This window comes from Macaca fascicularis, chromosome 2 (assembly GCF_037993035.2).
Source record: "Macaca fascicularis isolate 582-1 chromosome 2, T2T-MFA8v1.1".
Lineage (NCBI taxonomy): Eukaryota > Metazoa > Chordata > Mammalia > Primates > Cercopithecidae > Macaca > Macaca fascicularis.
Genome location: NC_088376.1, coordinates 139,999,776 through 140,143,954, shown reverse-complemented (window position 1 = coordinate 140,143,954; position 144,179 = coordinate 139,999,776). Strand labels below are relative to the sequence as shown.

Genomic DNA, 144,179 nt, shown 5'->3' with positions numbered 1-144,179 from the left:
TTTTTGAAACAAAACTTCAGGGAGGGCTGATACCCAGGGCCCCCAGTGCCACTTTCAAAGCTAATGTTGCTTTCTTCTTATCTGGCTGACACCCGTTGTTTCATAGAGAATGTACAACACCTAGCTTGCCATTTGTAATAATTTTATACTACCTGAAATATTTGAAAAGGGCTTTATGATCATTTTAGCTCATTACTTCTCACTAGCCCTGGGGTAATTCAGCATTGAAGTCATCAGGTAGATATTATTAGAGCTATTAATACCAATAATAGCAATAAGTTTAATGCTATTGTCATTTTGGTAAATGGCCTGCACCCTGAGGGGCTGAAAATGATGACTGTCGATCTATATGTCTGAAAAAGAGTTTAAATCACATTCAGATGATGGTGTCTTAAGATGCTGAGAGAATTTTCTGCAGGAGATTCAGCTTTACATGTAAAGAATCATTGGCAGTTTCCCTAGATGGCTCACTCCAAGACATGCCACAACCTAGAAGCAAAAAGCAATACTATACAGGACTACCATTGTCACGGGATCACTGTGACATGTAGATATACAACAGATCTATAGTTGTCTCTCACTGTAGTAGGGCTCTCTTAGAGGGACAGAACTAATAGGAGATATATATATATCCACACGACCAGCTGCAGAAATGAGGACTGTAATTCTCATGAATATTTTCCCCTTCTTTTGTTAAAAACATGTTTGTGCATGTGTATACTTGTACTAAGAAAATATCTTTATTTTATTTCCTTTCTCCTTTTTCATGTGACATAAGATGTATTGACTTCGTATCAGCATTAAGTATTGGTAACTTTATGTAATAGTATTTGGGTTGGGGATTGGTGTGTTCCCAGTTGCATGAAGGATCATGTATTATGTTAGGCATAATTTTGACCTTGTTGTCTTTATTTGAAGATTATGTATGATCTCAGGAGATGTGTACGGGTTCAAGTTGACAAGGAGTAGACTTGTGATGGTTAATACTAAGTGTCAACTTGATTTGAGAGATACGAAGTATTGATACTGTGTGAGCCTGTGAGGGTGTTGCCAAAAGAGATTAATATTTGAGCCAGTGGGCTGGGGAAGGCAGATCCACCCTTCATCAAGTGGGCACAATCTAATCAGCTGCCAGTGAATGTAAAGCAGGCAGAAAAACATGAAAGGAGATGACGGGCCTAGCCTCCCAGCCTACATCTTTCTCCCGTATTGGATGCTTCCTGTCCTGGAACATCAGACTCCAAGTTCTTCAGTTTTGGGAGTTAGGCTAGCTCTCCTTGCTCCTCAGCTTACAGATGGCCTATTATGGGACTCTGATTGTGGAAGTTAATACTTTATAAACTCCCCTTCATATGTATATACACAAACACACACATATACATACACACACACATATACATATACACACACATGAAGGGGAGTATACATATATATACACACACACTAATAGTATGTATATATATAGTCACGCAGTAAAAAGCAATACTATACAGGACCGCCATTGTCACGGGATCACTGTGACATGTAGATATACAACAGATCTATAGTTGTTGCTTTATGATTTTTAAATATGCTTCTTATGATTTTTAAATATGCTGGTCATATGGTCATAGCTGGTATCGATTATTACCTTCTTCTACTACCCATTCTGTATTCCCTTTGCCTTCAGCAAGCACCTCAGCAGGTCGTGGTTTTTTTCCTAGTGGAGTGACCCAAACCTTCATTCCTGAGGGGCATTTGTAGTCCTGCCTGGATTGGGCTGTTGTAGTTTCCCACTGACCTTAATCACAGGCCATGGTAATACTAAGACACCCTAATGGATCTCCTGTATTCCATGCATACTCTTCCTTATCTCCGTTGTAGAGTAGTAGGCTGATTTCATCTTGATAGTCCGGGTCAATCATCCTAGCCAACACTGTAACTCCCTTCTTAGCCTGTTGACTTAAAGGTAGGAGGACCCTAAAGTGTCCAGGTGGCAATCTTCCAGTTTAGTGAAATCACTGTCATGTCTCCTGGTGGCAGCATTCCTCCCTCTGGAACTAAGACCCCTAGGCCAGCAGAACGTGATGTCATGGGACTAGGAAGCAAAAGTTTTGCTAGTGGATCACTTCCACCTCTTGATTCTTTGACCCACGAATCCTGGCTATGGGAGAAACAGTACCATGTATTGGATGGTGATTCAGAGCATAAAGGGCTTTCTGAAGAACTTTGCCCCAGCCCTGGAAAGAATTTTCACCTAGTTGGTCTTATAACTGTGACTTCAAAAGGCCATTCCACCATTCTATCAATCCAACTGCTTTAGGATTATGGGGACCATGGTAAGACCAATGACTTCCATGGGTGTGACCCCACTGTTGCACTCCTTTAGCTGTAAAGTGAGCATCTTGGTCAGAGGCTATGCTGTGTGGAATACCATGATGGTGGATAAGGCAGTCCATGAGTCCATGGATGGTAGTCTTGGCAGAAGCATTGCATGCTGGATAGGTAAACTCATATCCAGAGTAAGTGTCTATTCCAGTGAGGACAAACCTCTGCCCTTTCCATGATGGCAGAGGTCCAATATAATCAACCAGGTAGCTAGCTGTATGATCACCCTGAGGAATGGTGCCCTATCAGGGCTCAGCATGGTCTGTGCTGCTGGCAAACTGGGCACTCAGCAGTGGCCATAGCCAAGTCAGCCTTGGTGAATGGAAGTCCTTGTTGCTGAGTCCATGCATCACCTCAATTCCTGCTACCACGGCCACTTTGTTCCTGGACCCATTGGGCAATGACAGGTGTGGCTGGGGAAAGAGGCTGAGTGCTGTCCACAGAACAGGTCATCCTGTCCACTTGATTATTTAACTCCTGCTCTGCTGAAGTCAACAACTGGTGAGCCCTCACATGGGATACAAATATCTTCATAGTTTTTGACCACTCAGAGAGGTCCATTCACATACCTCTTCCCCAAATTTCTTTGTCAGCAATTTTCCAACTATGTTTCTTCCAAGTCCCTGACCATCCAGCCAAACCATTGGCTACAGCCTATGAATCAGTATATAATTGCACATGTGGCCATTTATCCTTCCATGCAGAGTATACAACCATATGCACTGCTCAAAGTTCTTCCCACTGGGAAGATTTCCCTTCACCACTGTCTTCAGGGATATCCTAGAAGGGGCTGTAGTGCTGCCACTGTCCACTTTTGGGTGGTGCCTGCATATCATAGAGAACCATCTGTGAACCAGGCCCTAGGCTTCTCTTCTGTCAACTGATCATAGAGAACTAACTCCCCATGAGGTGATTGGTGCAGGCTGGGGGTGAGAAGGCAGGGTGGCAGGAGTGAAGACCATGGGCATTTGAGCCAATTCTTCATGTAACTTACCTGTGCCTTCAGGACCTGCTTGAGCCCAATCACTTCTATACCACTTCCATTTGGTGATGGAATGCTGCTATATAGCTAGATGGGTCAGGAAGCACCCAGTTTATGATAAGCAGTTCAGGTCACATAGTGACTTAATGGCCCATAGTCAAACGTTCAGTTTCCACCAAAGTCCAGTAACAGACCAAGAGCTGTCTCTCAAAAGGAGAGTAGTTATCTGCAGAAGATGGCAGGCCCTTGTTCTAAAATCCTAGAGGCCTCCACTGTGATTCACCTGTGGGAGCCTGCCAAAGGCTCTAAACAGCATCCCTATCTGCCCACAGACACCTCAAGCTTCATTGGATTTTCTGGGTCATATGGCCCAAGTGGCAGAGCAGCTTGCACAGCAGCCTGTTGCAGAGCCTTCTTCTGTTCTGGATCCCACTCAAAACTAGCAGCCTTTCAGATCACTCAGTAAATGGAATGGAGTAACACATGCAAAGTGAGGAATGTGTTGCCTCCAAAATCCAAATAGGCCCACTAGGCGTCATGCCACTTTCTTGGTTGTAGTGGGGCCAAATGCAGCAACTTGTCCTTTACTTTAAAAGGAATATCTTGACCAGCCCCACGCCACTGGACCCCTAGAAATTTTACTGAGGTAGAAGGTCCCTGATTTTTAGTCAGATTTATTTCCCATTCTCTGGCACACAAATATCTCACCAATAAGTCCAGAGTGTCGGCTACTTCTTGCCCACTGGATCCAATCGGCATAATGTCATCAATGTAATGGACCACTGTGATATCTTGCAGAAGGGAAAACCTACCAAGGTCTCTCCAAACAAGCTTATGACACAAAGCAGGAGAGTTGAGAATACCCCTAAGGTAGGACAGCAGAGGTATATTGCCAGCCTTGCCAGCTGAGGGCAAATTGCTTCTGGTGGGCCTTATGGCCAGGAATGGAGTAAAAGGCATTTGCCAAGTCAATGGCTGCATACCAGGTACAAGGAGATGTATTAATTGGCTCAAGCAATGAAACTGCATCTAGTACAGCAGCTAGAACTGGAGTTACCACTTGGTTAAGCTTATGATAATCCACGGTCATTCTCCAAGATCCATTGGTCTTCTGCACAGGCTAAATGGGAGAGTTGAATGGGGATGTGGTGGCAATCACTACCCCTGTATAATTTAAGTCCTTCATGGTGGCACTAATCTCTGCAATCCCTCCAGGGATGGGATATTACTTTTTATTTACTATTTTTCTAGGTAGAGGCAACTCTAATGGCTTCCATTTGGCCTTCCCACGATAAGAGCCCTCACCCTATCAGTCAGGGAGCCAATGTGAGGGTTTTGCCATCTGCGAAATATGTCTATCCCAATTATGCATTCTGATACTGGGAAAATGACCACAGGATCAGTTCAGGGACTTATTGGACCCATTATAAGTCAGACCTGAACTAAAACTCCATTAATTACATGACCTCCATAAACCCCTACTTTAACTAGAGGACCACAATGACATTTTGGGTCTCCTGGAGTCAATGTCAATGCAGAGCAGTGTCCAGTAGTCCTTGAAATGTCTGATTCTTTCCCCAGTGCACAGTTGCCCTGGGTCTCCTTGGGGAAGGAAAAGGCTGAATGTCTCCTTGGGGAAAGATGGGAGAAAGATTCAATGCATAAATTGTTGGTGATACAGTGGGGTTCCTCCTCAAGGGGACCTGGCCTCCCCTTCATTCAATGGGTTCTGGGTCTATAAACTGGCTCAAGTCTGGAAATTGATGGAGGGGCCATGCATGATTCTCTGTTTTTATAATTCAAATTAGTTTTTTGTCTATTCGACCTAGAAGTTTTCTGTTTGTATAATTTAATCAGGAATGCAATAGGCTTCCCATCAATTTCACTTCTTTTGAACACCGTGATTAATTACCCAATATCAGAGCTCTACACAAGTCACACTATTCTGATTGCTGCTTTGCCTCTGCTGTCAACTATGGTAGCTATGCCCACCTTGCCTTCGATGGTTGAGGGCTGCCACTTGGCCCCTGCCACCTCAGGATCCAATTATCCCCATTGTATTTAAATTTTGTAGTTGAGTGACTGTGGTTCCCAGTGTTGGATCTGACATACAGAGAAGAATTACTCTTCCAAGATGTAGGTGCTGTCCTCACAAATCTATTTAGCAAGAGTGTATCTTCTGGACCCTCCCAGCTGGGATGAGTAGATCTAAGGTGACTAATTCACTTCACCATCCCAATCACCTTAAGCCTCTTGATCCCTTCCTCTACATTAAACCAAGGGATATCAGGCATTTCCAGATCACTCACAGTGAGCCATCTTTTAATCCATATTTCAACTAACCAAGAAAATAAACTATTAAAACCGTTAACTCCCCAAACTGCAACATTAAATGTGGAGTCCCCACTTAGTGGGCCCAAATCAATAAGTTCAGCCTGATCCAACTCTATGTTCCTTCTACCATTATCCCACACCCTTAATATCCATTCCCATACCTGTTCTTCAGATTGCTGTTTATATAAATTAGAGAACTCAAACAGTTCTTTTCGAGTGTAGCACACCTCCTCATGGGTCATGCTCTCAACCTCACTCTAGGGGCCTGTCGGGACTTTAGTTATAGGCCTAGAGGCAAACAGAGGCATTGTGGGTGACTTCTGAGAAAAATCTACATTATCTTGCCTGGTAACTGCCTCAGGGGAGGCCATCATTGTTGCCTCAGGCAGTGCATGGTTTATCTCCTCAGACAATGGTGGAAAGGCTGATGGTAACATGGGTCAGGGAGGGGATGTTGCCACTACTGGGGATGGGGAAGCTGTTCCTTCTGGCAAAAAAGATTCATCAGTGTTTACAAACTCAGTGTCTCCTGCTTCATCAGGGTCCTCTCACACATCCCCATTCCAAGTTGCAGGGTCCCATTCTTTTCCAATCAATGCCCTCAGTTTAACAATAGATACCTGATGAGGTTGTGCATGCACCTTTCGTTGCAGGTCAGCTACTTGCATGATAAGCGCTTGTATCTGGCCAGGTGTGGTGGCTTATGCCTGTAATCCCAGCACTTTGAGAGGTCGAGGCGGGTGGATCACCTGACATTAGGAGTTCAAGACCAGCTTAACCAATATGGTGAAACCCCATCTTTACTAAAAATACAAAAAATTAGCTGGTCGTAGTGGTGGGCACCTGTAATCCCAGCTACCTGGGAGGCTAAGGTGGGTGAATCACTTGAACCCAGGAGGCAGAGGTTGCAATGAGCTGAGATTGTGCCATTGCACTCCAGCCTGGGTGATGAGAAAAACTCTGTCCAAAAAAAAAAAAAAAAAGAGAGCTTGTGTCTGTTTTTCCACAATTTCAGCTCTTTCTGTAAAAGAGATAACACTCTTAGGGTAATCTCAGCACATTTGAGGCTCAGTATCTCTTCTGAAACCAGGACACAGAATCCCTGAGTTCATCGTTTTCTTTCATCACTTTGTCCACTGAACTTAGGAGGAACCAACCAGCTTCTTTATGTTCTTTGGTTCTCCACATATGGTCAAAGGTATTATATATAGAGTCACTAAACTCCTTGCCTCTCAGGAGTGGTGAATCAGGAGCATCAAATGCATTTATTATGCATAAGTATCTAAACAGTTCACTCCAAGGACAATCAGTGTTCTCCATACTATTAGAAGTAAAGTCCTTAGCATTTTGGGGTCTAATCATATTAAGCAGCCAACTCCAGAAACCCTAAAACCAATGAAATAACTACATCCTTTAATATTCTCTTCCTCTGGAACCACTCCTGGTACCAAAATCTGCATTAGTCAGGGTTCTCTTGGAGGGACAGAACTAATAGGATATATATACATGCCCATATATACAATATGTGCATTCAGTTTACACACAGATACATTGCATTTCTAGAAGTTAAAACAGATTTGTGTTGATGCAGACATATGTTGCATACTTTTTCAGGTCCTCTGATTGGAGTATGCATATACACTAAGAGAATGGAAGGAAATAAAGGCATATCTATCAATATATAAATATTAACTATGTGGTCATGAAGTCTAATTTGGCAGACAAGATACCTAAGTGCCCCAAAGATGTTGTATTTAGATGGAGTCACTTATAAAGTGCAAACTACTGACCCTTAATAAAATGTGAATTTGAAGAAAACAGTTGACTAGTTTTAAAAATAAATCTCCAAGAATAGCAAGCTTTATAAAATAATATAAAGTTTCAGGAATTATAGATTTTGAATTAATTACTTTAAAATCATCTGATTCAAATATTTGCATTATTTATCATACTTTTCTGAGCATTTTCATGTACACACTATATACATAGAAAAGTATATATATATATTTTCCCCTGCTGTTTGACCCTTGCATCACATAAAATGGCATATAATATCATTTACCAATAAACAAATTGAGGCTCAAATAAAGTTTGGGAAATTTGGCCAAGATCCACATGATTAACAAACATGGTTGGGGGGGAGATGGCTTGGAAGAGAAAAGGATTAAAATTGTTTTGAATGACTGCTATGTGCAAGCAATTCTTCTAGATGGTTCACCCATGCTATTTTATCTAGATCTGGCAGCAAAGGTTAAGTTGGATATCATTGTCACCATGCCCAGTACATGAGTACAGCTTTTGACAAAGAGAATGCATTGCCACTGCAGCACATCTGGTTAATGGGGAATGAGTAAGGATTCAATCCTAACCCTTCTGACTTCAATAGGATGAATAATTGAAAGGGTGACTCAATGTTCATGTGTATACTCTGTACTCTGCTGTTACACATGAAAAAAATCTACATTCAAAGGGGTGAGTCTCAGTAATAGAAATGTATTAAATAAAATATGGTATCTGGTAAGAGAACTGTGTTTTAAGTGGTTTTAATCAGTGAAAACTAAGTACGGTCAAATGTTTTAGAAAATCATCTGCAAACCTGAATTCTAAATATTTAGGAGGTCATATTTATTTGTTACCAAGCCAATTTTGATTTTTAAAAATTATTAGCAAAAGAAAAGTTAGATTAAGACAAAAAATTAAGCAACCATTTTATGATAGGTTTTTAGAATAACATATGTAAATAATTTACAAAATAATTGAATAAATTTGGTTATTATATGGAAATGTTTGAGAAAAACTTTGCTAATTTAAAAGTTGAACTCATGCAGTTCTGACTTTTTAATATAAAATAAAGCATTATGATAATTTGCATTTAACTCTCTGCTATAGAGCTTCAGTTATTAGTTAGGCAAAATAGTGTGAAATCAATGAGTTTACAATCTAACTATATCAAACATTCACATATAGTAATATAATTTCTCCATAGAACTCCATTCTAACAGTTATTCACTATATTCTAATGACTGAACTTGTAATATTTTGTGACATTTGATTGAGATAATGAAGAAAAAAGTCATACTGTAATTCTTGTATGAGTTAATCAGTTTTTCTTAGAAATCTAATTTGGGATTAAAACATCTTACTCAGGCTCTGTTTCAAGATGGCTGAATAGGAACTGCTGCAGTCTGCAGCTCCCAGTGTGATCAACACAGAAGACGGGTGATTTCTGCATTTCCAACTGAGGTACCTGGTTCATCTCACTGGGACTTGTTGGACAGTGGGTTCAGCACACCGAGGGTGAGCCAAAACAGGGCAGGGCATCACCTCACCCAGGAAAGCGCAAGAGGTTGGGGAATTTCCCTTTCCTAGCCAAGGGAAGTTGTGACAGACTGTACCTGGAAAAACGGGAAACTCCTGCCCACATACTGTACTTTTCCCACATTCTTAGCAACCGGCAGACCAAACAATTCTCTCCCATGCCTGGCTCAGCGGGCCCCACACCCACAGAGCCTTATTCACTGCTAGTGCAGCAGTCTGAGATCAACTGCCAGGCTGAAGCCTGGCTGGAGGAGGGGCATCTGCCATTGCTGAGGCTTGAGTAGGTAAACAAAGAGGCCAGGAAGCTCGAACTCGGTGGAGACTGCCACAGCTCAGCAATGTCTACTGCCACTGTAGACTCCACCTCTGTGGGCAGGGCATAGCAGAACAAAAGGCAGCAGAAACTTCTGTGGACTTAAACGTCCCTGACTGACGGCTCTGAAGAGAGCAGTGGTTCTTCCAGCACAGTGTTTGAGCTCTGAGAACAGACAGACTGTCTCCTCAAGTGGGTCCCTGACCCCTGTGTAGCCTAACTGGGAGACATCTCCCAGTAGGGGCTGACAGACACCTCATACAGGCAGGTGCCCCTCTGGGACGAAGCTTCCAGAGGAGGGATCAGGCAGCAATATTTGCTGTTCTGCAATATTTGCTCTTCTGCAGCCTCCGCTGGTAGTACCCAGGAAAACAGGATCTGGAGTGGTCCTCCAGAATACTCCAACAGACCTGCAGCTGAGGGAAGTGACTGTTAGAAGGAAAACTAACAAACAAAGGAATAACATCAACATCAACAAAAAGGAGATCTACACCCAAACCCAATCTGTAGGTCACCAACATCAAAGACCAAAGGTAGATACAACCACAAAGATGGGGAGGAACCAGAGCGGAAAAGCTGAACATTATAAAAACCAGAGTGCCTCTTCTCCTCCAAAGGTTTGCGGCTCCTCACCAGCAATGGAGTAAAGCTGGACAGAGAATGACTTTGACGAGTTGACAGAAGTAGGCATCAGAAGGTTGGTAATAACAAACTTCTCCGAGCTAAAGGAGGATGTTCTAACCCATCACAAGGAAGCTAAGAACCTTGAAATCTTGAAAAAAAGTTAGGCAAATGGCTAACTAAAATAAACAGTGTAGAGAAGACCTTAAATGACCTGATGGAGCTGAAAATGATGGCATGAGAACTTCGTGACTTACAAGTTTCAATAGCCAATTCAATCAAGTGGAGGAAAGGGTATCAGTGATTGAAGATTAAATTAATGAAATAAAGTGAGAACACAAGTTTAGAGAAAAAAGAGTAAAAAGCAACGAACAAAGCCTCCAAGAAATATGGGACTATGTGAAAAGACCAAATCTATGTTTGATTGGTGTGCCTGAAAGTGCTGGGGAGAATGGAACCAAGTTGGAAAACACTCTTCAGTATATTATCCAGGATAACTACCCCAATCTAGCAAGGCAGGCCGATATTCAAATTCAGGATATACAGAGAATGCCACAAAGATACTCCTCGAGAAGAGCAACCCCAAGACACATAATTGTCACATTCGCCAAGGTTGAAATGAAGGAAAAAATTTTAAGGGCAGCCAGAGAGAAAGGTTGGGTTACCCACAAAGGGAAGCCCATCAGACTAACAGCGGATCTCTCAGCAGAAACCCTGTGAGCCAATATTCAACATTGTTAAGGAAAATGATTTTCAACCCAGAATTTCATATCCAGCCAAACTAAGCTTCATAAGTTAAGGAGAAATAAAATCTTTTACAGACAAGCAAATGCTGAGAGATTTTGTCACCACCAAGCCTGCCTTACAAGAGCTCCTGAAGGAAGCACTAAACATGGAAAGGAACAACCGGTACCAGCCACTGCAAAAACATGCCAAATTGTAAAGACCATCGATGCTATGAAGAAACTGCATCAATTAACGGGCAGAATAACCAGCTAACATTATAATGAGAGGATCAAATTTATATATAACAATTAACCTTAAATGTAAATCGGCTAAATGCCCCAATTAAAGGATACAGGCTGGCAAATTGGATAAAGACTAAAGACTATCAGTGTCTTTAGTCTTAGACTTCTGTGTTCAGGAGACCCATCTCACATGCAGAGGCATACACAGGCTCAAAATAAAGGGATGGAGGAATATCTACTAAGCAAATGGAAAGCCAAAAAAACTCAAAAAAACAAAAAAACAAAAAACAAAGAAACAAGGGTTGTAATCCTAGTCTCTGATAAAACAGACTTTAAACCAATAAAGATCAAAAGAGACAAAGAAGGCCTTTACATAATGGTAAAGGGATCAATTCAACAAGAAGAACTAACTATCCTAAATATATATGCATGCAATACAGGAGCACCCGGATTCATAAAGCAAGTCCTTAGAAGACCTACAAAGAGACTTAGACTCCTGTACCATAATAATGTGAGACTTTTACACCCCACTGTCAATATTAGACAGATTAACGAGACAGAAGGTTAACAGGGATATCCAGGACTTGAACTCAGCTCTGGACCAAGTATACTGAATAGACATCGAAGTAAAGCACTCCTCAGCAAATGTAAAAGAACAGAAATCACAGAAAACTGTCTCTGAGACTACAGTGCAATCAAATTAGAACTCAAGATTAAGAAACTCACTCAAAACCACACAACTACATGGAAACTGAACAACTGACTCCTGAATGACTACTGGGTAAATAATGAAATGAAGGCAGAAACAAAGATGTTCTTTGAAACCAATTAGAACAAAGACACAATGTACCAGAATCTCTGGGACACATTTAAAGTGGGGTGAAATTTATAACACTAAATGCCCACAAGAGAAAGCAGGAAAGATCTAAAATCGACACCCTACCTTCACAATTAAGAGAACTAGAGAAGCAAGAGCAAACAAATTCAAAAGCTAGCAGAAGGCAAGAAATGGCTAAGATCAGAGCATAACTGAAGGAGATACAGACACACACACACAAAAACCGTTCAAAAAATCAATGAATCCACGAGATGGTTTTTTGAAAAGATCAACAAAATTGATAGACTGCTAGAAAGACTAATACAGAAGAAAAGAGAGAAGAATCAGATAGACACAATAAAAGATGGTAAAGGGAATATCACCACTGATCCTACAGAAATACAAACTACCCTCAGAGAATACTACAAACACCTCTATACACACAAAAAAACTGGAAAATCTAGAAGAAATGGATAAATTCCTGGACACATACACCCTCCCAAGACTAAACCAGGAAGAAGTTGAATCTCTGATTAGACCAATATCAGGCTCTGAAATTGAGGCAACCAAAATAGCCCACCAACCAAAAACAGTCCAGGAACAGATGGATTCACAACTGAACTCTACCAGGAATACAAAGAGGAGCTGGTACCATTCCTTCTGAAACTATTCCAATCAGTAGAAAAAGAGGGAATCCTTCCTAACTCATTTTATGAGGCCAGCATCATCCTGATACCAAAGCCTGGGAGAGACATAACAACAACAAAAAAAAGAATTTTGGACCAATATCCTTGATGAATATTGATGCAGAAATCCTCAATAAAACACAGGCAAACCGAATCCAGCAGCACATCAAAAAGCTTATCTACTACAATCAAGTGGGCTTTATCCCTGGGATGCATGGCTGGTTCAACATATGCAAATCAATAAAGGTAATCCATCACATAAACAGAATCAATGACAAAACCCACATGATTATCTCAATAGATGCAGAAAAGGCCTTCAACAAAATTCAACAGCTCTTCATGCTAAAAACTCTCAGTAATTTAGATATGGATGGAAGGTATCTCAAAATAATAAGAGCTATTTATGACAGACCCACAGTCAATATCATACTGAATGGGCAACAACTGGAAGCATTCCCTTTAGAAACTCAAACACAAGACAAGGATGTCCTCTCTCACCACTCCTATTTGACATAGTGTTGGAAGTTCTGGCCAGGGCTATTGGGCAGGAGAAAGAAATAAATGGCATTCAATTAGGAAAAGAGGAAGTAAAATTGTCCCTGTTTGCAGATGACATGATTGTATATTTAGAATACCCCATCATCTCAGCCCAAAATCTCCTTAAGCTGATCAGCAACTTCAGCAAAGTGTCAGGATACAAAATCAATGTGCAAAATTCATAAGCATTCCTATACACCAATAACAGATAGAGAGCCAAAACATGAGTGAACTCCATTCATAATTGCTACAAAGAGAATAAAATACCTACGAATCCAGCTTACAAGGGATGTGAAGGACCTCTTGAAGGATAACTACAAACCACTGCTCAATGAAATAAAAGAGCACACAAACAAATGGAAGAATATTCCATGCTCATGGATAGAAAGAATCAATATCATGAAAATGGCTGTACTGTCCATGGTAATTTACACTTTCAATGCCATCCCCATCAAGCTACAAATGTCTTTCTTCACAGAATTTGAAAAAACTACTTTAAAGTTCATATGGAACCAAAAAAGAACCCACATAGCCAAGACAATTCTAAGCAAAAAGAACAAAGCTGGAGGCATCATGCTACCTGACTTCCAACTATACTACAAGGCTACAGTAACCAACACAGCATGGTACTGGTACCAAAACAGATATATAGATGAATGGAACAGAACAGAGGCCTCAGAAATAACACCACACATCTACCACCATCTGCTCTTGGACAAACCTGACAAAAACAAGAAATGGGGAAAGGATTCCCTATTTAATAAATGGTGCTGGGAAAACTGGCTAGCCATATGTAGAACGCTGAAACTGGATTCCTTCCTCACACCTTATACAAAAATTAATTCAAGACGAATTAAAGACTTAAATGTTAGACCTAAAACCATAAAAACGCTAGAAGAAAACCTAGGTCATACCATTCAGGACATAGGCACAGGCAAAGACTTTGTTACTGAAACACCAAAAGCAATGGCAACAAAAGCTAACATTGACAAATGGGCTCTAATTAAACTAAAGAGCTTCTGCACACCAAAGAAACTATCATCAGTGTGAACAGTCAACCTACAGAATGGGAGAAAATTTTAGCAATCTACCCATCTGACAAAGGGCTAATATCCAGAATCTACAAATAATTTAAACAAACTTACAAGAAAAAAACAACCCCATCAAAATGTGGGCTAAAGGATATGAACAGACATTTCTCAAAAGACATTTGTGCAGCCAACAGACACATGAAAAAATGCTCATCATCACTGATCATCAGAGAAATGCAAATCAAAACTACAACGAGATACCATCTCACACCAGTTAGAATGGCAATCATTAAAATGTCAGGAAACAACAGATGCTGGAGAGGATGTGAAGAAATAGGAATGCTTTTACACTGTTGGTAAGAGTGTAAACTAATTCAACCATTGTGGGAGACAGTGTGGCAATTCCTCAAGGATCTAGAACTAGAAATACCATTTGACCCAGGGATCCCATTACTGGGTATATACCCAAAAGATTATAAATCATTGTACTATAAAGATGTATGTGTATGTTTATTGCGGCAGTATTCACAATAGCAAAGACTTGGAACCAACCCAACTGTCCATCAATGATAGACTGGATTAAGAAAATGTGGCACATATACACCATGGAATACTATGCAGCCATAAAAAAGGATGAGTTCATGTCCTTTGCAGGGACATGGATGAAGCTGGAAATCGTCATTCTCAGCGAACTATCCCAAGGACAGAAAACCAAACACAGCATGTTCTCTTTCATAGGTGGGAATTGAACAATGAGAACACTTGGACACAGGGAGGGGAACATCACACACCAGGGCTTGTCATGGGGTGGGGATCTGGGGGAGGGATAGCATTAGGAGAAATACCTAATATAAATGACGAGTTGATGGGTGCAGCACACCAACATGGCACATGTATACCTATGTAACAAACCTGCATGTTGTGCACATGTACCCTAGAACTTAAAGTATAATATAAAAATTTGTGTTTTATGTATCTATATTTATCTAAATAGGTTGATATAGATATATGGATAGATACAGAGATTCACCAATATATAGATTTTGTCAATTTCTTTTTATAAGATATTAAAATCAGCTGGGTGTGTGTGTGTGTGTGTGTGTGTGTATTATTCATCCTTTCTATCATAGTAGTTTGGCATTCTGTGAAAAATAGGCCAGCTAAAATGAAATTCTTACATTAAGGGATAAAAAAGGATATAATTTCTCTGTACAATATTTTGTTGCTTTAGAAAAGTAAGTGGTGAAACCATAGTAATTGCATAATTAATATTTATTTTCTGCTTGAAATAAAATAGTATTATGAATAATTATTATTTTCCTTAAAGATAGAGACAAAGATACAGCCATCATCTTTTTTATTTTATAAATATACGTGTTTGTGCTGTCAAATTCTGTAAGTTTCATCTGCAAAAATATGGACCAGTTCTTAGATGTGAGGAAGTCTAACAACTTCTTACTCATTAGTTTGTGGAGCTTAAAAAAAAAAAAAGAAAAACTTGGCCTAGCATATGTATGATACCTTCATTTGAATTAAGTTTTTTTTTCTTTTCCTTTCGGCACACCCTTTCCTACAATGGAGGATATGGTTTCAACATATGCACATCTCGTTCTATTTATATTTTTTGGAGTAAATTGTTGGCATCTTGTGATGTAATTGTCTCTATTGCCAAAGATTAAAAAACAAACAAAAAACAGACTACATGGAAAATAAAACAGAGAAAATTAACATGAGCTAAAAAAAAGAATATCCTTATAACAAGAGAGGTCAAATTCTGGAATAGGTCACTTTGGTGAAGAGGTTGAAATTATTTCCTCTGAAAATGATTAGAAATTGGACAAGTGTGAATCTCTTAGTGAGTCATTCTTTGTCATTTTATTTCACGGCAGGGCAGTGATCCTTCTTTTTTGAACAAAAATACTTTTAAAATTAGATTGTAGAAATAAAATGTGCCAATTATACAAGTACAAAAGAGTTTAAAAATAAACTTGGATTAGGCTATTTCTTTGAATAATTTAGTGCATGTCATCCGTGCCAGGAAATACATGTATATATTCATTCACCCATCCACCCATACATTTACTTCAGCAAAAATTTATAATGCAATTTCTGGCTATTAATTACCATCCTAGCAACTGAAGATAGTGAACAAAACAAAAGTTCGCAGGCTCATAGGATTTATATTTTAGAAGGAGGAAACAGAAAAGAAGAAAGAAGTGAACAAGAAAATTCAGTTTGTCTGATGGTAATGGAGTAGTGAGTTTTGCTAATTTATTTAGAGTGGTCAGGGTAAACCTCTTTAAGTAGGTGATTGTGTGAAGAGGCTTGAAGGGGTTGGCCTACCTGCTGCAAATGACTTGATAATGTAGAGAAAGTTAATAAAAACCTATGTGACAGCCTCATGTATCAATAATCCAAAGAAGGCAGTATTGTTCATATTAGTTGGAAAAGATCTCAGAAAACCTTGACTTGAATAGCTATTGTTCTTTTATACTAGACTAAGCTTCTCCAAACCTGTTTCTTTGGTGTCAACCTAGTATTCTTCCTATTATAGTGCTTTGCACAAAGCAGGTTTGCAATCTGACATCAGAGATTTTAACCTCAGATCAAATGCTTGTGTGACACAGGATAAGCTTTCTATGCAATGATGCCATTAAATGTACCTGATATTTATGCACTGTTTTTCAAGTGTCCTATAGTATGTATGTATACATAATCACTTTTCTGTTTGTACAAAGAGTGAAAGTTAGGTTTTCCTAACTGATTTTAGTAAGTATACATAATTACCATTAAATTCTTCAGGAGACTTTTATCTGTACGCTGAGAATTGAGCAACTTTAACTTTTTTGTTATTACCAGAAACACCTGCCTTCCCAAGACATAAGTTTTGCCATGTTGCATTTCTCCTTCAGTATGAGGATAAAAAAGAAGTCAGAGATATGATGACGGCTTTAGACATGCACAATTTGGATAGCTCTGATCATCTGTTGAGCAGTGAATCCATTAAATGCATGTGCTTGTCTGCATCTACTACTGTTTTCTACTGCGTTAATAGTTTTCATTGAATTATTTCACATATATAATACATAAGGAAAATTTTGAGTTTCTAATGGCTTATAATAGTAATGGAAGGATAGTAGCCCAAAATAATTTAAAAGACAGAAGTCGAAGCAGATAAACAGCTCTTTATATAAAGAAAATCTGATTGGGATGTCAGGTGTTGATCTAATTTAGTTACCTGCTTTTCAGGATAGATGACTATTTTCATATAATATTTTGGGATGGTGATTATGTGATTTGCCTTAGAACCTTAACTTCAGTACTTCTAGATGTTTCTTAAAAATTAAGCCCTTCCTTTGCTCTGATCTAATACTTCTTGTGATCATTCAAGTCTAAAATATCATACTCCTAAGTGAGGGATTCATATTATATGAGATGAGACTGTTTCTGCTTCAATTCATTTGACTGAAAGGAATCTTTGATGACATTGTCTCCCTCTGACCATTCATTAAGCAAATGAAGTAATTGAGACCAAGAAAGATGAAGTGACTTAACCCAGGGTCACAAAATTATTCCATGAGAGAACCCGGAGAGAATGCAGGGCTGTGTTCCTGACTTCAGAGTGTATGTCTAAGTCCAGTTGAAGTTTAGCCAATTTGAAATCATGGGCAGAAAATTTCCAATGGATAACATTTGCAAAGGGAAATTTCATGTAGAGGAGAAAATAGATATAACATGCAAATCCTGCACTGAGCAGTTTCATTTGTCCTTTAAGCTGAGGTGATGACACTGCACCATTTCTTATTATCTGGGGGTCTGGATATGACTGAAAAAATCAATATGGAACCTCATCATCTTACACAGTTATTGAGCATCCAGCATACATGCAGTGCTGAAGTCAACCCTCTGTACTGCGGTCTCTTTCACACAGGAGTCTGGACCCAGGGCTGGGGCGGAGGTTTCGGCATGTAATTTCTTACCTCAGACAAGATTGGGGGTTCTGTCCTTAACCAAATAACACTGTATTTTCCAGCTAAAATTCTCATCAAAATTTCTGTTGAATTTAATGTTTCCTTATCACAACACAGTGTTCCCAAGTCTTCTAATACACATGCTTTTCCAATACTGCTGGCTGTTTGAGATATTTCCTGCTCAAAAGATTTTCTTACAAAAGAGACTCTCTGTGATTTCAACCAGTATATACTCTGACCTATTTGTGCCTGGGTAAGATTTCTGTTACTTATGAAAAAGTTGTTAATCATTATTCATTGAAAATATTTAACTGCACATTGTCACTTAACCAGGTTGTACTCAGGGAGTTGAACCCAATTATAACATTAGCAGAAGAAAACATAAGAACAAATAGATATTGCAAAAATTACATAGTGTATCCACTAATCAAATATGAATTCATTTTACATTAGCTCATGTTTTGCATTATCCATGTCCTATTTGTTCCTGCTGTTACCTTTCACTATCCACAGATATAAGATTAATGAGGATTGTTTTTGTTAACATTTGACAAATGTCAAAACATAGCTTCTCACATTCCACTGCTGGCCTCTCTCTGATTTTCAGCCTATGTGCTCTTGTCTCTGTGTGAGCTTTTCAGATCTGATCTCTGTGGGAGTCAGATATATTCACCAGGGTTTTGCAAAATAATGAAATGGAACATCTTATTGAAAGTGCACGTCCCTGGTATCAGGTTTCTTTATGAATTCCCAAATCATTTAGGTTCAGTTACTGAGACTTGGAAGTGCCTTGGATATAATCAAAAGGGGTCAGCACACTTCACAGACACCTACTCCTCTATCAGCACTCTTTGGAGAATGTCCCTCTCTTTAAACATGTTAATGTTGTAAAGGCAGTCCTAAGGCCTAGGAAATGTTCCTTAACAATCTCCCATGCTATATACAACTTTCTCTTTTTTCTTTCTTTCTGCAACTCTGATGGCTTAGCTGAGAGGCTGTGGGCAGACTGAAGCAGGCCAGAAGTATTATGTGGTTGGTTATGAAAGGTTGATTTGTTTCTGACATGAACATACGGTCAGGTTTTGGAGAAGTTGTAAACAAAGCTTTGAACCATCTAGTTGAATTAATAATAGGTTCTCAGTCATGTCCAGATATGTTCTAACTACTTCCCTGTTATGAATGTGTAATTGTGTTGGCCTTATCCAATGGTAGATAATGGAAATATGTCACTTTTTGGCTGACCAGCATCTGAACTCTATCTTGGAGAAATTCATCAAATCCTGGGAGTCCTGGTGAATCAAGCCAGTGATCACTTGGTCTCTTTGCTGCAAGGGCCTGCCTCAGCATGTTGCATTACCTGGCCAGGAAGGTGTAACGACTCCAGAATTATACTCTCCAGATCTTGAAGACACAGAGACATTAGAAAACCCATTTTGCTGACTGGTGGCAGCCTTAGTGGCAGTCACATTAAATTTCTAGATTGGTTGTAGATGAGTATGCAGTGTGAGCTGGGAAGTTTAATGTTCAATGAAAATACTGTCCTTGTTTAAATGATTTTATGTGTGAAACCACTGATGTTAGTCCTAACCACTACAAACATTCTTTGTTCCTGCACAGCTTTTGAAGTTGAGTTACTGGATCATTTTGTGAATTGCCTAACATCCTTTGAATCCATTTGATGTCTGTTTAAATCATCCAAAGCTGGTTTCTATTTCTTGGAAATTATAGCTTTGACTGCTGTTGCTACACTGTGCAATACATATTGGTAGATAATTTTGCATATTGTGCCATACTGATAATTTAGCTCCCTATAGAAAATTTATCAATTCTTATATTCAAAAGAATCTTTGGTGAATGAAAAAAATTAATAGTTGTCTATATGACAGCTTATGATTATATTTTCATTCTTATTCCATTGCCGAGAGACTGCTCTAGTTTTAGGGAGGCACTGTGGGTTCAACTTGCATCAAGGAGGATATAGTTTTAAAGATTTATAGTTTGGTTCTGATTTGTTCATGTCTTTGTTTACTGAGCTAAACAGTCAAATGAGCTATCGAATTCAGTGCTATGGTATCTGCAACTACCAAGATCAAACACTTCAAATCTTGGTTTGTAATGAAAACGCCCCCCTGAGAACCTTTATGTGTAATCCAGAGAGAAACACCAGACCTGAGGCAAAGATTTAGCTTTCAGGGTTATATAACTTTATTCTGTGTTTAATGTGGGGCTTAAAGCTCATGCTGTCGGACAAGAGGTTTTAGACTTCTGAGCAAGAATGTGCTGTACTTTTGAAATGAAGAGCAGTGAGAATACTATTCCCTCTCCCGTCACATTAGCAACAAGACTCGCTCTTCAAATGTTTCCTGCTGGTTCCCACCGAGCACAGGAAGCAATGTTCTGGTGATTAAGCAGCAATATCATTATAAAAGCCAAATGAATAATCATTGTGTTAATGAACTTTATCTCAAAAAAGATTAGTTTTTTAATGTTAAGCCTCTTCCAATATGAAAGAGAAAATGTATTTCCATTCCATTTAATCAGCCAGAGATGTTCATAATCTATACAATTTCATATCCTGTCTGTGCTTATCTCTCTAGATCTGCATGCACAATGACTTCACTGGATGTTATCTCAGCATTCTACTAGATCTCAGCCTCTCCTTTTCTCCCTCTCCAACGCACGTCTCCAGAAATTTAGCCATAGTTTTTCATGAATTAGATAAATTAGATTTGTTGGTAACAAGCAACACGTGATTCACAAATTAGGAATAACAATAAAATTCCTGAGAAACAAATTTTGTCACTTAGAAAAAAATTAGAGTGCCTCTTTAGGGAAAAAAACCAAAAACCAAATATTAACTCCCCTTTATAAAATGCTTTTATGAGCTTTGGGTCCTGAGTTGTATTTTGAGGAACAGTGTCTTTTCAAACACAAAACACCCCCTGCAAAAACACGAAAAGGTTTTGCTAGAAATCAGCAGAAGATAACTAGTCCTTTAACTATGCACCCAAAGTATTGCATTCTCTTTCTTTTTGCATCTTATATATTCTTAAGGAATTTTCATAAACATAAAATGAATGCCGGTTACTACGATTACCACCGCCATCTATTTCTCCCTTTTGGTGCCATTTTACCGGATGCTAATATGAAAGAAACCTGCCAGGTAGGGTTCCTGCTGGGTAGAAACTCATAACTCAAAATGGACATTGTCAATCCAGACAAAAATCATCTAACAAGAAAAGTGCAATTCTCCAACACCCCAAGGGCAGTGTCTAGTCAAAAATTTGATAGATTTTTATCTTAACAATCCTCAACTGTGGGGTCATGGGCTGGTGACAGAGAAAGCATGTATGTGTCTTATCTATACTATAGCTCAGTGTTTTGCAAAACATGAAATACAACATTTCATAATAAGCAAACATTAAAAATATAACTTTAAATATATATTAGGAAAAGTGTATGGCTATCATGTTATTTCGTGTATAATTTTACCATATTTGAGACTAAAGTCAATCTACTTTAAATTGACTTAGAATTATGAGCTAAATCATAGATACTAATGCTGGTATGGAAAAATTATTACATTTTATGTGAATAAATGGTGCCAAGAAAGCATGATTTTAACCATAGTTACTTACCATTTCTCATGGGAATTAAAACAGTTGTGTATCATCGTCAATGTTTGAGGTCCCCCTAAAGCATATCTTGAGACAATAACTTGAATTCTAATAGTTTATTTGGGAAGTAACTTCAGAGAGTGCAGTGGGAGAGTGGGAAAGAGAGACATGGAAGGAGGGAAAGGCAGTTAAGACACGTTGAGGTTGTAATTTCAAACTCAATCACACAGAGGACACACTGATAAACTATAGCATACAGTACAGCATTGCTTACTGAGGGCAAGCAAGCTCAGGTATTTATCCACATCTTCCCTCGTATCACTGGTTAATGGTTGCTCCTGGGGACATTCATTTCCTGGCACTTCTATCCTATCTTGGAGTCCACATGAGCTTTCTGGACAGATTGTGTCCTCATGCAGAGAGAGATAGGAAACATTCAGTGGTGTAGGAAATGAGAGACACCCTGACAGCATCTTCTGTAACCTTTGCACTAGATGCTATTGAATTGCTTTAAAATGGGTTTTCAATGACCGGTGATGCATGATTTATTTTCCAGAGGTTTTATTTTAAAAATTGCATTCAATTCTAGGGAAATTATTTATACCAATATCATATAAATGAGACAAATTTGTTGACTGTACTACCTATTCTCAACTAGGTTGAATCAACAATTGAATCCTATTTTGTGTTTTGTATCGTAAATGTTTGAGGAACTGGTAGATGATGAGTTAATACTCACATATCTCATATGGCTATGCATATATTGACATGTTGGGCTAAATTCGGCCTGGAAATTTAACTCTGGAAATTAGGAACAAGAGACAAAGTTAGGTATTTGGGAGGAAAAACAAAGACCAAATGGTACATAGCTCCATTAATATCCAAAGGGGTTATTAGGTCATCACCTTTTCAATTACCCTTCTACCATGAAATACTTGTTTTCTCCAGATCCTTTTGTTCAAATCCATTAGTATTTACTTTCCTAGGCTTAATCCCAAATCATTTTTTAGCCAGGCATCTCTAAGCAGCTCTGGCGAGTTTTTTTTGTTTGTTTGTTTTGTTTTTTTTTGTTTTTTGTTTTTGTTTTTTTGGTTTTTTTTTGCTGTGCACTTCCTAGAATACACACCACCTCCCCATTTTTGTCATCTGGCAGGTTAGTCTATCTCTATTTTTAGCTTCCAGCCAACTGACAATAGATAAAAGTCATGGCTTCAAGCTTTAATTTTTCAGAAATTTCAGTGTTACTTGGAATATAAGTATATAGCTCAGATCTTCAGTAGAGAAAGCTAAAGTGCTACGTGGAGTTTAAAAATTGATCCTACTTTAGTGAAACGGAAGCTTGCAGCTAGAGTATGGGAGGCCACTGGAGGAGTGCCCTGTCACTTTAAAATATGCCCCATTTTGTACCACTACTACCAGGTTCTCACTGAGAGCAATGACTGGAGAGAAAAAATACGTTTAAAAACAGTAACTTGACTCCTTAGCCATGCTTTGGCAGGGTGCTTCACTATTGATCAGAAATGGAATTGTAGTCTTTCTTCTCAGTGCAAATGTATTTTTACCCCTGCACAGTCCTGTAGCAAGCTCCAATTTAGAATTGCCAGTGTAGCTCAGCTATTTCCTCTGAGGTACCAGTACTGATGATCACTCCAGGAACATATTTTCTTTTGCCTTTTTACTACTATTCTTTGTGTAAAACCAAAACTGGAGTTAATTAAAATGCACTAGGAAACTGCTGCATGCACACAGATCCAAAATGAACCATATCCATTCTTAACTAAAAAAACACCGTGATTCAAAGAGCAATGCTTAACCGGTACTTGTATAGGAGCCCGTGGAAAGCGAGAATCTACACATGAGGGGGAAAGAATGCTAGCTTTGATCATTTTTATGGCCTTTCTCTTTAATTCTTAAGTCTGTAAATGAGAATTGACATTCATTGTAATTTTTATCAATAACAGAAAACATTCATTGAGAGTATACTCTGTGATGGAAAGTATTTTAGGAGCTGGAGATAGGAGATCAATTAAGAATGGTTACTGCCTTCAAGTTGTGTACAATATCCTCATTTGGGAAGGAAAACACAAAGTGGTTTATTCAGTGCATTACGAGAGGTTGAGAGGCTTGAAAGGAGCACAGAGAAGGGCTTCATGTGCCACAGGTTGGGGAGCATGAATGGGCCTGATTCATTTTTAAAGCCTGTAGAACAGTGAAGGAGCTCAATGAGAGGCTACAGGTAGGTGAAAGGGGAAAACAAAAAGGTGATCATTCTAGAAATAATTGTTCCAACCACACTCAGGGCAGTGGAGGATATTCTTTCTCTGTCCTTTATTCTATAAATATTTACTAATCCTCACTATGTGCCAGGGACTCTGCTTCATTTTAGAACCAATAATAAGGATCTTTCACAGGGAAGCAGAAAGAGTTGGAAAAGTAACCTATAGACTAACAGGCATGGCAAAGACTTAGAAACCTGTTATACGGGATAATTTTTGGATCCCAATTCAAACACATTTTTAAAGTTCATTAGACCATTGGGAAAATTTGAATACTGACTAGCTATTTGAAAAATTGTTGATGAAGTGTTGTTTCATTTGTGTTCAATACCACTATTATGGCTGTGTTTTCAAAAAATCCTTCTCTTTCAGAAACACACCCCAAAATATTTATAAATAGAATGAGATCAAAAAAGAAAATAAAATAATTTTAGAGTTAGAATCTTATCCATCTTTAGGTATCTCTCCAATCATATAGTGTTTATTGTGATGCGGCTGGTTCTGGTTTGAAAACCATAAGCAGTTAATTATTCTGGCTTGTCATAAATGTTTATGGGCTTTTACTATGGGATTGGAGTAAACATGCAACAAAACCTCCCTGTCACCCCTCCCACTGCTTTCTTCCAAGCTCTTTCTGTGCTTTTCCATTTTTATGGACTCAGTCATGTCACTTCCCATTTCCAGTCTCCCATTCTTATTATCTGAATGTCAAAGCAATGTCCATTTTGGACAAGTGCCCTTTCATTGGTTACCTGCACAAGTGGAATGAATATGATGTGACCTACACACAAACACAATAAAGTGTTTACCCTCTTTCAAAACAAATGACAAGCCCCTTTGAAACCATTTCTCTCTTTCCAAAACATGAAAAAAGAAGTGCTGTCTTAGATGGATGTCTAAGGAGGTGAAAGTCTTCCACCAATCAGAGGAATGGATTTTAAAAGATGCAAGATCATCCTTGAAAGCCATTATGAATGGAACATAAGAATTCCATTTTTCAGCATTTCTCCTTTATAAATGCAAGAAAATGGATTCAGAAAATAAACCTAAGCAAGCATTTGTCACTGATAAATCTCCCACTGCTTGGGAAAAAAGTGGTCAATGTCTTGTAGCCTGAACATTATTTTTTTCCCTTGGATGAACTAGAATTCATTTGCTTTATCAATAGGGCCTAATCGCCTCTTCCTCTTCTCTGCTGGGATGATGCTTTAGTTCTGTCTGATTATACTGTCATTCAAATCTGAAATGAGGATGGCAGAAAGAATAAGCAAAATATTAAACAGAGCTAGTTATAAAGAACTATTTCCTAGCCTTCCTATCAGGAGATGAACAGAGGCATCACCCATACAATTATGAGCCAACCCTATTTATACCACAAGCCCTTTCTCAAAGTGCCTTTTCTTTACTGTTGAATCATGCCAAATGGCTTAGTGTCGCTTGAATAAATATTATATACTTACCAGGTTGGCTTGAAAATAGTTTGGGAATTAGCTCTTGATCCATCAATGGGCAACAAGAAAACTGCAGCTACTGAAAGGTCTGTTAACATTCTCCCCCGCAAGCAGTCCCAGAAGTCAGAGTCGTTTTCTACTGTAAGAGTTGATTAATGGGAAAAGAGCTCTTGTGCTAAAGTAAAATGTCAATAGTTCCGACACAGAACAGTGTAGCTAGACTAGTTTAAAGAGGTTTCTTTCTCTCTTTCTCTCTGTCTCTCTCTCCTTTCTCTCTCCTTTCTCTCTCTCCTTCCCTTCTCTCCTTCCCTTCTCTCCTTTCTCTCTCTCATTCCCTTCTCTCCTTTCTCTCTCCTTCCCTTTTCTCCTTTCTCTCTCTCCTTCCCTTCTCTCCTTCCCCTCCTTTCTCTCCCTCTCTTTTTTCTTTTCTCTTTCTCTCCTTTCTTTCTTTCTCTTTCTTTTTCTAGTTCTCTCTCTCTGTCTCTGTCTCTCTCTCTCTCCTCTCTCCTTTCTCCTTTCTCTCTCTCCTTTCTCTCTCTCATTCCCTTCTCTCCTTTCTCTCTCTCATTCCCTTCTCTCCTTTCTCTCTCTCATTCCCTTCTCTCCTTTCTCTCTCTCATTCCCTTCTCTCCTTTCTCTCTCTCCTTCCCTTCTCTCCTTCCCTTCTCTCCTTCCCCTCCTTTCTCTCCCTTTCTCCTTTTTTCTCTTTTTCTCTTTCTCTTTCTCTTTTTCTTTCTATTTCTCTCTCTCTCTCTCCTTCCTCCCTCCCTCCCTCCCTTCCCTCCTTCCTTCCTTCCTTCCTCCCTCCCTCCCTCCCTTCCTTCCTTCCTTCCTTCCTTCCTTCCTTCCTTCCTTCCTTCCTTCCTTCCTTCCTTCCTTCCTTCCTTCCTTCCTTCCTTCCTTCCTTCCTTCCTTCCTTCCTTCCTGGTGGGCTCCAGGTTAAGGACAGGTAATGCAAAATGAGTATAATATACTCTTTACCCTTGCAAACTTTTTTGTGTAGATAGATAATACTATGCAAGATGTGTTCAAACCATGTATGATTCAAACGCAACTCTGATAGTACTTAGGACACTATATTTTATTTGTATACGTTTATATATTCTCCGTGGAGTTATGCACAAATGCCCAAAGCATGTATCATTTTGAATGCCCAGTGCCTTGGACTGTATTCAGCACATAGGGTTTTAACACATGTATTCTGAATATAGAAATGAGTGAGATTTCCAGGAAAACAGAACAATATTGAACAAGGCTCATAGATATGCATGTAAATATGTTGTTTGAGGAAAAGTGAATATTCCTCCAGTTAAATATAGAGTACCAGGATTATAACCAGGGAAGGCAAGGAAAGGAAGAGATAAGAGTAGAAAGGCAAGTTGGAATCTAATTTTAAATGAGTTTGGCCTTCCATGCAAAGGCAGTGGGGTATAAGATGAACATATGGCATAAGTTGTGCTGGTAGTATGATAATTACCAAGTCAGAGATGAGTTAGGAAGAGGTCCAGTTCCAGCCTGAAATGAAGTTGACTAAAAAGCCTGTGGCTGGGTTGAAGGTGAGTGAATGGAAGGAGACTTAGAGAGTGAAATCAAAAGTATTAATGACTCATAGGATGAAAGAGATGCTTCAGAGAGAGAAACAGACTAGAAGAGTGACCTTGGACTTTGAAGGATGCGTGGAAAAAAATTCTAGTTATTAATGTGATAAGTATTTCAGATTAAAAAGAAAAACAGAAAAATTTAGGTTCTCCCAGAACCAAACAAGAAAAAAATATTTGTCCACAAATTTCTCAGGTGTTCTGACTATTAAATGTCTAAGACTTTTTCTGAGCCACTGAGTCTGAAATTCTAGAGCATTTTTTTTTTAACCTTAAAGATGGCCTTTCTTGTGTCATACATCCTGAATATGCAAACATGGCCAATTATGTTCTCTTAATGTATATTTTCTATGAAAGACCACTGGAATTTAAGGGAACTACTGAAGAAACCCCCAAAGTCATTATGTGGTCTAAATACCCTAGAGGGAGCACTCAGACATTCTGTGTCCTCACCACAGGCTTGTAGTGCTGCCCAGCATGTCAATCTGCTGAGTTATCTAGATCCAGGAATTTCTTCCTAGACAATCCATTTCATAGATTATGGCTGTGTCAGCAATCAGAAAATAACAGAAATCCCTTCCCACAGGGACTTAAAAATAAAGACATTTATGACTTCCCATTATTGGGAGTTCAGAAGTAGGGTATGTATCAGGGATGACAAAATATGCTTGCTCAAGTGTATTTTTCTAGAGGTCTTTTGACCCTGCTTTCTTCCTCTGTTGGGGCTGAAATCTCCGGGAGGGTGATTAAAATAGCTGTAGGAACTGAACATGGGACAGTGTTAAGAGAAAGTAAGAGAGAAGCTACGGGAAAGTGTCCCAGAAAATGAAAGCAAAATAATCCCAGACTTTACCAACAAATGTTTCCTGCATTCTCATTGGCTCAAAACATGCAATATACCTATGCTTGAACCTATCACTGGCAGTAGGATGAGATTAATTTTAGAATCAATCAGTTCTCTGGAAGGAAAAAGAAATACAGAGATTCGGTAACAGAATTATTACAAGAGTGGAAAGATCAAGGAGTCAGAGAAATTAGCTAGAGGCCAGTAACTGCAATAAGCCACTATTGCCTTGCCCCCTATCCTTGCAAAGAAAGAAAGGGGGCAGGTGGTACAATGCTGGGTGTAGGAATTGGTGCTGCTTCTGATGAAACTCCTGCTCTGTCACTGGGTAAGGAAGCAAAAGACCTCTGTCCCACTCTGTGTGCTAGAATCTATAGTCGTCTACAGGTTCTTTCAGCTACTGAATAATTTGCCAGAACTGGAAGCAGGAAGACAATAGCTTTTCCATCCCTACCCCTTCTTATTTCCTATCCAGTGCCTCTTACTGACAATACCCAGCTGACGAAGTACTCTAAGAAATGCCATTTGTAGGCTACCATTCCCCTGCTGGAGCATATAGAAAAAAGACTTTGGAGTTAAGTGCCTACATACAAACAATTAGCACCCCCTTAGACCACACACGCCTGCATAGGGAGCTCAGGAGGGTGGTGGATGAGGATAGGGTTATAGCAGGTAGTAGTTTCTCTGAAGCACATAGGTTAAGTAGGTAAGAGAGAAATACCTAAACAAAAATGGGTTCTGTTAACAGCTAGGAGTAGGGGATGAATACTGGACAGATTCCAGTATAAGAGAGGCTGACAACCAATCCCAAAATTCATTTTCAATAACTAATCCAAATTGGTTGAGACTTTGGAAAATATCCCTTGAATTCAAATTGCTTAAATAGTGTTGTGTATCTCTTGATAGTCTAAGAAGAGTGCTGCTATTATTTCTGGTTCTATCAGAGAAATACCCCACATGGACCAAGAAGTAGCATTTCTATGGGGGATATTGTTATCACTACAACACAAGAGCTACAAGGAGTAATTAATGCATTAACCGAGATCACCTCATTAAGATGGAATGTGTTAGACATGCTCACACACATTATCAGTAAGTTTGACTGTTTTATCACTTAATTGATGCTAACAGATTTTCTTCTGAAAGTTTTCACTTCATATTGGCTCAGTGGGAGTCCAAGCATCATTACCACAGGGCTGGGAATGAAAGATTTTGTCAACTCTTTTCCCTGATGAATACGTCATTTAGGAGGACTTCTGGAGGGCAAGACAATCTAGGTTTCCAGTGCGGCTGGAGTCTCATGCTGTAGTCTCACCAGACCTATTTTCAGTTGCTTGGCAAGACATAAAAGATTGCTCCATTAACTTACTTCTATCCTCCTTGACTTCAAGAAATTTCTAAACTTTGTTTCTTGTCCAGCACACATTCTGCTTAATGACTCTTCTTTTTTTTTGACCATCAATGCAACACAAATGACTAATCAACCTGTTATGAAATGGGCACCTATACGTATATTGCACATCTGCCTGTGATATCACAACATCTATCTGCTTTTTAATACTAGTCTTGCAGTCCTCTAATTTCTTTCAGACAATAGGGTCTGGCCATGTCTGCTTTATTTTACGATTTTCTTACAGAATGTGCTCCTTCTCTTCATTTGGATGCTCAAACACTCAATGATAGTCATCATAATTATATTTACATTATTGTTTAAAATGTTTTTAAACTACAAAGAAATGTAAGCTAATTTTAACACTTAAAAATAATAGCAGTGTTGAAAATAAAAATTATAATCTCCTTACTCTCAAATTCCTGCCCATTTTGTGAAATCATGCTTGGTATCTCCCTCTAGATATTTTATTTAATTCAACAAGAATGTTTATATATGAAATATTTCATCATGCAGAGAAACATAATGAAGATTATTAATTTATGTTAAGTGCCCAGTAAAGTGCCAGGCATATAATAAGTGCTATTAAAGTTTTATTCAATTAAAACATAAGTCCATTTATTCACTGTCAAGATATTAAGTATGTTCCCATTTTTCTATATTTACTTCAGATCACTTTGTGCTTAAAAAGAAATAAAGCCTTATAGATTCATTAAAACCTCAGGCTCACAGCTTTCCTTCCGGTCTCTCCCCCGTATCTTCTCTGAATGGACCTGTTAGGTTGGCAGAAATCTTACATCTGCTTCTTGGTGTGTAGAATCTCTGTATATATTTTTTGGCAACATTACTAAATATCTACATGTCCATAATTAGCATATGCTATTATTTGTGCATTTTTTTAAATTTACAAAACTGGGATTATATTGAACACATTTTTAAAAGTTACATTTCCCCTTCTCATTATGGTTTTGTGATTTATTCATTTTAATTCATATAATCTTGTTCACTTAATTTCTGTATATTTTTCAATTGTGTGACGGATATTTACTCACCTCTTATCGGTAGACTTTCAGGTTGTGTAAACTATTTGCTATTACAAAGGGTGCTAACATAAATGGCCTTGTTTGTGCTGCCTCAAGCTCTCCTGCAAGAGTGGCTTTAGGGGAAAGACCTAAACCTACAAGCTTCCTGGATGGTAGTATAAATGCATCTTCAATTCACTTGGTATTAATAAATTATTTTCTAAATTAGCCACATCAGTTGACAATATTACTAATAAAGCAGGAGTATTTCCCTCTTTCCTACATTCTCACTAACACTGGCATGCTCAGACATTTTAACTTTTACCAATCTGGGCATGAAGTGACATCTAATTTTTATTTTAGATCCTTTGAATATTATTGAGAATATGCATCTTTTTATATGTTGTTAGGTGATTCTTACCTTTTCATGAATTATCCTTTGCTCAGTTTTCTATTGGGTCATTCATAATTTTTATTGCTTTCACTATTTTTGATATAAACTGTTTGTGGGTTATTTACATTACAAGTATCTCCTGTAGTATGTAGCTTATATATCTTATCTCTGTTTATGGTATCTTTAATTTTAATGTAGTGAAATTTCTCATCTTTTTCATCTTTGTTGGTTTGTTTTGCCTGTTGTAAATGTTTTTTTATGTTCTCTTTTGAAAGTTTTAAAGCTTCTCTTTTAATATTTAGGCCTTTAATCTGTCTAGAATTCATACTTGTGTAGGTTATAATGGAGTTTTTCTATTTTCCATATTAATAGCCGATTGTCCTAGCATCATTTATTAAGAATTCCATTCTTTTGCAACTTTTAGGTATCTTGTTACATGTCAGATTTGTTATACCAAATTATCATATGTTCAGCACATTTGACTTACCTCATTGTTCAAGTTATCTCTTCTATTTTTCTATACCTCTATTCTATTTTCTTTCTTTAATACCACTAGATGCTAATTTAAGAATTATTGTCTAGACTGCATGATACCAAGACTTTCCTATTAAAACTGGCTTTGTGTTTTGTTTCTAGCGCGTCTAGTTGTTTATACTGGAATGGTATTTTGCCTACAAACTCTTGGCAGAACTAGACTTCTTTGTGATGTTTATAAAATACTATATATTAGAAAAAAAATTGTAGTATATAATCCTAAGAATTTTTGGCCCAGTCAATCCTCACTGTTGAAGCAGCTAATGATTTCTACATTTGCTGTCCAGGAGAAGGGGTGACACAGAGAAAGACTATCAAAGCAGATTCTACAAACAGTAGAATCAAAGATTTAGCCTAGACCCAGAAGAAACAGAAGGCAGAAGGAGAAATTTTTATTGTATATATTATTATGCCTATGGATGGAACTGCTTAAGAAAATTTGGAAATGGCAGTACTTATAAATAAAGTATATATTTCTTTTATTAAGCATTAGCTTCAGCAATCTGGTCAAAGTTATGCAAACCCTTTTCTCTTATTGTTCTCTGTCAATGAGTAACATTCCAAACATTTTGGCTTTATACCATGATCTAAGAAACAAGCCATATCAAAACCACCATTCTCTTTGTACTCAATGAGGCTAATTTGCCCAGGTTACTTTTTAGTAAAATATGAGATATGATCATGCCACTGCACTCTAGCCTGGGTGACAGAGCGAGACCCTGTCTCAAAAGTAAATAAATAAACTGGAAAATACTTTGTAATTCTACAGTAGCTAGCTTATAGGAACAGAACCCATAAACATAAAGGGCTTTGTATTCTGGAAACTATACAATATATACAATGGCCCTCTCTGCTTTTCTTTGGATTGTTTGTGTTAGCCTTGGCCTGAAGTGAATCCCAGGCCCCCAAACCTGCCTGGTTTTGTCATTTTTAGCTGGAAATTAATGGGAAACCTTCACCTTTCCCAGGTGGCAGCAGCAGCGGAGCCAACAACAGTCACCTTAGCCTCCCAGGGGCTCTGAATCCTGCTTGGGGCTGGGGCCAGGCTGAGACGGGCAGCCATTGATGCTGCTCAAGTGGTGGAACCAGGGTGTTGAGTATTTTCTGTCTTTACCTTTGCAATTCCGTAAAACAATTTAAAGTTATAATATTCTATTTTAAACCGATAACAACTCTACTTCAGCTGAGGGTGCTTTTGCATCCTTAAAATACTTGCCAGTCCCTGGAGGCATGTCTGGTTATAACAACTAGTAGCTTCTACTGACATCTTGTCAATAAGCATTGCTATGACGTACAGGACTGCCACCCTTCCCAGTCAAAAAAGAATTTTCTGGCCCCTAAATATAGAAACTAAATTATCAGTAAAAACTTCTCCCTTATGTAAACAGATAGGGAGGATCTCCAAGAATGGTAGGAATTTAGTAAATTTGAACAATAAGCCTGTTTTACAGACTCCTACCTTGCAGCCTGTTTTTTTTCCCAAACCCTGTGTGGAATGAGATCACCTAGTCGATTGGAAGCAGTTCCTCACAGACCCTGGCATCTTACAGATGAACCTGAGTGAACTTTCCTCATCACCATGCTAAAATCTCCAGCCTAGGAGGAACTAGATCTTCTTCTATCTTCTTTCTTCTTCCTTCTTCCTCTTCCTCCTTTTCCTCTTCCTCCTCCTCCTCCCCCCTCCTCCTCCTCCTCCTTCTTTCTCCTCCTCCTTCTTCTTCCTCCTCCTTCTTCCTCCTCCTTCGTCTTCTTCCTCCTCCTTCGTCTTCTTTCTCCTTCTCCCTCCTCCTTCTCCCTCCTCCTCCTCCTCTTTTTTTTTTTCTTCTTTTTTCGAGACAGGGTCTCACTCTGTCACCCAGGCTGGAGTGCTGTGGCATGATCTCGGCTCATGGCAACCTCTGCCTCCTGGGTTCAAATGATTCTTATGCCTCAGCCTCCCGAGGAGCTGGGACTACAGCCATGCATCATCATGCTTGGCTAATTTGTGTATGTTTAGTAGAGAGAGGGTTTCATTATGTTGGCTTGGCTGGTCTTGAACTCCTGACCTCAAGTGATCCACCTGCCTTGGCCTCCCAAAGTGTTGGGATTATAAGCAGGAGCCATTGCCCCAGTCGAGCTATAGCTTCATTACCATCTCATGCCACCCATGTGCTGGCATAATGACTCAGTCGGCCTGCACCACTGGGCCCCCTCCTCTACATGCAATGTTGCACCCTCTGCCCTCTCCGTCTGTCCCATAGCACCTTTCTGTCACTTTCCCTTAGGGACACACTGCTGTGAAGAATCCTTTCAGGGCTCTCCTTACCTGTGATAATAAAATTCTTATTGATCAAAACATGCTTCCTTGTGGAGAGTTGTTCGTTACTCACCGGGTGAAAGAATCCTTGTTTCTTCAGGTAACGTTTCCTCCACAGACTCCTGTCTCTACAATAAAATTCTGTGTATTCTGGAAGCTGGGATGGGAGGAGAGTTAGAGATGAAGTGAAGATTGTTTAGTGGTGGGTCCCCAGAGAAGGGCCATTGCACTGCAATTTCTTTTAGCCCTCTTCCTAGTAGCGGGTGATGGTAAGAGATGGAAGGAACATCAGGTTGACTTGGAGTTCCCAAGGGAATCTTCAAGCTGACTGTGGTGGCATGAGTATTCCAACTTCTCTTTATTTCCAGTGTGTCACTGGAGTGGAACAGCAGAAATGACTCTGTGCTAGATCTCTGAGACAGTGAAACCTGCACCCCTTACGAAGTTTCCCAGGGCCCCGGAATTGAGCGTGAACAGTAAAGTGATTTCCCAAGTGCCTAGAACTGCAAGAAAAGATTGAAAAACTTAGGATGAAGCAGGTTTTCCATTGCCTATTTGTGGCTCTGGAACTGCAGAAATTTTGTTGGTGGTAACCACAAGTGCCTTCTGGATATGTGGGAATCAATGAAGTGGTAGAGACTGGCATGGGCTAAGACACAGAAACAGAAGTGAGTTCTTTGTGCTTTGAACCACCCAGTGCTCCTGGTACTGCAAACAATGGCATTCTGCACCTCCACCTCCTTTCTGGGAGTTCTACATGTCAAACGCATTGGGATTGAATAGAAGCCCCAACAGGGGATCATGGTTATTTTTGTAACTCAGTAGTGTGGCAAAGGAGGTGGATTCAGAAATTAACTTCAGGATGCCAATGACCTTGGATCTCCTGTTGCTTTCCTTCTCATGAATTTAATTAGATTATTTTTATGTATATTTTTTAAAAATAACGAATTCCCCAAAAGATTGAAAACACCTTGAGAGGAAGGATTATGACTACCAATTGACTGCTCTGTCCCTAAGTATTGTGCCTGGTGCATAAAGAGTGTTTACCAAATACTTGTTGAATGAATGAACAAATCATATATACACAGGAATATATGGCTCATATGTAGTTATCACGGGAAAAATTCTAGTATGGGGTTTAGATGTTCTGGATTGATCCTGACACATTCACTAATCATGGGTCACCTTGGCAAGTCATAACCTTTTTGGAGCCTCAGTTTCTTCACGGGCAAAATGGGAAGTTTAGAGTTGAGCAGTGGTTCATGAACTATGTTTACTCTGGGAATATGTTTGAGAATGGAATAGGATTTGTGCAGTGGGCCTGCTCAGTACTTCTTGCCTTTACTTCAATGAGAACAAAATTAGTTTGTTTTAAATATTAGGCGTAGCATTTAAAGAATGTGTCTTTGGCTTATACACTCCCCAAACTCTGCCCACACACCACCCCCCACCACCAACCCATACGCACACATACACTTGGGAAAAATACCTCTAAGTTCGTCTACATATTCTTTTTTAAAAATTTTTATTTTTTAAATTTTCAATGCTTATGGGTACATAAGATATTTTGATACAGGCATGCAATCTGAAATATGCGTATCGTGGTGAATGGGGTATCTGTCCCCTCAAGCATTTATCCTCTGTTTTACAAACAATCTAGTTATACTTTTCGTTTTTTTTAAATGTACAATTATTATTGATTGTAGTCATTCTGTTTTGCTATCAAATAGTAGTTCTTATAATTATATGTTTTTATTCATTAACAATCCCTACTTTACCCCCACCTACCCCCCATTCCAACTACTCTTCCTAGCCTCTGAAAACCACTCTTCTATTCTTTTCCTTTTCCTTTTTTTTTTTTTTTTTGAGATGGAGTCTTGCTCTTGTTGCCAGGCTGGAGTGCAATGGCGTGATCTCAGCTCACCGCAACCTCTGCCTCCCAGATTCAAGCGATTCTCCTGCCTCAACCTGTGGTGTAGCTGGGATTACAGGCATGCACTACCATGCCTGGCTAATTTTGTATTTTTAGTAGAAATGGGGTTTCTCCATGTTGGTCAGGCTGGTCTTGAACTCCTGACCTCAGGTGATCTGCCTGCTTTGGCCAGTATCATGTCAAGGGCTATCCTATTTTCCCAAGCCATTTGGCTGGTAGAGCCTAATTGTTCAGCTATTCCTTTAATGGCATCTCTTGTGTAATTGACAAACCACTGTTGATTATAGTAAATGTAATTTATCCAGTCTACATTTTCGTTTATAGTTGACCACCAGAATAATAGAGATTCAAATCCTGCGGCTATTTAATTTCAGGCTTTAAATATATTTGGCATCCCTTGGGGAACTCTGATAGCATCTATATCAAATTGAGGGTCAAAAGAACCATAAGAGGTGCTTCTTTTTCTGTGATCATCCTTTTTTATTTGGTTGGTGAAATGCCAGAGTGAAAGGGATGGCCAATTGGATTAGAGGGCAAGTGCCACTCCAGTTACTTGGCAGAGTACCCAATAGTGGTCCTTTGTAATACCACCATGCATCTGCTTGGGAATGAACAAGGGTAGGCTGATTGGTTAACTTCTGAAAAGGCTTAGTTTCATTGCATCCTGTTAGGCTTCCAAGGAATGCCAAGTTTTTCCCCTTGTCTTGAGAGACACGAGATGAAATTGACCAATAGCTGGAGATCGGATGGCCCTCAGGAGCTGACCCACAGGGCTTTTAACTTCTGGAAATATCAGCCAAAGAGTTTGATATGCCTTATTGCCCCAGGCTGTGTGGTTTTGGAAGAGGGCTACCATACAGTCCATGCCCACTTGGTCAGAGGACCATCCAAGTGGAAAGGGGACAGTTTGGGTTTCTGGCCTGCCCATTGCACAAGTGTAACAATTGCTTTTGTTTAGTGTGCAGACAGAATATTCCATTCCACCCAGTCATTTGCATCTTGGTACCCTGTTTCAATGGCTAAAGTTTGCTTTAAATCTTTAACTTCTATAATGTCCACTTCGGCATTGCTATTGGGTAGGGAAAGGATAGTAGTTTGGTTAGAAGGTTTAGAAGGACAAGAAGATGGAGACGGAGAAGGGGATGAGGAGGCAATGAAATGCATTTTGAAATATCCTGTAGGGTCTGCTCCTGTGACTTCTGCTCCCATACCATAAAAACAACTTAATGAAGGCGAAAACTCTTGTAAAGTTGAGATAGTAATGGAAATTTGTATTGAATTACATTGGTTTTGTTGGTAATTGGTGGGGGTGGTGCTTCCTTTAGTGAAATGAATGTATGGTTTTAGGGATACACAGCTACTTGTTGGGGAGGTCCAACCTTGAATTTTGGTAGTCCATAGAACATTGGATCAGCTATGGCAGAGAAGCTCTGTCCTTGGAGGACAAGATTCCCAGTTAACAGAATCTTCTCCAGAATCTTCCCAGTCTAAGGGAGTTCAGTCAACAGAATCTGCCCAGTCTCAGGAGCTCCAAGAAGGGCAAAGATACTTTTCTGAAGTAGAGAGCTGCCTTTGACTTTGCAAGTCTCCACAAGGTATAACAAGACAAGCATCAAAAGTAATGGTTTGAGGTGAGTTTGACTTAGTTACATTAATAATAAGATGTGGGGCAGCTAGAGGAAAGAAAAGAGGAAAAAGGGACAGACAGATTAGGCTTTTCTCTTTAATGTTACTTTGGTGAGGGTTGGTCAGGGGGTGACAGTCCATGACTTTGGAGAGGGTGATGCCTTCTTGACTCGGGTATTATGGGTCTACCCCTTCTCAGCGGTCCAGACTGCCGTCTCAGTCGTTAGGAGTATGAGATAAGGTCCTACACAGGTGGGTTTGAGCTTTCCCTCTCTCCAACGTCTTATAAGGATGTGATCTCTGGGTTGGTGTCAGTGAATTTGAAGGGGTGGAGTTTGCGCTAGAAGGCCTTGAGTCCTGAGGGAGAAAAGGGTGGAAGACAGACCAAGTATATAGTTTTTAATAAACTGATCCTTGTTTCAAATGTAGGAAGGTCAGTTGCAGAATTTAGGTAAGGCAGCCCATAGAGCATTTCATAAAGGGACAGGCCAAGGTCTTTCCAAGGGGCAATTCAGATTCTTAGTAAGGCAATGGGAAGGCATTTTGTTCATGGTAACTGGGTTTCCAAGATTAATTTGGTGAGGTGGTTTTCTTTAAGAGTCTGGCTCAATATTTCTACCCTTCCTGATGAGGGTGTATGTCAGGGAATATGGTATTCCCACTTTATTTCTAGTGCTTGGGTTAGCTTTTTAATAATGAGCACAGTAAAGTGGGTCCCATTGTCTGAATCAATATTCTCTATTAGTCCAAACCTGGGTATGATATGTTCCAACAGAGCTTTAACTACATTACTGGCTGTTGCACTTGGGAAGGGGATGGCTTCTACCCAGTGGGTAAGATGGTTTACTATTACTAATACACATTTGGGGTGACCTATTGGGAGCATTTCAGTGTAGTCCACTTGGATGCTTTGGAATGGCCTTAGTCCTGGGTTTCTTCCTCCAAAAAGTTGCTTCTTTAAGGTTTGCTTATTAGTTTTACTGCACACTATGCAACTATCTGTAACTTGCTTAGTGAGGGTATAGATCCCCATACATCCATAAACCCTAAGGACTGCATCACACATAGCTTGGGGACCCCAGTGAGTTCCTTGATGAAGCTGTGACAGTATTTTTCTCATGAGGGGTTCAGACAACATTTCCCTTCCATATAGTAATAACCATTTTCCCTCTGGTCTTTCCTCAGCTCCTATTTTTTTTGGTTTTTCTTGGTCTGTGTGGGAAAAGATGGGGATTGCAGCTGGAGGGGGAAGACGGGTTAGATGGAAAATTGGAAGAGGCAGCTTGCTTAGCTATTTGATCTGCAAGGTTATTTCCCCAGCTTTCAAAGGATGTCCCAACCACCAAGGAAATACTTTACACCCCACAGCTTTTCTTACTTTGGTCTGTGCACAGAGTTACCTAGTTACCATGGTACCTATGTGTAGCCCTTTTCTTCCCACATTACTGAGAGTCTGAGTTTATTTGTCATGCTTGGTGGGTCTCGATCTCTCACCCAAGGCCACCACAATGAGGCAGTGGGACATGTCTTATCATGAGAGATGATTGAAGAACATTCCCCAGAGGAGAATGGGATCCCAGACAAGACCCCAGATTGTTAGCAACAAGTGCTTGGTGCCACAAAGAACTAGCACTTAAACCGAAAATTTCTCAGCAAGGCAACTTTACTTCTGCAGAAGGGTGCTGCCTGTGTTTAATGCAATTGCAAGAGCACACCGAGCAGGGTAGGGCAGAGGTTTTTCTCCCTAATGGAGCTCCTGTTTCTGTGTTCTTTCCCCATTGGCCGGAGTTGGACTGCACAATCTAAGCTGACCGGATTGGCTATTGTTTGAAATTGAATAGGGCCAATTAGGTGGGAAGTGAGAGGCTGTCCGTTACCAATTAGACAGGAAGGATTGTTTACAGAACCAGAAAGAACAAGGAAGTTTGAAGAGGAACTTATTGTTTCTGGCACTCCAAACCGTTTTCCGTAGCAGTTGTACTAATTTACATTCCTAACAACAGTTTATAAGGGTTCCCTTTTTTCACATTCTCACCAGCATCTGTCCTTGCCTGCCTTTTGGATAAAAACCATCTTAACTGGGGTGACTTGATATCTCATTGTAGTTTTTATTTGCATTTCTCTGATGATCAGTGATGTTGAGCGCCTTTTCATATGCCCTTTTGCCATTTGTGTTATCCTTTGATAAGTGTCTATTAAAGTCTTTCACCCATTTTTTTATTGGATTATTAGATTTTTTCCTATAGAATTGTTTCACCTCATATATTCTGGTTATTCGCCCTTCGTCAGATGCATAGTTTGCAAATATTTTCTCCCAACCTGTGGGTTGTCTCTTCACTTTGTTGATTGTTTCCTTCCCCATGCAGAAGCTTTTTAACTTGACATAATCCTGTTTGTCCATGTTTGCCCTGGGTGCCTGTGTTTGTGGGATATTGCTCAAGAAATTTTTGTCCAGACCAAACCCTTATATTCTTAGGATAGACATGCCAGTATATAACCAGAAAAAGCAATCCAGTGTATTTCTCTATCATAACTTTGTAGTGAGTTAAAAGCCTGCAAGCATTGTTAAGAATCTGGATTGTTTAGCTAAGAATTGGTAGGAAAATAGGTATACCTGGGAAATCACATTAACATGCTTGTCATCTGTTGTTCAGTACCCAGGAACGTCATATATGTATCCGACTAATCAGAAAAAAATATGTATATGTATAAATACTTTGAGCCCCCAAAATTTGAGAGAGGTCTTAGTTAATTTAGAAAGTTTATTTTGCCAAGGCTGAGGTGACACAGCCTCAGGAAGTCCTGATGACCTGTGCCCAAGGTGGTCAGGGCACAGCTTGGTTTTATACATTTAGGGAGACATGAGACATCAATCAATATATGTAAGAAGGACATTGGTTTGATCTGGAAAGGCAGGACAACTTGAAGCAAAGGCAGGAAGACTTGAAGCAGAAGTGGGGGGAGTTTCCAGGTCACAGAGAGGTGATACACAAATGGTTACATTCTTTTGAGTTTCTGATTAGTCTTTCCAGTCCTTTGGAAAGGATTGGATGTCAGATATGCATCTATCTCAGCAGAGGAGTGACTTTGAATAGAATAGGAGACAGGTTTGCCCTAAGCAGTTCCCAGCTGGCTTGAGTTTTCCTAGTGATTTTGGGGGCAAGATATTTTCCTTTCACAAGTGTTTGGTGTGTGTCTCTATGAATGCCCACAGGCTGACATTTTTGCAAGTACTTAATGTGTACCAGGTATTTGACTGATAGGTTAAAAAAAAAAAAAACCTAATGAAATATAGCAGTACTGTAAAGTAGGTAAAAATTATCATTCAGTTTTATCTTTCTTCACTCAAAATGTTTATTCAGGCTGAGCATGGTGGCTCACACCTGTAATCCCAGCAGTTTGGGAGGCCGAAGCAGGTGGATCACCTGAGGTCAGGGGTTTTTGAGGCCAGCTTGGCCAACATGGTGAAACCCCATCTCTACTAAAAATACAAAAAATTAGCTGGATGTGGTGGGGTGAACCTGTAATTCCAGCTACTCAGGAGGCTGAGGCAGGAAAATCACTTGAACTCAGGAGGTGAAGGCTGCAATGAGCTAAGATTTTACCACTGCACTCCAGCCTGGTGACAGAGTGAGACTTCATCTCCCCACCCCCACAAAAAAATTTTATTCAGTGTCTACTGTATCTCTTATAACATTCAATGTAATGGGCAAGGGATATCAGTGTAAAAACGACACACAAGGTCCCTGCTTTCATGGTGCTTATATGAAAAGCAAATGGGAAGGGCAGAAAATAAACAAATTCATAGGAGTCTCTGAGCTAACAATGTGTTTCTCATCCTTATTATTTTCAGGTGTCTCTGAAGAAAAAAAGACAACAGTTGTGATGGTTAATTTTATGTGTCAACTTGGAAGGTGTTTTTGGATGAGATTAAAATTTAAATCAAAGCACTTTTAATAGTAAAACATGTTGCCCCCATAATATGGGTGGGCCTTGACCAATCAGCTGGAGGACTGAATAGAACACAAAGACCAGCCTCCTTGAGCAAGAGAGAATTCTCCAACAGATTGCTTTTGAACATCAACTGTACCACTGGCTCTCCTGGGCGTCCAGACCGTTGGCCTACACTGCAGATTATTGTGAGTCCATTCCTTATAATCAATCTCTTTCTGTTTCTATTGGTTGTGTTTCTCTGGAGAACTGTAATGAAGTCAGCAATAGAATATAACATAATGAGGGTGGAGTGGAGTGAGAAGAGAAGCTATATTTGAGGGTATTCTTGGGGGAAGGTCTCTCTGAGAAGGAGACATTTGAGCTGTGATCTCAGTAATGCCTGAGAAACAGTTATCTGGAGAACAGCAGCTTGAAAGGCCTTAGGGCATAAAATAATTTGGCATTTGGAAGGAACAGAAAGAATTAAGAAACTGAGGTACAGAGAGTTTAACTATTATTCAGAGAGAAGAGGCGTGGTGGGAGGTGATTGGATTGTGGGGGAGGATTTCTGCCTTGCTGTTCTCTTAATAGTGAGTGAGTTCTCAGGAGATCTGGGTGTTTAAAAGTGTGTAGCAACTCCCACTTTATCCCCTCCCTCCTGCTCCAGCCATGTAGGATGTGCCTACTTCCCCTTGGCCTTCCACCAATGATTGTAAGTTTCCTGAGGACTTCCCAGACATGCTTTCTGTACAGCCTGTAGAACTGTGAGCCAATTAAACGTCTTTTCTTTATAAATTACCCAGTCTTGGGTAGTTCTTTATAGCAATGCGAGAATAGACTAATACGCAGATATACAGTTAATATCCATAAAACAGGCCAGAAAGCTTCTCAGGATAAAAAGATATGTGTTTTTTTTTTTTTTATGTTGTGAAAACATTTAATGACTTGAAAGGAACTCTTGAACAACTGAGAGTGTCACAGTGATATGAAAAATAGCAGTCAATTGTCCTTCTGTATTTATGTTAAGAAAAATCCTGTAAAATGTCCCCTCCCTGCCAACTTCACAGTTGCCAGTGAGATGAGGTACCTTAAGGCAAGGATATGACCAGGTAATTGGCCCTGCAAATTGATGACAATTAGATCATTTGTACTTGAATAGCAGCAAGCAATACTTGTAATTGACAATGGGTAGGCTGTAATTGATATCAATGATTCCCAGGAAGAAGGGAGTAGAAGACTAGAGAGAAGGCTTAGATTGTGTTTGTGGGCGCAACAAAAATTAGCAACAATGTGTACTTAGAAAATAGGGTTAGAAAATTGGGCATAAACCACAAACCTTATAGTACTTAATTTGTATCTAGATTATAAACTCCCAGGGATAAGGAGTGTTCCATTGGATGCTCCTTGTGATACAGCACAAACTTACCCTTGCTTTTGAGAGGTTAGAAAATAATTTTAAAAGCAGAAAATTTCTACAATGCTGGGACTTTTGCCATAGTTCTGCTGCTTTTGTTTATACAGTTTTTCCCCCATTTTCAAGCTCTAAGGGTTTCATGAATCTTAGGCTCATTAATTTTTATAACATGCCTATGTTGTTGATGTCAAACTTTATATTTTTACCCAAATATGAGAAATGTCGCCCAGAGTGGTTATAGAATTCACTCTTTATCACAAAGCAATTGAGAAAAGCCTCGAATGTTTCAGTCAGTAGTTCTCACTGATTATTTTGTGTCACATTGAGCCATTTGTGTACTCTGCCTTTGGGCTAGAGAGGAAGTAGCATCTAAGGCAGAGTGATAGAATCTGCATGAAGTAAATGGCTTGATGAAACACATTCACAAAAATGGCCCTCTGCAATTCTCCATTGATAAAATTTCTTTGGTTACTCAAAATGTATTTATCCTTATTTCAAAATGCATTCATATTTGGAAAGTATATATAAATGAGTGGGGAACACATCACTATCCAGTGTCAACAGTATTTTCATCTGATATTTTTTATGATTAATTTTTATTCGGGCATTGAGATGTTACTGCATACACTCTTCTGTTTCCTGCATTACAGTTCAGAATGACATAGTAAATAATTTACCATATCATTATAAACTTCATAACTAAACATTCAGTGACTGTACATCATTTTTCCTAGTGCTAGTCTCATCTTTTTCCATTTTTGTGATAATTATTTGTATCAAGGAATATCTTTGTGATGCTCTTTGCATTTAGATTATGTTGTTGTGACTTCTGAATTGGGTAAAAAACATGGTAATATTTTAAAAGTGTGATTTGGCATTGACATCCTAGAAATCCTAGAATGCTAAATCTCAGATGGCTAAAGAAGTACTCGTCAAATTTAAAATACACATTAAGTATTTTTAAAATTGGAATTCTGATTCACTGTGTTTGGGGTGGGGGCTAATATTCTGCACTCTAATAACCTTCCAAGTGATGTTGATGATGCTGGCCCTTGCCTCACACTTTGATGGGAAAATGCTAGTGATTTTTTTCCCCTAAATGTGTCAGTGATCGTTATGTTTCAATGTCCATGTATATCCAAAAACCCTTTAACCTCACCGCCATGCAGGGAAGATATCATGACTGCATGTACATTTTTAGGTTTATGTATTATTCGCCAAAAATTCAGTAGTTAAATCCCTTTCCTTTCTGGCATTTGTTTTGTAGAAGAGTAGCCTGAGGACACCTCACTCTGTTTTCATTTGTGGTTAGATAACCTCTTACATTCCCCACCCTGTGTGTTTATAGGGTCATAATTCAAAAACGAAATTCAAACAGCAGGGCTAAGTGAGCTCCAGCAGGACAAATCCTCCTGCTAATCACAAACTCTAGACACAATACGAACAACTGCGTGAAAACACTGGGGAGTGAACAAGAGCGGTGAGATTTTAGAGGGGAATTGACATGCAGAAAAAGGAAAGAGCACAGAGTGAGTTTCTGGAGTTTATAATTTTTAGTTTGAGGGCAGGTCATAGTCAGTGTCACACTGCCAATTAAAACTCCCACAGAAACCTGCGGCCTTTTTGGCAAGAAGAACTGGAGGTTAGAGCTTGAAGCAAACACTTCCTCTCAGAAGTCTAAGGGTAGTCCTAAAGGAGAGGGAAAGGGGGCCCCCTAAATCTGTGTATTAACTCTCCCCATATCTCAAGGCTACACCATGAACCGTGAGTGTAGAGTACACTGCTAGCAGCTCAGTTAAGGGTGAAAGATATGAAGTAACATTTTTGATGCCACCTATAGGGGAACACGTTTAACAAAATATGTATAGTGCCTAGTTTAGTTACCTACTGAAAGAAATGTTGAAGACTTGAAGAAATAGAGAAATATACCATGTTAATAGAATAGAAGACTAAATATTGTTAAGATGTCAATTGTACCTCAAATTTATCTATAGGTTCCATGTAATCTCTATCAAAATCCAACAACCCTGCTTTTAAAATTCATACCAAAAATCAGGGACCTAGACTATCCAAAGCAAACTTGAGAAAGATGAACAAAGTTGGGAGACATATAACTATGTAACTTCAAGATTAGCTATAATATGCTGTAATCAAATTATTATTTTACTAGCATAGAATTAGTAAATAGATTAAAGTAATAAAATGAAGGGCTAAAAACTAGAAACACACTTAAGTGTCCATTTGATTTTTTGGTCAAAAATTCAATAGGAAAATGAATAATCTTAACAAATAGTGTTAGGAAAACTAGCTATCCCTTGGGAAAACAATATACCTAGACCTTACTTTACACAAAACACAAAGATTAATTTCAGATATATTATAGACTGAAATATAAAAACTATAAAATTTTAAGATAAAAAAATATAGGAGAAAATCTTTGTGACCTGTGCGTAGGCAAATGTGTCTCAGGACACAGAAATTAAAACCACAAAAGAAAAAAAATGAATTAGATTTTCTCAAAATTAAAAACTTCTTCATATTAAAAATGTCACAACTTTGGCAGGAAGGTATGCATAAAATTTTTAAAATGCAAGTAGTCAAACAGCAAAGAGGTAGCTCCCACTGGCCTAAGCTAGGACAATGTGAACATCAAAATAAGAATAATGGATGATCATCTTTTAAATTAAAATGATCTGTGAAACTGCTGATAAATACATAAATAAGTAAACAAAGTAAATGGAGGTGTAGAGGACCTATTTCCTACAGTAGAATGACAACCAGTAAATGTGGAAGCAATGATAAAATTGTGAATCACTATTTTGCAGCCATCATAGTAACAATTATTGCAGACAACACTTATCAATAGATGCCCAAACCAGTGAGTGAATTTTAATGAATTTAAATCAAGAAGAGTGTATGTATACAGTCTCAAATATCTATGCACAGATTACTTATAAATCACAAAGGCAAAATGGTAACTTTACAACTGAGAAATCTGGCAGACTCTACCTTGGATCTAACCAAAAGATCAAAGTTAACATTAGTAGTAATGGGAAAAATTGATAATATTTACTTCTTGATGTGACACACTGAGAAGAACATACATCATTTACAGTATTCCTGTCAAAAGTGCATAGCCTGACACTGATCATGAGGAAACCACCAGACAAAGTCAAATTGAGGAACATTCTACAAAACAACAGACCTGTACTCTTCAAATGTCAATGATGCGAAATTTTTCAAAAAAGAATGAGAACCTATTCCAGATTAAAGCCTAAAGAACCATGACAATGAAATACCATGCATGATCCTAGATTAGGTCATAAATGGGTCAAAGAAATCCTATTAAGGACAATTGGTGAAATTAAATAAAAATTTTATAATTAGTATTAGCAATGTTAAATTTTCTGAATTTGATCATTTCACTTTGGTTATGTAAGAAAATGAATGACCTTAATTTTGGAGGAAGAGGGGAGAGAGAGAGAAAACACAGCCTATAGTAATAGTGTAAAAGGTAACAATTGCTGAGAGGTGTATATGGCAATTAATTTTATTATTCTTGTGAACTTTAAGTTTTAAATACTTTTAAATGTGAAGTTTAAAAACCAAGGCAAAAATACAATTCAAACGTTTTGCTGCTGTTTATTGAGGGATTCTCTTTGTAAATGGATTCATCTTTATCTGTGATTTAGGGTCTTAGGACATGCAGATTTTCTTTATTGGTATCATCTATCAATTATCATTTAATAACTTTTTTCAAATGTTATTCTTTTTTATCCTCCTTGAGAACCAGGTATATCTCTTATACTTTTAAGAGGTACATGTTGCCAGGACCTCCTGAGGCTGTGGCATGGGCGTGTCCTTGACCTTAGTAAAATAAACGTTCTAAATTGATTGAGACCTGTCTCAGATACCTTTTGGTTTACAATCGGTACTTAGAATTCTTTCTCTTTTATTTTTAATGAATAGTTGTTTTAAATCTCTTTATCTAAATTGTCTGCATTCTGGTGGATCTTTTCAAGAGGATTCTCCAAATTGCTAATTTTATTTTCCACAACGTTAATTTCATTTTGTTCAGCTTCCAATTCAGATTCTATATTGTGTAGACTCTTTCCCTGAAAACTTTCCCCTATTACTTAACATTTCATCTCATTCTGTTTTCTGAAAATCCTTTCTGCTATTTTTTTTTTTCATAGAATCCAAAAAGACTCTATCTAGAGCCAAAAAAAGATGCCATTTTTGTCTAATACTACTTCTGTTCCTTTGGTAAATCATTATCAGGGGGCTTTCTTTCTGTGATTTTTCAGGTCAAGCTTCTTTTGTGTATACTGCAGTAGTTTGTTTTCATAGATACCACGCTAGCCTTTTTTACTGCGGACTCATCGACAAACAATGGAAGGGCCAGGGAGCCTGTCATTTGCTGATAGACGTCTAAAGCAGAGCTTTAAATCATTCAAATACTTATAAATTAGACTGAGATGAGATTTCCTCCTCCCCCTCCCCTATCTGGCTCCCTCATATATTTATACATGGGGAGCGGGGAGGAGGGTGGGGTGGGAGGATAGGGTTGGAAGAGAGAGAATTTTCTTTTTTCTTTTTTTTTTTTCTTTTTTTTTTTTTTTTGAGACGGAGTCTCACTCTGTCACCCAGGCTGGAGTGCAGTGCGATGGCTCCATCTCGGCTCACCGCAAGCTCCGCTTCCTGGGTTCATGCCATTCTACTGCCTCAGCTTCCCGAGTAGCTGGGACTACAGGCACCCGCCACCATGCCCGGCTAATTTTTTGAATTTTTAGTAGAGACGGGGTTTCGCTGTGTTAGCCAGGATGATCTCGATCTCCTGACCTCGTGATCTGCCTGCCTTAGCCTCCCACAGTGCTGGGATTACAGACGTGAGCCACCGTGCCCGGCCTGGAAGAGAATTTTCTAACTCTCTCCATAAGCTGCTCAGTAGTGCACTTGTAAGGTTACACTTCCCAGTGTTCAAAACACCAGCACAAATTCCCTCTCCTTACACAGTTATTTGTAATTTCTTTTATGTTATTCAAAGTCTAATCATTTTAACTAAGTTCCCTTGTTACTTTGGTCTGTAAAAAAAATACGTTTTTCACTAATAGTACAATCAACTTTTGGACAAAGCAAAGTTTCAACTTAAAGGAAGTAAGATACATCATTTTAATCCCAGTGATAAACGTCTATTTTTCCTTCTTAAATTGAATCCTTTTTGTTTCTTAGATATGTTTTTCAAAATTCATGTTTTGTGCTGTGCAGTAACTGCAACGAACAAGAATAGGAGCATGTTTTTTTATTTTGACAATTACTTTGAAGGTCTATATCTTAAAATAAATCAAGATATTATGGCTGGGCTCGGTGGCTGATGCCTGTAATCCCAGCACTTTGGGAAGCTGAGGCAGGTGGATTGCCTGAGGTCAGGAGTTAAAGAGCAGCCTGACCAATATGGTGAAACCCCATCTCTACTAAAAATACAAAAATCAGCCGGGCGTGGTGGCATGTGCCTGTAGTCCCAGCTACTCACATAGCTGGGAGACTGAGGCAGGAGAATTGCTTGAATCTAGGAGGCAGAGGTTGCAGTGAGCCGAGATTGCACCATAGCACTCCAGCCTGGGCGACAGATTGACACTCCGTCGCAAAAAACAAAACAAAACAAATACTACTTTTGTTATTAGGTTGTTGTTGTATAGTAGTAAATTGCAGCAAATGAGGATGGATTTATTTCTACTTTTAGAAATTTATTGGTGTTTTCTTTATGGCTTGATATATGAGCAATCATTTTAAATGTTCCATTGGCCCTTGAATAGAAGGAGCAATACTTATATAGGATTTAGGATTTGAAATACAGTTACACATAAAATACACCCTATTAATATATTACTCAGGCCCATTTTTTGTTTACTTGTTCTATCAAAGACTACGTTTAAAATGTTCAATTAAATTTATGTTTCTGGCTATCTAACTTTAAATTTCTAAGTATGCATTTTAAAATATTTAAATCCTCAGTTAAATGCTTAAAGATTTGCTACTATTTCTACATTTCATATGCTATGGTTTGTGCTTTTAGTATATATATTTATATAGTAACTACATATATATACACACGTATATTAATTATATTCTATTTCCATTTATTTCATTTGTCAAAGCCTGAAAGGTTATGTTAAAAACTTTTAGGAAATTATTTCTGACTTTATATCTAAATGTTTAATTTATATATTTACATATTAGGTTATCAAGTGCCTAAAAAAATCTCACCACAGTTTTATGTTTGTTGTTAATTGTGTGTTTCACAACAGAGAGCAACTTTATCGACTGAAAAGCTTATCTTGAACTCTCCTTTGATATTATTATTAGAATCTTTGCTTTACTGTCTTTTTATTGTCTCTATTTGTCCATCTTTTTCCTTCTAGTCTCTCCAGATCACTTTGTTCCATGTGTCTTGTTGATAGCATGTAGTTGGTACATATATAGTGTATATGTGTGTATTTATTTATTCCAGACTATAAAAATAAATAATTAATAGTTAAAATTAAGAACTGTATTGAAGTATGACGTATATACAGTGCAATACTTGCTTCTTAAGTGTACTGTTTGGTGAGTTTGGTGTATAATCAATACACCCATCAAGCTAGAGTACATTTCTTTTCCACAGAAACTTCTGTCTCATGTCCTTTCCCAGTCAACCCACTTCCTAGAAGAACCTCTCTTCTCATTTCATAACCATAGGTCAAGTCTTTCTGTACTTGACTTTTACATAAACATAACCTTACCCTAACATATCTATTTGTGGCCTGGCTCATTTCCCTCAAATTAATGTTTTGAAGATTCACTTATTTTGTCACTTTTATCAGTAATTCACTGTATTGATTTTTGAGAAGCATTGTATTGTACAGATATAACGTAATTTTAAGCATGTTTACCTGATGCTGGACATTATTTGCTTTTAATTTTCAGTTATAATGGATAAGAAGCTATTATGAATATCCATGGACAAATCTTTTATGGACATATTCCCTCATTTCTCTTGGATATATTACTCAGAGTAGAATTGCTGATTCCTAAGGTAGGTAGGTAAAGTTTATAAAAATGCCACATAGGCTGGGCGTGGTTGCTCACGCCTGTAATCCCAGCACTTTGGGAGGACGAGGCAGGCAGATCATGAGGTTAGGAGATTGAGATCATCTTTGCTAACATAGTGCAACCCCTTCTCTACTAAAAATACAAAAAATTAGCCGGGCGTGGTAGCCGGCGCCTGTAGTCCCAGCTACTCGGGAGACTGAGGCAGGAGAATGGTGTGAACCCGGGAGGCAGAGCTTGCAGTGACTCAAGAATGCACCACCGCACTCTAGCCTGGGCAACAGAGTGAGACTCCATCTCAAAAAAAAAAAAAAAAAAAAAAAAAAAAAAAAAAAACAAAAAAAAACCAAGAGAGAAAAAGAAAAGCCTCATAGTTTTCCAAAGTGATTCTACCATCTTAAATCCCATTTGCAATGGAACCACTTGCTTTACATCATTATTGAAGTGGAACACATGTACTCCTGGGAGGTGGGAAGCACTCCTGAAACACTTTTGGGGGTTAAAAAGACCAGAAGTATTTTTATAATAATGCTAAGGTGTTATTTGTCTTTTCCTTCATGTGCACATTTGCGTGGATGCAGCAAAAGCAATGGTGGATAAAAATAAATCGGCTGGCATTTTGGCATAATCGAAGCAGCGGCAACAAACTGCACTAATAGTTATTGTTTTCTTCACTGCTGTGTACTCACAGTGAAAAACAAAAGGAAGAAAAAAAATAAACATAACAGCATCATATAAAAATGTCCTGATGAAACAGTAAAAATTGCTAATTTGAATTTCAACCCTTGGGTACACTCAATTTTAATATTCTTTTTGTAAAAATGGGCAGTCCACATAAATCACTACAGGTGCATTCTGAAGTACAATGGCTATCCTGACAAATAGAACACTTAAATTGTAAATGAACTTGGCTGCATTTTCCGTGGAACAACATTTTTTACTTAAAAAGAAAGACTATCTGTGGTTATTCAGATTGGGTATTTTTTAGACATTTTTCAAAAATTAAGTGTGTCAGTCACTTCAAGGAAAACAACTGACAGTATGTGTTATCAGGGATAAAAGCTGAACTTTCAGGCAAATATTTGAATTTTGAAAATCTTGTAACCACCAACTTCTCAATATTTAAAGATGTATTTGATAAGATTGGTGTTGATAATATATGTGGCTTTTGATATTACACAATGAAATATGTCAACATTGGAATCTCTGAATAACTTAACCAATGTTTTGCACATAAACAATGAATGATGTTACAAAATCATGCTTGAATGAAATATCTATTCAAATTTCAAGATAGACCAATGGATTTTAATGTAACAGAATGTGAAAAGTTTATTGGTATGTCTCTTTTTCTGAGGGCCGCTGCTGCAAATTACCATAAACTTGGCGACTGGGAATAACAAAAAAACACCTTCCTCTTCCAACTATATATCCGTGTGAGACTGTTTTATTCAGCTATCTCAACCAACACAACTTGTCACAATGAATTGAATGAAGAAACAATATGAGAATCCAGTTTCTATTAAGTCATACATTAAGACGTGTGATACTGAGTACCTTATTAGTTTATTTATATCTTTTTAAAAAGTTTAATTTTCCTTGTAATATTTGATCTAATGGACATTTAGAAGTATTGAAATATTTAATTTGGAAATTAAATGCCAAATATTTAGAATATATATATCTTCATTATTTAATTTATTTGTGTTGTCATTAGAGAACAGACTGTATTATGTCATCATGTGAAATGTATTGATACTTATTTCATGGCTCTATCTGTGGTCTTTTCACATCTTGGTAAATTATCCATATTTGGACTATGTATTATGATGTTTTTTTTTTTTTAAATAGTCCCATATTTCCTTCCTCTATACTTTCCTAAAGGGGATCTGATCATGACCCTCTCCTTCCTTAAAAATTGCCAAAAGTTCTTTAGTGCCAAATTCTATGGAGATCTTTACCTACTTTTCCAGATTTATCTCTAGTATTATGAACTGTACATTTGAGGTTCTCTGAACATACCATCATATTCACACCTCTGTAACTTTTCAGTTCTACTCACTGTATTTTTAGTACCTTGTCTTTGTTATAGACCTTGTAAAGTCTCACACCCAAGACCTTCAAATGTCATTTCTTGTCTATGAGTTATATAAATACCAATGTGGCCACTGGTTCATAATATTGTTTAAATGTTTTCTATTCTTATTTTATTGTCTTCTTGTTTTATCAGTAAAAAATAGCATGAAAATTTCTGTATGTAATTATGGGTTTGTTCATTATGTCTCCCTCTAGTTCTACCAGTTTGCATAACACATTTAGAATTTCCTTTTTGAATTGCATGTGCATTTCAAATTGTTATGCCTTCTTACTAAATTTAACCTTTTATCATTATGAAAAGATTTTCTTTTTCTCAAAAAATTTCTTGTCCTGACGTTGACATTTTCTTGTGTGAATAAAACCACACCATATTTTTTATTTATTTTTCTTGTTCTTTTTTTTTTTTTTTTGAAGAGGCAGGGTCTTGCTTTGTCAACTAGGCTAGAGTGCAGTGGCCCAGTCATAACTCACTGGAAACTTGAACTTCCAGGCTCAAATAATCTTCTTGCCTCAGCCTCACAAGTAGCTGGTACTAGAGGCATGTGCCACCATGCATGGCTAACTTTTTGTATTTTTTGTAAAGAATGGGTCTTACTATGTTGCCCAGGCTGATCTTGAACTGTGGACCTCAAACAGTCCTTCCAGTGCAGCCTCCCAAAGCACTGAGATTACAGGAGTGAGCCATCACACCACACCATGCTCACTTGTTTTCTTAATGTTTTCATGGTATATACTCTTTCATTGTTTTACTTCCAACATTTTTGTCTCCATATATTTAAATTGCATATCTTGTAAATAGCTTATAGATAGGTCCTCCTATTTCTACCCAGTGTGACAATTTCTGTGTTTTGATAAGAATGTTTTGTCCAGTTATATTAAGTGCAATTTTGAAGAACAGTATGTTTTTCTATTTGTCCCATTTGTTCTTTGTTATTTCCTGCCTTTGGATGTATTGAGTATTTTTATGATTATATTTTATTTTTTCAAATCTCACTCTATAGCCCAGGCTAGAGTGCGGTGGTGTGATCTTGACTTACTGCAACCTCTGCCTCCCAGGTTCAAGTGATTCTCCTGCCTCAGACTCTTGGGTAGCTGGGATTACAGGCATGCACCACCATGCCCAGCTAATTTTTGTATTTTTAGTAGAGTCAGGGTTTTGCCATATTGACCAGGTTGGCCTCTAACTCCTTACCTCAAGTGATCCACCTGCCTTGGCCTCACAAAATGCTGGGATTACAGCTGTGAGTCACCACACCCAGCCTCAAATGTTTTTTTAACTATGCATGTTATTTTGGGGGATATGGCTTAGCTTATGAAAGGCTGCCATGAATTAGGATTATATGACTTTATACGCAATTGAATGATTTTATATGATTATATATGATTATTTATTACCCCTTCTTTGTGCTATTATTGTTATACATATATTACTTCTACATGTTACAAAATCCCAGAATCTCATATTATATATATATATATAATGTCAAAATAAGAAAAATAATTAGTCATTTAAATTTCTGCATATATGTATTTCTGGTGCTATTTACTTCTTCTATAGACATGATTTTTTAATCTGATACCATTATTTTTTCAGCTTAAATTTTTCCTAGTGTTTCTTTCATGTTGGTGAAAATTCTCCCGGGTTTTATTCATCTTACAATATATTCATTTCACCTTTTGTTGAAGGTTATTTTTTTGCTACATACAGAGCTGTAGGTTGACATTTTAAAATTTCTGTCAGCCGTTTAAAGATCTTATTGTATTGTCTTTCTGACTCTTTTGTTTCTGATGAAAAGACAACCATTATTTTTGACCGTGTTCCAATAGGAACAAAATAATATGTAACATTTCTTTTATTGCTGGCTTCTTTTAACATTTTTCTCCTTAACGTTGGTGTTCAGCATTTTCACTTTTGATGAGCTTTCATTTGTTTTCCTTTCTATTTCCCATACTTGGGATTTGCTTAATTTCTTGAAACTTTAAATTTGTGTTTTTCACTGAATTTGGGTAATGTGCAGTCATTATGTCTTCAGATATGTTTTTCTGTGTCATTCTTTCTTACCTCTTCCTCCGCTACTCCAATCATACATACGTTAGTTTGTTTGATATTATCCTACATTTCACAGGTCCCGTTCATTTTCCTTCAATCTTTCTGGGTTTAATTCCTAATAACTTAAAGTTTACTAATTCTTTCTTCTTTATGTAGACCAAGTTCATCTAATACATTTTTTAAATATTTTTTTTAAAACCTAGAATATTATCTGGCTTTTGATAGCATCATTTCTCTAATGTTGTTTCTTACCGTTTTATAAATTCTGTCCTATTCTCTTGTAAAAAATTAAACCTATTTATAATAGCCACTCTACATCAGGGATATCTGTTGATCTGCTTCTACTGACAAAATTTTTCTCCAGATTACAGGCCATATTTTTCTCATGCTTTGTATGTGTAGTAATTTTTATTGCATATTGGACATTGAGCCTCTGGATCTTACTTGCCTAAAAGATACAAGTTTTATTTTTGCAGGCAGGCAATTAAATCACAGACAGATCACTCTGATTCTACAGAGGCTTGGTTTTAGGGTTATTTATAATGGTTATATTTTAGCTTTATTCTTAACCATAAGGTGTACAGTTCTTAGTCCTGGGCTCATTTGTAAGACAAGGCCCTGCTGTGATGTTAAGGGAAGCCCAGTGTGTTCACCAAGCTATACTAACTTGACAGAACTTGACTTCTAAACTGTCTTCTTAGCATCAGACAACTGCTAAAATCTCTGCCTCCTAACTACTTACTGCTTCCTTCTAGGTTTCTTGAATTTTTCCTCTGAATGCATGTTATTTAATATTGTCCAAGCATTTGAGGGACTTATATGCAGAATTTAAGGTTATTCCTATGTGTGCCCTTCTTTTCAGGAGCTTTCTCCGATTTCCAGATATTCTGGTTACCGTAAACTCTGACTTCTGTCTCTTCAGCTCAGTAAAGCTGCTTTCTGTTTGGACTCTAATCTTATTCTGTTGCAGGAAACTAGGAAATCTCTTTCAGGGAAAAGCTGTTTAAACGAGGCATTCTTTCTCTCAAGAACTGTGTCCCCTACAGTTTTGCCTGTTTTTGTTGTCTTGTCAGTAGCTTTAGGCAGTTTATTTTAATATCTTGTGGGGAAATTAAGCATGTTAATGGTCACAGAATTAATCCAGCACAATCGTTTCTGCCATTTCGAGAATTGGAGTTCCCCTGCTGATCAGAATCATTTTCTTTAATAAGAATGTTAATAACATTACCAATGAAAGTAACAAAAATATTTGATCTGTCATCTTATTTTATATTTTCTGTTTATACAGTTTCTTAACATTTTCAATTTCTTAGATTTTCAATTTAATTTGTTTTTTCCCCCACTTTGGTAATTTGGTAGTTATTGAAAATGGAAAGTTCCCACAAACTTTAGGAAAAGATGGAATCTTTGGTAGTCTTGCTACAGGGAGCATCAAAATCAGTTTAATTTTAGTTTAATTTAATTTATTGTCATTATATTTTGAGATAGAGTCTTTGGTGCCCAGGCTGGAGTGCAGTGGCATGATCTCGGCTTACTGCAACTTCTGCCTCCTGGGGTCAAACAATTTTCCTGCCTCAGCCTCCCGAGTAGCTGTAATTATAGGCATGCACCACCATGCCTGGCTAATTTTTTGCATTTTTAGTAGAGACAGGGGTTCACAATGTTGGCCCGGCTGGTCTCGAACTCCCAACCTCAGGTGATCCGCCCGCTTTGGCAAAATCAGTTTTAAAGCTGTTCAGTTGATCCATAACATTTATAGCCCATCAGTGACAAACTATCAGTGACAGATTCTTGCTACCAAAAGTTAGCCAGTCAGAAACAGATTCACTCCAATATATATGCCTTTGGAGGGTCAAGCAATCAAAGGCATTCTCACCCAAGTTAACCATATTTTCACTGATGATGTCAACTCCTTATACTTCTGAAAACCCACCAATCTCTGAATGTCATGCTTTCCAAAAACCCTATGTATGATTAGAATTCTTTTCTGCTTGGAAAGACGGTATTTGACTGTCAGTGTTCTTCTTTATGATAATAAGCAATCAATTCTGCTTTAGAAAGTCTGTCTATTCAGTGGTTGGTCTTGCCATCCTTAGACAGTACAAAGCCTGTTTTTAATTCTACTAATTATATATCTCCATCAGTGTCAGAATGATTCCCTTCTCCCTTCTACCCCAGTGTGGTTGAACTACCATTTTTTTTTTTTTTTGGTATGATGTGGGGTCCACTTTATATATGTATTTGATTATTTTATTATATGCAAATATAATATTTTATAATTTCCTTAAGAAAAGAGCTATTTTATATCCATATTTACAGAAGTCACTTACATGTAATTTTCTGCTTAACTTGCTTTAATTAACTTCTTTATCTTTTATATTTTGCTGCTGTGTCTTTATTTGTGAGGTCTTTATTTTGAATTATGTTTTAGATTACTTGAAATTTGCCCTTCAGTGATTTTTTTCAGGAATCTCATCTAGTTTATTTCCTGAACTTTTGTACATTTAAGATTTGTTTTTGCCTTCAAACTTTATGGATAATATCTTTAAGTATAGAATTTGTCAATTACAACCTTTCACCCATAACACTCTGCAGACCTAGCCCCTTAAATTGTAGAGAGACCTTGGATAATGATAACCTATTCTTATTTTCTTATTTTTATAAACTTATTTCTTTTTTTCTGCCATGCTTGATGCCTTTAGGATACCGTTAAAATTTTCTAACTTTTGTTTTAAGTTCAGAGGTACATGTGCAGGATGTGCAGGTTTGTTACTTAGGTAAACGTTTCTCATGGTGGTTCGCTGTACAGATTATTTCATCACCCAGGTATTAAGTCTAGCATCTGTTAATTATCTTTCCTGATCCTCTCCGTCCTCCCACCCTCCACCCTCTGCCCTCCAACTGACCCCAGTGGGTGGTGTTCCCCTCTATGTGTCCATGTGTTCTCATGCTGTAGCTCCCACTTGGAAGTGAGAACACATGGTACTTAGTTTTCTGTTCCTGCATTGGTTTGCTAAGGATAATGGCCTCCAGCTCCATCCATGTCCCTACAAAGGACATGATCTCATTCTTTTTTATGGCTGCATAGTATTCCATGGTTTGTATGTGCCACATTTTCTTTATCCAGTCTGTCAGTGATGGGCATTTAGGTTAATTCCAAGTCTGTTATTGTAAATGCAGCAGTGAATATACACCTGCATGTGTCTTTATAATAGAATGATTTATATTCCTTTGGGTATATGCCCAGTAATGGGATTGCTGGGTCGAATGGTATTTCTGTCTCTAGGTCTTTGAGGAATCACCACACTGTCTTCCACAATGGTTGAACTATTTACACTCCCACCAACAATGTAAAAACATTCCTTTTTCTCCACAACCTCGCCAGTATATTTTATTTTTTGACTTTATAGTAATAGCCATTCTGACTGTTGTGAAATAGTATCTCACTGTGGTTCTGATTTGCATTTCTCTAATGAGTGATGTTGAGCTTTTTTCATATGTTTGTTGGCCACGTGTATGTCTTCTTTCGAGAACTGTCTGTTCACATCCTTTGCCCACTTTTTAATGGAGTTATAAAACCATCAGATCTCATGAGACTTATTCACCACCACTAGAACAGTATGGGGGAAAGTGCCCCCATGATTCCATCATATCCAGCTGGTCCCGCCCTTGACACATGGAGATTATTACAATTAAAGGTGAGATTAGGGTGGAGACACAGCCAAACCATATCAACATACAAAGTCTTTCACCATTTGGTCACTCACTGTCTTTTATATTTTTCTTTTAATGAATCCTTCCCCCTTCCTGTCTAATAACTTAAACACATAGACCTCTGTCTGAGTACTTAGTCCACATCCACAATCAAGAGTTATATCTCGTGTAAGCCTTTCTACAATTTTTAGATTTGTTCACTGTCTTCATTGTACTACCACTTCCACATTATACTACCACCAATTCGTATTTTATCAGAGCACACATAACACTATTGCATTTACATGTGCACCCCAATAGACTGTGAACCTTTAGAGGATAAGTAACCCATCTGATTTATCCAAGTGTCATTTGTATTTAGCAACAGTGCTTGCCATGGGAAGTGCTGTTTAATAAATATTTGTAGAATGAACGAGCAGACATGCAATTGGCATCTATTTTAAGAATGCTGGTCAGGAAGTCATAAAGGTGGGACTTGATTTTTTTTTTTTTTTTTTTTTTTTTGAGATGAGGTCTCACTTGGTCACCCAGTCTGGAGCGCAGTGGCATGATCTTGGCTCACTGCAACCTCCACCTCTTGGGTTCAAGTGATTCTCCCATCTCAACTTTCCAAGTAGCTGGGATTACAAGTGTGCTCCACCACACCTGGCTAATTCTTGTATTTTTAGTAGAGACAGGGTTTCGCCATATTGGCCAGGCTGGTCTCGAACTCCTGGCCTCAAGCGATCCATCTGCCTCGGCATCCCAAAGTGCTGGGATTACAGGTGTGAGCCACTGCACCCAGCCCTAAAAGTGGGATTTAATCAAGCTTGAAAACTTACCAACTACTTGAGTTTGTATCTCTGTGCTTTTGTGGTCTTACTTGTACAATGATGTGTTGTTAGGTAATCAATAAATCCTCTTCCAGCTCTGAAATGTCATGACTTTCTAAATCCATTTATCCAATCACCAATATTTCTTCTGGAGAAAACGATAGGTCTATTAATAATTTCAACAAAAATTTTAGTGTATCAGGGAAACCAAACACTAAAAACATAGCTTTTTCTATATGTGACACATAATTGATCTCATTCATTGCCCATAACACCCCAACCATGTAGATAATATTATTATCCTTATTTTACTGATAACTACCTGAGACAGAGATTATGCAATTCTTCTAAGTTCACAAATCACCTGTAAATCATGAAATTAATATTTGGAACTAGGTAAACTTACATGAGTTCTATGCTTTTAACTAGCACATTATATGGCTTCTTACGGTTCTATGCAGCTAGAATTACCTTTAAATGTAAATTTTGTTTCCAGTAAAGGCCATTATTCATTGCTCATAGTAGGTGCTCACTATATATATTTGTTGAATGAATGAATAAACTTTCATAATTTATCTGACAAGGTGTTGATATAGCAAGTAAACTAGAGCTGCAAGCACTCTGTAAATAAAACAGAACATATCTAATTGGCTGTCTCGCACTTTCCCATATTTACATGTAGTGAATATTAAAATGTAGTTGTGACCTTTATAAAGCACCAAAAGCAGCGTTTAAGAAGAAGAAAAATTTAAAAACTAAAATATTTTGCAAGTTCTTACATTTCAGCTAAGCATTACCACAAATAAGGGCATTATTTATAAAATACAGCAGTAATAATGCTTCCTGCAGATTAGCATGGAGAATGTATATCAGTAATAAAATCATAAATGTACTAGGCAGGTGGAATATCCTCACTGTGTTTAGTATTATCAGGATACAGTGGCACTTAGATCTAAACAGAAATTCTGATGTTAAGGTTGTCTTTAACATATGACTTTTGTATTTTAAAAATTAGCATAAAATATGCTGTAATCATGGATAAAACTCTTTAAAACCTCTTGATTTGCATAGTTTAAAAGTACTTTGTATTACTATATAAAATACAGAAAAGACTGACAAGCAAAAGTCTGAAACCTATATTGCCACCATTGAAAAAGAACCACTGGCAACATATCGTATGAGTAGGAGTGTGTGTGTGTGCGCGCATACGTGTGTGTGTGAGAGAGAGAGACAGAGAAAGAGAAGTTAGACTGAGAAAATCTGAATATATTCCAATATTGTAGGTAAGGGTATGTTAGTGATGACAGTAATATTCCCAATGCAATGTCTCCTGCTCCCTCATGTTCTTGAACGACACTCACTCTACCTCTTGCACGTCCCCAGTAAGTATTTTGGGAACTCCTAGCATTTATTTTGATTCATCTACTGTTTCTGTTTCCCATTTAAAAATATTCTCTGTTCAAGGCCACTTGGTGCTGCCAGTGCTCATACAAGTTGACCTCTTAGTCTATGCTGAGAGTGTCCTTCTGTTGTTGGGTTCCATGCAGATACTCTGTAACTCACGTTGTTATCTTGGGCTGACAGTCTGGGCTCTACTCCTCTATGTAATTTACATAGGAATTCATGCAGACACTTCCTTAAGGTTCTGTCCCTAACTGCCCTTGCTACAGAGACCCCAAACAAAACTAAAAGGAAAACGGGGTCAGATGAGGAATGAGGTGCTAACAAATGCATTTTGTTTTCTTGACTCTTTTCTGTATGCAAAAATGTATTAGGTTTCACTATATGAAATCATCAATATTCAGGCATTTTTTGCATGTAAAATCAGCATTTAAAAAAATTACTTTAAGTTCTAAGATATATGTGCTGAACCTGCAGGTTTGTTACATAGGTATAGATGTACCATGGTCGTTTCCTGTATCTGTCAACCCATCATCTTGGTTTTAAGCTCTGCATGGATTAGGTATTTGTCCTAATGCTCTCCCTCTCCTTTCCTCCCACCCCCCGACAGACCCCAGTATGTGATGTTCCACTCCCTGTGTCCATGTGTTCTCATTGTTCAACTCCTACTTATGAGTGAGAACATGTGGTGTTTGGTTTTCTGTTCCTGTGTTAGTTTGCTGAGGATTATGGTTTCCAGCTTCACCCATGTCCCTGCAAAGGACATGGACTCATTCTTTTTTATGGCTGCATGGTATTCCATGGTATATATGTGCCACATTTTCTTCATCCAGTCTATCATTGATAGGCATTTGAGTTGGTTCCAAATCTTTGCTATTGTAAAATCATGCAAAATCAGCATTTTCAAATGCTTTAACCTAATGACATTCACTCCTGTTTTACTTTCAGCCAGAATTCTGTGGCCAACTCCTAATTTTTCTCCATTGACTACTTTTTTATTTTTCCATGTGGCAATGAAACTCCTTTTAATTTAATAAATAGAAAAAATAAATTATTTTAGGATCTCACTCTGTCATTCAGGCTGGAGTGCAATAGTATGATCATAGCTCACTGCAGCCTCAAACTCCTGGGGTTGGGGGATTCTCCTGCCTTAGCCTCTCAAGTAACTGGGATTACAGGCATATGCCACCACACCTAGCTAAGATTTTTTTTTTTTTTTCCCAGAGATGGAGTCTTCCTATGTTGCCAAGGTTGGTCTTGAACTCTTAGCCTCAAGTGATCTCACCTCAGCCTCCCAAAGCACTGGGATTACAGTTGTAAGCTACAGCAGCCTACCTCCCTTTAATTTTAGTTAGACATGGCCACATAGGTAAAGACTACCTTTCCTTCTACCTCCTCTAGCATGGCACCTAATATACATATGACACTAATATCCACTGTGCTCTGCTCAGCTACTCAGGAAATTACATATTTATTCTGGATCCTGAGTCAGAAGATGGATTTTTCTCTCTGGATCTGTCAGTTCCCAGTCAGAGGACATTGCAAATCTCACTAAATTATCTGAGCTCAGGATCTCTGTCTTAAAGTGTGGCAGCTAGACCAGATGACTTATGACTTGCCTTCAGAAAGTGGCTGATTTCTAATATCTCTTCAAGCTTTAAAATTCTGTCACCCTTTAGAGCATACAGAGCCTGTGTTTAAATTTTTCCAAAAGAGTCTATCTATATATGTAATTTCATTTACTCTCTTTGGTTAATTTTGGCAAATCTTGATTCAGTGCCTATTGTAAGTATAAAACTATTTTATATGTTACATGTAGACATACGCCTCCTTTAAGAAGTTCATTAAAGGTGGAAAGTCTGGCCTATGTTTTGTAGTTCTTATAGCATCCAGCAACACAACTCATTAAATACTTGCCAAACTCTGTTTAATTCATGATAAGAAAATAAACCCTTGTCTCCTCAATATAGAGTAGAAGTAGCATATGAAAGTTAAGCTGTGTTAGTTCTTACTCATAAGTGGCAGTTGAACAATGGGAACACATGGACACAGGGAGGGAAACATCACACACTGGGGCCTGTCAGGGGGGTGGGGGCAAGGGGAGGGAGTGCATTAGGACAAATACCTAATGCATGCAGGGCTTAAAACCTAGATGAGGGGTGGGTGGGTGCAACAAACCACTATGGCACATGTATACCTATGTAACAAACCTGCACGTTCTGCACATGTATCCCAGAACTTAAAAAAAAAAAAAAAACCAGGCAGGCACGGTGGTTCACACCTGTAATCCCAGCACTTTGGGAGGCCGAGGTGGGCAGATCACAAGGTCTGGAGTTTGAGACCAGCCTGGCCAACATGGTGAAACCCCATCTCTACTAAAAATGCAAAAATTAGCCAGCTGTGGTGGTGGGCACCTGTAGTCCCAGCTACTTGGGAGGCTGAGGCATGAGAAACACTTGAACCCAGGAGTTGGAGGTTGCAGTGAGCCAAGATCACGCCACTGCACTCCAGCCTGGGTGACAGAGCAAGACTCCATCTAAAAAAAAAAAATTCTATTTTCTCCTGGAAAAAAAAAAAAAGTTAAGCTGTGAATTCTAACAAACATTGCCACTGCATGAAAGTTTTAAGTAACTAAAGTTTTGTTAATAATATTCTACAGAATGGTTCTAGTTGTCTCCTTGTAGCCTAAAATGAGTTTTATGTGGTTTCTAAGAAATGATAATAACACCATGGGTTGTAATATGTCATTTTATGTAATATTAAAATGGAAAACGTTTCCAGAAAAACTATGTTGTGCCATTGGCTGTAAGAAGTATCTTGATTTTGGAGAGATAAAAATGTTAAAACACGCCTTTATCACAAAAATATGTGACAAGTTACTGAAGCAATAGATACTAGTAACCACAGCAACAATGTGGTTATACTCTGTTTGTTAGATTAGGTAGAATAAGTGCCTTATATGCATGACCTCATTTATATATCAGGTTGATGCTGTTATTATTCCTGTTTCAGAGAAACCTATTAATTTTCCCAAGATTGAATGTCTAACATGTGGTAGATCGAGGAGAAGAACCCATCTCTACCAGACTCTACTGAATGACTTCTTAGCAACTGCAATAAGATCTAGGTGTTGTGTAGTTTCTTCAGAAGCAGGCACTCCTAACTTTAGAAATTATTGGGCTTGGACTCTAAGTTTACTAGCATTTATACATCCTAAACATTGGTTAATCAAATTGAAATCTCACGAGGATCCTGTTCCACTTATTTTTCTTTTTTCCGTGGATTGTAATTTTTCTGTGTTACTGAATTGGCTTGTTTTCTTTCATTCTTGTAAACAAAATGCCAGGGAGATGCAGTATTATCTGTGGGATGAAGTTCAGGTATTGTAGGGATTTCCCAAACAAAATATATTTCTGTGGTTGTTAAGCAATGTGTAAAAGATTTACATCAGGGCTTCTGTACAGATGAAGATGAATGAAAATCCCACAATTTCCCATTCTTGGAGATATGAAATATAATTGGCGTGCTGTATTAAAATAGCTAACAATTAGATCTCTTGGTTTTTGACAAAGGACATGGCTTTTGTCTATAAATCAAAGATTGCAGAATTTTTGCCCCAGAGGGAGGAGAAGACAAATTTATGCTGTCAATTTTATCTGGGTGCTGATTATTTAGTTTTCTACTTCTCCCTTTCCTGAAGTGAGGCCCCATAGCACATTTGAGATCTTTAGTACCCTGACAATGCACAACTTGAAGAAGGAAAGATGCATCCAAGTCACATAATTTCAGCTCGTTAGCATGTCTTGAAGAGTTTAGATGAATGGAAATGAAAACCATGTGAATGTGAGCAGACTACCACAGGTCTTCTACATGAGCCCCTAAGGTTGGTCATCAACAAACCAAGGTGGAAGAATTTGTCATTTATTTACTAGGTGACCTTCAATCACATATGTATCTAGCAACCTCACAAAGTTTGTGTGAGGATCAAAAATACATTTGCATTTTATAAACTGGAAAGTGTCTTAAACATTTCAGAGCACCTTATAGAGAAGAAATTTCATTCCCACTGACCATTATCAACCTACAATTTGTCTATCCAGCTTATTTCCAGTGTCAACATCACCTAGAATGAATCAGGGTACTTTAGGGTAATGTTTTTCAAGTGATTATGATACAAGATCATTTTTTAAAAATCATGCGTTGTTGACAGATAATTTGATAAATACCAAAAAATTTACTAGAGAAAATGATAGAGAAAAACAAAGATATGCAAAATACGAAGTCTAATTGTCATTAAATTCAATGGACCTAAAATCAGTGGGTCAAATTGCTATAAGAGATTCCTACAACCTTCATCACATGACTGAACTTATTTCATTTTATATTGGTTATCAGTGTTTCAGGATCCAGAGCTGTTCTGTGACAACACTTTGAGTAGCACTGGATGGGGGAGCACATGATAATGGTACTTACGGGATTACAAGATTCTGCAAGACTTGGGCCCTGCTTACTCTCAACACTGAACTTCTCACAGTTCTTTGAGGGTGTCACCCTCATTCCCTACATCAAGATCACCAAGATTTTATTTTGCTATTCCCTCTGCCTGGCATGGTTGTACCACCCCTCTTTGCATGGATAATACCATTTTATCCTTTAAATTTCAGATTCAACTTTGCTTTCTCAGGAAAGTCTGGCTTGAACCCTCAGACTCAGTTATGTTACTTTACTATAGGTCTTCATTACGCCTTGAATTTCCTTTAGCTATATATGCTATTTGTAATAATTTGTTGCCTGTTAGCAACCACATACCGAAACCTTCTCTGGGATAAGGACTATGTGAATGCATATCAGTTTCAGAATCCCCAGCACTAGCGACTGCTCACCACACGGTAAGAACTCAACAGATACTGTTCGCTGACGGACTACTTTTCTGAGCTTGATAAATCTAAGAGTTGTTTACACAAAATAATTCTCTTTAAAAATAGTTAATATTTGCCCCTTCCCTATCACAGAGGTAGGTATGTCATTTTTAGCATTGTCAACAACAACAAAATCTCAGGTTCATGCAGTGAATAATATAGAACAGTCACAGATATTTTTAATATAGTCGTGACAATTATTCATTGAAGTACCACTTTAAAAAATCAATTGGTAAAAGATTTTGTGTCATTTTCATGTAAGCAGTCGAAATTTTCTTGACAGAGCAATATACTGCGGGAATGACTTTTACTGCTATTTGGTATCTATTTTACATCAATGTGGTATTAATGGTAAGAAGCCAGGAGGTTCAGTTTTGTGATAGCACTGCTATTTATATCATCACAGATGAAACTCGGAAACCTAATTATATATCTGTTAAATGTCTAGTTCCAAAAAATTATATATAGTAGTTTTATATTTACTCAAACAGGCAAATATTTCTATTCATGACTTTAAATTCCCATATAACACACACATATATATATATATATACACCTTGAGGTGGTTGGCTTAGGACAGTAGTTCATCATTTGCTTTGTATCCTAATAGATAAAAAGTATCTATTAATTTGTAAATTAAATCCATTAATTAACCTATATGATCATTTCCCAAATTTTTCTTTTCTGTTAAATTTCCTGTCCATCAATTTTTCATCATTTATTCACTTACCAATCTATATTTATATAAGGGTGGAAAAAACCTATACGAAATATGCTAAGCATTTTGCATAGTTTTTCATGTTCTGTAGTTTAGAAGTGAGATATTTGGTGAATTGTGTATGAGTGAGTGATTATCTTCAACCTCATATTTATAAACTTTAAAATCAAGCAGTTAGACTTCTATTGCATAAAATGTAGTAAGTAGCTAGAGAAAAATCAGGTACACTAAATATATAAATTATATGTATTTATATATTTAAGGTATTAAGGAACTGAATAAGGAAGATTAAATAAAAGTAGTTTACTAAATAAGTAAAAATAGTTTACTATTGCTGTGTAACAAATTACTGTCTTATCCTTAGTGGTTTGAAACAACACCCATTAATAAGTCATAGTTTTATAGTTCAGAAGTCTGTGCCCAGCATGGCAAAGTTCTTTGCTTGGGGTCTTTTAAGATTAAAATCAGATTGTCAACTGGGGCTGTACTTCTCATCTGTAGCTTGGAATGCTTTAACAGTCTCATTGGCTGTTCTGAGAATTAATTTTCTTGTGTTTGTAGAATGCAGGTCCTAGTTTTTCCGTAGCTGTTGGCTGGAAACCACTTTCACCTCCTTGAGGCGTACCTCTCTGTTGTCTGTTTACAACATGGGTTTTTACTGTTTTCCAAGTGTGGCCAAGTACTTGTTTCTGACTTTCCCTTCTGCAGCCAGCCAGGGAAAACTCTGTGTTTTTAAAGGACTCATGAGATTACATAAGGCCCACCTGGGTAATCTCCCTTTCTCAAAGTTAACCATGCCATATAACATAACCTGTGTATTAGTTCATTTTCACACTGCTATAAAGAACTACCTTAGAGTAATTTATTAAAAAAAGAAGATTAATTGACTCACAGTTCTGCATAGCTGGGAGGCCTTAGGAAACTTACTGTCATGACAGAAGGCAAAGGAGAAGCAAGGCACATTTTACATGGCAGGAGAAAGAGAGTGAAGGGGAAGTAGCACACACTTTCAAACTACCAGATTTCATGAGAACTCACTCACTATCACGAGAATAGCAAGGGGGAAGTCTGCCCCCATAATTCAATCACCTCTCACCAGGCCCCTCCCCTCATACATGGGGTTTACAATTTGAGATGAGATTTGAGTGGGAACATAGAGCCAAACCATATCAGCCTAGTCCCAGGAGTAAAATCCTTCATAATTAAGAGCCTGGAGATAGGCAAGGCATGTGTACCAAGGGTAGGAGAGCTTGGAGGTCATCTTAAAATTCTACCTACCACAACTCCCAATGAGAGAAGACATTCATGTGAAAACTAACGATAACCAACTATTTTTACCTGTGAAAATTTGCTGTTTCTCAATTTGCACTAAGTATAAGTCTTGGTCCATGAAGAGGATTTATCATGGAAAATATAAACCAGTAAGAGGCTGGCTTGATGAATGAAAAGCTAAAGGAGGACCAAACTTAGGACCAGTTATCTCTGCAAGATGTTTTCTGAGTTCTCGGTGGCTGGGGCCACAGAAAAGCAGAGTAAAATCTGTTGTGTCTTAGTACTTAGGACTTTCCTTAAATGAAATGTTTGCATATTTTGAAGACCACATAGGGTAGGACATAAAGGGCTAAGCTCCAATCTATAAAGGCAATCTTGTCATTTTAGAGCTGAGAAGATAGAGACACACCAGGTTCACAAACAAAAGCACCACCACACCTGAGGAACAGAGACATACCAGTGTTGGACTAAGTCTTACTAAAATTGCAGCCTAATCCTGACCCAGCTCAATCCTTTGGTAGATTAAATGACCACCCCTCTCCTCGCTGCTTAATAGAGGAGAGTTGAACTATTAGTTGGTGGAAGATAACATAAGTCTCTGTGATTCACTTATATATAATACATGGCATAAAATTTAATTGTTATACATGAAAAGAGAGATGTAAATGTGAGTATCAAGAAATAACACAGGCTGGGCATGGTGGCTCATGCCTATAATCCCAGCACTTTGGGAGGCTGAGGCGGGTGGATCACCTGAGGTCAGGAGTTCGAGACCAGCCTGACCAACATGGCAAGACCCCATCTCTACTGAAAATACAAAATTAGCCAGGTGTGGTGTCACATGCCTGTAATCCCAGCTACTCTGCAGGCTGAGGCAGGAGAATCACTTGACCCCAGGAGGCGAAGGTTGCAGTGAGTGGAGATGGCGCTATTGCACTCCAGCCTGGGCAACAATAGTGAAACCCTGTCTCAAAAGCAAGAAAAAAGAAATAACACAAACCTTGGATGCCCACAAATGAAACAGATATTAGAGTCAGAAGCCAGAGAATTTAAAATAACTATGATTAATATGGTAAATAAAAGCATAGAAAAGAGAGACAAAATGAAAGGGTAAGCAATGTAAACACATTTCATGAATATACAGTTATTTGAGATATTTCACATTATTTCATACTAAGTCTTCTCAATTCAGTGTATATTTTGCACTTGGCATGCATCTCACTTTGGACTAGCCATATTTCAAGTGCTCTGTAGTTTCATGTGACTAGTGGACAGTACCATTCTAGACAAACACATAACGTAGGAGAGGAAAATATTTCTTAAGGTGCCAAAAGCTCAACCAAAATAAGATTGATAAATTGGAGCTCATCAAATTGAGAACTGTTCATCAAACATAACATTAAGAGGGTGAAAATGCAAGCCACAAAGCTGGATAATATTCCCAATACCGAAGACTTGTATTCAGAATCTATAAAGGCCCCTGATAGATCACTGAAAAATAAAACAATAATAGAATGAGTGAACTGTGGGCATAGGTAATTTGTGTGTGTGTGTGTGTGTGTGTGTGTGTGTGTGTGTACTTTTTGTATTAAAATATGATTTTAGATTTTTGCCTCAAAAATATGAGCATTTTACTTATTACATTTTTCTAGGAAATAGTTTTAGATTCATTATTTTGATATTTATCATATCAAATTTTTTGATGTATGATGTGGTACATATGGAGATACTTTTCCATAGTATTATTTTATATTTACTAGACATAAATATATATTTCTGTCTATTTGCATATTTCTAGTTATCCCAATATATATTTTTCATAAATGTGAAATACAACTATATTATAAAATCATTATAATGTATTTATGCATGATCATTACCAACCTAATTACTTAATGGTATTATGGATTTGATAGCTTAATAGTTAAAGAAAGTTTTGTATTCCCTAGTGGTGCATTCACTTTTAAAGTGACAGCAACCATTTTAATCTTACAGATAAAAATTGGGAAGTGATACAGAAAGCATACTGCAGTCAATTGAAACTAAGAAAATAACCACTGGAGGGATAGTCCAAAATGGAATTTTGCTATTTTTATTTAAAAAAAAAAACACATTTGCAAAAAAAACAAAAAACAAAAACAAGTTTTCCTCTGAATAATATTAAAAATAACAAGATTCATGTGATTCTCAGTGTGAGGTTATCTTAGCAAAATCAAATAAAATGTAGACAATTGAATTTCACCCAGTAACAAATATCACTGGTCCCTAAGAATATTGCACTCAAGATGATGGAAGTTTTGTAAAGCTCTATAAAGTTCTGTAAAACATTCAGGGAAAATAAAGTGCTATGAACTGCAAACAGAATGGTACATGTTAAGTGCAAGATGATTCAGTAAGTAATGTTTAAAATACATTTTGAAATTTTGAAGACTTACATATGATTTTGCTATAAAGACCATTTTTTGGATGACCTAGTTACCCTGGTATTTTGGTACCTAGTAAGTATGGAGCTTGAGCCTAGATGAAGCAAGAAAAATAGCAGTGTTTTGTATTATCAACCAGGTAAGATTTTTATGGTAGGGAAAAGTGATCTGATGAATTGGTGTAAAGAAAGTCAGATCCCAGTTCTATACGTAATTAGTTGTGTGAACTTGGGCAAACCACACACATTTATTTACATGGAAAAACTGAAATCATATGCAAACAGATAACAATTTTACATGTCTTCTTATTTGGAATTTTCACACTGAATGTACCTTATTAAAACCTACAGTAATCTTGCCACTGAATCTACAAACCAATTATTTATTTATTTATTTATTTATTTATTTGCTCTAGCAAGCCTAATACTGGTGAATTTTACATTTTACAAAATTCTTGTATATCCTATCTCACTAGATTATTCTAACAAGCCAGGGATTTAGGAAGGCGTGAGATAATTAACAGTTTACATATGTTTATGAGCAACATGAGCCAAGCCACATCATAACTAGACCAAATCCACGTTTGAGTACACTTTAAAAAGGGAGTTTTGTTATTCTGGTTAGAATTTAGTTGAGTCAAATGATGCAAAACAAAGAAAACCTATATTCATATCATATAGGCTCATCTGTATTCAAACTACCTTTTTCAGATCACAAATATCAGCAGGGATAAATATGTAAGAATAGTTCCAGGAGTAATGGAATTATGCCTTGCTGTTTGGCACTGTTGGAAACTACATCAGAAATACAGGCTCTGGGCAAGGAGGAAGAAAGCTTTTTCACATGGGGAGAATAATGATAATTGGAGTAAGGAGGTTCTCATTACTTCCTACAGACTGTATGCTGGAGTTTCACTCAAGTGAACAATGAACCTGCTTAAGTTTTTTATGGCATCTGATCCCCTTGACCTACTTGTTAGAGAGCTGGGATCAAGAAGGACTTCTGAAAGCCCAAGGGGAATACAGAAATGTTAGGCAGGCTTCCTTTTCAGTTCTGTCAGTCATGTTCCATGTGACCGATCTCCTACTCTTTAAGTTAACTGTTTATTGATTTGTTATCCTGGCATTCACGACCTTGAACCACGACCTAGTCCTGGAAGTCTAATGTAGCTTGGAATATGTGCTTATTGGAAAATTTCTTACTCTAAAAAAAAATTCCCTTCATGTCCCATGTTTAGTTTTCTTTTGATATATCTTCCAACTGTAATGATCTTCTCCCACCCCAACTGTCATCTGTTAAAATTCTATCTTATTTTCAAGGCCCAGTAACAGTCAGTTCTTTCAAAATTCTAACCAGATTCCACAAGTGAATTTGATAGTTCATATAGCAGTGTTTGTAGCTCTCTGCAACACTTGTCTTCTGCCTTGTTTTAGATATACTGCCTTATTCCCTTGCTCCCTAACTTGATTGCATATTCCTTGAAACTTGGGATTGTGTCTCATCTACCATTTTACCCTACATATCTTCAGCAGTTTTTTTTTTTTTTCATTTTTCATTTATTTTCGTACAAAGCAGGTATTTGATATTTACCTCCTAATGAATGCCTGTTGTCTAAGTATTCATATTTGGGCCTATTAAAATCAAGAAGATGATTAAAGATTAAAATGCATTATCTTTCTTTGTAATTAGCTTTTTATTCTATATATTTATATAACATGGAAACATTTCCAGCAAAAACAGCTCTTGCATTTATATTTTCTTCCTCAAGTGAAATCAAAACCAAAACCTCAGTTTTTCTTAAACTCATTTCCTATTATTGTCTTCCTTAGCTGATTTAATAGATTTTATGGAATTTAATAATATATGAGTTGGCTTTTCCTTTTCTCAGCTTAAATCTATGGCTCACTAAGCAATTCAATGTATGGGTGGGCCATATTTATGAGTCCCCCTCCCCAAGTAGGAGAGAAGTAGAGGTGACTAAAATGAATCCTTAATATACATTTGGAGTTGACTTCCTCATGATTTGCCTTACCAGCTATGCCATAAAGATTATAGTTGCCAAAATACAATCAAGCAAATAAATAGGACAGAACTCCATCTAATGCAAGGGAGGTCTTGCATATTTTATTTCACAATGTGGTTATCAATGATTTATAACCTTCCCTTTTTCATTCAGACAAAGTTGCATGTATTCCATGAGGTTATAAACTTTCATTTTTTGATGCATAGTTCAATCAGCATTATTTACTACAGACAACAACACTTGAGGGACACGTAAATTTTACTTTATCTTCACTGGCATAATGATTTATCAAGCACACAATAAAAGGGGGAAAGCACTCAAGCCATGTACAGTTGTTTGGATATTACTTTCTTCCCATAATAAATCTCTGGTTTATGATAACCTGTGCATAAACCTGGTAAGCCAATACACTTTGACACCATGCTGATTCTATATGCAAGGATTGCCTGCCACACTGTCGATAAAAGTAAGGGAGCTATCAACCATTGAAACATACCTTCAGTATTCTGATGGGTCTGACTCCATCATTGCAATTATTTCAATTCAATGGGTCTTGATAATCATCTGGGACCAATAATTTGGAAACATCAACTGAGAAAAGCTGATATCCACATGAATTACCTCCTCCATTGTATTCAAAAGAAGTAAAATAATTTTAGGCTTAGGGTGACAGAGTTGCCCAAGGTCAGTAATATTTCATACGTACCTATGATATAGAACTTCAATTATTGTCTAGACATTTCATTGTTTTTTGGATCAGGTATGCATTGATAGGCTACTTATTGTGAATTTGGCTAATAATTATACTAAATAAAAACTATTTATTGAGTGACTATTACTGTGCCAGTTTAAGGATCATTTTGTTAGTTCTAAGAACCTTCTGTGTTGGAACTGATTCATCCTGGCTCTTGAGGGCTGATTCTGTGCATCTCTTCCCAAGTCCTCATTCATTGATGTTACGTTGCTAGCTTGAAATTGACCATGGTATGAGTATTACACAATGGAATTGAAAAACGCTACAAATCAGGGCTTTTCGAATTTTTGGTTTAACAGCACATGATTATATCCTTTGGTGGTATTATTTTCATTTTCTCAATGGAGTAATTAAGGCGCAAAGAGATTATACATAAGTTTTGTTTATAGTTGGGGCTATCAGTATGGACATTTTAGGCTAAGGATTTGAATCCTGGTCTATTACCTTCCAGAAGCCATGCTCTTCCCATTATGAGTAACTCGCTGAGGCTGCATACCCACTCAACCAGGGTTAATCATTGTGAATAAACTCTTCAATAAATTCAGCTGAACATTCACCTTCCTTAATATTTTGGCTATATTTAATTTTTTATAAATGTAAATAACCAATTATCTTAGTAGAGGTTTTGTATAATCAACTAGTTTGTTTTCAATGAAGTGTGTTTTTTTATGGGAATGATGACTTGCTAGGATGAAATATTGGCACCTTTTTCTCTGAGTGATATTGACACATCAGTACTGATATTTTAACCTTCACAGTCCAACTGGCAAATTTAGCAGGAAGCACAAGGGGATGGAATGGCAGGAAGAAAAGATAGGTGGGAAAGGAATTTTAAAATGTATAAAGATATCAGGGACAGCATAACTTTTTTAAAAAGCACAAGAAGAGTAAATTTCAAAGTCATAGTGGTTTTACCTTCAATGAATTATTGACAGTAAAAAAAAAAAAAAAAAAAAAAAGATCAGTAGTTTTTCTCTTCACAAGCAGGGTACAGTTCCATGTCTGTCTTCCTAGTGATCCAGAGCTGTTTTTAAATTCAAACCATTTTACTTGTTTGACTGCTTGTCTTGTTTCTGTAATCTGTTGTTATGGAAATGACTGAGATATCAAAACATTGTTCAGTATGATCCCACAGGGGAAAGGGAGGTTCTAGGAGGAAAACTCTGAAAGAGGTTTAGAGGCAAACTGAAAACAAATTTGGACTTTGCACTTAAAAATCAAAACACATTTTTTGCTTGGCTGTGCTTTTATTTTTTCAAAGATTTTCTCCCCTGTGGAGGCTTAATTCTCTAGTTGGTGAAAGGGCCATGAAGCCCATTTTCAGTTGTTTACCATACACTTACGAACCCAAATAAGTCAATGACACCAGTTTGTGCTTGCACACCAGGAATAGTTTAACCATTTTGAGTGAACTGACAAGCTAATATAAATGAAATGAATCAAACCAGTTATTACTTTTAATGGTAAAGCTGCAGTTACTTTTGCACCAACCTAATTATTTGGAATAATGGATAGGCTAAATGACTGTTTAAAAATGTTTGCACTCTCAGTATCTTTCCATTTGTTTGTGAATGTAGACATGTACTGCAAAGGTCAGCTTTTTATCAAGTGTACATCTATTGTCCTGAAATGTTTATTTCAAGGCTCAAATGACTTTCTCCAATTTTAGTATATGCTTTAAAATAAAAAGTTTCAGCTTCAAACACCATAATAAGAAATATGTTCATGTAAATAAATGCATTTATTCTCCTTCGTCTTAGGGTTTAAGGGGATAATTGCATTACCAATTTCAACTTGCCATTGTCTGGCTTTTGTAAATATTGGTCAAATTAGTTCTTTGTAAATAATAGACCTAAACCATTGACCAAAAGATAATCTTTCATTCCAAACAAAATATTAAAATTATGGAAGATAAATTTACTACCATGCTAAACATTTGAGAAAGCTGGGTTACTTGGTGGGTGGTTTGCATGGTGGAAGAGAGAAGAAAATTTACTTTCTCCCTTTTCATCCTGAGCTTGAGCACTGCTGGGATCCTCTGTTTGAAGATAAGAAAGATTAACAGGGAGCATGAGAAAACATTTTCTGGGGTGCAGTCATCAGGTTGCCATACATCTTTTAAAAGGGTCAAGCTTGACATGCCCAAGTCTTTGGGAACAGCTTCCTCTTCTGTAGATCCTATCAGATGTGCAGTAGCCACTAATCTGGCAGTGCCACTAATCTGTCAGTGTGGTCTGCAACATGATAAAGTTATCTGGAGTTGAGTTTCCCAGTGGTGGCGACCATGTCAGTGTTATTTAGCAATGCATACCTGGCAGCCAGCATATTGCGTTGGCATTTAGCAGTTCCACAATAAATGCTTGTGGAATGGTGTTAGTTGAGGTTACATTCAGTTATCTATAAAATGGGAATGGAGCCAAATGTGACTCAAAATGGGGATGTTGAGAAGAAACAAGTGATGTGTGCGGAAGTGTTTTAAAAAGTTGTTATTCTCACATATAATATATATTAGTCACTTTACAAATATAATTCCTTTTCTAATATTTTGTGACATAAAATACGAACATAACATACATACATCTTCACCTGGAGACAATTAGTTAAAGCAATTGTTAGAAAAATTTAATATCAAAATAAAAATGCATATTTCAACACCAGGCAATTTTTTTCAACTTTGGATATTCCTCATGCAAATTTGGTGGTTATTTTTGAACAATTGAATTATTTCTGTAATACTATGAGCTTGCAGGCATTATTACCTTAGGCGCTTCAAACTTATTTCTAGATAATTAGAGTGTTCTATTACTTAACTGTATTATGTTACTGCTCCCTTTGCTGAAACAATGTTCTGTGGTCTTACACCCTGAAATTCTCCAGGTAATGCTTAAATTTGCATCTTTGCATATCTTGTATTGAAGCTGTCTCTGTAAATGTTGCGTCCCCATGTAATTCCTCCATATCTTTCTTAGCTTAGTCAACTCTAACTAAGCCCTTAAATCTTCCTGCTCCAGTCCTCAAAAAGAGAATCAATCATAGGCTTAATGTTGATGGCTTAATTTGATAAACTTAAGTTATGCAATTAACAGTCTATTTTATACTACAGAAAAGTCATAAAGTAGAGACAGATTGTATTTTCTCCTTGCAATTATTGTTATTGTGATATACTAGGAATCTCCAAAAACTATTTTTTAAATTGTGCCACAATATTACTCTTTTTGAGAAAATGATTTTATTTAAAATAGTAATGAACCCTTCTTTAAAAAGATAGAACAGATGTATTTTGAAATGCATAGTATTATGTGTGGAAAGAGAAGGAGAAAGAACTAATGCTTGTTAACATCTACTATGTGCTATGCACTGTGATAGGGAATTTATGTGTATTATAATCCTCGTAGCAGGATTATTCCAGTTTACAAATAGGAAAATGATTCTCAGAGAGTTTAAAATAACACAGTTGATACCACAGTTATTAAGTGGTGGAAAGCATGTATATTTTTAAAATAAACTTTTAACTTTTGAATGGTTTTATATTTACAGAAAAGTTGTGAAAATTCATATACCCCACACCCAGGTTCCCCTATTTTTAACGTCTTGTATTAGTGTAGTACACTTGTCAACTCATGCACCAGTACTGAGGCACCAATAATCTTGGTAGAACTAATGCACCAATATCTTGGCAGTGACAGTTTCTCAGTCTCTCTTTGATTTTGATGACCTTAACAGTTTTGAGAAGTGCTGGTCAAGCATTACATAGAATGACCTTCAATTTTGATGTAGCTAATGTTTTTCTCGTGGTTAGATTGATGCTATTGTTTTATAGAGGAGTACTATAGAGGTAAAATGCCATCTTCACATCACATTAGGTATGTGCTATCAATATGACTTATCACTGTTAATGGTCAAGTTCATCATCGACTTGAACTTGACCACCTGGCTGAAGTAGTGTTTGTCAGATTTCTCCCTTGTAAAGTTACTCTTCCAACCCCCCTTTTCCATATTGTTCACTCTGGAATGATGTCACTATGCTCAAGCTGTACATAAGGGGTGAGGAGTTCTGCATCATCCCCTTGATGAGAGTTACACATAAAGCATTTGGGGTTCTTCCATATGGGAGAGGCGCCTTGTCTTCCCTATTTATTTGTATATGCAATCCTTTATTTATATCAGCATGGACTTACAGATATTTTATACTTTGGTTTATAAAATAATGCCACATTGGCCGGGCGCGGTGGCTCAAGCCTGTAATCCCAGCACTTTGGGAGGCCGAGACGGGCGGATCACGAGGTCAGGAGATCGAGACCATCCTGGCTAATATGGTGAAACCCTGTCTCTACTAAAAATACAAAAAAAAAAAAAAAACTAGCCGGGCGAGGTGGCGGGCGCCTGTAGTCCCAGCTACTCGGGAGGCTGAGGCAGGAGAATGGCGTAAACCCGGGAGGCGGAGCTTGCAGTGAGCTGAGATCCGGCCACTGCACTCCAGCCTGGGCAACAAAGCGAGACTCCGTCTCAAAAAAAATAAAATAAAATAAAATAATGCCACATTATTTATTCTGTTCAAATTGTCCCAGCTTTGGCCACTGGGGGTTCTTTAGGTTGATTCCTGTGTCCCATTGTTGCGTGTGTGCTTTAGTACTGCCTTGCTTTCTAGCACTACAAAAACCCTCCAGGTTCAGATTATATAGCCCCTGTTCTGGCCCTAGAATCAAACATTTCTTCAAAGAGTCCTAGTCCCTTTAATTGATATTAGAAACCAAAATCTTACGTTCCTTGTCGCTCTTAGGGTGTGGTTGATTCCAGGCCCTTTCAATTGACGTGTGTGTGTGTGTGTGTGTGTGTGTGTATGTTTCCATCTATACTTATATTAAGTAAATGTGAGTTCATACTGATGTCTCAAACTGATGTAGTATCACATTAATCTTCTAGCCTTCCCCCTTTGCTTCTCTGTAGCCTTTCCTTCCAACAATGAGAAATGTATCTCCTACCATCTGCAGGCAATTTACTTAATTGTTCCATTTCAGCATACATATATAGTGGTTCCAGAATAGTTAAACTGAACCCCCATAGAAAACAATTTTACTACCCAGAGTACAGTACTTATGAAAAGTTTTTTGCTTTTAGTCTTATAGTTTCTACTTATTTACAAAGTTACTTCAGTCAGTATCTTTTCTCCTCCTCTTCAGTGAGGTTATTCCATACTTTTAAAATATTCCATACTTTTTAATTTTTTTTGGTCAGTCTGCATTCCATCTTGGAGTCCCCTAGCCACCTAAATAATTTTTTCTTTAAATTTCATTCTTTGTGCTGTAGAGTTCTATTGATTTTGACAAATGAACTCTTTCCTGTATCCACCATTATAGTATCATAGAGTACATTAATTTTCCTAAAAAATCTGCCTCCCTCGTGTTTAACCTGTTCAACCCTCCCTGTGACCCTGACAAGTACTGATCTGTTTACTTTGTCTACAGTTTTGGCTTTCCCAGAATGTCATATACATTAGACCATATAGTGTGTAGCTTTCCAGGCTGACTTGCACTTCAGAATTGCGTTAATTCATTATATTTTTGCCTAGCTTGGTAACTCATTCCACTGCATGCATAGACCGTAGTTTGCTTATACATTCTCCTCTTGAATGACATCTTGGTTGCTGCTAGTTTTTGGTGATTATAAATAAAGCTGCTATAAATATTGCATGCAGATTTTTGTATATACATAAATTTTCAAATAGGTTGGATGAATACCTAGGAGTGCAATTGTTGGTAAGTCGATTTCAGCTTTATAAGAAAATATCAAACCATCTTCCAAATTGGCTTTACCATTTTACTTTCCTGCTAGCAATGATTGAGAATTCCTGCTGGTCTGCATGCCTGCCAACAATTGGTAATGTCAGTTTTTTGGATTTTAGCCATAACTTTTTTTCTGGAGAGGTGTCTATTCAGATCTTTTGACCATTTAAAAATTTGTATTGTTTGCTTTTCTTTATTATTAAATTTTGAGTTCTTTTTATATTTGGGATACAAGTTCTTTATCAGATATGTGATTTTTAAATATTTTCTCACATTTGTGACTTGTTTTTATTATCTTTCATGGGCTCTGGATTTTTAATTTTAATAAAGTCCAACTTATGAATGGTTTCTTTCATGAAACCTGACTTTTGTATTGCATCTAAATATGCATCACCACCCAAGTTCATGGAGTTTCTGCTTGAAGCTTTACAATTTTGCATTATACATTTAAGTCTATGATTCATTTTGAGTTAATTTTTGTAAAAAGTGTATGATCTGTGTCTAGGTTTTTGTTTTTGGTTTTTTTTTTTTTCATGTAGATACCCAATACTTTCAGCAGCATTTGTTGAAAAGACTGTCCTTTTTCATCAGATTGCCTTTGTGTCTTTGTCAAAGTTCAATTGATTATATTTATGTGGGTCTGTTTCTAGGTCTTTTTTCTATTCTGTTTTTCTATGTGTTTATCTTTCATCAACAGCTTGCCCAGGGGAGGTCAGTCTTTGTTACATTAAGGCCTTCAACAGATTGGAGGCAGCCCACCCATATTGTGGATAATCTGCTTTACTCAAAGTTTACCTATTTAAATGTTAGTCTCATCCAAAATCACTCTCATGATTATACCTGCTCTTTCTACTTCTTTGAAAGGTTTCCTTTTTTGTTGTTGTTATAAATGAGTTTCAATTTTGTCAGATTCCTTTACTGCATGTATTGGTATGATTTTATGTTTTTCACTCTGTTAATATGATGAGTTACATTGATTAACTTGTAAATGTTCAACCAATCTTACATTTACTTGCATGAACTCTACTTGGTTTTTGTTATCCTTTTAATATATTGCTGAGTTTGACTTGCTAACATTTTGTTCAGGATTTTTGTGTCTGCATTCAATAAAGTTATTAGTCTGTAGTTTTCTTGTAATTTTTTTGTTATTGGGGCAATGCTGGCTTTACCAAATGAATTGGGAAGTATTATTTCTGCCTGTAGTAAGGGCAGAGCTTGTGTCTTTTAGATAAAAATGTAAATGTGCTTGAATCCTTCAGCCACTGACTCATTCTCCAAACCTGGTTGACTCATCTCATCTCTAGATATATTTCTCGCACTGTGAAATTAAGGATTAAGTCTAGATAAACTAAAATGTCTCTTTCAGTTCCAGAAACAGGATATCTATTTTTACCTGTAGTAAAAAACCCTCAAATTAAATGACTACTTTATATTTCATAAAATACTTTCCTGGTCATTGTATTATTGTATTCTCCCAACTCTGTTGAATAAAGCAGGTAGTGTTTTTCTCTTTACAGATGAAATTACTGAAACTCATAAAAGGTACTTAAGTTTTCTAAACTTACAGTTTCTAAGTGGTGTTGTAAAGATTCAAACTCAAGTTCTTTGGGCCAACATGCCAAATATCTCCATTTTTGCAAGTACACAGGTTTAATGTATTAACCAATAAACTCATTCTCCTTACACATTCTTTCAAAGATCATTCCTACTCTTTCTTAGAAACTTCCTGCATATCTAGAAGTCAACAAGGGAGCAGAAAGTTCCCAGTAGATCTGTTTTTGTAAAAAATGGGATATGCTCAGAAAATTTGCTTGCTGCTGCTGCTGCTGCTGCTGCTGCTGCTGCTTCTGCTGCTTCTTCTTCTTCTTTCTTCTTCTTTCTTCTTCTTTCTTCTTCTTCTTCTTCTTCTTCTTCTTCTTCTTCTTCTTCTTCTTCTTCTTCTCCTTCTCCTTCTCCTTCTTCTCCTCCTCCTCCCCTTCCTCCTTCTCCTTCTCCTTCTTCTTCTCCTCCTTCTTCTCCTCCTTCTCCTCCTTCTTCCTCTTCTTCCTCTTCTTCTCCTTCCTCCTCCTCCTCCTCTTCTTTTTCTTCCTCCTCCTCCTCTTCCTTCTCCTCCTCCTCCTCCACTAGTACTACTACTACTACTACTACTACTACTACTACTTCTTCTTCTTCTTCTTCTTCTTCTTCTTCTTCTTCTTCTTCTTCTTCTTCTTCTTCTTCTTCTTCTTCTTCTCTTTGCTGTGATTATTAAAACTCAGTTTTTTGCTGTAGATAGAACTCAGATTACTACATTAAATTTATTTAACAAAATACAGCCTGGCCTAACCAGCAAAAGTATAATTGTTCTGCAGCCCAAATTGCACAATTGGTATGAGATAGATATAATTAAATAGCAGAGGAGAGAAGGGAGTGCTCTCAGGCCCTGCCACAAGGAAAACCAGAATAAGATCACAGCTCTCTAAATTTGCCATCACACTGATATCTTTGTCTCCTGTTAGCTACAAAGACTTTGCTAATCATTGCACTGCACAGTGATAACAGACTTATAATAAATGGATCACATCCTGAGGCTGTCTGTCAAAGGAGTCTGTTAATATGATTTTAAAACAGAAGTCAGGTCTACAGAGTCTAACTTCTCACAGAGATGATGTTTGGCTTTTCCATTTTAAAAATTTTCCATGCTGATCAAAGTGAGCAAAGTTGTCCTGAGTCTGGGACTTATTTGTCCCTGAGAGGAATCAGGCATTTTTCCTATAGGTTTTTCAGGATGGTTGTAATTGTTGTAATGTTACAAGGGCCCTGGTTATTGTTTGTGGTCGATATAACCGTACAAAATAGGAGAAAGACATCATAAGTGTTGTGTTAATAGAGGGTTCTGGGTTTACCTGCATGGGTGGAGATTCACTAAGAAGTAGCAGTTCTTTGCAAGTCAATTATCAGATATTTAGGGTAAAGCATGGAATCTTTCAGAAACTGGGAACACAAGGTTTGTGATGGGAAAGGAGGATGGTGAACATAAAATAACTTGGGAACACCCAAGGGGGGTGATCTGGAGCTCATAAAACGCTGATCAGACAGGATAATAGGAAAAGCTGTTTTTGAAAAAGAGAATCCACTCTGAGGCCACAAAACTGTGATTAATCAAAAAGATCTTCCTTTTATTTGCTTATGTGTGGGAGATGACTCAAATCATGACATATAACCACCACCATAAAAACAATTACCATTATTGAGCGCTGTCTGCTAAGAATTCTCAAAAGCATGTATTAAGGCAGTAATTCTCACACTCACCCTACAAAACAGCTACAAATATCGTTCTCATTTTCCAGATGAAGAAACTGAAGTTCAGAGAATTTGAGTGGCCAAATGACATAGAGATAGTAATTGGCAGAGCCAGGGTTCCAGAGAGGTCTGCCACGTTCAAAATATCCTTCTCTTCATCTGAACATTATTCTGCTTTGCTGTCTGATCAAACGTGTCAGATCTGGATGACGATGCCTGACTTACTGAAACCAATGCATGATTAATTTTGTATACCAAATGAGACACAACACAGTAAAGTATGGGAAAACAAAACAAAAACAAAAAGAAATAAACATAGGCTTTGGAATCTGATAAACTGGAATCTCATCTTCTAAATAACTAACCAAAATAGCCCAAAGGACGATGTTTTCTAGATACAATAATAAGAACTCTTTGCACAGTTTTGGTATATGTATTAGTTTTCCATTGCCGATATAACATATTGCCACATACACAGTGGCCTAAGGCAGCACAATTTTATCATGTTAGAGTTTTGTAATTCAAAATCGCACACAGGTCTCACTGGTCTGAAATCAAGATGTCAGGGTTGGTTCCTTTTTGGAACCTCTAGGAAAAAATTTGTTTCCTTGCCAATTCCATTTCCTATAAACCTCTCATATTCTTTCTCTCATGGCCTCCTCCCTCTGTCTCCAAGACAGCAATGTTGCATGTTTCTGGCAATTTTTCCATAGTCAGATTACTCTCTCACCCTAACCAGGAAAGATTCTGAAATTGTAAGGACCCATGTGGTTAGACTGGGCCCAAATGAATAATCCTGGATAATTTCTCCATGTCAAAGTCCTTAATTTCATCCTACCTGCTTAGTCCTTTTTGCAAAGTAGCATAACATATTAACAGTTTCCAGCATTAGGACTTGAACATCTTTGGGGAACCATTATTCTGCCTGCTAGAGTGTATAAATCTAAAAACATGGTAAATACAAACTGAGATCAAGTGTGAGACTAGAGAAGAAATGCAGGAAACATTGTAAAGGTTAACCTCAGAGGAAGATCATTTTCTAAACATTAAAGGGATGTGTTTTCAATCTTGTCCATCTTTCTCATCTTACAGTTGTGAAAATATTTTCCATACCTGGAGCTTGATCAAGTCTTCTTTTTCAATTCTTTCCTGTGAGGTGCCTGCAATGTTAGAAGCTGGGACAGAGGGACACAAAGACAGCAAGGGTCTCATCTTTCCAGATCCTGAACAATTCTCTCTTTAGGCTGTGAAGCTGGCTTCTCCTGGAGGGATAAAAGTCCGTGTCAACTGATCTTTCTTGGGAATAAATGGCCTTTCAAAGTTTAGAGGGAGCAAGATTCTATGGATAATTTTACCTGGCTCAGATCAATAATAGGCAGCATGTTCCTCTTCAAAGAACACCTTTTCCAGTATTCACCCCTGCATACCCATACAAAAAATAATTATTATTATATTAAGTATCAATTTAGTCTTAGAAAAAAGGAGAAAGAAGGTTGTCACTAGAAATTGCTAATAGGATCTAACTGAATCCCACTTCTTTTAAGCTATGATTAAACAACAACAACAACAGAAAACACCCAAAGAGTTCACAGAATAAATGCTGACATCCAGTTCTGAGTGTTCTCTTAGGAATCTAAAGCACAGGCACCCTCAAAAACACACAAACGTGTTCTCTCCAATCCATCCTCCATTCAAACAATGAATTGCTAACCTTTTCATTAGGGGGTTTGTGTGTGAAATACGAATGAACCCGTTCAATTTATCATCCCAGAATAAACCTGTCATACTGTCACAGGAGCAGGGAATAGCCAATTGCTAATATCAAACGCTGTAAAAAGGGTTCAACTTAGAGTTCCTAGGGAGTGACCCATTTTTACAGCAGAGCACAAGTAGGCAGAAAATTATGTTGGAACAATATCAGTAAAGTGTTGAACTCAAAAATCCTGGTTGGACAAAGGAAACGACCCTCATGTAAGTATGTGAATTGAAATATTCAGAAATATTTCTGAAATATTCACATGTTACAGGTTAGGACCCAGAAATGTCTTCCCCCTTCGGATTGTAATATTCTTCCAATTTGGGCAGGTTATCTCAATTGCTGAGAGCCTAGAAAAGAGGTCAGGGATGAAAGAGTTACCTTCATATAAGATGAAATTTATGTTCTATCAAGACAGACTATTCTGTAAATCCCAGCAAGTTACTTTGCCGAAGTCTGTCATTATGAGGCTAGATATAAGAATACAACATAGTAAAATAAAAGATTTGTATTACTGCTTTAGTCAGGAAAATCTAGGTTGCACTGGGGTAATAATCACCAAAATAGCAATGGCTTAAGACAATCGAAAAATCTTTTTAAAAGTCTAAGTCTGGGTGACTCTCCAGGGCAACTGTCTGCCATGTGGTACTCAACATTCCAGGTTTGTAGCATCTCCATTTTGCAGGAGACTGTCAGATTTTGCTGTGACAGGAAAAGAGGACCTTGGAGAGACACATATTGACATCTACATCCTGCCATTCCCAGCCAATTTTCTAGAACCAGGCACTGCAATGCTTCTGGGAAACGTACTTTTTATATACTGGAATTAAAAACACTGGTGAGAGCTAGCATTGTCTACCACATACAGGTAGATAAAAAATATGAGGTTCTGAAGGTCATGGCATAGGCATGTGTGTGAACATTAATCTGTGAGAGCATTATATTGGGATATGGTGGGCATTCCATGAGGTAAGGTACCAAGAGTGGACATCTGATTAACCAACTTCCAATAGTGTAGGTGTTATTCCTTCATGCACAATTTAAATCTTTCCAATTCTGGTGACATGAAGTGGAAGAAATGACATTATAACAACTTTGATCATCAGTACATAGTTAAGCAAACACCAAATCACTTAATAGTTGTGTATAATATGTTGATGAAGACCATGTCTGCAGAATTAAATTGCAAAAACCTGGTCTCTGTGCATAGCATACCGGTAGCTTTAAATCGATACTTTGTTTGCATCAATGCTGAAAGGCTTTAAGTTACTGAGAAAGTATTATTATAAATATGAGAGGCAAGTTTTGTGCTAGCCATGATAGAAATAAATGAGTGACTAAAAGCTAATTGGAGTTTTATGGTTATTCTTAGGTTTTACTACTTTGCAAAACTTAGTGTCTATTATTAAAGTTATTCATAAAACTAAGTATTTAATCTGAAAAAGTTTACTTCTACAAAAATGAATATTAGAAACATTAGGTATGTGTAGGTCAAGATCCTGCCCTTAATATATGACATTTCTACTTCTTTTTATTAACCTTAAGTTAGTATCTTTTGTTGGTTAATTTATTTGCCATTGATACATTCTTCAGCCTTACAACATTTCATCCGTCTTTTTTTATGGTTAGAGTTATATATAGAGTTACATTCCTTTAATTCAAATGTGAGCTTCATTTGTGTAATTTTTAATTTATTTAACTTTTTTTTAAATAAATTGAGCTTTTTTTTAAGTTAAATGTGAGCTTCATTTGTATAATTTTTAATTTATTTAACTTTTTTTCCTGGCTATGAGGATATGGAGGAGAACACAATATAACTTGCGTAATTCTAAGGAAATGAGAGTGCCCACATCCCTCTGGAGAATTTTGGAACCTTACTGGGGAGGTTCTGGGTAACACAAATATGCCGAGAATACATAAAACAAAACGATGAAGCTATCGAGTGAGACCATCAGGAAAAACATCCTGAACTCAGTGCAAAGTTCATTTTCGCAGTCAGGCTCATTCTGTGTCCCACAATCACGGCTACTGATAGGGGCAGGAGGAAGTTGGAGGTTATGTGCAGAGCTTAAAGAAAATTGTGCAATGTGGTAAGAGGGTAATCTTCATCTCTATGTGAAGCTTTTTATAACTTTGCTTCTTTGAGAGAATTTGAGATATTTCATTATTTTGCTCTTCAACCTCAGTGAGCTTCATGATATCAGTAAGTTTTTCTATGATTCTCTGTCAATAGTCTCTATTAACTGTGAACAACTGAGAAAGTTTATGGTGTCTGGGAACAAGCAGTGGGTCTTGGAAGTAGAAATGACATTTTCATATTACAAGGAACACTCACATTTATTTAATAGAACATTTTAACCCCCTTCCTTCCTCATTCTTTTTTCTTCCTACAACAAAATATTATTTAAAACACTTACTATGTGCAAATCACAATGCTAGATTAACGGAGTGTAATGAAGTTGGGTTAGATATGGTACCCAATGTGACATAACTTATATAGGGATCTTGTATCCACAGAACTGCTATCTATCTTCTGCCCTAAAGTCCTGTTGTGATGTCACAGATGGCCCTTAGAATTTTACCTGAAATTTTTTCTTCAAGGATAGATTCAATGACAATAATAAAAGGACAAGGATGTTGCTGTGTGGCTATTTTTGTTTTGGCAGTTCAAAGTGTAGTGTTTGCAAAAGTCTCTGATTCCTGTGCCTGTATTTTTAGCAGAAAATCCATGGCACCTATATTTCTCAAACATTTTGAAATAATATGCTTTACTCTGTAAGGACAGAAATAGCTTCAACTGCAGACCACCTCTAGGCATTTTTCTTGTGTGTTTTTTTTTCTTCCTCTCAATACTTTTAAGCAACTTTAGCTTTTAACTCATATACCATAGAAGAACTTAGTCAGTTGAAATAAAAAGTGATTAACGGCATAACTGGTCAATAAACATCCTACAGTCATCCCTAGGCAAAGAACATGTTCAGCTCACTTTCCCTCCATTTTCCTCATTTGGAAAGACTGACATACTGTGAAAGTCTAGTCAATAGTTGTTAGCATTTCTGAAAGCTAACCAAGTGAATTAGAGAGACAAAGAATTCTTCGGCAGAATTTCAGAGTCCCAAATCCACTAAATAACACGGAGGTTACTCTAGCAAAACCTTGTTTAAGAATCATGTCATTTTCTCCTCTAGAAGACTTGTTTTCTTTAGCTATTCTTTTCTCCCCCCTTTTAAGGACTTAAGAACTTATTAAAAATGAAACCAATGTTGTCACACATGTTGGATTAGTCACACAAAGCTTAGGAAAGCTGTACAGTGGAATATGACAACTTCAGAACTTCACATGAAATCCAAAATGAGAATCTTTCTTAAACTATTTTTAGGAGAAATAAGAAAAAAGATATGTACAAACATAGAACAATTGTGAATTGTCATTTACCATAACTCAAAAGGATAATGTAGTAGTCTGTTTTCATACTGCTATAAAGAAATATGTAAGACTGGGTAATTTACAAAGGAAAGAAGTTTAATTGACTCACAGTTTTACATGGCTGGGGAGGCCTCAGGAAACTTACAATCAGGATGGAAGGGGAAGCAAACACGGCCTTCTTCACAAAGCTGCAGGAGAAAGAAGAGGTGAGCAAGAGAGGAACTACCAAACACTAATAAAACCATAAGATCTTGTGAGAACTCACTCACTATCATGAGAACAGCAGAGGGGAACTGCCGCTATGATCACCTCCTACCAGGTCTCTCCCTCAATACCTGGAGATTACAATTCAAGATAAGATTTTGGTGGGGACACAAAACCTTACCATACCAGGTAAATAGAATGTAGGACCTGTTGCTAGGTATAGATGGCTGTTTGCATTTTGACTGTTTAATAAGGGGTACTGCTATTTATTATTCACGAATCATGGTACTTACTATTGTCATAACATGGAGGCCACAGTAAGATGCTCTTATGAATCTGAAACTAGGGCTTTATGATTATTGTTTTGGATGTTAAACTATAAGATAATTTCATTATGGAATAGTCAGTGTTTCTCGAACTTTACTGTGCAAATGAGTCACTTGAGAATGTGGATTTGGATTCAGTAGATATGGGGTGGTACTTGAGAGCTTAACAGCCTCCTAAATAATGCTGATGCTGCTGGTCAATAGATCATGTTTGAGTAGCAGGGGACTAAATCTTATGTGAGCAAAGCCATGCAAAGAGAAAACACTCCCTGAAATAGCAAGACTGGGCTGTTTGGTGAATAAACCCAGTGGAAGTCTTACTTGACAAAGAAGCACAGAATTAATACTACAACTAATATCACCAGTGCCCATGTAAGCATTCATTGTCTATTGTCCAGTGAACCTTGTGCAACACACTCCAAGCATTCTGGTTCCATTACTTTGACCATCTGTATTGTGTAATGGATGCATCAGGGTAACTCTGATACAATTCACCATTTTTATATATTTATGCCATTGTCATCTGATTCTCTGCTCACTAGGAAATTTTCCAATCATAATTTCCCATGTACTGCATAAAAGGAGAGAATGAAGCTAATGGAGTTTAAATAATTAAGATGAGAATTTCTCTTTGAAAAGAAATCATTGACTTACCATAGTAAGATAATCTGCTGATTAAAGAATGTGAGTTATTCCAATACCTCTGACAATAGCTTTTAATTAAAAATTAATAAAGTGGCATTTTGGTCAGTATCATGGTCTTGGTTGATGTGGGATCATGAGACATAGTTCCACTTGAGGGTACTAATCAGCAGTTCTCATTCTGAAAAGTTGATGGTTGACTGTAGAACAAAATAGATATAAGACATCTGGAAACAAGCAAAAAACTTAGGAGAGATGGGATGGTTTTTAAAAGAGGGAGGTGAGGATATTTGGCCTATTAGATATTACACTGTATTATAAAGATAAAATAACTGAACATTCCAGTATCTATGCCACTATAAGTAACATAGCTCTATTGATAGCTGACAAAGGGGCCTAAATACATATTTTTAAATGATAAAATACTGCACTTTAAACTAGAATGAGAAAGATTGGGTTAGTATCATAATAAATTTGAGACAATTTGCTAATCATTTGGAAAGAAACAAAGATATATTCTCCCCTGCAGTTTATTACCAAAATGAATACTATATGGATTAATCAGGGAAATCATAAGGAAAGTTGTTCTAAGGGTGGCATCAGGGCAAACCTTCAAGTGTAAGGATAGCCGTGCCTGGTGGCTCATGTCTGTAATCCCAGCACTTTGGGAGACTAGGGTGGGAAGACTGCTTGAGCCTAGAAGTTAGAGAACAGCCTGGGCAACATGGCAAAACTCCATCTTCCCCACCCCTACTCCCTGCCCCCCAAAAAGTTAACTGAGCATGGTGGTATGTGCCTGTAGTCCCAGCTACCTGGAAGGATGAGGTGGGAAAATCACGTGAGCCTGGAAGGTCAAGGCTGTAGTGAACCTTGATCCAGCCTGGGAGGAGTGAGATTCTGTCTCAAAAGAAAAAAAAATATATATATAAGATTAGGAGACATAACTGGTTTGAAATTAAAGCATTTATATGACAACATTTTTATCCATACCTTTGCTATTACCAAATTAAGAGTCAAATGATAAACATATATGCAATAAAATGAAATAGTAATGACACTCTAAGGAGCTTTTATAAATCAAGTAGAAAAAGAGAAAAAACCCTCTAAGAAGCTTTCATAAAAGCTTACGCATATTTCTATACTTTCGCATTTTATCCTTCTAGTATGAGTGTTCAGGATGTTTAGTGAAGTGTTTTAATAGCTGAATTTTAAAAAAAAGTTTTGAAAGGGAATATAAACATCTTAAATGTCCATTAATGGATAGGTGAGTAATTAAATTGTGGGTTGTCTTACACGGTAAGTGTGTGAACAGATTTAAATATATATACTGATATGAGAATATGCTCCTAATGTAGTTTATATGAAAAAGGCAGGGTCCACATTAGCAGGTACTGTTAGACCTCATTTATTATTTAAAATATTTATATATGTATATGCAGAACAAATATCCTAGAAAAATATATCAAATATTCACAGTGATTATAGCAGCCTGGTGGGATTATAGATAATTTTGACTTCTATCTTCACATTTTAGGTATTTTTAGATTTTTATTTACAGTAAACAGTCAATAACTTGATAATATACATCGGCAAGGCCATTTCCATTTTTAAAGATGATGGGAAATAGTACCACTCCTCAGTGTGTCTCGGGAAATCCTTTTCTCTGCAGTAACACTTTAAGGTCATTGCCAGGTTGCTGAAAGTATATTTATTTAGAAACTCTATAAGCAGTGTCATGGGTTCTGATTAGTTCAGTGTAGGTAGTTTCACTGGAAATTCAATTTTTTTTTGGTCCTAGATATATTAGGACATCTTACCACTAATTATGGTCTTTGCCACATGAGAGTGGTAGCAATACAAATAGACACTAATGATAAAAGCAAAAATAATAAATTTTTGGTGTAATCTTGGCATCAGGATTCTGATTTCTGGTGCTCCTCTTCTCATTTTGTGTTTTTGTTTTCATATATTCTTCCAAATCCATTAAGTGTATTATTTTTTCAAATGCAGGTGCATGGTTCTAGTCCAATTGAGTAGATGATATTATAATAAATCTTAATGTAGATTCTATAGATATTATTAATTTAAAAGGAACGATGACTTGTAATTTAGGAAAATGATGAAAATCTTAATGGGAGGATACTATCTTTACTATAGTATACATGGATAATTTTAATGAAGACAGTAGGAAATCTGACATTCCAGCTTACAGGGACAATAAAATATCTATTAAGTCACAAGAAGCAATTGAAATATTTTGAGAAGCCTGAGAAAATTATCAGACTATGATTTAGTGTGCAAAAGAGCAGGGATTGGACTGGAAAAATGAACAATTTTAGATAGAAAAGTTACTCTGCAAATTATTAAATTAGTTGAAATGTGGCTAGAGAATGAAAATGAATTCTAAAGTTATCACAGACATATAACCAAAACTATGATACATGATTAGATATGGGAGAGAAGAGACAGAGTCCTCTTATACATGGGTATTTGGAAAGATAACAGAAATGAAAACGTTCTTTGCAAGAAGCTTAATTTATGGGGGAAAAGTTCAGTTTGGAACTCATTTCAGTTGAGTTACAGAGGTGCAGCTGTATCTAGACGTTGGCACCATTTTGAAGGTGGAGAATATTGAGAGATGAAGGACATAGATGTAATTCTGGGTGTCTTTAGCAAAAAGGAAACTTTGAGAAATGAGAGAATGGATGAATGAGGTGAAATTGGTAGATAGCGCCAAGTGAAAAGAGGAGGCCAAGGGTAGAAACTTGGAGGGGCAAGTACATTCAAGGGGTTTAAAAGGGCAAAACAGTGCTTGGGAAAGCTGAGATTTTTGCCTGTTTTGTTCACTGCTGTATTCCTAACACCTAACATTGTGCCTGGCACATAAAATATCTCGATATAGGACTTTCTATTAATGAACTAATGTGTAAAAGAGAGGGTTTAAAGAGAAAGGGACTTGTAAACAGTATGCAATAGCATCTCAGAGGGAGAGAAAATGAGGTCTGAGGACAAAAGGGCATTTTGTGTTCAGGTCATTGCAGACCTTTGAGAGACGGATTCAGAAGAAATGTGAAGGGGCAGAAATCAGACCCTTTGGCAAAGCATCCTTTTGGTTCCAGTTCTTGTTTTGAGTATTTATTCTATCATTTTAAAACTTTTTTTTTCCTGGTCTATAACGTCTAGGATCTAGGATAGGCATGATAGTATTTTCGTTTTGTCAGCAAATTGTTACTCTTGGACTTTATGCTTTACTAGAAAAAAACCTCAAAAACTCTAAAAAACTCTAATTAAACCCAAGAAACACTACTCCAACACACAATTCAACGTACTAATTCAGTCCTTGCATAAAGTGGGCTTTGTCTCAAATGCTTAGATGTTGATTTCACAAGGAACGATAAAGCCACTATGAGTGATATGTAGAGCTAATTATTTTTACTTTTCCAAGCATTACATTGTGAGACTTGTATATATATGTGTGTGTGTATATTGGAAAGGTGGTGTTTGTGTAAGTTACAGATTTTGTTTATGCTCTAGATAACAAATACATTTTAGGTATCAATGCAACTAATCTCTTTAAACAGGAAAGAAGTTTATGGGGAGGATGCTTAGTCTTGTGGGGGAGATAACTGTATTCTAGTATAAGACAATGCATGTGTACCACTTAGCAGTGTGCTTTGCATTTGCCGTTTACTTGCACATTTTGGTCAGCATCATTGCATTAAAGTACATTCAACCTTTGGGTTTACCAGAGAAAAGTAACAAAGGCATAGCATTAAGAAAAACAATTTACTCAGCAGGTACCAGCATTGTGTTTATTTCATACCCCGAAATGAATGGTTCTGTGGTACTCATTTTAAAGCATATTTTATTACAAGGCCATGGGATAGATTTTGTTAGACTGGATGCTTTGTCAGTGCAAAAGCTGAAAAATATGTGTAAATCTTACACTCATTTACTCAAAGTTAAAGGATGACTAAGGTAGATGACCTATTGCAATTATGTAACATTAAAAAGTAACAGGAAACTGCAGCAGTGGAGGGAAAAAAGCTCTGAATTCAGTCCTGAAATCAGCTTACTTCTGTCTTATCACTGTGTGTCCATAGGCAACCCACATAAACTCTCTGATTTTTTCCTCATTGATATAAAAGGTCAATATGATAGACAAGAGATAAAGTCTTATCAAATATGTATACTTGGAAAGATAATGAAAATACCAATTTAGGAGGAAGGTTCGCTTACGGGATACATTCAGTTTACTTTGTTGAGTCACAGAGATACTGACATATCCAAGCAGAGGAATTGTTTTGGGGGTGGAGATTGTAAGGTTGAACGCAAGAATAACAACAATAATTTTGCAGTTGCCATTGTCTGAAAGTTTGTGTCCTCCCACCTCAAAATTCGTATGTTGAAACCTAAGCCCCACTGCAACTCAGTAGAGGTGGAGACTTTAGGAGGTTATTAGGTCATAGGGCTCCATGAAAGGTAAGAATATTCATTATAATTGCCCTTATAAAAGAGGCCTAAGTGGTCTTGTTCATTTTTTCTGCCACATGAGAATGCAGCAAGAAATCACCATTTATGAAGTAGAGAACAAGCCTTCACCAGACACCAAATCTGCTGGCACCTAGATCTTGGACTTCCCAGTCTCCAGAACTGTAAGCAATAAATTTCTTTTGTTTCTAAATTTCCCAGTCCAAGGCATTTTATTATAGCAGCCCGAACAGATAAAGACAACATACCACGGTAAATACAGGTATTATGCTAAGCATTTCCTTTGTATCTTATAACTAGTATATAAAAAAAGAACTGTTATAATCCCAATTTTACTTATTAGAAAACTGAGGTTCAGAGAAGTTGAATGACTTACCCATGGTCATGCAGATAAATGGAATCAGGGTTCAAAACAGGACTGTTTGAGGCTAGACTGCTAACTAGATGCATCCTTGCCTCCCAAATTCAACAATGCATGTGAAAGTGCTCTTTAGAATAAAAGTACCACCAACATATAAAGTGATATATTTAATCACTGGATATTGCACATGAAGACTGGGTTAGTACAATATTAATAAATTTTGTCATTCATTGCATGCTTACTATGTGCCATGCAGCTCACTCTACATAATTTCCATTAGTCATTCATGTATTCCTCATAGGAACTTGGTGACAGATTTGGCTTTAGAGTCAGTACTTTCACCCATGCCACCATGCTGCCTCACCTGTGCATGGTGATGACAGCACTGATGGGAAGGGATTTTCTCAGTGGCTGAGGTGAAATATTTTGAGAAATGTAGCTTCATCAGCAAATCGTTGTCTTATAAGAGGAAAGGCTACAATCTGGAGTCAATTTTTTAATAGGAGAGAATGTTCTGGTCATAACAAGCTAAGTGGTTTATTTATTTTGGTTTGGTCTTATTTTGAGCTAAGTGATCACCAATTGACACAGGATTTATGAAGGAAAACTGTAGCATATTCTATGAGAAGAAAGCAGCAGAAATTTTGCCTCACATTTCGTCACCTTTCTGGACACTGCAATTAAGGAGCTTAATGTCAAAATGTGGTAAATGGTTTTAATGTTTATGTTGGCTACAAACCCTGGGGCAACAGCCCTCACATTCCTCATGTCTACCTTCCCATTCTCAGTGGGATGTTTACTCCTCTCTATCACCTTTTCTCCTCTCATTCTTATTTAATGAACAAAATATACAAACTCTCTACTACAAATATCAACAGTTCTTGGTTTGTGTGTTGTAGAAAACTTTAGGAAACACAGAGGAGTATACACTTTTAAAACATTATAAGCAAGTATTTTTTTGTTCTTAAGGCATAGAACTTATTAAAATAAATGATCTCTTTAGCTTAGGTTAGAAACATTCATTTCTTCATTCATGTGTCAATTTAACCCTTAACTGTGAGTCATGCACTGAGCTAATTACTAGGCACATTAAAATAAATTGAATCAATTTATTGATTTATTTTAATTGATTTTAATTAAAATCAATTAAATGAATCTATTGCTTCAAAGTCTTATTTAGATCTTTATTTCAATATGGTTAGTTTTGCTTCTGTTTTCATGTTTACAACTCTTTTTAAATGTTATTACAGCATTTTTCTATCCATCATTTATGTATCTGTTTATCTATTTTTCCTCTTTATATCTTGCCATGTTTTCTAATAAGTGAGTAGTGCCAATGGATTCTGTCTCATTTTTTGTTGGAGAAGTTTAGGTTTTTCCTAAGTTTCGACTGTCCTTTAACTGCTTTTGCTTTATTTCACCTGTATTTCTTTCTAGTTATTTTTATAATAGATTCAAATCCCGTAGGTTCTAAAACTGGTCATTTAATCCCCTCTGAGTACAGAGAAGAATGGTGCTTTCTCCAGTAGCCTTAGTCCTCCTTGGTGATAATAGACAAGGAATTCATAAAATTATGCAGAGAAGAAATGAAACACCTGAAAATAATGTGCATCTCCAAAAACTGAAGTCTAACTTAAGTTGCCCTATTAATGCTATAATTTTTAAAAAATTTTATGAAACTCATTAGCATTTGAATTTTGAGCAGCTTAAAATCAACAGTGAGTCATGATGAGATTTAGGAGTTCCTTGTTCATATTTCACGGGAAGGGAGGACATTGAGGGCTTTGACAAAGCATGTGCCAGCTCTGGAGGCACACGGTGGCGAGCCTTGAGAATTGTTTCCACTTGAATGCTCAGGTATTGTAAAATCCATAACTTCCATGATGATTTTCAGGTATCAGAATTAAGGAGCATCTGCAAAATTTGTCATGATTTACAGTGCTTTTAAAGGTAATGTTTCACAAACTAATCACTTCAGAGGTACACATTTTCCTTTCCAGAGCACAAACTAATCATGGACAATTTTGCATTTCTAGTGCCTCTTTCCCCTTTTCCAGCATGTGAAAGAAAAATTGCCTATGATGCACTAATGTAGCTGATGACCCAATTCTGTTCTTCAGGTAGAGATATTGGTGCTTCTTTTAAGTGGCCTATAGATACGATGTTTGCCCAACTAATTTAGGAGTTAACTTGACCTTTGAGACAACTGTCTCCAATAGCAGTGGGAAAAAAAAATGAAGAGAAAACTACAGGTCCTTTAATGCTGGTTTACCTGTAACATTAAAAAGGCAAATGGAGCAATTAGAAAAGATGCAGGGTAGTGATTATTTTCTGAAAGGAGGTCAAATGAAAGGATGTGTTAGCAAAGGCTTAATGGTACAGAAATAGCCTATAGACCTAAAAAAATTTACACATGTGTGAATTTTTTTACATTGCTTTATAGAAACAGAGAGTGTTCAAAATAGAAGAGTCTTAGGGACCACTGAGGACAAACTTAGAAGAGAGAATGAGTCCTGAGTGTCAAAAGCCCTGCTCTCCCTCATGTAACCAAGTAGGAAGAAGAAGTTAAATCTTTAGATTCATGGTCTCTTCACCACCTATGGGTCTATAGTCCCAAGATCCAAGGTTAAGAATCCTATAGCTAGCATCTGGCATAGGTCAAAATTAACCTATTAGTGTTATTTACAAAATGATAATAGTAATGTCCGCCTCTTAGGCAGACAAATGCTTACAAAATGAAAAACATCAAAAATTGTCAACTTTAAGAAGCAACAATAATGGGCTTTATGGCAACACAAGTGGCCATTGCATGTGCATCAGAACAACAGGCATGGTCAGCCAGGAAATGAATGAGAGAAGGGATCATTCATGCAGCTTGGGTTCTGCTACCCAGTAGCAGTCTGAACACTTGCTGTTAATAAGTGTAGACCTCCTGCCTGATCATATATTGCTTCCTTTCTGTAGCTCATCTGGGACTTATCTGGAGTTCACAGAATGGGTAAAGTGCCCCAGACTGTATTAAATTATTTTCAGTGTTGCTGTTAACATGGGGAAAGATAGCCACAATTAAGTTAACCCAACTCAGCGCAAGGTGGGCTTGCTATAATGAACTCTCTGACTTATCTGGAATTACTAAATTCAGTAGCATAAGCTCTACATGGAAGAGAAAATGTATTTTTCCTCTGGACATGGAGGAATGAATATTTCACTAACGAAAAACAGCGAAATTCTGGCCTATATTTCAAACACAAATCAGAATGTTGGGTTATCATGAAATTTTGTCTGTAAACTGTAACTATCTTGTGAAATTATGGTAACATCATAATTTATTCTCTTTGCCACAGTTTATGAATAAAACACTCATTTTATGAACTCTATAAGGAGGGAGGTAAGAAAAGAAAATGTCCCAAATGTCAAATAATTAAATGAGTACAGAATTTATGGCTTGATTTAAAAGTGACTTATCACAGAAGGGCCATATAAATAACATATATGGTCCATATAAATGAGGAAGATGGTATAAGATGCAGATAAAAACAGAGAAAACTAAATGACAACACAAGTTAACCTGGCTTGTGCAACATGAATGTGAAACCCATAACAGCATTCCATTTGCTTCAAGGACCGCAAACTAAAATCTGTTTAAAGCCCTATATCTTCTGTTTATTCTTCTGCTAATATTCAGAGCAATAGTTTGACTTTTTGTCTTCTTCACTATGAGACTACATACCTCAAAATGGATATGCTCATTGTTTCTTTTTAAAAAATCTCATCTTTATATAATATTTGCTAACACTGGAACTGGGCTAAATTGACAAGCCACATCTCTTAAAGCAAGATTATGTTTCTTAGAACTTCATGTGTAATTAATACATAAAGGGTTATTGGCAAAATTCAAGCTTTGATTTTGGGACAAAATAATCTTTAAATTAATACAGCTGCATAACTGTTTAAACTCCACTTAAGAGGGGATGTAATAAGAAAGACAAGTAAAATAATACTTAAATACACAAATATCTAAATACTATAAGACATATATAAGTACCACAGTTCATATCAATGACATTCTTTAAGATGTAAATTAAGAATGTATCATGTTTCCCTAGGGTATAGACATTTTCATTAAAAATTGCATGTGCTTACTATGTGTACCGAATTGTGTTAGAATGAGAGGGAACAAAGCTAAAGGTTTTAAATTTTCAGTGAGTCACCGAATGTACCAAGATAAAATTTATTAACTTTTAATGAAATGACCAAGAACCAACTATGTTCAAGTTATTATGCTAGGCTCTGGAATAGGACGGTGTACATGAGTCTACAGGTCTACAATGGTATAGATGAGCATGCATGTTATACATATAAAAGCAAGATTGTAGCTGTGAAAACTGGTAGGAACGAGAAGTACAAGGTTCTTTGAGAGTGATAAGAAGAAATGGGCCTAGTTTGAATATGAAATTATTCTAAGGACATGATGATTGAACAGAGATGTGAATTAAGAGTTCAGGTTAATTAGATGAAGGGGACTGATGGGCAGTGTTTTAAGAGCAGGAACTGGATGTGAAAAGTTCCATGGCAGAAGAAAGCAAAGTTATTTCAAAGAACTGAAAGGAAACCTGTGTAGCTGTGTCACAGAGTGGGAAAGAAGCGTGGTAGGAGGGGAGGTGCGGGACCACTCAGACCAGGTAGGTCATGTGAAAGGTTGCAGTGCTTGTCCTAAGACCATTGGGAATCTATGAAAAGCTTGTAATAGTCCATGACCAGATTAGTGCTTTAGTCTGGTTTCAGTCTGGTAGTGGGTTAAGGCAAAAACAGGAGAGGAAGTAAGGAGACCAATAAATGGCTCTTGAAGACGTCCAGGTAATTGGCAGAGAAAATGGAAACCAACCAGATTTTTGGATGAAATAGATATAGGGGAGGAGTAGAGGGAAGAGTCACAAATGATGCCTGGTTTTCTAGTTCCATCCTTCCAGGGAAAACACATAGAACAGGGATGCCATGCCCCAGGTAATCTAGGCCTCTTCTCACTGGATTCTAAAGATTCTTAGTGTCAAAGTGGATACAAATCTGGTTCCTGTGCCTAGTCCTTTCTGCTCATTAAAGCCTAATCTGCTTTTAACACTTTGCTGCTATTAAACTCCCACTTATAAACTCATTTCTTTTTGAAATTTTGTTAAAATTGGTCAAATCCTTCCATTTTGCTTCTGATATTTAAACAGAACATACAAGTAGTTCTCAAATAACTGATAACCTTTTTCCCTAAACTATCACAAATAAACTTTCCATTTAGAAAAAGGTCTCATTCTCTAGATGACACAACCGCAGCCAGCTCTTATGTATTTGGTTTGCCCCTGTTGGCAACTCCTGTCAGAGGTAAATAAGATACAAAAACTGGACAGAAGAACTCTGCCTACTCAGAAAGTGGTGTTTCATCACTGTCTGGGCCAAATTATGTCTTTTTTGCAGTACAGTTAAAAATGGCTCCATGAGCATTGTTATAAGAAATGAAAAGTGTCAAAATGTATCAAATCATTAGCAAGTGGCTGGTCATCCAAAACAGCATTTAAATTACACTTTTTAACATACTCGTTTTGAATATATTAATACAAATACATCTAGAAGGCTGGAAGTAAATTAGTGCTTGCTTATAGTGATTGGTGTGTTCAACATATATCGTATGGCATTTTGTTTTACTCTGTTGCACTGATTGTTTTCAACTTTTATCTCCCTGTCTTGGATCCATTACAAAAGTTTAATTGTTACTCTTCATCTACTTTGTGAGGATTAAAAAAAAATACCTCTATAATTCTCAGAGTACTCTTAAATCCTTGAAGTAAGGCCCTGTAACATCACAGGGGACAGTTTTCTGCCATTATTTTAAGTCTACCTTATCAAAGCAGCATAGGAATGAAGATATTTCATGTGCCAGTGGTTCTATGTTACATCTGGATCAAAAGACTATCTGGAGAATCACATAGGGCCAAATAAAATCAATCATGTTCTATGTAAATAAAATGTACATGTGTATTTGAATATGAGTTTTGAAATATGCAGTTAAAAGAAACCGTGTTGGACGTCCAGGAACATCCATGAAGGATGCCTTTTTTTTTTTTTTTTAATCTTTGCAGCTTCCAGTCAACAACTGACTCATATGAGTAATAACAAATAAATGGTTGTGCCTCTATATTCTCCTTTATAAAAGGGATTTGAGAAGACATAGCCTGCCTACTCTTAGATCTGTAATTAGATTTCAAATGTAAGGTAATTTGCATTAGTATTAAATAAAATCATTGTGAATGTGTATTTCATTAGTCTTCTTTTCTCTCTGCATTAGTCTGCTAGGGCTGCCATAACAAAATACCACCGACTGGGTAGTTTAAACAATAGAAGCTTATTTCTCACAGTTCTGGAGGTTGGAAGTCAAAGGTCAAGGTGTCAGCCTATTTGATTTCTCCTGAGTCCTCTCTCCTTGGTTTGTAGGTGGTCATTTTCTCACTATGCCCACACATGGCCTTTTCTCTGTCCTTAAGCATTCCCAGTGTACATGTGTATTTGAATGTGTGTTTTGAAATATGCAGTTAAAAGAAACCATGTAGGAAGATCAGGAACATCCATGAAGGATGACTTTTTTTTTTTTTTTTTTAAATCTTTGCAGGTCCCAGTCAACAACTAATTCGTATGAGTAATAACAAATAATAATTCGTATGAGTAATAACAAAGAATTAGGGCTCTACCCTTATGACCTTATTTAAAATTAATTAAAGGCCCTATCTCCAAATATAGTCAGATTGCGACTTAGAGCTTCTTCACATGAATTTTGGAGAAACGCAATTGAGTCCATAATGCCTTCCTTCTTATTCATATTTTGCAGTGTGTGCTTAACATTCAGGCATACAGCATCACATATTTTCGCCAAAAACTGAATATAAGAAAGTCTCAAAACCTGTGTATCGCCGAATGAAGGCAGGGATATAGCAAAGTTTACTTCTCTTTCTTTATCTAGCTGAAGTTAGAAGTAGGGGGTAGCTATCCAAGGTAGACTTGCAATGGAAATGCTGGTGCTCATTTAGTCCTAGTCCAAAACCAAACACACTAGGAGATCCTATTTCTATGTATCTCTGAGAAATAAGGCAGGTGTGTTACAATTAAATGTCTGGGAAAAAATGTAACCGGGAAGAATAACACAGCAAGAACTCTTTGTTGAAATCATGCCAATGAATTGCTCTCATTTTCCCATGTTTCAACAGTTGTATGTTTGGAGTAGACCAATGTGAAATTCTATATTTAGTAATGGTACACAGAGTACAATGTAATAAATGTAGAATTATTCTTTTTGATCCAGGATAATTTCAGTAAAGTGGCACATTATAATTACAGACAACCTACAGTGTTGTTATAGTTTAGAAAATGTTCTTTTATTTTTTTAAAAAATCATATAATTGTACAGTTTTTATTTTGGAGAAAAAATTACTTTTCATTTACTTTAAAAAACTATGTGCAGATATTACAATTCAATATGGGTTTCTTCCAGGTGCTTCCTATATTTCTACATTTGTATCCAACCTTGAAAACTCCACATGACTGAATGTAGGCTTGGAAACCTAGTAGCTATAAACATGTAGGGTACCAACAGGGTGATCTAATGAGAGGGAATATATTTGTAGATTTTGTTAATGGAATTGAGCAGCAAAAGAAAGTTTGAACAGTGATAGTGAATGAGATCAGATTGTTGAGTGATTGATTGATTTATATAAGTAATTTTATTCCAGAAGATTCAAGGTGGCTTACAAGGATACCTAAAACATTACAAGATTAAAAATAAAAAAGGCAGAGGTGAAAGGAAGATAAAAAAAGATGAGAACAGGAAATGAGACTAAGAAAATGGCATATTGTGCTGATCTTTACATTTGCATCAGTATGCAAATTTGGGCCAAGCTTCCCAGCAACCTAACTTGAAGGTCAAATAAAGTCAGTTGTACGCTCCATAGTCTACAAAAGATAAACCAAGCCAATTAATTGTTCAGGAGAAGTACAATTATTTTTGGTACTAAAATTAGAAATTTCTCCCGTGGATACACACAAAGGAGGCAATGTAGGATTTGGCAACATCCTGTTAATAATTTATTATACATCTTCAATTCCAGGTGAAATACAGTATTTTAAACAAAACCCATTGAAGAGGGAACTGCTTGCTTTTTCAGGGTGCCTAGGATACTTTTTGTTAGATGTAGAACCTGGTTTATAACACTTGCCCCATTATAATTATTCACAGTACCAAAAACACTCCAAAATATCCCAGTTAGGATAATAGATTATATGCTTACTCTAGTTCAAAACGCAATGCTTTCATTTGTTTTTTTTTTTGGCAAAATTTATGTGACATTGACTAAGTCACATTTTCCAGGACTTCAAACTCCTCATCTCTATTATGGATTGTGCAGAGGATAACTGTCACTTGTTTAGCTGCCTAGTGTATTAGTTTGCTAGGGCTGCCATAACAAACCATGTCAGACTGGGTGGCCTAAACAATAGAAATTTATTTTTTCACAACTGTGGAGGCTGGAAATGTGAGATCAAGATGTTAGCAGGGTTGATTTCTTCTGACGCCACTTTGTGGCATGTTGATGGGTGGTTGTCTTCTCTCTCTCTCTACGTGGTTTTTCCTCTGTGTGCGTCTGTGTCCTAATCTCCTCTTAGAACACATGAGTCATGTTGCATTAGGGCTCACTCTTATGACCTTATTTTAAGTCAATTAGCTTTTTAAAGGCCCTATCTTTGAATAGAGACACATTCTGAGATACCGGGGATTACGACTAAATGACCAGAATTTTGAGGTGACAAAATTCAGCCCATAACACCCAGTATTGGAACACACTTCCTAGGTTTAGGAATTCTTCACTATGTTAATATTGAAGGAAAAAAGACTTCAATCCTATTGCAGAAACTGAGAAGTCCAGATACAACCATTTGCCCCATAACCACATAGCTAAAATCAAGGTGTCCACCTAGGCTACCACTTAATCTGAGGCTTGGGGTTCTCTTTGAACTTTACAAACTTTGGCAGGATTCACTTCCTTGTAGCTGTGTGACTGAGCTCCCCAGCTTCTAGCTGTCAGCGGGATTCTACATTCAGATCCCTGCTCCATGGTCCCTGTAGGCAATATGGATGTTTGCTTCTTTCCTGGCTCGCAGTGGCACATCTCTCTGTCTTCCTTCTCTCTGGTGGGCTACAGTAGAGTCTTATATAAGATAATATAATCACAGAAATGTCTATCCCCTCACCATTTGCCATGTAATGTAACAGAGTCAAATGAGAGACTATCCCATTATATTCACAACTTGGAGGCTCACTCAAGTGAAGACAATTATACAAGGTATGTATGCGGGAGAGTCTGAATCTTGGGGACCATATTAGAATTCTGCCTACCACAGATACAGATTTAATTGGACTCAGCCTGATAGTTGAATTAGAATCCTATGGATAAGAATTCATAATCTAAATTTGAGAATTCAAGTTATTAGAGAATCTTCAGAAACTGGCTCTTCATGGACATAAAGTCTATGAAACTGAATGTCCCACTGGCTTGTGTCCAGGAGAGCCTCCTGGTCTTAGAGAGCTAATTAGAATGGAGAACTGGTCCTCGATATCTCTTTGGTGATTTTCAAGCAAACCTCAGATTCAGAATTGGATTCTGTTTGGGAAATAAGAAATAAATGAGTGCTGCATCTGTTTTAATGAAAAAGTCATAAAATACATAGGTTCCAGCTTTAATGCTATTGTCTTTATATCCTACATATTTCTCCACATACCTTCTGATCTCCAATGCATGACTCCATTTCCCAGGCATGCCTTGCTCATTCTTGTCTCTGGGCTTTATTTCCCTTTGATTTAAATATTTTCTTATAGCTATAGCAATTCTGCTTATACTTCAAATACTAGATTAAGAAACTTCTCTGATTTAAACCTTCATATTTAATTGAAATTTCCTCTGCCTTGTATTATGGTTAGCTGAGTTTTTAGAAAATTCTTACTGGATTACAATTCCATAAAGAATAAAGGTGGTGTCTTTTATATTTTACGTATCTCTTCTCCGCTGCACTCCCCATCCCCCAATTCTTCTCCTTCACTCTGAACAAATATCAGAGTGTTAAATGCCCAGCCTCCTGCCCAATAAATGGTTATTGAATAACTCTAGTTATTTAAATGGCAGGCAATCTCCATTTAAGCAAATGACAGGCATTTTTCTTTTATGTATCAGGTCCACCAAATTTTCCAAGGTAAACTTCATGTTCTTCATGAGCCATAGTGGCCCTTTCTCTGTCACTGGAAAATTCAGTGTTCATTTACATCTCAGAACTTTGCATTTGTAATTTCCTCAGTCTGGAATGATTCTCTCTTAAGTCTCTCTAATGGTAATACACATCTCAGTTCAATTGTTACATTTTCAGTAGCCCTACTAAAAATAGTTCACCTATTGTGTCATTACCCTATTTTATTTTTTCATGGTATTTACTACTTGAATTTATTTATTTTTGTTTATTTCATTAGTTTGCATTTATTTAACTAGAATGTAAGCTCAATGGGGGTTGGAAATTTCCTGTCTTATGATCAGCATAGTATATTTCAGGTACTCAAAAATATTTATGAATGAATAAATAAAAGATTCTTATATTTTCTGTTATGTACCCTAGAGAGAGATACTATATATCCTTCTATCTTTATTTCATTTTGATTACAAGTGTATGATAAAAGTAACAACGTTATAAATTTTTTTCAGTTAATGAAGACTATGTTTAGGCAAAATAAAAACTGATTATATGCTTCTGAATATGCATCCTGATACTCTGAAGGATTATCCCATTATCCCATTTTCAGGAATGACTGCCTGTTTTCCATTTGTATGAATGTGGTATGTGTGTTATTTAAAAAAAACAAAAAACAAAAAACTTCTGCACCAAGAGAAAAAAATGGATGAATTAGACTGCATCAAAATTTAAAACTTTTGTGCATCAAAGGACATTACAAAAAAAGTGAAAAGGGAACCTGCAGAATGGGAGAAAATATTTGCAAGTCTTGTGTCTTATAAAGGTCTTATATCCAGATTATGTAAAGAACCCTTAAAACTCCAACAACGGAAAGACAACCCAATGGAAAAATAAGTAAATGCCTTGAATAAACATTTCTCCAAAGAAGGTATAAGAATGGCCAACAAGCAGGTGAAAAGATGCTCAACATCATTATTCATCAGGAAGATACATATCAAAACCAGAGTGAGCTGCCACTTCTTACACACTGGGCTCACTATAATAACCAAAACAATAATAAGAACAGACAATAACATGTGTTGGCAAAGATGTGGGCCACTTGGAGCCCTCATTGCTAATGGGAATGCAAAATGGGTCAGCTGCTGTGGAAAACAGTGGCAGTTCCTCAAAAAGTTAAACATAGAACTATCACATGATCTTATGATTCCGTTCTTACATATATACCACAAAGAACTGAAAGCAGATACTTAAATAAGCACATGTACACATGTTTTTAGCAGCAGCACTTTTCACAGTAGTAAAAAGGTGGAAACAGCCCAAATGCTATTCATGGATGAATTTCAGCAACATTATGTTACCTGAAAGAAACCAGTCACCAAAGGTCACATATTGTATGATTCCATTTTATATGAAATATCCAGAATAAATAAACTGCTAGAGACAGAATGTAGTTGGCAGTTACCAAGGGCTGGTGAAAGAAGAGGTTGGAGAGAAAGTGCTTAATAGATAAAGGGTTTAGCTTTGAGGTGAAGAAAATGTTTTAGAACTATTAATAGATTGACGTGGTGGTTGAACAACATTGTGAATATACTAAATACAATGAATTGTTCAATTAAAAATAGTTAATTTTATGTTATATGAATTTTACCTCAATAACTCATTTTTAAAACTGTTAGTTCTGATGTCCCAGATAGCAATATTTAATTACTCGATATATGCATTATATGTCTCCTAAAAATAAGTAAAATGTAGGATATAACTCTATAAGTTACATATTCATGACTATGTAAATATATATATTACTTAAATCCTATACCACTACCTAATGTCAACTGTCTATTTGTCTTTAGAGAATGAGGATGTTCATTTCTTTTTAGGATGAGAAGATTTCTTGCATTACAAAGAAATTTGCCAATTTAATTTCTTATCTCAACCTCCAGTAACCACAGCATTCCCTTTTGGACAATATTCAAAACTCATAATAGGCACATTAGGATATTCAACATGATTTTCTTGATCAGTAAGTATTCAAATGAGGCATTTACAATTAATTATTGAATTCTTTTCACTAGGTATTCTTTGGATCATTAAAAAAGCAATCCCAAATGTTCAGGAAGTACCTTATTCAGCCGTACCAAGGTATCCCATGGAGACCCGCAGGGACGAGTACATACAGAGTCTAGATGTATGACTCTAGAGGTAGGGCCCTGGAGAGCAGATTCAACTTGGATTCATGGGCTGGGGCCACCCCAGCCCTTTATCCCAAATTGTTTATCATCATGCATGCTCTCAGGATAAGTGACGAGTGTGGACAGCTCAGTCATTTCTGGGCCTGTGGTCTCCACAAGAAGATAGAATAAGGAACCCACCTAGCCACATTGACACTTCCTATCATGGGTTGAATTATGCCCTGAGAAAAATTCATTTGTGGATCCTAACCCCTGGTACCTCACCATGTGACCTCATTTATTACTCGATTTGCAGAGGTAATAAAGTTAAATGACGTCATTACAGGGGGCCCTGGTCCGTCTGACTGTTTTCTTTATGAAAAGGGGAAATTAGGACACAGAGATAAGCGTGGAAGAAAGATGATGTTAAGAGACATGGAGAAAAGATGGCTATCTACAAGCAGAGGAGAGAGGTGTGAAACACATCCTTCCCTCGCAGCCCTCAGGAGCAACCAGCCCTGTCCACACCTTGATTTTGGACTTCCACAATGCAGAACTGTGGCACTTTGTTACAGTAGCCCTAGCAAGGTGATACAATTCCAAATCATTTTCGCCCTTGCTTATTTTCCCCAGACATACTGAAAACAACAACATTAACAGTAAACCCATGAAGTTAATACTCATTTTCATAACCTTCATTTTGGTAGGGAAGACAGTATTGATTAGCAATGATTGATGTCTAATAAAGATATAAGTGTAAATTTAACTTGATTTAGCAAAATGAATGGGGAAACCTGTTGGGAAAGCTTTAAGGAAAACTTTTGATTTCCTGATAAAACTATCAGATGCCACTAGCTCCTGTTGTTTGTTGTGTCTTATTGCCTTAAGCCAAATAGTAAGTCATGGGCTTCAGCAGTCACCTTGGCAGCATGGGGTGAGAAGTCAGCCCATTAAGGATGTTGGCATGGTAATATATAACATCATTGTTGTACATTGATGAGAACATCATTGAGTAATTACATGCAATGTTTTCTTAACTACCACAATACCCTTATTAAGCAGGCAAAAATTCTTTTTTTTTTTTTTGAGATGGAGTCTCTCTCTGTAGCCTAGGCTGGAGTGTAGTGGCACAATCTTGGCTCACTGCAACCTCCGCCTCCCAGGTTCAAGCAATTCTCCAGCCTCAGCCTCCTGAGTAGCTGGGATTACAAGCATGTGCCATCATGACCAGCTATTTTTTTTTTTTTTTTTTGTATTTTTAGTAGAGACGTGGTTTCATCATGCTGGCCACGCTGGTCTCGAACTCCTGACCTCGTGATCTGCCCCCCTCGGCCTCCCAAAGTGCTGGGATTACAAGTGTGAGCCACCATGCTTGGACAAATTAATTCTCAATATAAAAAATCGGCCAGGCACGGTGGCTCACACCTGTAATCCCAGCACTTTGGGAGGCTGAGGTGGGTGGATCACCTGAGTTCAGGAGTTTGAGACCAGCTTAGGCAACATGGTGAAACCCAGTCTCTACTAAAATTAGAAAAATTAGCTGGATGTTGAAGCGTGTGCCTGTAATCTCAGCTACTGGGGAGGCTGAGGTAGGAGAATCGCTTGAACCTAGGAAGTGGAGGTTGCAGTGAGCTGAGATCACACCACTGTGCTCCAGCCTGGGAGACAGCAAAACTCCATCTCAAAAAAAATATATATATATATATTTATATATATATAAAATCATTGTTAGTTTAAGCATTGGTTAGCTGCAGTCAATAGTTCTGATATATCCTCTTAGAATCTTTCTCCAATGAAATAAATAAATACAAACCTTATTCTATTTTACTCTCTCTTTTCTTTCTTGCCAACCATATTTTCACCACATCTTCTTCTTTGTCATCCCTTCGGAATGCTCTTCACATCAAATAAATAAATCTAAATCAATAAATGTATTTATCAAAGCTGGAAGGAAATGCCTCAAAATCTTGGCAAGAGTTATATTTGTGCATGGGAAATATTGGTGCTTTTTTTCCTATGCATTCTGTATTTTCCAAGCTTTTTTATACGTTTTTTTAAAAGTTGCATATGTTACTTTTTAAAATCAGAAGAAAATAATGTTATGTAAAAAAACTGAGGCAATGTTTTTGTTATAAGAATAAGGAGACAATAACCATATATGGATGTTTGCTTAAATATGCATTTATTATTAGAGTGTTTCTTATCATGTTAAGAATTTACATTCAGTTAAGTATTCCATATTTTCCCACTCAATTTTGATGTGATTTTAGATGAGTATCCAGTTACCATGACAATAAATGACATAGGAATGCATAGATTAAATTGGAACAGAATCAAATACAAGATAAATTCAGAATCTATGCAACACCTTCATTACAGACAGGAACTTTTTCTATTCCTCCCATTCTCATAAATGGAAGCCAATCCAAACAGTCTGTCCTAAAAATAAGAAAGAAAAAGGAAAGGAAGAAGGAAAATGTGAACCTGAAATACACGTTTCTGTTGGTTGGGATCCAACAAAGTCACTGCAAAGAGTTATGGTGGGATTTGATATAGATCTCTTCATCATAGTTTTTCTTTTTAATAAGATAATTTTAATAATAAAATTCTGATTAAATAGTACCAGAATTCTGTGGCTGAGTGAGTTTTCCAGATTCTTGTAGGAGGAGTTAAAACCTTGTATCTCTATAGAGATAAGTAGAATGTGGAGTTCTATTTATTCATCAAAAATTTATTTGTATGATATTATTGATAGTTTCTCTACCTAAAATGATTAGTAAACCTTTGAGATAAGATGGTTCAAACCCCTGTAGAACTGGTTTTATTTCATCTATAGAAGTTATAATTCTTAGTTTAAAAGACTCCCAAGAGGGAAAAAAAATACAGTTTTGAGTGAAAATGAAACAATGTTTCTCATTTTTTATTATCTCAGCACTAAGCATTTTTTGGTTACCCATGTAGATAGCAAATGATTTGGCAAAGTGCTAAAATTATGAGTTTCCATAAGTAATTCACCAAAAACTGTCTATTTTAATTGACTATAATTTGTTATAACAACACACTTTTATCAAAAGCTATTGAAAAATACTTTGAAGTGATTTAAGGCTCAATGTTTGACTAAACTATAGGTCTTTTTTTTTTCTCTCAAGAAAAGACTACAAGATACTGTTAAAAGTTCATATTCCCAGAGTGGTTTCCCCTGCCCATAAGCAAATAGTATTTCCAGAGAATAGTTGAAATCTCCAGTGGTTTGACTGGTTGATCTTCTAGTCATCTTGTAGCCGCAAGTCATGGAAATATTGGCAAACATTGTTCAGTACAAAAAAAAAGTAATAATCTTTATGAGAATGTCTATACATGACTAAACCTATAAGGTCTTAAGCACAAAGTGACTGTGGGCACAGGTCTCCAGGGTTAATAGCTGGGAATCAAATGCAATAGGAAGTCCAGCAGGAAGGGGCTGATAAGAAAAATTCTTTGTTCCTTTGGATATAGCAATACTTAAGATAAAACTAGAATATATTTTAGAGTGTGTCCAAGTCTAACTTGAGAATAAAACACACAGTGAATATTGAAAAGAACAGCAGGAAGGCATTTAAATTTTTTTCTCACTAAGCTAAATATTTTTAGTTCAAAAATGAATTATTTTCTAGTCATATTAAGGACTCTTAGTTTTGAACTGCCATTCACATAGAAGACCAATTGTTAGATGACTCCTAAAATAGTTCACATGGAGCACCCAATATAACAAATATCTTTATAAATATCTGTAGTACTGGCTGGGCAATGTGGCTCATACCTGTAATCCCAGCATTTTGGGAGGCCGAGGCAGGCGGATCGCGAGGTCAGGAGTTGAGACCAGCCTAGCCAGCATAGTGAAACCCCCGTGTCTACTAAAAATACAAAAATTAGTTGAGCATGGTGGCACATGCCTGTAGTCCCAGCTACTTGGGAGGATGAGGCAGGACAATTGCTTGAACCTGGGAGGCGGAGGTTGTGGTGAGCTGAGATCAGGCCACTGCACTCCAACCTGGGCAACAGAAGGAGACTCTGTCTCAAAAACAAAAACAAAACACAAAACCAAAAAAAGGTAGTATTAAGTAAAATTATTAGAATTAGTTGCTATGTGAAATAAACTATATGAATGCACAGATGAATGTATCATGTTATCTTTATTTTAGTCATTTGAATAATAAAATACATGCTGTCATGTATCCCTGATGCATACATTCTTAACAGTGGGTGGCCTTTTTATGTTGTTTATTTAAACATATGCAATTGTGTATGTACTATTTATTTTTACAAACACTATTGTTCTTTACAGAACTGGAAATAAATGAAGACCAACCAAATCAGAACAAGGAAATACTATTTATTCAGAACTTGTCATGGCAAGGGTGTGAGCCACAATCTTTTATGTTTTGGCAGACTCCAAGCCAGGCAGAGGAGTGGGCAAGCTTTATAATGGAAGAAGAATAAAAGGAGGGTTTCAAATGTGTCTTTATTGGAGGCTGTTGGCATGCGCAGACTGTAGGCAAACTAATGAGAAGCAGGGTATCCTATATGATTGATTAGGGCTGCATATTTGGCTTTCTCTGGGTAGTCCTAGTTTGGAAGTGAGGAAAACAATGAGGATAATTGTTAATTATTAGTCAACTCCTGGCTGTTTTGAGCCTATTGTTACAGCGGTTATTGTTGACTTTCTGGACTAGTAACTACTAACTAGAAATTGCAATTTGACTTCTTTAAGTGTGACAGAGCTAGCAGCCTCGTGGCCTATAGCTAAATAATGAGTTGGTTTCCTGGGCTGGCTGCTACAGGTTGTGGAGCAGAGTTGTAACTCAACTTACTCAATAATTTGATATTTTTACCGAACAATGAATTTTTTTCAGACCTAGAAGACAATGGACATGTTTTCCTCATTCTTTATAATAGTTGCATAATATTCCATAGTAAAAATAGACGAAAATACATTTAACCATTTTAAAGAACATCCAGATGGCTCCTAATACTTTGCTATTTTAAATAATATTGCAGTAAATGTCCTTAACTAAACATCTTACTTAATGGTATTATTAACAATATTGGTCAAATTCCCAGAAGTGGATTTGCTGAGTCAAAATTTATAATTATTTGAAATTTTTGCACATACTGCACTGCATCAGTTTAAGTGCTTTAAATAAATTCCCTAGAGAAGCCATCACTGTTAAAAGCTGAGACCCCTGTTGCTCTGGTTATTGAGCTCTTGCAGTCAATAGAGGTTAGATGATAGATGATCATTTCAAGGTGGCAAAACAACCACACCTGGCAGTTCCATAGTACTCGATCCCTAAAAGTCACACTCTTAAAAAAACATAAAAATAAAAAAGGCAGCTGGGCATGGTGGCTCACACCTGTAATCCCAGCACTTTGGGAGGCCGAGGCGGGTGGATCACGAGATCAGCTATTCAAGACCATCCTGGGCAACATAGTGAAACCCCGCCTCTACAAGAAATATAAAAAAGAAAAAAAACTTAGCTGGGCATGGTAGTGCGTGCCTGTAGTCCCAGCTACTCAGGAGGCTGAGGCAGGAGAATCGCTTGAACCCGGGAGGTGGAAGTTACAGTGAGCCGAGATCACACCACTCCACTCCAGCTTGGGTGACAGAGTAAGACTTTATCACAAAAAATGAAAAGTTAAAAAATTAAAAAAGCAAGAGAATTATGGCAATTATGAGCAATTATTGGTAAATAGAAACTATGAGCAATCATTGGGAAGTAGAAGCTGAAGAGGATAATTGCAGCACAAAAGATCAAGAAATATCGTTACTTTAGATGGGATATTTCTGCAATATACAAAAGTAGGAGGAGGTTTAGGAGCAATTAATTCCCTGGGTCATTGGAGCAATTTGATAGTTCAACCTCTGTCTGCTTCTTTGGACAGGCAGCAGAAATCTACGGACCTCGCCCCAGGATGGAACAGTGAACATGTGAGTTTACATTAGATACTCCGGGACATGCCTTGGTTATCTGGCAATGAATGTCGGAGAGCAATGAAGAGCATTACAGGAAACTAGTGTTCAGTCAGTGGGGCTAATTCTATATCCTCTCACTTCTCACTGGTAAATGGCAGAAGTTCAGGCCACAGTTGGAGCTGGTAAGTTGTGCAAAGAATAAAAGAGACAGTCTTTTTTGTCTTTGGAGCCACGGTATTTTATTCCATAACATGACTAGGTGGATAGAAAGAGGAACCAACTAGAACTATAAAAATTAAAAAAAAAAAAAGATGAGTTAAATTTATAGGCCAAAGTGCAAAACATATATGGCAGTAGAATTAATTAGCTGAAACGAAAGAGGGAGAAATAATAAAAGGGAAGAGAATTGGAGAATGGACCCAGAAGTTCCAAAAAATCATCTAAACAGAGTTTCAAAAGATTAGTCGTAATACAGAGCCACCAATATTTTAAGAGATAATAGAGAATATTCCTCCATAAAGAAATAAAGTTAGGAGATTAGAAAAACGAGCCCATTCAGTGTTAAGCAGGATTTAAAAAACCAAATTAAATCAAATGGAAAATAAAACAAAAATCCAAAGCAATTTATTCCATATATATGAAATTTCAGAACATTAAAGTTAGAATAAAAATTCTAACAATTTCCAGAGAAATTAAATTATAAAACCAGGATAAATAACTACAATTAACGCATAATTATCATCGCTGATATGTGTGCTGAGAGGCTGCCCCGCGGCGTCCTATCCAGAACAGTGCATTTGTAAATCACTCTGAATAGGCTGTGGTCTGCATCTTTATCTCCTTGTTTCTCTGCTCTATTCCATATGGTTCCACGTCTCTGGTAACCTATCACTTTCAGTTCATTCTTAAGTTTCAGTTTACCTGCTCTTCTAACCTTTGACTCAGTGCCCTATTTTCTGTCTTTTCTCTTTCCAAACGAATCCTTCAGCAGAGATGTATTGTTTCCTAATAACACTTTTCTAGGTTAGCCTCATGGACTGTGCCTATGGCAACCCCTACAGGCATAGCAGGGCCTCCCTGAAAGTGACCTAGTCCCTGCTAGCAGTGTCCTAGTAGTCTGCTGTCAAGAAGTTTGTGTCCTGAAAACAAAGAGAGGAATTTAAAAATACTCGAAGTTAGATTTATACAGGCAGCTCGTAATTGAGACTTTAAAGATTGTTTACAGCTCTTTAAAATTTGCATTGTTTGAATGCATTTAAAAACTATGTATTTTGTACCTGAACACATTTTTTAAATTTACAAACGATATATTAGTATAATCTTCTAGCATAAATTAAATTATTAGCAATAAGGCAAAAAAAAAAATCTATCTTTGGCTGCCATCTTTAATATTGGTTTCTTTTTCCATCCCTAGAGTTACTAACCATCTCAGTTTGGGATGTATTATTACAGACCTCTTTCTATGAAACTATCTACATATATCTATAAAGAAATATATAATTTTTATGTGTTTTAAAAATATAAATAGTATCTTAACTGTATATTTTGTCTTGCAATTTGTTTTATTTGCTCCAATACCTTTCCATATTAGTGTTTATAGGTCTTCATCATTTTTAAAACCTATTATATATTATCCTATAATCCAGATATATCAATATTTAGTCGCCATCCTATTCATGAACATCTAGGTTGTTTCAAAATGTTTGTTTTTATAAATAATTCTTCAGTGTACATCTGTGAACATTGTAAACACTTGTTATTCTAGGATAGAGGAGCAGTAGATATGTTGGGTCGCAGGACCTGCATGTTTGAAATTTTAATAGCTACTAATAAATTCCCCTCTGGGATAACTGTACTAATAGTGGAGGAGAGTCCTGTTTCCCCAGACCCACATGGACACTGGTATTATGAACCTTTTAAGTGTTTGCTAATTCATTGGATAAAAAATAAAATCCCATCATTTTAATCTCAATTAACTGTTTTATCACATTTTCTTCTGCATCATTGTGCTTCTTCATGGGAATGAGCCTAAAATTACTATAGTATGTAGTCCTATATCTATCTATAAGAACCCTGAAACCCGAAAGCCATCATTTGTTTCTATATATTTGGAAGTAAATTAAATTTTGTTATGACATTTTTCATCAAAAATCTCTCGCTCATGTCTGAATAAGGGAATGTTCTTACCATAATAAACAACACTTGTAAGTCACCAAAAATCATTTAAATCATAGAGCAAAATTTAAGCAAAATGCAAATTCAGACATTGATATGTTCCTAAAGCAGTTGCCCACATTCAGGTTCTGTTTCATAAACAATTGCATTCTAGAAGCACATTTGCATTAAATTTGCATTACTGACATTTTATGATTTGTTTTCTGTTCATTTCTTCTGTTTCTCTTTCCTGTTTTTCATATATTTCCTTCTAGTGCATGTTTGAGCATGTTTAAGGCTTTGATCTTGATTTATTTGAGTGTATTGCTTTATATAGTTTTCTATAATTTCCTGAGTATAACAATAGACGAATATGAGTTATGACAATCTACTGGTATCATCCTTTAACACCTTCAAGTGGAGCATCAACTTCCCTTTAGGTCCCTTTAAATTCCAAACTTGAAAAAGAGAGTTGTTTCAAGTATTTTCTCTGCATACATTAAGTGACACAACAGATGTTATTTTAATTTTTATTTCTATCATCAAATATGATTTAGGAGACTCATCAAGAGAACAGTAGTCTATTATATTTACCCCTGATTTTACCACTCCATTATTCTTTCCTTTCTGAAGTTCTTTGCCTCCTTCTGCTGTCATTTCCTTCCTGTTTGGAGAGTTTCTTTTAGATACCCTTTAAAGGTATGTCTATTTGCAACAAATTCCTTAGTTTTCCTTCAACTGAAAATGCCTTTGTTTTTCATTTATTTCTGAAAGCTATTTTTTCCAGATATAGAATTTACGTATGGCAATTCTTTCAGCACATGAAAATGTTATGCTAATTCCTTCTAACCTCTATAGTTTCAGATGAGAGATCTGTTCATTTGATTTGTTCTGTTTCTGGTGGGTTTAAATATTTTTTTCTTTATTTTCAGAAGTTCAATTATAATGTGTTTTGGTGTGGATTCCTTTGTGTTTACCCTATTTGTGTTTGCCTGGGTTTTGACTGTGTAGTCTTATTTATTCCACAAATTTGGGAAGTTTCAGCCATTATTTCTTTGAATACCTTTTCAGCCCCAAATTCTTTGTCCTCTCTTTCTGAAACTCCAATAATATAAATATTAGCTCTTTTCTTATTGTGCCAGTTTTCTGAGGCACTGTTCATTTTGGGGATGGTAATTGTGGTGGGAAAGTGTGTGTTTCTGTTTTCTCTTTCTTATTCAGATTGACTGAATTCCATTGTTCTGTCCTCAAATTCCTTGATTCTATCTTCTTTTAACTTCACTTTACTATTGAGCCTATCTAATAAGTTTTCTGTTTTGGTTAGTGTATTTTTTAGTTTTACATTCCTGTTTGGTTCTTTTTTATAATTCCTGGTTTTTGCTGATGTTTTATCTTTTTTTTTCATTTCTCTCGGGGGAAATTTTAATTACTAGTTGAAAATAATTTGTGATGAGTGCTTTAAAGTGTTCATCAGATTCTTTCAACATTTGATTCATCTCAGCATTGCCATCAGCTCATAGTCTTTTCTCATTCAGGCTTCACTTTTCTTGGTTGTTGATATAATGAGTGATTTTTTAATTGTATCTTGGATATTTTATATATTAAATTAGGGTATTTTGATCCTATTTAAATCTTTTATTTTAATAGGAAGTTTCTGTTTAGGTTCAGCGTGTAGGTTGTAACCTACTTTTCTGGGTTGTATCCCAATAAGAACTTAGTTTTCAAATTCCTTGCAGTACAAATCTGGTTTGCTTGGCTCTTCTGGCTCTGTCTGAATGCCCACTAAATATTTGCTGGTTTGCTTTGAAGATGGAGGGTTTTTCCATAGGCCATTGTGTGGAGGATGATTGGACAACATCTCCCTTGACCTGTTCTCCAGGTACCTAGTGCCAGTGGGTGTCACATTCTGTCTCTGCTGGTGCCTCCAAGGAAGGAAAGCTAGGCTTATCCTTTCATAGTCCTTTTCCCAGAGAGAGCAAGCTTTGCCTGTTTCTTCCTTTCCTTTCCTCTTTCATTCTCTTTTCCTTTGTTTTCATTTCTTTTCTTTTCTTTTTCTATTTCTGTTGGCAGTTCCAGATTGCAGCCCTCTCTGGTACCCAGTCTAAGATACATGAGATATAAAGAAAAAAATCCAGGAAATTCACTGTGGTGTTATTCCTCAAGTCTTGAGGATCTTTTGTAGTTTAATGTATTCTTTCCACCATGTCAGAATCTTTTTATGATTGGCTGTTAAATTATTTTCAGAGTATTTAGATGCATTTAGAGGGGAGGAACAGAGAAAATTAAGTCTATGTCATTTTGTCCCTAGAACTAATGTTTACAATTTTCAATACACTTTCATGTCTATCATCTTAGTTTCCAACAAAGCCCTGTTGGAGGTTGCTTTTAAGAAGGTATAACTTGGGAAGAGGCATAAAAAGATGGCAGAATAAAAGACTCCACTGATTGTCCCCCCTGCAAGAAAACCAATTTAATAGCTACATACATAAAAGTATCTTCATAAGAACCAAAAATCAGGTGTGCACTCACAGTACATTGTTTTAACTTCATATTACTGAAAGAGGCACTGAAGAGGTAGGAAAAACAGTCTCGAATCACTGATGCCACCCGTCTCCCACCTCTCAGCAGTGATACTTGGTGCAGAGAGAGAATTTGAGTGCTTGGGGGAGAGAGAGGGAAGTAATTGTGAGACATTGCATTGCATTTATTGCTGCCCTGTTATAATAGAAAGCAAAACTGGAGTGAACTCAGCTGATGCCTGCCCATGGAGGGGGTATTTAAGCCAGCCCTAGCCAGAGGGGAATCACCCATCCTAGAAGTTGGAACTTGAGGTCTTACAAGTCTTACCACTGCAGGCTAAAGTGCTATGGGACTCTAAATAAGCTTAAAAGGCAGCGTGGGCCACAAGGACTGCCATTCCTAGGTAGTCTTAGTGCTGACCCAGGGGACTTGGGGGGCATGTAATCTACTGAGATCCCCATCTACTAGCTGGGATGTCTAGGGGAGTGCTGGTGCCATGCCTCCCCTAGCCCTGGGCTGCACAGCTCATGGTACTAAAAGAGACCCTTTCCTTCTACTTGAGAACAGGAGAGGGAAGAGTGAGGAGGACTTTGTTCTGCATCTCAGATCCCAGCTCAGCCACAGCAGGATAGGGCACTGGTTAGAGTCATGTAGCTCCCTTTCAAGGCCCTGGCTCATGGACAATAGTTCTAGACATACCTGGAAGCAGAAGAGAAACTGCTGCCTTGAAGGGAAGGACTCAGTCCTGGCAGATTTGATCACTGGATAACTGAAGAGACCTTGGGCCCTGAATAACCAATAGTGATACCCAGGTAGTATGTTGTGGGCCTTGGGGGGACTCTGAAACTTGCTGTCTTCAGGTGATTCTCAGCACATTCCCAGCTGTGGTGACTATGGGGAGAGATTCCTTCTGCTTGAGAAAAGTGGAGGGAAATATAAAGGAGACTTTGTCTTGCCTCTTAGGTACCAGGTTGGCCACAGGGTGGTAGAGCACCAAGCAGGCTCTTGGGTCTCCGATTCCAGGCTTTGGCTCTTGAAAGGCATTTCTGGACCTGTCCTAGGCCAGAGTGGAGCCCACTTCTTTGAAGGGTGAGTCTCAGGCCAGCCAGCATTCACCACAAGCTGACTGAAGAGCCCCTGGCCCTTAAGGGAATATTGTTAGTAGCCTGACAGTACCCTGTGGGCCTGTGGTGGCAGTGGCCATGGGTTGAGGTTCCTCTGCCTTTGGAAAGGGGAAAGACTGCATTTTGTGGTTTGAGTGCTAGCTTAGCCCCGGTGGAACACCAGGTAGATTTCTAAAGTTTTTGAGTCTAGTCTTTGGCTCCTGGATGGATGGTAACTCTGGACCTGTCCAGGGCCTGGGGAAACTTGCCAACCCGAAGGGAAAGACAGAACTGGCTGGCTTTGTCACTGGCTGATTATAGAGCCCCAGGGCTTTGAGCAGACATAGGCAGTAGCCAGGGAGTGGTTACAGCAGGCCTTGGGTGAAACCCAGTGCTGTGCTGTCTTCAGGTCTGACTCAGTACAATACTAGTGGTGGTCACAGGCATGCTTGTGTCACTCTGTTCCCAGCTCCAGGCAGCTCAGAGAGAGACTCTGGGAGAAAGGAAGGAAAGAGAACAAGAGTCTCTGCTAGGTAGGTAATCCAGAGAATTCTCCCAGATCTTGTCCATGACCATCAAAGTGGTGCCTGTAGTCTATAAGAACCATGGCATTATTGGGTCTGGGGTGCCCCCTAATGCACATACAGCTTAGATCACAACATCCAAGTCCTTTAGAATATCTGGAAAGCCTTTCCAAGAAGGAAGGGTACAAACAAGCCTAGACTGTGAAGACTGCAATAAATACCTAAGTTGTCAATGCCTAGACACAGGTGACCATCCACAAGTATCAAGATCATCCAGTAAAACATGACCTCATCAAATGTACTAAATAAGGTACCAGAGACCAATCCTGGAGAAACAGAGATATGTGATCTTTCAGACAGAGAATTCAAAATAGCTTTCTTGAGAAAACTCAAAGAAATTCAAGATAACACAGGGAAGGAATTCTGAATTCTATCAGATAAATTTAACAAAGAGATTTATATAATTAAGAAGAATGAAGCAGAAATTCTGGAGCTGAAAGATGCAATTGATATACTGAAGAATGTACCAGAGTCTTTTAAGAGCAAAATTTGTCCAGCAGAAAAAAGATAGTGAGCTTGAAGACAGCTATTTGAAAATACATATCCAAAGAGACAAAAGTAAAAAGAATAAAAAATAATAAAGCACACCTACAGGGTCTAGAAAATAGCCTCAAAAAGGCAAATATACGTTATTGGCGTTAAAGAGGACACAGAGAAAGAGTTAAGGGTAGAAAGTTTATTCAAAGTGATAATAACAGAGAACTTCCAAAACCAAAAAATGTCCAAGAACAAGAAGGTTATAGAACACCAAGCAGATTTAACCCAACGAAGAGTACCTCAAGGCATTTAGTAATCAAACTCCCAAAGGGCAAGGATAAAGAAAAGATCCTAAATGCAGCAAGAGAAAAGAAATATCATACAATGAAACTCTAATATGTCTGGCTGCAAACTTTTCGGTGCAAACTTATAGGCCAGAAGCCAGTGGCATGATAAAGTGCTGAAAGAAAAAAAAATGTTTACCCTATAATAGTATATCTGGCAGAAATATTCTTCAAACATGAAGGAAAAATAAAGGCTTTCCCAAACAAAAAGCTGCAGGGTTTCATCAAAACCAAATCTGTCCTACAAGAAATGCTATGGGGATTACTACAGTCAGAAAAAAAAAGGAACATTCATGAGCAACAAGTAATCATCTGAAGGTCTTAAACTCACTGGTAGTAGTAAGCATACATAAGAACACAGAATATTGGAGCACTAACTACTCTTCAGTAGAAAGACTAAATGATGAACCAATCAAAAGTGATAACTACAACAACTTTTCAAGACATGGTACAATATGATATAAATAGAAACAAAAATTTAAAAAGTTGGGGGATGAAGTTAAAGCATAGAGTATTTATTAGTTTTATTTTTGCTTGCTTGTTTTTAATGTAAATAATGTTAAGTTGTTATCGGCTTTAAACAATGCATTATAAGATAGTATTTGCAAGCCTTATGGTAACCTCAAATCAACAAACATACAATGGATGCCAACAAAATCAAAAGTAAGAAACTAAATCATATCACCAGAGAAAATTAGCTTCATTAGAAGAAAGACAGAAAGGAAAGAAGGAAGAAAGACAAGACCGTAAAAACAAACAACAACAACAAAACCAGAAAACAGAAAACAACAAAATGGCAGGAATAAGTCCTTAATTAGCAATAATAACATTAAATGTAAATGGATTAAACTCTCTAATCAAAAGACATAGAATGGCTGAATGTATTCATAAGACAGACCCAATGATCTGTTGACTACAAGAAACACACTTTACCTATAAAGACACACACAGACTGAAAATAAAGAGATGGAAAAAGACATCCCATGCCAATGGGAACCAATAAAGTGGAGGAGTAGCTGTACTTACATCAGGCAAAATCGATTTTGAGACAAAAACTGTAAGAAGAGACAAAGAAGGTCATTGTATAATGACAAAGGGGTCAGTCAAGCAAGAGAATATAACAATTTTAAATATATATGGGCCCACCCAACACTTCAACACTCAGATGTACAAAGCAAATGTTATTAGAGCTAAAAAGAGCAATAGACCCTAATACAGAAATAGCTGGAGATTTCAACACCCCACTTTCAGCATTGGACAGATCTTCCAGACAGAAAAACAACAAAGAAACAGATCAGACTTAATCTGCAATTCATTTCAAAATGCCAGTGACATTCTTCACAGAAATAGAAAACACAATTCTGAAATTTATTTAAAACCATGAAAGACCCAGAATAGACAAAGCTATTCTAAGCAAAATGAAGAAAACTGGAGGAATCCCATTACTTGACTTCAAATTATACTACTGAACTATAGTAAACAAAATGGCATAGTACTAGCATAAGAACAGACACATAGATCAGTGGAATAGAAAAGAGAACCCAGAACTAAATCCATACATCTACAGTGAACTCATTTTTGACCAAGATTCCAAGAACGTACAATGGAGAAAGGACAGTGTCTTCAATAAATTGTGCTGGGACAACTGGATATGCATAAGCAGAAGAATAAAACTAGACCCCTATCTCTTGCCATATACAAAAATCTAATCAAGATAGATTAAAAATTGAAATCTAAGACCTGAAACTATAAAACTATCACAAGAAAACATTGGGGAAACTCTCCAGGACATTGGAGTGGGCAAAGACTTCTTGAGTAATACCCCCAGGTACAAGCAACTGAAGTAAAAATAGACAAATGAGATCACATTAAGTTAAAAATCTTCTGTACAGCAAAAGAAGCAATTAACAAAGTGAATAGAAAACCCACACAATTAGAGAAAATATTTGCAAACTACCCTTCTGACAAGGGATTAATAACCAGAACATATAAAGATCTCAACTTGACAGAAAAAAAAAATCTAATCCAATTTTAAAAATGGGCAAAATATCTGAATAGTCATTTCTCAGAACAAGACATACAAATGGCAAACTGGTATATAAAAAGTACTCAAAATTGATCATCAGAGAAATGCAAACCAAAACTACAATGAGATATTTCACCCCAGTTAAAATGACTTTTATCCAAAAAACAGGTGATAACAAATACTGGTGAGGATATGGAGAGAAGGGAATTCTGGTACACTCTTGATGGAAATGTAAATTAGTATAACCACTATGGAGAACAGTTTAGAGGGTCCTCAAAAAACTAAAAATAGAACTACCATATGATCCAGCAATCCCATTCCACTCCTAGGTATATACTCGAAAGGAATAATATCAGTATTATTATATAACAATATATATAATTATATATATAATAATATATTATTATAATATCAGAAGAGATATCTGTGCTCCTACGTTTATTGCAGCACTGTTCACAATTGCCAAGATCTGCAAACAGCCTACCCGTCCATCAACAGACAAATGGATAAATAAAATGTGGTGCATATACACAATGTAGTACTATTCAGCCATAAAGAGAATGAGCTCCTGTTATTTGCAACAGCATGGTTGGAACTGGAGATCATTAAGTGCAATAAGGCAGGCACAGAAAGATAAATATTGCATTTCTCCCTTATTCTGGGGGGCTAAAAATTAAAACAATGGAATTCATGAAGATAGAGAGTAGAAGGACGGTTATCAGAGGCTGGGAAGTGTAGTAAAGGTGGCAGGGGGTTGGGGAGGGGAGTGGAGGAAGGTTAATGGATACAAAAAGATAGAATGAATAAGACCTAGTATTTGCTAGCACAACAGGGTGATTATAGTAAAAAACAATTTCATTGTACATTGAAAAACAAAACTATAATTGAATTGTTTGAAACACGAATGGTGAATGCTTGAGGTGATGGATGCCCTATTTATTCTGATGTGATTATTACAGATTGCACGGCTGCATCAAAATATGTACCCCATAAATATATGGATCTACTATGTACCTACAAAAATTAAAAAGAAATAAAAAATTAAAGAAGCTATAATTCTTCTCCACAAGATAAAATTCAAAAGCTTTGAATTGTCTTTAAAGACACCTCACTTTCAGGTAGTAAGAAGGTTAAAAAACAACTTTTACTGTAAAACAAAACAAAACTTACTAGCTTGCAAAAATCATCTATTCAGCTCATGATTCTTTGGGCAAATTGGAACATTCTGATTTTGGCTACCTTGACTAATGTCTACTGGATCTGCAAATGTGTCTATGACCACTTATTAGGTTTGGAAGATTTCACATGTTCTCACTCACATGTCTTACCATTGTTTGTGGCTGGTATGACAAGGAGTGGAGCCACATGTCTTTTTTCAGCAGGCTAGCCCAGGCTTCTTTACATGGTAGTGGAAGAATTCCAAGCAGAACAAAAGAAGGCAAGCCTCAATGCAAAGTGCTTGCCAAGTCTCCACTTGCTGTTGTCCCATTGGTCAAAGCAAGTCACAAGGCCAAGCTCCGAGTCAGTGTAGGAGTACCTCCTGAAGGGTGTGGATGCAGGGAGACTGGAGAATAATTGGTAGTCATTGAATAATCTACCATAGGCAAAGTCAAGTTTGGACCCATAAGCAATCACAATGTAGGTCATATTTGCATTGCATTTTACAGTTTAGCCATGTATCACCTCTATTATCTCATTTGTTTTTTATAAATATCTCATATTTACTTTGCAGGAAGACATAATTGTTCTCCCTAATACAAAATTCAATGTGACCATGGCTAACTTAACAGTCTAATAAGTGAATGAAAGAATAAATGTATGTTTGATGTACATTGAATTAGGGCATTTTCCAGGCTACACCATATGTTAGGTATAATGTCAGATCTGATATTGTTTTCCTTTGTTACCTCTTCCAAGCTAAAATGAGTATCTTGAAGTTCTTTTATTCTAGGCCTTATTGAAAAATCCTTATCTATTTTTATCATATTTTCTATGACTTTATAAGTGGTGAATAAATCCTTCTATGCAGATGGAAAGAATTCTTATTTGTAGTCTATTTGTATGTAAATATTCTTAAATTTCTTGATCATATTTATTGTTTAATGCAAAAATATTATAACTTTCATTATGCCTTTTACAAGAGACAGTCACAGGAATAAAATCTAACAGGTTTAGATTTAACATAATTCTGTTTGAGGTTAAGAGAATGCTGGTTTTGGTTGTATTTTTTTGGTATTATTGTTATTATCTGTATTTTATTCCATTTAAAAATATCCTTCTTAATATTTTCTGTCTTTGGAAATCATTGGTCCAATAATTTCAAATTTTAAAAATCGTATTAGCTTATCTCCATAGTGAAAATGGATAGCTTAGTATTATTTCATAAGAATTATTTCAATTTTTCTTTAAATGTACCACTTAACAACTGCAGTAACGAGGCTTATATATTGTTTCTAAGCTCTCCCTTATATCCTTGTGAGTTCTTTCCACAGCTTATCCTCATTCGCCTGCTACTATCCAGAAGAACTCAATGTAATCTGCAAACTTGCATATTCCATTTTACATGATTTCTTTTAGATCAGTTATTATGCGAGAACCTGAATTACTTTATCAAAATGTGAAGCAAATCCAGACACAACACTTATTCCCAGGTACCTTACTACAAACACTTCTCCATCCTTAATATTGATAAGCTATCCCTTCCCTTTGTTTTCCTTCTCTGCCTCAAGTACGTATTCATGAAAATCTCTGCCCTTTAATGGTTAGTTCTTGAGTGGAGGGAGATTATGTTTAGTAAATGTACAAGAGAGTCTAATACATTGCCAAAGACTCACAAAACCCAATAATTGACAACTATCCCTTTGTTTCTTATCTGTACCTTTATTTATCCTGTTGGCAGAATCTGGTGAGGAAAGATTTATACTATCTATCCTTACAGTAACAATGTAGCATGCCCCTTGCCCTCCTCCTATATAGGTTATGCTTCCTTAAGTGTGCAATGAACCACTCTACATTATGTATTGCACCAATCGGCTAGGTATGCAAGTGAGAGTTACGGGTCTGAAATTCTAAGGCTTTTCACTGTGCATTTTTATGGATGGTGTCAAAACAAAGGCAAGCTCAAAATAAATAAAACCACCACTCTCATTTATAATGTTAGAGCTCAGGACAAGGAGCAACAGGAACAAACATACGAGTATATTTCAATATACGCTTCCTTAGTCATTAGTGTTAGTGTCAGCCACAGTGTCAGGTTAGCTACATCTCATTGCCTAATTGACACATATGATGCAGAAAGCTTCCTATTAGGGGTGATTACCTCAGTTCTCTGGAATCTTTGTTTATGCAGTGGTTTCCAGCTAGGGACGATTTTGCCCTCTTCATGACATTTGGCAACGTCTGTAGATAGTTTTGGTTTTCACAACTTAGAGGTAGTGGTGCTATTTTCATCTAATGGATAGGGGCCAGGGATGCTGCTAAGCATTCAACATTGCACAAAACATTATCTGGCCCAAAATGTCAATAGCGCCAAGATTGAGAAATGCTGGTTTATGCCATTTTATTTTGCATATGTTCACTCATTTGGCTGGCAAAGTTCTGTAGAGTGTTGACAAATGTTCACCGTAATCATAAACATTGACATTTGTTTTGCTAAGTATCATGCAGGACATAATTAATATTTCATTTATATATATGATTTCACTTTAAATTTTAATCTGATTATTGTTACATATCATTACTTTGTAGTATATTATCTTTGGACAACTTCCACAAATTCTTTCAGTTTTCCACTGACTCTTGGATTCCATTATAATTAAAAGCCTTCTCATACCTAAATGAATTGCAACACTTCTTAGTTATGGTATGAATATCCAGGTTCAGGATAAACCTGATTCTGAAATTATCCCCACGAATGCAATAATGGTCTTGATTCCTTGGTTTTCATAGTGAGTGTCACACTTGAAATCCACAGTCCATAGCTTCTCCAGCTGCAAAAATACAGCATAGAGATAGATCCAATCAGAATATCAACATTTCAAAATGAATAATTACTTCCAAGAAAACCTGACCAAAGGGAAAATAATTGAGAGGTAGAAATGATCAGATGTCTCAGGTCCACTGCTTTAATTCATTTAGGCCGAATTTAATTTCTTTCAAGCTAAGGAATATGGGGAAACACTAATTTGCTTGGGTGCCTTAGCAGTAATGTTCATTAAGACTCTTATAGTTCATTGCAATGTCAAAAGAAACTCCTTTTTCTTTCCTTTTACAAGTTTATGTATATTAATGTGAAACTTACTGACCCCCCTTTTTGCTGTGTGTGACCCATACAAGAATCACTAGGATAAAATCAGCAATTTCACAGTCCTTATTCTCTGTCAAACAACTGCACACTGACAGATCCTTCAAGTTTGATTCATTAGTCAAGTTTTTTTTCCATATGTAAGGCTAATACGCCATGATTTTTAGCTCTGAGTAAATTTAATCACCGTACCATTTCCGTGTGCTTACTCACTTTATTTCACTTCACAGGAGGCATATGTGCTTTAAAATATACTGCCATATGTGTGCAGAATAGAGAATTTTTAGAGCTGGAAGGAAACCTTGGGATCATTTACTCTCAATCTTGTCATTTTACAGAGTAGAAACTGAGGCATATGATGAATGCCAGGCTGTGAATTAATGAATCCGACTGTGAATTTGTAAGCTCTTAGCTCAATGTTGAATGCTCTTTGTGCTACCATTTAACTTCCATTATATGACTTCAAAATTAAATTCAGGCCTGATTTTATAATGTGATTATGATTTTCCTACCAAGAACATCCAAATAATCATTTTACATTATGTATTACAGTTGGTAACTAAATATTCCCACTAGTAAATATAAACTTAAACATTTTAAAAAATAATTATTTTATACAAATCATCCTTTAAGTTTTTTGAGCTTGTCTTCTATCTGCTATCTTGTATAGTAAAAAAATAATGAACATATTGTAAAGATTTTTCAATTCTTCTATTATTTTTGCATTTTGGACAAGTCACTGAGCCTCAGTTTCTTTACCTTGAAATAAACAAACAACATTTGATTATCTGTATAACTCATAGTGTTAATGAAGTAAGGTTAAAGTGAATGAGATCACCTTTATCAGCTACGAACATGAGACTTACATATAAGTTAAGTGTCTTTACTATTACAATATTTTTCTTGCTCAGATGCCAAAACCAATGACTTCATGGCTCTTTTATTTTCCTATTTCTTAGTTTTGTTATTTGAACAATTAACACTGATACATCCTAACTGACTTATTTATAAATACATTTAAAAAGATAATAGTTGATTAAATCTTACACAAGACTTTTTAACTAGACTTTATTTTTTAGAGGAGTTTTAAATTCACAGTAAGATTGCATGAAAAGTATAAGGTGTTCGCGTATATTCCCTGTCCTCTCCCCTCCCACACACAGCCTCTTCCGTATTATCATCCTACAGTGGAGTGGTTGGTTCATTTGTTACAATCAGTGAACCTACATTGACATATCATTCTCACCCAAAGTCCATAGTTCACATTAAGTTTTCACTCTCAGTGTTATAAAATCTATGAGTTTAAAAAAATCTATGGCTTTTGACATGTAACCACCATTATAGTTTCAAACAGTGTATTTTCACTTCACTAAAAATACTCTATGTTCTTCCATATTCATTCCTGCTTCCCTCTAACTCCTGGCAACAGCTGACCTTTTTTTACTATCTTCATAGTTTTGTCTTTTCCAGACTGGCACACAGTTGGAATCATGTAGTAGGTAGCCTTTTTACATTAACATCCATTACTTAGCAATATGCATCCAAGGTTTCTCCATGTCTTTTCATAGCTTGATAGTTTATTTATTTTTTAGCACTGAATGATATTCCCTTGTCTGGATATACCAAGTTTATTTTTCCACTCACCTACCAAAGGACATCTTGGTTGCTTCCAAGTTTTGTCAATTCTGAATACATCTGCTATAAACATTCATGTGTAGGCTTGTGTGTGAATATAAGTTTTCAACTCATTTGGGTAAATACCAAGGAGTGTCATTACTGGATTATATAGTAAGAGTATGTTTACTTCTGTAAGAAACTGCCAAACTATCTTCAAAGTGGCAATACCTTTTTGCATTTTCACCAGCAATGAATGAGAATTGCCGTTGCTCCATATCCTTACCAGCAGTTAGTGTTGTCAGTGTTTTGGATTTTGGCCATTCTAATAGCTGTGTAGTGTTATTTCATTGTTGTTTTAACTTGCAATTCTCTAATGACATGTAATGTTGCGTATCTTTTTAGGTGCTTCTTTGCTATCTGTGTATTTTCTTCAGTAAGGTGTCTGGGTCTTTTGCCTGTTTTAAAATGAGGTTTGTCTCTGTCCATTTGGGCTGCTATAACAAAATACCATAGACTGGGTGAGTTATAAACAACAGAAATTTATTTCTCACAGTTTTGGCGGTTACAATGTTCAAGATTAAGGGTATAGCAGATTTGGTGTTTGGTAAGGGCCCACTTCCTGGCCCGCAACTTTTCACTGTCTCACATTGTGGAAGAGACTAATTAGCTGTCTGTGGTCTCTTTTTTGAGGGTACCAATCCAGTCATGTAGTCTCTGCCCACATGACTTAATCACCCCCAAAAGACCTCAGCTCCTATTATCACATTGGTGATTAGTTTTTCAACACATGAATTTAGGCAGATGGGAGTGGGGGACACACAAGCACTCAGACCACAGCAGCATTGTTCATTTTCTTATGGCTAAGTTTTAAGACTTCTTGTATATATCAGATAACAATTTTGTATCCACACTGAATTTCCAGCAGTTTGTCAGTTGCATTTCAGATTTTCCTATCACGTTACTAACTTTTGCAAAAGTTTTGTTCATGGGTCTTCACTCTGATAAGCTGTGAGTACCTGAATCTGCTTGTCTGCTCCTCTGATAATGGGGAGAGGCAGTGGTTTACCCTATGATCACAGTTCTCTGCTTGATGTAAAAAAAGTTGTTGAGTTTTAGTTAGTTCAGCTTTTTATTTGTTAGGGTGAAGTGATAACTTTCAAACTCCTTACGTGTGGGAGGGAAAATCAGAAGTCTTACATAAGATTTTATAGGTAAAAATAAACTAAAAAAAAACGAGTTACTCAGAGGAAGAAAAATAATTTTAAAAAATGTGATAGATAATTGCTTCCCAAGTATTTATGTGCATATAATCTGATTCAGTAAATCTAGGGCAAGTGTCAATCTATAGTTCTAGCAAGCTCATAGGTGATGCTAATGTTGCTGCTCTGTGAACCACACTTGGAAGTGGTAACATAGTATACAGTATCCACTGACCAATAACAATTATTATGTGGGCTTTACAGGCATATTCCAAAAAAAATTATATATACACATATACATCTATATGTTTGTGTATATATGTGTGTATGTGTGTATTTATATACATATATATATAAAACACATATGTATATAAAACATTAAGTTTTGCTTTTTATATTTTGAAGCTGTCTTACTAGGGGCATAGATGTTTAGAATTGTTTTTCTAGTTAACTATTAACTTTCTATAATCCTATAAAATTTCTGTCTTAACTTTTAGTCTTGTATTGATACATACCTGAGCTTTCTTTTGGATAATACTTGCCTGCCTGCTGCGTGTGTGTATATGTATATATATATGTACATATTTTTTTTCCTTCATTCTTTTACCATTAACTGCTCCATACCCTTCTACTTTTTTTTTTTTTTTGAGATGGACTCTTGTTCTGTTGCCCAGGCTAGAGTGCAGTGAAACAATCTTGGCTCACTGCAATCTCCACCTCCCAGGTTCAAGGGATCCTCCTGCCTCAGCCTCCTGAGTAGCTGGGATTACAGGCATGTACCACCACACCTGGCTGACCCATATACTTTTGATCTACTTTTGCAAAGAGCACAGAGCTAGATTTACTTTTCTTTTATCTAATTTGTCTTCTTTTCACTACAAGATTTATTCATTATGATTGTGAATATATCTGGATTTGTTTCTAGAGCCTGATTTTTTTGGCTTTTTTATTTTTATTTTATTATTTCCTTTTGTTTTAAAATGTAGGTCTTATGATTACTTATGTATGGTTAACCCAAGAGATCAGGAGATGACTGCTATTGAAGAGATAGTTTGTTACTCAGATCCCAAGAGGAAGGGCTGTGCTATGGCATGAGAGGCCAAGCAGGGATGTACTAGGATTGGCGAAGAGGCAGAGAGGGGAAAATTGTTGGCAAGAGCCTTTAATGTGGTGTCCATAAGAAGAAACAGTTGAGGCAGGTTAATCAGGTTTAAGATTAGCTATTCTGAATAATTCCAGTGCGTTTAGGGGCTCTAGCTAATTGTCTGATCCTTGGGTGATTATGGCAGGTGGATGGTGACCCATAATATGGAAGCCCAGTAAAGGAGGTGGTTGGGTTTTAGACTCTAGACTGGTTGGTTTGCATTTGAAGAGCACATTCATGGGTGAATTATTTACTATCTCTGGGAATTGGTTAATCCTGGAAGGGGCAGTCCCTTCAGGGGTAGCAAAGCCTCAGATGTCAAAGCATCAAATTACAGAAAATAAAAGACATGGGGAATATACCCTATTGGATATTCATTTGTTTTGATTTATTGAGCTATTGTTTCCTTGTTTTATTTTTCCATTTTCCTCTCTACCCCCAAAGTTTTAGAAATTACATTTTCTGTGTCTATTCTTTTTTTTATTATTTTTTGAGATGGAGTCTCGCTCTGTCGCCCAGGCTGGAGTGCAGTAGCAGGATCTTGACTCACTGCAATCTCTGCCTCCCAGGCTCAAGTGATTCTCCTGCCTCAGCCTCCCAAGTAGCTGGGACTACAAGCATCTGCCAGCATACCTGGCTAATTTTTTGTAGTTTTAGTAGAGACAGGATTTCACTGTGTTAGCCAGGATGGTCTTGATCTCCTGACCTCATGATCCGCGCGCCTCAGCCTCCCAAAGTTCTGGATTACAGGCGTGAGCCACTGTGCCCGGCCTAGAGCACAGCGAGGCCCTGAGGCCGGGGCTTCGCAAGGATGGGCCTGGCGTCCCAGATGCGAACATTCTTTTAGTAGTTACCATTAAAATCTTTACCATGCTTCTTACCTAAAATGTTAATCAAATACCTTAATTATCTCCTGAACTTCCATGGCAGTTTAACTTTCACCTTCACCTTGATGCTTGTCTGAGTTTTGTTCTCCCAGTAGTTTGCACTCTTGATATTACCATTTTCCTTGTTTCAGTCTCAAGCTTGCTGTTTGCTTGCTGCTCACAATTTTTCACTTATAGTTTCAGTGCACCTTTCTTACATATTGTGAACCCAGAAATGATTAAAGAGGCTTCTATTAAGGATTCAATGTTTGTGAAGAAGAAAGATCTTTCAGAGTAACTAAGCCATTCTATTGTTGAAATCCTAGCCATTAAAATTTACAAATTTCTTTCAGCTCAAAGAGTAAGGGTTACTAGAGTGAATTATTTCCTAATCCAGAAAATTGACAGTTTCTAATATGGTGCTGTGTCAACAGCATGTGAACTGGACGGATAAGACTCCACATCGCCAGTGGCAGTGTCAAGAGGGAGCTCAGAACTCTGCAAATCTTGGCAAATTTCTTATACTTTCCCATTTCAACCCCTCCCCCATTTTCTGCTTTGAAATAATTGTGACTATCTACAGTTTTCCCCTGCTTATAAGTCACAAAAAGAAATCCAGCACTCCCAAATCATCCTTCATGTCCTTTCCTCTCCACACTGCGTTGCACATTCATTCAACTTTTGACCCTATCTTTAATTTCCTAACTTCTGAAACCTTACAATCAATCATTAGTAAAATCCCCTATATTGTCTTTCATGTTTGCTTTTCACTCCTTTACTCAAACTTCCTCGTCCCCCATTCCCCAGAATCCTTTTTCCCCTGAAGCCTTATGATAATAGTGGCTATATTCTTTCTGCACCCATTATTCTTAAGCTTAAAAGTGTGGTTGCCGAGGTGGGAGGATCGCTTGAAGACAGGAGTTGAGAACAGCTTGGCCAATAAAGCAAGAGTTCATCTCTACAAAAATAAAAAGTAAAAGTAGAATTGATGACCTTCTTGTTCTTCATTGCTACTTCTGTATAATTTTTCTCTCTAAACTTTCCAGCTTTTAATTTCTTATCTTCTAATTCAACCAACATTGTCAGTCATCTGAAAGTTCCTGGGTTATTTCCTTATTTCCTCAAGATTTTACCCCTGACTCACTGTCAATGTCTCCCATACTATCTCTCTTACTATTCCCCATGAAGTCAGTATCCACAAAAGTGGTCCCTCCTCTGCCCTTGCTTCTTATTTCCTTGTTTTTCTCTATTCTAATCATATTGTCTTCCACCCTACTTTAGTCACTTGGTGATATTGTCATCACCAATATGTACATCTTCTATATAAACTCAATTTCAAGTATTCTATTCTTTGACCACAAAACTATTCTACTTGCAGTTTACTCATTTTACTAACCCAAGTCCAGCAATTCTTCTGTCTCACCAGGATCTACTTCATTTGTCCCTCTCCTAATATCTTCACTTCCTTTTCCTTTGCTCAAGGTTTCTCATCCTTGCAACACTTACATGGTGGATTGGGCATTTCTTTGTTGTAGGGACTGACTTGTGCGTTTTAAGATGTTTAAGAAGTATCCCCAAAAGCTATCCATTAAATAATTGGTACCACCCTCACCCGGTTTTGACAACCAAGGATGTCTCCAGACATTACCAAATGACCACTGCAATGCAATTAGATCCACATTGAGACTCTATTACTTGGAATAAAACCCATGGTGAATTTTTATAACATTCTATTACATGCATCCTCAACTTTCTTGGCTTTTCCCACTTTACTACACATAATAAATCCAATCTGCCATTTACTCCCACCTACATCTTACAGCTGAACATAACTAGAAAAAACAGAACCATCCTAAATCTTATCACTTTAAGTTCATGATTATTAACCTTAAATGAGTCTTCAAGACTGACAATTATAGCACATTTCCCGACTCCATCCATGCTCACAATCTTTTGTATCATGATTTCTACCCTCTCTCATTTACCTTTTGTCACCTCATCCTCCATCTTCAACCTCCATCTAATTACCTTGGTCTTTAACAATGAGAAAATAAAAACCATCAGAGGGAACTTCCACAGTCTCCACTCCACACGTACAACTTTATCAACATCAGTGTCTGTATATTATGCCTCCTCTCCTTTTATAATGGATGAACTGTCCCTGCTCCTGGCCCAGGCTAATCCACTTGGCAGTAGTTTCTAAACCCTCTTGCTTACTTAAGTTATGTTGACAGAAAATCTTCCCATTCTCTCCTATAACTTCAAATGTCATTTTTTATTAGGACACATACGCTTTTATTGCTACAAACTTTAAAAATAAAACAACTTCTTTTTAAAAAGTAAACTTATAAAGAAAACATCTGGCCTTCTTTTACCCTCCATGGCTGCCTCATTTCTGTACTCCCCCTTTTTAAGAAAACTTTCGACAAAAAATAAAAAAACAAAAAAAATTGTTTCCATTTCTGCTTATCCATTCTCTCTTAAATCCATTCCAATTGACTTTTGCTCCCACCACTTAACCAAAATGCTTCTTGTCCTCTTCACCAATGCATGTTGCATGGATAAATCCCATGGAATGTTTTTATGTCAGTTTAGCATTTCACACAGTTGATTAGCCTGTATGTAAAACCTCCTTCACTTCCTCCTAATTTTCTTCCTAATTCTTTGGCTGATTGTACTCTGCTTTCATTGCTGGTTCCTCCTCAACATCAAAAACAGAGCCCTGGAGCTAAATAACCCACTTCTGCAGAAAGATACCCAACCGCATGGCTTTTAATACCAACTCTTTACACAAACTGACAATACCAAATGTATCTCTTAAGTCTGGACCCTTTCCCTTGAACTTGTGACTCATATATCTCAATGTCTACTTGATATGTCAACTTAGATGTGTAATGGGCATCTCAAACTTAACCTGTCCCAAAGTTGAGCTCATGCTTGTCCGATCCAACATCTGTGCCACCTATTGCATTCCTCATTTACATAGACATCTACTAAATCCTCTCAGTTTCTGAAACCCCAATACTTTTTTTTTTTTTTTTTTTTGAAACAGAGTCTTGCTCTGTCACCCAGGCTGAAGTGCAGTGGCATGATCTCGGCTCATTGCAACCTCCGCCTCCTGGGTTCAAGCGATTCTCCTGCCTCAGCCTCCTGAGTAGCTGGGACTACAGGTGAATGCCACCACGCCTGGCTAATTTTTGTATTTTTAGTAGAGTTGGGGTTTCACCATGTTGGCCAGGATGGTCTTGATCTCCTGACCTCGTGATCCGCCCACCTCGGCCTCCCAAAGTGCTGGGATTATAGGCGTGAGCCACCGTTCCTGCCCTGAAACCCCAATTCTTGAAGTCATGCTTCACTATTTATTTTCTCTCATGCTTCATGTCCAAATGCATAGAAAAATCACATGGGCTCTAACCTTAAATCTACACTTAAGTCAAAAACTCTCACCACTTCCACCACTGTCACCTTGATTTATGCCATCATGGTTTCTTCCCTAGATTATGGCAGCCTCTGATCCCACCCTGTTCTCCCATTCAGCTATGGTGATGTTGTTAAGATATAAGTCATAAAGTTCATTCCCTGATCAAAATATTCCAGTGAATTTTATCTTATATAGACGAAAAGCCAAAGTCCTTACAAATATCTACAAAGCCTTATGTGATCCAACCCATCAACCTAACCATTTCCTTTTGGATCTCATTCTTTGTTCCAGCCACACTTGTCTTCTTGCTTTCCCTTGAAGACCTCAAGCACACACCCACTCAGTGGCATTTCTACTAATTATTCTTTCTCCCCAGTTATTCACATGGTATAACCCCTCAGCTCCTTTAGGTCTTTGCTCAGAATTGAATTCCTTCAATCTACACTTCCTTCCCCCTTTCTTTTTTCTTAACACTTAAGACCATGTACTATATAATAAGATATTTTTTACTTGTTTTCCTTAACTTACTAGACTGTACTTTTCATAATGAGAGAAAAATTGTATCCCTAAAAAACAATTTGGTTAAATCCTCAGTACCTAGCATAGTACCTGGCACACAGTAGGTACTCAATACCTATGTTTAAATAAACCACTGAATGAAATGCCGAGTATTTATTCAAATGTTACAGGAGGAAAGACTTGAACTGATTTTTGGAGGTTATGGGCTTCTTTCCCTGAATTATATCATCACTAGCTTTAAATTTGTGTCCTTTCATAATAGAGCTTCGATGTCAGAGACGATATTTATGCTCCCTTTTAATTTCTACATGCCTAGAGCCAAATTATGTATACTAAGGATTAGGACCACCCCCTTACTGCCTCCATTTACTTTTTTATACATCAGAGAAAATAAATTATTGGCAAAAATATTCCCCACAGTTATTTTTCTGCTAAGGAAAGAGGATCAGAAGGCAAATCTCCCTCCTAATTTCCAGGTTTGTTATAGTCTTAAGAATCTACACAAGATATTTCACATATAAGGATAAAACAAATGTGTTTTGTCTTACTAGGGAGTAAGAATTATTAAAAAAAATACCCACATGTTTTATTTCTGCTCTTAAGAAACTAAGTAGAGCTGGTTAAGATGAATTGCTTCTAAGTGCAAGTGAGTTTTGGCAAGAATTAATTATACTATTAACATTGTAAAATCGAATATTTATATTGAATTTGACTCTTTCATAAAGTTCTGTATATAGGCTTTTATAGGTTAGCCAAATTCAGCATTGAAAATGTTGTGACTTAAATAATTTGCATAAGATTGTTGTTAAGAAGGATAATTATGCTTCTACATACTTAATATAAATACTGAACTGTTCAGAGATACATATATTTTTTCTCCCTGCCCACTCCATGAACCTTTGGTTTTATAGAGAAGTATGATATTATTTCTCCTAGCAGAACTGTTTTTGAGCAGACCAAGTCTCTATTTCTATGTTTCTGCTATTCAACATTCAGTGGTTTGTTGACCTATTTCTAGGACAACATTGTTTCATATGTTGGAGAGAAAATGTCTGAGACATGACATTCAGTGCTAGGAACTATAATTTTAGAGGAGCACTGTCAAAATAGGATATATCCCTAAGTATAGCATATGGCTAAATGAGCATCTTCTATAGTAAGGCAAACCTGAGCTCAAGTTGCACCTCTGATTTTTTCTCTTGTAATCTTGGGTGAGTGACATTGCCCCTCTGAATCTCCCAGGGCTTGTATTTATACAATGCAGAAAATAGGAGCACAAAATCCATTGTGTTGTTGTGATAGTTCAATGTGAAAATCTTGCAAATGAGTAAATGTGTGTCTACATTTACTCATGTAGAGAAGATGCAAAACTGCATGATCCACAAAGTGATTAAAATACCTGATATGCTTGGAGACTGAGGAAACATGGGAGATGTGTTTACCCTTCCCAGAGTGCCTTATGGAAGATGAATGAGACCTCTTCCCTGTAGTTCCAGGGAGAATAATAAGCAGTATTGGGTGAAGTTTAACTGAGAGAAACACTGGGCCTAACATCTGGAATAGTACGGCAGACAGAATAATCGTTTCTCAAGGTTGTCCACACCTCAATCCCTATCACCTGTGACTATGCTGTATTACACAGCTGGGAATTTAGGTAGCAGATCGGATGGAATTAAAGTTGCTAATTAGCTGACCTTAAGATGGGGCAATTATCCTGCATTATCCATATGGGCCCGATGGAATCCCAAGGGTCCTTAAATGTGGAAGAATAAAGAGAAGAATCTGTGTGAGAGTTGTGTGATGTGAGATAGACTTGAACAGCCATTGCAGGCTCTGACCATGGAACAGGATCATGAACCAAAAAATGAGGATGGCCTCTAGAATCTGGAAAAGCAGAGAAAATAGATTTTCCTCCAAAATCTCCAGAAAAAAATGCAGCTCAGCCAACATCTTTATTTTAGTCCGGTGAACTCCAGTGCAAACTCTGACTGCCAGAACTAGAGGATAACAAATTTATGTTGTTTTAACCAAGTTTGTGGTAACTATACATAGTAGCCGTAGGAAACTAATACAAACAGCCTATTAAAAACATGAGCTGGCTGGGCAATGTGGCTGACGCCAGTAATCCTAGCACTTTGGGAGCCAAGGTGGGTGGATCACCTGAGGTCAGGGGTTCAACACCAGCCTGGCCAACATGGTGAAACCCTGTCTCTACTGAAAATACAAAAATTAGCAGGGCATGTTGGTGGGTGCTTGTAATCTCAGCTACTTTGGAGATTGAGCCAAGCAAATTGCTTGAACCCGGAAGGCTGAGGTGGCAGTGAGCCGAAATCGTGCCATTGCACTCCAGTGTGGGTGACAAGAATGAGACTCTGTCTCAAAAGAAAAAGAAAGAAAAAACACAACAAAAAAAATACATGAGTTATACAAAGTAGAACATAACTATTTCCCCAAAACTGGAGGTTCAGAGAGGGGGTATCTATTTTTGGGAAAAGTGTTCTAAAAAAGCATCCTCATGTGATGGAGAGAGTTTGATTACATAAAGCTGAGGGTATTTAATGGAAAGTATAGTAAGAAAATCCAAGATGAGTCATTCTTTGATATATGGATTCAGCTGCTATTTTTTTCTTGATAATTCAAATGAAGCTATTGTTGATATGCCATATACTGTGAACATTAGAAGTTATTCAGGACGTTTCCCAAGGTCACATACTCAGACTCACCCTTCACCTTTTAAATGGAGATAAATACATCACTGTTGAGATAGAGAACTTATTTTTCAAGAACAGGTTAAAATCTATCCCCATCCTCTTATTTTTTCTCTTACTACCTTGGATTCTGAGTTTGCCTCTTATGCAACAATACAGACTGTTAAGGTGCTAGTTTATGCGACTCCATCCCCATACGTTTCCTGAATAAATAACTAAGCTAGCAAGGGCCATTTTATCTCACCTTTCTGCTTTACTTTTCTCCAAAAGATGGATGTCACACCTATTTCTTTAAAAAGGAAACAGATAAATTTCACCTTAGTATGAAAACATCTTATTTATTTTCAACAATTTCTGTATTCCTCAGGATAAAACAGATACATGAAGTTAAAGCTAAGTGTATTTTGCTGGTGAGTATATTTTTAGCTCATTGCAGAAGTGAAAAAAAATGTTGTAATGCAATGTGGCAGAGGACATCAAAAGTGGTATGAACATTTGTTAAAGAAAAAAATAGGAAAATATAAAATACTGTGAAGCCTAAAAAAAAATCAGCAAAATAAATTCCTCTGTTTGTTAGTGATAGAAGAGAGAGTAATAGTATTTGAAAAATCAACCATTGGATTATATAGAAACAATGCAGCAGTTTTCTTTATTTTGTTGGATGACAGATAACAGTATTAAGTTACCATTTTTAATTTGTATATATTATGTGTGTTTGTGGTCCAATCTGACATCAAAATTATACTCCTTGTTCCTGTTATTTATGACCCAGTGGTTGCAGAGGAACATGCTTCTGGTACCTGGTGAATTGGCTGACCTGTGGCAGAAGGCATTGATGGTTCTGGCTTTCCCAGTCTACTGGCTGCTGCAGGATATAGTCTTTTATGTTGTTGTCCTTTCCTAGAGGCAAGGCAATTTGGCAGCCCTTAAACTCAACCTCGTGATTTGTCATCTTCCTATGTATTTTTGGCTGGGTTGTTCCACTTTTAATTCTGGATCCTAAAACTGCAACATGAAAGTAGCTTACTACATCCTGCGAGAAAATGTTTCTACCTTTTCCTCCTCCTTCAACTGCTGCTACTGCTGCTGCTACTATTACTACTACTACCACTACAACTAATGGCAGTTACCATTGATGGAGAGCCTAAAAAGTATAAGCACTTTAAGAAAGCTTTACATATCTCATTTAATCTTGCAAAACATGATTGTTATCACAATTTTACAGATGAGAAGGTTGAAGCTCAAAGAATGAAAGAACTTGTTACCAATCAAACACATATATAATGATGAATCCAGTATTCAAGATAGGGTAATGAGACTCCATAGCAGGTGCACTTTGGCTGAACGTTATTCTGTCTCTCTGCACCCGTTAACCCTGTACCTTCAGTGATACCACAATGTGTCATTATATTTATTATTGTGCGTACTGTCATATTTCTTCATCCTATATTTCTCTCTTTTCATACTTTCTGTGTGAACAATATGTATAAACCAAACTCCCACAGCTGAAAGCCAATGCAAACTTATCTTTTAGGCCAGATTATATACTGAAATGAGTAGATACATGGGTATAGGAGAGTAATATGGTTAAGAAGAGAAAGAAATACCAGAATTCTGAAAAGAGGAAGAAATTTGTGGAGAGTTATTTGTTCAACTATTTTCATTCTTTCTTCTCACCTCATCTCTAAACAGTTTGCCCTAAAATGGGGAATGACTTCGTGCTCTTGACCTGGTCATACTACCCATATTCCTTTCCCTTCTTGCCATTCAACATCAAAGCTGTCTCTCAGGGCCCAACAGTAGGATAATCTATGGTCAATTGATTCCAGTAACTTCTCTTTATGCTTTTTAATGTCGTCTAGGAGAGAAGTTGCCTTCCTTACTTTCAACATGTTTTATTTGGTCATTTTCATAGTGACCTTATTTTTGCATTTCTTCAGTCAGAGTGTAACAGGAGACCTCAGCTTTATGTAATTATCTAAACCTTGTCATTGGTGTACTGTGTCATTAACAGTCTTCCATTGGTTTGCCAGGAATGAGCTGACCACTGTGTTGCATTTTCCCATTGTTCATGGAGAGACATTATTGAAAGTCGAAATCACTTGGCAAAGGCAGTTAGAATTCTCAGAGGACCAGAGGTAGCAGGGATGGCTGAATAGGCTAATGTCCCTATGTACTTTTTTCTCACCACATTCTAAAGCATATAATGCACACACCACCAGTCTTGTTTTCCCACAGAATCCTGCTTCCTGCTCGACAGGCCCTCAAATCAAAGAGATTTATACCATACATTCATCACCTTTATTGCAGAATTTGGTTATCTCTCTTTCTTTATGGATTTCGATCTTGTTCATATTGCCTTCTCTCCCTCGTTAGCATACAGAACAGCCTATATTCTGTTTTGAAGAATTGAACACAGAGAAGATATGTTTGTCAATATGACTGGCTGGCAAATCTTTGATTAAAAGTTATGTTACTCATTACCCTGGAAAATCAAAGTGGGAACAATGCTTACTGACCATTTTGGGAAACAATTTCTTGCTCATTGCCTTCTGTGATCTTTCTTAAAAACAAAGCTGTAAATTGCTACATTTCACTGAGATGGCAACATACAGAGCAATTTGTATGTATGCAAAAAGATCCCATTACTCATTTTTCTTTCAAATTAGTTTCTAAGAGTTTCTACCTGAAGGAGTGCTAACACTGGCAATTATTTTAAGATGAGTTAGTCAGTATTTGATAGAGTAAAACCTCCATGTTCTTCAGTTGACAGATAACTATCGATGCTGTTTATTTTCCCAAGGATAATGGTCAGAACCTGTGAGTTACAAAATCAATAATATGAACGATTATTTGCCAGTGAAATCAATGGATCTAACGCCTATGAAATGTGTCCATCATGAATGAAAAACATTATGATAATGAACTCATGCTGGCAGAGCAGAGTGAAGCCCTGAGAGACCCTCAGTTTGTTTACCTGCAGATGAGACCTGGTCTCAGTGATACAGGCAGTCTCAACCTAATGAAACAAAGCTAGGGAAACAAGTAAAATAGGTTTGAAACATAAATAGGTTTCTGAGAGGTCAAAGGATTGCCACAAACTCTACATAAAGCCTAGAAACCTTTATCCCCTCCCTCTCAACAGATATTATGATATAGTGACAGCAGAGTATGTTACCATCTTGGGTTATCAGTGAAATTAAATGTCATTGGGTTCAATCCTCCATCTGATGCTTGAGCTTCTTCTACTGTGATTTCACCAAGTATTAAAAAATGCCTCCAGGGATGAGGAATTCACTATCTTTCCAAGCATCTCACAATAGAACAAGACAGCAGAACTGGATAAACAGTATAGGAGTCCACAGGCATGGTCGTATCAAAAGTGTGCTCAACAGGAACGTCGCAGTAAAATCATTACACTTTAAGAAAGAAAGATCGTATTTATGGACTCCATTTAAAAATGCTATTTATAAAAAAGTTTTTGACATTTAAAATCATATTTTTGTGGGCCACAGCCTTAGTGTTATAGAAAATCTTACCATATGCATCCGTTCCTCACTTGTATGAGGTAAAAATAAAGCATAACTACATTACTTTTCAAAGCAAAATCAGGGTTCATCATTGTAAAGCACCTGCTTGCTTGTTGTAAGGTGAGTGAAAGAGACATTATGTTTATGAATGAGCAATATGGCATTGGACCTTTCAGGATTGAGATCAAGAAGGCAGGAAAAAAACAAGGTGAAAAATGTCCTTTTCAAGTGTACTGTCATGAACCGGGTTGACCCGCCATCATTTTAGCCTTGATGTTATTGGCATCGAAAGGTATTTGACACATAATGAGGATAGTTGGAATTGACCTACTGAGAATTATAATGGAATATGAACCAGAGGCAAATGAGAGCTGCAGCTTAATTTGGTGAACCACCTACTTCTCAAATATCCCATACTGCTTGCCAGAGAGTCCAGGAATACTAATGACAGCAGGTAGCATGTATTATCAGCTTTAGGAATGTCACTAACCTAGGGGTGAGCATTCCTTACCTAGCTCACCAGAATTATATTTGTATAAATCCAAAGAGTAGACATTCTCTCTACTTTTAAGAGAAGTAAATATCAGTTTAATTAAAGGGGTAGTATTCTATTTAATGAAGCTGTTGAAAAACTAAGTGGGTTATTTTACGATATAAATTCATGGTTCCTGGACAACTAAAAAAGACTTTTTTTAAAAAAGCACCGAGGCCAGGCGAAGTGGCTCATGCCTGTAATCCCAGCACTTTAGGAGGTCAAAATGGGCAGATCACTTGAGATCAAGAGTTTGAGACCAGCCTGGCCAACATGGTGAAACCCTGTCTCTACTAAAAACACAAAAATAGCTGGGTGTGGTGTCCCATCCCTGTAGTCCCAGCTACTTGGGAGGCTGAGGCAGGAGAATTGCTTGAACCCAGGAGGCAGAGGTTGCAATGAGCTGAGATTGCACCACTGCACTCCAGCCTGGGTGACAGAGTGAGACTCTGTCTCAAAAATAAATAAATAAATAAAAATAAAATTGGAATGATCACGGTTACTGAAGAGTTTGTATGATTCTTACATAATTCCTGATAGACCCTTCCAACTCTGGTATCTAGTAATTCACTCATATCCATTCATTCATTTAACAATATTCAATTAATTATGATGTAAAATGACATTTTTATTGTTTCATTATATTTTAATCTGAATAAACTATATATTATAAAAATATTAAAGAATCAAGGAGGCGAAATACGTGTAAACACCTAACCTCATTTTCTAATTTACAGAATCTCATAATAGTGAATCAATTAATTCATCCTGTTGATCAACAAAAATTAATTTTTACTAATTACTGAGTGTAATTTAGACAATATATTAAGCTGATTAGAGGATTAGCAGCATTATACCAAAAAAATGCAGTTTAGTTATCGCCTGCTCTCTCACATCATCCGGATCTCTTTTCAAGTATCATCTTATCAGAAATGCCTTCTTTTGCCTCACTATGAAAAATAGCACATCCCCACTACATCACTCCCTCTGCTCTTACTCTGCTTTATTTATATTGACAAAGTTTATTACCTCATGATACTCTTATTTTCTGTGTTCTTCCACTAGATTGTAAATTCCATAAGAATAAGGATTTTGACTTTTTTTCACTCCTACCTTTGTGTTTAGGATAAAATCTGACACATAGTTGATGCTCATAAATACTCACTAATATTGAATAAATGAATCAATTTATTTATTGGTTGAATAAGCACGATTGAATAAATAAATGAATCAAGGAATGAATACAACTGAATGAATTAATAAATGGTTTTGCATAATATGAATGAATTTTTATTGCAAGTAGATACTATTTTCATGTCATAAATAATATAGTCAATATAAAATAAAGCTATTTTTCATTTTATATTTGATACTAAGTTGCACTAACAGGAATAAACTAAAAATGATGAAAGGAATATATGAAATCATTTTAAAGAATTGTAAAAACCCTTTCATTACGATTGCACTTTATTTAATGACTTAGGAAAAGTAAATAAAACTCACTTGAAAAGCAACTTAAATGTGGCTAAATTAACAGGTGTTTTAGTCAAATTTAAAGTTCCTTCTCAATATGAAATAAGACTTTTGTAAGTAATTTCTATCATGCTTAACTCTCAAAAGCATTCCATTTGTCATTTGTCTATATGAATTCATGTTAGGTGATTGCCAGAGAGGATAGATATGTTGAAAAATAGCATTGGTCAGAGGTTTTTCCATGCATTTGGGTTTCTGAAATACACCAAAATGGCATGTTCTCATAGGCATCTTTAAATAGCTGTGATCTGTATAATATTTTTCTGACTGTTGACTCGCCATGTTTTTTAAGTCTGAATATTAATGATGAATACTAATTTTCAGAATAACATATGGTTTTTCATATATATGGCAAATATTTTCACTAGTTACGATCTATCAAGTTATTCATTGCAGATACTGCATTATGAAAACAAAAAGTAGCCAATGAATCTTTCTGATTATTGGTTATATCAATTCAGCAATGCAGCTTACTTATAAAATGGCAAACTATGCATCACTGTGAATATAGAAAAATCAATTTGCCTATGCACAGCAGCAAATTGCATGCATACACGAATGGATTTCTGAACAATCTTTGAAGGGATTTCGTGATTGCCTACTGGAAAACTAAATATAAACCATTAAGTCCAAAATATCTTATTTCATTTTTTAAAATGCCATTGTAGCTCAACCCTTTGTCCCAAACAAGAGGAATAATATTTTTCTAATTAACCTCAAGTTTGAAAAAATGCAAAAAGAAAGAATATTCAGGTAGTGCTTGGTGCTTGTTTTCTTTCATGAAAGAAGAGGCAGTGTGGTGTAGTAGAAATAGCACAAGGTCACAGAATCTTGGAATAACATCCCTTTCAATCTATATCGGTGTAAACCTGAACCAATCTTTATTAATGGAACTTACTTGATTTTTCCTAGTTTCAAAATGCTATGTAAATATCAATTCATGATATTGATTATTGCGCCTGGAAAAATATTAGGTTAGAATTTATGTTCCTCAAGTCTCTAAGAAGTTGCTAGAATGACACAAGAAATGAAGAGTCAGCTTTAATAAGGTAGCAGAAAGACTGATCAATATATCCAGGTAATGTTAGAGCTTCAAGAATGCTGGTGATCGTTATATTTGACCTCTTCATTTTAGATATGAGAAAACTGAGCCCCAAGAGGTTAAGTTGCATACATTCATATAGCTAAGTAGTGAGACAACACCAATTACTATAAAAACAATCTAGTCTCCAACAAGCATCTCAATACTCTTTTTTTCTCTTCTCTATAGTGCTTGCTGCCCCAACTATAGGAAAATGTTAGGCAGTGAAACATTTTGAGACTCTTTAGATAAATAATTAAGTCTAAGCCTGCCTTTATATTGCTATTTCATTAGCTGAAAGCTGGCCCTTAGCATTTGTGTAGTATTTATCTTTGGGCTTGCCTAATTCATATCAGTTGGTATGAACAATTAGACACATGGAAGAACTGAAATATGTCAACTCACTTTAGTTTGCTGAAAACTGTCATATAAAATATGGCATTGTCCACAAATTTGGACAAGGCTAAAATGAAATATTTGGGAGCATCTCATTGGTTATATTAAATCAGAAACCAGCCTTGTTTTGTTTTTCCCCCTCTTTAAATAATTTTTTGGGGTGGAGAAAGATTATTTTAGGGATAGAGTTTAGGGGTACAGGGATTATTTGTTTCTTCAGTACTGCGTAGATGTGGCCTATATGCCATTGGTTTGAGACCGTATTCAATTTTAAATGTATTCTTGTGTCAAATGCAAGTATGAAGGCATTTGAATATTAATAAAGATTCATTTCTTCCACAAATAACAATAGTTAGGAAATGAGCAACTGGGTAGGGTTATATGCATGTGGATAAGTTTCTCATTAGAGCCAAATTTACCAATGGTAGTGTTGTCAGTTAAGATACCATGACACATGCACAATAAAATAATATATAATTTAAACTATTCTCACTTTACAAAATAGACAATTGAACAACTGTAATTGATTCATGTATTGCAGTATTTATTCCATATAGTTAGAATATATATCCAAAATTGGGACCGTCAGTCAGAGAAAATGAATGCATGTTTTGTATTTCATAATATTAATTGGAGGAGGAAACATTGTTCTTTGTACTCAGACTCAACAGGGCTACACACATTTTAGGTGATGCAACAGTAAATATGCATTTTTCCTCTAGTTATGTAATTAGTTTGAGCACTTTGGTAAATTTATGAAAATAGGTTAATATGAAGCTCTGTGACTTAAATGTGATTTCATTCATTTAAATTTGCTGTATCATTTGGATTACTTTTCAAGACTCATTATATTGACATGTATTTACTTTTGTATTTTGGAGAACTCTGTCTATATTATTCAGAGTCTATATAACTATACTGAATTACTAACCCAATAAGACCATCTCATATCTCTGAGGATCAGTGGACTGAAGGATCTGTTAATGAAATGTGGAATAATACACACATAATTACATAAATTTAAATATTCATGTTATTTAATTCAAAGATATGAAACTCTCCTTGGGTTCTCCATACTGACTTCTTCTGAATATCCTTTTTAGGATATTAATTCTTGAATTTAGCTCTAATGAAGCAGTATCGTTCATCTAGAGTTAATACCTGAGGTTCGTTGGCAAGGAAATCAAGGACTCAGACACACAAGGAATGAGGTTAAGAGCGGAGGTTTAATAGGCAAAAGAGAAAAAGCTCTCTCTCTTGCAGAGGGAGAAGGGCTCCCAAGTGGGTCTTCTGGTTCTGTGGTGAAATGGATGGGGTTTTATAGAAGAGCTTGGGGAGGCAGTGTCTGATTTACATAGGAGACGAGAAATTGGTCAGACCAGTTGTGCCATTTGCATAGCATGCAGAGAAGCTGGTCACCCCATCCTAATCTTTTATTATGCAGATAGGTTCTCTACCTGTTGTCTGTTCCTTACTGTACACCTGATGATGAAGAAAAGGGAAAATGGAGCCTCCATGTTGAACATACCTGGCCCCCATGTAGTCTTTTCCCCTGGCATTCACCCGTGCAAGCTTCTAGCTTGCTGTTCTATGTCTGCATCTTGATTTTTCAGGGTGTTCTTTGTTAGAAAAATATGATTTGGGGTCTGCTTTTTATTAAAAGGGAAACCTTACTGAGGACTCTCTTACCCTCACTATCTGCCTACATAATTTCTTTTCAGCTCCTGTATAACTAACACTTTACATCTTTTCTATGTCTTTGAATTTCAGACTCTTCCAATAAGCATCTTTGATCATCATTTCAAGAATGCCCTAAATACACCAAGTGGCCAATAAACATATTTTATGTGTTCAATAGCAGTTAGCATAGACCTAGAGCACCCCAAAAGAGGACAAATAAGCACGACTCTGTGGAAGGCATC

General features: G+C 36.9%; 1 long non-coding RNA gene across 2 annotated transcripts; it reads left to right on the top strand.

The window, feature by feature from the left end:
- The first annotated feature begins 40,776 nt into the window (after positions 1-40,776).
- Positions 40,777-110,813, top strand: LOC135969367 (uncharacterized). Of its 2 annotated transcripts, XR_010584566.2 has the most exons (3): positions 40,777-41,065; positions 49,240-49,348; positions 49,944-50,791. It is a non-coding gene; the product is annotated as an uncharacterized lncRNA (long non-coding RNA). The 2 variants fall into 2 exon arrangements; XR_010584567.1 differs by lacking the exons at positions 49,240-49,348; positions 49,944-50,791 and adding an exon at positions 110,170-110,813 and having other exon boundaries at positions 40,786-41,065.
- Positions 110,814-144,179: the final 33,366 nt, after the last annotated feature.